This window comes from Condylostylus longicornis, unplaced genomic scaffold (assembly GCF_029603195.1).
Source record: "Condylostylus longicornis isolate FDR11 unplaced genomic scaffold, ASM2960319v2 ptg000119l, whole genome shotgun sequence".
In the NCBI taxonomy this organism is placed as follows: domain Eukaryota; kingdom Metazoa; phylum Arthropoda; class Insecta; order Diptera; family Dolichopodidae; genus Condylostylus; species Condylostylus longicornis.
In genome coordinates, this window is record NW_026578087.1 from 1,510,889 (window position 1) to 1,655,067 (window position 144,179).

Sequence of the window (144,179 nt, forward strand, 5' to 3'; positions counted from 1 at the left end):
GTATATAAATTTATATTTATAATATTCTTATGTAATAATTATAAATCAAAATGAAATTTTTTATGTTTTTATTATTATTTTTTATTTATTATTTAAATTTATTATAATTTTTGTTGTTTGACTTCTAAGTTGTTTTCCTTTTTTTTGTTATGTTTTTTTTTGAAAAAATAAATTAAATTTGATTTAATTATTTAGTAATTTTTTTTTTTGCTTTTAATGCTAAATGTTTTAATTATTTTATTTATTTTAGTTTTAATTTTTAAAATATATTTTTTTATTATATGAGTTTTACCTATATTTTAAATGTTTTTTTATTTTATCTACAGTCACAGTGTTGGAATTCCTGATTTCTTGAAATTTATTTTTATAAAAAAATTTTTTTTTAAATATTTTTTGTTATTTTTTTTATTAATTTTTTCGGATGTTTAGGGCTCAAGCAGACATGGAGTTTTTAGTTTTGCAACTGTTTGATTACTTATTTGTATTCTGTAGGCTCGTATTCAAGCGTGCACACATGCAATTGTATGAAATAAGCAATCAAACAGTTTGTAATTTTTTTTAAAACTGATTGCAATTTTTTACAAACATGTGCACGCAATTAATTTGCAATCAAACTGTATAGTTGCAAAACTAAAACTTGCATGTCTGTCAGAGGCGTTATAGTTTTGGCTTTTAATTTTTTTTTGTTTTAAAATTAAAATGGAAGTGAAATTTGTGTTTTTTTTTTGTTTTGATTTCAGTATTTTTCTTTTATATAATGTATAATAATAAAATACGTGGGATAAATATGAGGAAAATATTTTTTAATGTACTAAATAGGTATAGGTATAGAATTTGATTATATAATGACACACTCTCATGTTATTTGATGAAATGAATTGAAATTTCTGTATAATTATTTATATGCGACAAAAAGTTTGATATTCATGTTCGAACAAACATGTTTGATTTAATAATGTATTGCAATTAAAGCGTATTAAAAAAAGAGAATTTTCTGTATGCATCACGTTTAAAAATTAAAAATTGGCAATGCCTTCTAAAATGGTTGATATTGTTTTAATTTTTTTCTTTATTATTGTTGTCAAATACATTCAACCACTCATAAGTGCCAGAATGTTCAATTGGCTTTGGTTAGAAATCACAAAATTATTATTAATATTCTCATATTATTTTGAACGCTATAACGAAATTTTATTTATGTGAATCAAAAGTTTATTCGGATATCTGAATTGAAAGTTCATTCAAACGAATTCGCTTAACTAAAATAAACTTACAGAAAAGTGAATAATTCTTTGCGAACATAATGGGAGGGCAACTCCCGAAAGCCGGGTTCACTGTATTTTAATTTACTTCTTTTAATATAATTATTAAGGTTGTGAAAAACTCTTATATGTAGTAAATTATTTTGAATATATATATATTTTTTTTAATCCTACTTCGCTCCTGAGAGTAGATAACCATGAATCAGTTTCTTACGTCATTGAGTTTACTAGGTAGGTGACGAACCTACCGTAATATAAATTATATAATATAGACAAATTATTATTGCCGTTGCTTTTCAGTAATTTTAGTTTTGCATTTTAAAATAAATTAAAATTAGTTTTCTACATGTAAGTATGAAACGAAATTGAACTCAGTTGTTGTATGAAGTGAAACTTTTTGCTTTAAATGCTTCTCGTCACACAAAAATGACAGTTTAAAAAATAAATTGACATCTTCTTTTTGGCATTTATAATATTTTGTTATTGTATAAAATTATTTTCAAAATGGCAGTTTGACAATTTCATTTTAGAATTTTTCGTAATTTAATTTAATAATGAGAAATTAATAAAAAATAAATTAATAAAATTTGAAAGTGCATCAAAATAATTATCATTTATTATAATTATAAAATTTTTATTTATTTTTAAAAATTTTAAAAAATATAAATAAGAAAATGTTTAGTGTGTTCATTTTTGGCACGAATTCAGAAAAAAAAATTTTCAAAGCGCCTAAATGTAGGCAATGTTTAACACTATTCCGTTTTATTATTACGTTCGTGTTTTAATTTTAATAAAATTAAAAATTATTCAGTATAAAAAACATAACTGTAATTTTCATTTCCATAAGCATTAATTCCTATTTTTTTTCAATTTTTTTTTGTTTTGTCCTAAATTTAATGTTTGATTTTGGCTTTAACATTATTTTTTTTTTTTTTGGCTAAATTTTGTTTTGTCCTATATCCTTTTTCTTCTTCCTTATTTACTGTTGATTATTTTTTTTTTTTTGGTTTTTTTTTATTTTGATTTCTGTTATATAATTTATATTTTTATTTTATAGTTTAGTTTCCTATTACTCTTAGCATTAATCTATATGTATGTATGTATTATATATATATGTATATGTATAAATAGTTAAATTTACTTAATAGGTGTTTTAGGATTAGATTTCATTCCGTTTATATATATATATATATATTTATGTATGTATATTTGTATATATAAATTTGTTATTATAGATATTTTAATTTTAAACAAATTTATATATATATATAGCTATTTGTATATATACGTATAAATATATTTTTATATTTATTTTAATGTTTTAATACTATTTTTTCTATATAATAATATTTTAAGTGTTACCATAATTTACTAAACTTGTATTTCTTGTTAATGTATTATTTTGATGACCAACTACTAGTGCTTCATTACTAAGCATTTTTTCGGTTTCTTGTCGACTATTTGCCATTATTCGGCGTATTGTTGGTGCGCAAGGAGTACGTCATAGTCTCGACTCTTGCGCATGTTCACGTCAAACTTGACCATGTGTATTCATATGTAATGTTTCAGTTTCAGTAGGTGGATTCATTTGTGCTGATGGATAATACTTAAAATATTAAAAAAAACAAAAATATTTTTTAATTTTAATTTTATTAAACAATATATGAGAATTTATATAATAAAAATGTAATATTATTGAAGAATTACATTTAAAAACTTACACCTACTCGTCCATTATCAAATTCTCTACTACTTTGTATAGTTAATTTTGCTTTTGAATGGACACCATCTGGCAGTGAATTACGATTTTGATAAGATGTTGATGATGATGACGATGATGATGATGATTTACTTCGAAAACAGAATTCAATAATTGCAACTAGAACAGCAATTAATAGGCCTCCAATCAATATATAAAATATACCAGCAACATTACTAAGCGATAATTCACTATGTGATGTCTCTTGATTTTCACCTTGAACACATTCAGCTTTATCGTACCACCATTTTGCTTTTAGTTTATCTAGTTTCCCATCTTCTTTTAAATCAAGAACAGCAAGATTTATAACATTTCTACAAAAAAAAAAAAAATCGAAAAATAAATTAAAAAGAAAAATATTAGAAAAAATTTGTTGAGTTAACTGAGAACATTTTCCTATAACAATCTATGGTTTGCATTTAAAAAAAAAACATTCAAGTTTCCGCATAGTTGTGTTTAGATGAATAGAAAAGTAATGTACCATGAAGTATTGTACAAAGTGTTGTGTCTTGTAATGCATAAAATAACAAGACGTGTCTATATTGTGAAAACAATTTATTTGCATCTCTGTTACATTCTATGTTATGCAGTATTTGTACTTGATATGTGTTTATGAAGGCAACATGAAGATAAATGCCTCTTTGTATTGATGTGGTTATAACATAAAAGCGTTGAAGTATAAACGTGTTAAAATTTTTAACTCGTGAGTACAACATTATAAAGGATCAACTAGAATGAGCATTGATTTGAATTAAAAAATGTTTAGCCTAGAACTATTACTATTGGAAGAACTATAAGGCATTGTTGAATAGAACTAATGAACATATTAACTTTTAAACTGCATTTGCAGTATTGCGCTTATTTAATAGTAGCTATAATGGTACTGCACCATAATCAAGGATTCCTTTATTTCAAAACGTGGATTTTAGATTTGTATAATGGGGGTAGCAGTGCATCGCAACCGCGTATAAGGATCCATTGTGCCTCCCTTTTGAGTGCGGGATATGCCGTATAACACCCGCTTAAGTCCCATCCTCCTGATTAATTCTAGCACTCTGTGTGGCCCAGAAGACCGCAACCCAGCCGCCGTAAGAACAAAGCTCCCCAGTATTTTTTTTCTCCTATTTTTCTCTTATAAGGGGTACTGAGGTCTCCTCATTGGTTCAGAACAAGAAAGTTCCAAAGGTAATTAAAAGAATTCGCAAACGCAGAAAAATAATCGGTATTGTACCAATCTAATTTATTTGGGGTTTATATTTGTTCAAAATAAAGAATTTTTATGTTCCAAGAATCACTGTTAAATTTATATCGAACCGCTTTTTCAAATCTTAGAGTACCATCTATATGCTTGTAATAATGTTATACATTTAACATTTTTATTTTCGTTTTAGTATATTGACAGAGTTGACGTCTCCATAATGTTATATTGTATGGAGTAATATGTATGTATACCTTGTTTGTGTACTAACAATAAATTCTTGTTTGTTTGCAAATCCTTGAAAAGTGTATTATCTTTTTAGTGCTTTTCCTCTAAATCTCTTCAAATTTCTTTTTCGTATATTCGCCACAAAGTAAATAAATGAATTTTTCCTTTTCATACGTAAAACATTTAATACGATTACTTAGATTGTTACTACGTACGTTTACTATGGTTGTATACCTTTATATTTGTGTTTGTTCGTTTGTAATATGAATTCTTTATACTTACTTCAATGGTGAACCGATAGGTGTCGCTACACCAAATCCTTTTGTGTCTAAATTTCGGCCAACTTTCATTGTATCACAAGGTTCTCTAGCATTCACATATTCATTTTTCGGTGATTCGACTAATAAAGCATATTTTCCTTTTGATGTTCTTACTCTTCGTATACCTTCATCATAAGTTTTAACAAATAAATGAGGTCTTGAATTCATATATTCCCACATTTTCGTATGTAATTCCATTGTTGATCTCTGTAGTAATAGGATAATTAATAAAGAGAAAAAATGAATTTTGATTTATTAATTAAAAATTGAAAATTTTTTAGGGTGTAAACTACTATAGAATATACTTAGTTTAAATTGTTTTGTTGCATTCATAGGAACACAGTACGTTTTAATCGAATGTAATTCTACTTTGTCATTTTATAAGATTTTTATCCAAAATATTATTGATAATGAGACTTGGATATAAAAATGTTGTACATGGATTTTGTTTGTAAGAGAAACTTGACAATTAATTTTTCAATCAAACAAAATGTCTTTAAACCAAACATTAATCAAATCAAACAAATTTTACGAACAATGTTTGATTTCTAAATTAGAACTAAAGTCATACACGATTTGCTTCATAATATGCACAAATATTAAAAATTTTTCAGATTTTATATAAATTCTTGATTTTGAACTAAAAACACATTCAAATATTGAAAAATATTCAAAATATTTTACAAAAATGTCAGCCATTTTATTTAAATAAAATGTCAAAATTCCCACCATGCCAAGATTTTCAAATTTACAGACAGACATTTGTTTTGTATTCCAAATATTTTCATAAAAATTATGGTTTTATAAAAATATTCAAAAATAAATATTAAAATTTTCATCTCAGTTTATTTTAGTTTATGTTTTTCATTTTTAAAATAAAAATGTTTACAATTCAAAACTAGCTGTACTTTTTTTTTATACTTATATATACAAAAATATTTATATGTACATATATATTTACCCTAAAAAAATCCCATGTAGATCCATGCAATAGTGTACCATATTGAACTTCCGTTTGCCTTGCTAAATCTTCGGGTGAATTGATTGGTGTTACCATTCTTTCAACCGTAAGGAATGCTGCTAAATTAGCTGTATATGATGATATTAATATAAGCGTAAAAAACCACCAGACGGAACCAACAATACGACCGGATATTGATCGTGGTGATATATCGCATCCTTGTTGCATAAATGCAGCTAAAGCAAACCAAAATGAATTCAAAATACTGAATTCATTAACAGCAACTTTTTGTATTATTGTTGCTTGATTTGAGGTGGGCGGTGGTGGCGGTGGTATATCATGATGTGTTTCAACTTCTATAAAATATAAAAATATAAAAGAAAAAAAATATAGGAAAAAATTATGAAAGTAAATTGACAACAAAAAGAGAGGCAAAAAAAACCAAATGACAAAAATTGTACAATATTTTGTTTCGCATAGATATGAGCTTAGCTGTACAAGTGAACAATGTTAACAGCAAACGGAGATAGAAAAAATTTATTTTATTTTATACGTACAATATGTACGCGTCGTATATGAAAATTTTCGTCATAATTTACACACACACATATGTGTGTACATAAATTTCCTGACTCGTATATATTATTTGTGTATATACGTATGCGTTTGGGTATGAGTACAAATAATGGTGAATATTATATGGGCTTACAGTAAGGCTGTCGCCTCAAGTAAAAAATTAGCATTGTTGCAAATTTAGAAAATCTTTATGTCGCGTGAAAGTAGTAAAACATTTGGCAATAAAGGAAGAAAAGTATAACAATTCTTCTGTAGGGTAGACTTCATGCGACATATTTCCGTATCAAATATAAAAGTCAATTGAAAATCCAGAACCTTTACAAAAGTTCTTCAAATTGACCTAATTCAAGTCCAAAATTTCCAAATCAGGCAAGAAAACAAATCGATAAATTCTTAAATTTGAGCATTCGTTTACCATTTAGATGGCAGACAAAGAAAATAGTAAGAGCAAATTAAAGAATTTTTGGAAAGAAAAGTAGCATTTTTAAATAACTTTAAAAATAGGATAGGGCCAACCCTGTTCAACATATACGCACTTGTACATGAAAAGAAAATATTTGTTTGTTTGAAATTTTATTTTATTTTGATATTCAATTGAGTATCGGCACAAATATGTTGATGATTGCATCCGGTATTGTATAGTAAAAATTTATAACCATAAAGAAATATGGCAGCAAAAATGTATTCAAGGAAAAATAAAAATCAAAAAAAAAAAAACCATATGAAAAGCATATACAACAAATTAATGTTTAAATTACAAAGTGCTGGCAGGATAATTTTAAAAATAAAATAAGAACAACAAACAAAACAAAAAAACGAAGAACACAACTTTTTTCCACTTTTTCAACAAAAAACAAAAACAGAAAACGAAGAGAAAATTAACAGAAAGGAAAAACGAATTGTTTGATCGTGATGTTATGAGGAAATTTATTTCCAGAACAAAAAAAATCTGAATATGGCAAGGAAATAAAGTTTATTATTTACTCTTCATGTTATATAATATAATTTTCATTCATTTTCATTATACATATATATATATATATATGTATATGTAAGAGAGCTAATTAAATATATTCAAAAACGTTACATATATGTCACGAGAATTGTTATAAATTTGACCAATCGTATATAAGTTTGGTATATTGGGCAGCAAATTAACAACATTCTATTCATAACTTGTGTACATAATATATGCGTATGTATGTAAATACTAAAAATTATAATGAATATTGCATTCTGCATAATATATGTATGTTTGTATGTACATTAAAATTTTATTGTACGCAATTTATATAGTAAAAAAAAAAATTGAAAATATTTGAAATTTTCCGGTTTTAAAGTATTTGTACAATAGCAAAATGTGGCTGAATTCAGAGGCACAAATACAAAACTTTTTATAAATATTTATACAAAATCTTTATTTATATTATATATATATACATGTGAATGAGTTTAATATATGCAAAGAATGGCAGAATATCATATAATGTGGAGGATACGTTCGATTCTTTGGGCTACACGTACGTACATACACTGATATTCCATTTGACTTTTAATTAATATAAAAATAAAAATGGCGCGTTATTTAAGTTTGCAAAATTTATATATGGAGAAAATATTATTGTGTCCGGATACCAGGATATTTAAAATCATATGCTATTCACCGTTTAAATAAAAATATTCACAAATAATTTTCATTTTTATTTAACATTGCATTAACTTCGTTATATCATCGCTATTATGTTGGAGTTTTTACATTAAATAATTTAATAAATATTATTTATTTTGATATTTTGAAAAAAAAAGAGGCTTGTAATTTTGTGGAAATGTAAAATTTTAAAATTATTATGATGGTTGAATGAACATACGGTGTACCAGCAGCAGGTATATTGGGTTTTATATGATTTTTCTTTTGTTTTTCTAATAAACGTATTTAAAGTGTGTTTCCACATTTAGTTCATGGTTTTTTAATATAAAATTATAGGAAATATGATTTTTATAACAATTGCATACTTGTAGACAGGAAGCAAGGAATTAAAAATTAAAACGTGTAGTAATTAAGTAAACGTGCACACTTTTTAGATTTTAAAAATGAAAAACTTCAATATGAGTGTAGATTTTATTAATTTTGCATGTCTTGTACATTTAGAGCTGCAATTTCTTTTGAAATCTTACGACTTAATTTGATTCAGGCTCTAAATGTAATGTAGTCTAACTAGTGATGTAGTTAAATTTTATTTTTGCTAAATTCTTCGATACTTTCATTAGGAATTTCGCTATTCCGTATTTATACGAGTTTTTAAAATAAATTACCGAGAATGTCTTCGTATTTCCGTTGTTCATTTGATAGAAAGTCCGCTATGAAATCGGTTTGTCATTAGTTTGAGTTCAGTTGAAGTAGAAAAGAACTTTTTTAAGCCTTAAAATTCGTTTCTTTGTCGTTCCTCTGTCGCACATAATCGTTTAATTTCGCTGTTTCGAGAAGAAATTTTCTTTCATTGAGAATTTTTAAACATTTTTCGTTCTAATTTTGCGTCCTTTTTTTTCTTTCATTTTATAATGAATTATTTATTATTTGATTTTGATGTTTATTTTTCTCATATCGAAGTTTACCATAATTGCTTTAAGTTGTTTAAATTATTGAAAACTGTAAATTAGTTTTTAGTAAAATTTAATTATTTTTAAAAAGTTTTTTTTTTAACATAGTTGCCTCAAAATACATGATCAAATATAATGCATAATTTATTTCAACTTACCTGAATATTGAATTTCTCTCCATTCATATGGTGAAAACCTGGAGACAAAAAATAATACTATGCTCACTCCGATGTAAGAGAATATGACACTAACCTAAAAAAGAGAATATACCGTTATTTAAGAATTGTCACTTCTTTAAGTATGCATTTAATAAAAAGGTTAAATTTTTGCTCTCATTTAGGTATAAATTGTGGCTAGATTTGACAAGCGCAACTTTGTTGCATATCTAACTCAAAATTCGAATTTAAAATTAATGGCGATTTTTTATATATATGTATTCAACACTACAAGTCTTCCTTATTATCAATTTAATGCCACAGTCCTTAATTCTTTCAAAATTTCTTCATTAAATAAAAATTTAATAGAATGAACATAAAAATTTTATGTTTGTACATTATATGTATATATATTTATATTTTTTTTATTATAAATCCCAATATCTTTAATTTATATGAATTTGTATAATAATATGAAAATAAAAATTTTCTATTATTTAATCATATAGGCAAAACGCAATTTGTATAGATAATTATAGAATTTTCTGTTCAGTTGAATGTTAATTAATATTAAAATACACATTATAATTATACTTAATAGTTAGTTAATATGTATGTATGTATGTATGTAATTTTGTAAATAATTTTCAATGAAAGACACAACACTAAAATGAAATGCTTAATCAATACAATAATAATAACGATAATAACAAAAACTAATAACAGTTATTCAATATAAGAATAAAAGAATATTTAATTAAATAAATATATAAATGTATATATATATATATATGCATATGTATGTATGTGTATTTAAGTTGTATACAGAATGAATAATAAAAATAAAATTACAGTTACATTTAATCCTCTTCAAATAGCAGTAATTTTCAATTAAATGTTATATAATATAAAAAAAAGTAAAATAAAATAAGAATAATTAAATAAAAAACAAAATACTACAAGAGAACAAAAGGAAAATTATATGAAATTGTGAATTCCTGTTTTCTCTAGAGTATCTGGTACCTTGTTTTGTATAAAAGTTAATAAATGATTTTGGAAAATTCATTATTGTGTCTTTTAAACACAATATTCGTTTTATTCGCTCGTTCGTATGGCTCTCCCAAAGAACAATTACTAATACTAAATCGAGATTTTGAGAAATGTTCAAAATTCCTACATAAATATTAAGTAAATATGGAAACTAGAACAAATTTAAATTTATTAAAAAGTCATGGTTGAAAAATTTGGGTTGCAGCAATTACGGTCATGCTCAATTTTTTCTAATGTTTTACATTGGTTCATGAGTAATCGAGTCACATTTCAACTCCTGTATAATTGACATCATTAAAGAAACCACAAAACAGCCTTTTTTACGTTCATAAAAAAAATGCCTGCACCAGTAGATGTTGAAATTATTTGGTGAGAAATTTAACAGGTAATTCGAGACGACCGGCATCTCATTTTTGGTTTTTTTGATATCTCGTTTTACGACAGAGAATTTGAAACACGGGTGCGTATGAAACAGAGACTGAACTATTTTGTTATACGATTAATAAAAATTACGTGCTTCGTACCCCGCATTCCGAAATAGAGTAGCTTGATATAAATTACTAAAATTAGTCATTTAATATAAAATATACCCGTTTGGAATTAGAAATTTGCACCCTTTTCGTGTGCCATGTTAAAAAATTTTCACTTTTTCGTGTTCCCTGTGCAGTGTCTTAAGTTAGTGATAGTCCCAAAAGTGAACATGAAATTCATAATACCTATATAAAAAATACATACTTTTTTTTATAAAAATTAACATTGGACTCAATATCCACAAATAATAATCCTTAATAATTATTTGTTAGTGTATCTAAGGGAATTAATTTCAATTATCGTTTTTATATAAAAAAAAAAAAAAAACTAAAAATAAATTAAAAACTTGAAAAGTTTGGTTTAATATTTACTAATGCGTTATCTACTTTGATTTCGAAAATTAAATTGAATGCCTACTTTAAATTTAATGCACAAATACTTTTAATAGATGTACGTGTACATACATACATACTTAATGTGCATAAATGTGCGTTTGTATAAAGAGTAATTTAACAAAAAATTGAATATTGTAACTTTAAAATGTAAAATTAATTTTTTTTTGTTTTGTTCTTTATTCAATATAAATTTGACATACAAATTTTTTAGGGCATTCAAAATATTCTAATGTTAATAATGCCATCTCGTTCCTTCTAAATCGTAAAAACATACAATTACTTTATACATTAACCCCATGTATAGAATGAGAGTCAGGAAGAGATAGGGAGAGAGAGAATGTAAAATGTAGGCTAGGAGATTGAATAAAATTTTTAACTTGTTTTGTTTTATAATAAACTCTGATGTTAGGTGCTATTTTATAAAAAAGCAATAACAAAAATAAATAAATAAATTCAATCACATTCATGTTAGAGTTAGAGGGATACGGAGAAAGTCATACATTAATGTATTCAAAATTTTTACTCAAAAAAATAACAAAAAACAAGAAATAATTTTAAAATTTGTTCCAAGTCTTATTCTATTCTAAAATTTTTTTTCTTTTTTTTTTAATTTTTTTTTTTTTTGATTTTCGCTGAGATTATAAGGGTACAATTTGTTAGGGTGTGAAATTATTTTCTAACGATACATAAAAGCAACTCAATTTTTAGGTCACTGAGCATAAAAGGTATAAAATTAGTCGTGAAGAATATTTATACGAGTTTACATAACATACATATAATGAATAGATAGATTTGTGTGTCGTTCGTAATATGAATGAATGCTGAAATAACATGAAGAGTATATAGAAAGATAGAACAATTTACTTAAATTCCCAAAACAGAAATTATGGTCTCGCAAAAAATATATATGTATATATAAAAGGATCGGAGAATAACTGTACATACTACAATATACACAGGGACGATGGTTGGTGATGGTTAGTGTTCGTATCTAATATGGTTGATATTGATGATGACGGTGATAATGATAATGATAATGGTGGATATGATGATGACAACGACAATGTCAGAAACAAAAATGATAACGAATAATATATAAAAAACAAAAACTATTCTACATGATGATTGTCCTCTATACAAGGACTAAAAGGACATTTTTTTTCCACTGTTATATAATATACTTATATAACATTGTGTTATATATATCTATAAAGATTGAGCACAGAGAAGAAGAACAAGGATTATGTTTTGCACTTCATTCAATATGTATGTGTTTATGTACATAAAATAAAGAGTATTTGTTATTTTAAGACTCTATATTGTATAATAAAAATTAAAGTAAAATGGGAAAACAACACAAGAAAAGTGAAGATAAAAAATAAACAAAAGAAAAAAATGCAGACAATATAATAACCAAGACCGGAAACTGCTGGACTGTGCTTTAATATGTATCGTATATTCCGCAAATGATTTAATGTTGATTTTCATTATTTCTGTTCAGTAGAGTGATAATTTTATTGCTGGGATGAGAACGATCCAAAAAAAAAGGGTCATTTAATTTTCTTGAATTTTTTTTTTTATTTTTTTTGTCACTCTATAGCATTTAAGATATTGAGAGTATAAAAGAGGTAAAATTATAACGAGTTAAAAAAAAAATTAATAAAAAAAATTTTAAGGAATTTTAGCAGTTATAGAGAAATAAAAGTAGAGAAAAAAGGATTTTATTTTAAATAAAATAAATGTCCTTTTTACTCTATATTTTGCGATCGAGAATTATCTTTTTTTTTTTAAAACACGGGTGTATACGAAAGAGAGACTGTGACAACTCTATGTGATACCCGTATAAATTAATGGTTTCATGAGTTGTTTCAGAAGAGTCAACACTACTGGAATATTGGATATTATTTGCACTAATTAAAACTTTGAGCCTGTTTATATATTTCATTGAGGAGCTTGAGAGGACTGAGTATATTCTGTGCAGTTCATTATAGCCCGAAAGATAGTTTTGCATCGACAGAGATATATTCTGGTAATCTCAAATGTGTAAGAAATGGTGAGACGTTAAGTGTAACCTGCAGCTGCAAAATATTTAACCCAATTAAAATTTTATATCTAAAAAAAAACTGTACAACTGTTGTTTTAAAATATGAGTGGTAATTTTTGAAATAGAGGGACATAGAGAGACATACCTAAATTGATCAATAACTCGACGCTATCTCTATGAAATCAAGATTGCATATGTATATAAGAATATATGAAGATCATCAGAGCGCTATGTGTCGATCCGAACGGGAAGAATATATTAAGATGTATAATGATTTATACCCAAATATTAACAGTAAATGAGGAGAATGCCCTAAATTGAGAGACATGATTAACAGAGCCTTTCATCTAGGGAGGCGAGAGTGAAAAAATATACGTTGCACAGACATACATTCAGACATATGTAAAACAGGTGAAACTACAACTTATGGTTTTGTATAATCTCCAGCCATTAGTTTTTATAGCTACAAATGGAGTGGAAAATTTATAATACTCTATAGGAATAGAATAGACGAATCGTTTCACATGTACACGTGTTCTACGTAACAAAATAATTTACTCTTGATTGTATTTTGTATTTGGGAGTATTTAACTAAAATTATTATAAAAAAAATCTATAAAAAGGAAGAAAGGAATTATTTGATTTATGGGAATTGAATGCAAAAAAAAACCTTCTTATATCCTTTGAGTAATAATAATGTCGAAAAGCTTGATTTCATAAGTTTGAAAGCAGAGAAATTTCTTTTCTAAAAATAAATATTATTTACGGAGAACAAAAATAATTTATTGACCGCTTTATATGGCATTTGCACACGTGTATGTAGAAAAATGTATGAAAATGTGTAGAATAAATAAATTAGAAAAAAATACGCAAATCTGTCACAGCACATTAATAAATATGGAGGAACATAAACTGACCAAACAATCAGAGTATGTGTAATAAATTTGGTATTTGTGTGTTTATTACTCTTTATGGCAATGAAATAACATGCACAATATTTAAGGAGATTTTAAATACGGAAATAAATTGAGTAAATGTTAAATTAAATTTTATCTAAAATTCCTAAATTTTATTTAATTTGCATCAGCATATTTTTGATATAAAAACGATTTTGATGTTCATAAAGAGTTAAGCTCGGACTCGATTTGGCGAAGCAGTGAACGGCAACGGTGGACAATTTTAAATTTTTAACTCAGAACAACAGCGGAAAGGCAAAATGCTGAGTGAAGAATCGTCAGTAAACTAGGAAATTAGGCTATTTTGCCGCCGATGGTTAAATTCGCAGAGGCAATTTCGCTTGATTTTGGGCAGTCCCATTTAAATATATGTGTTTATATGAAATTTGACAATACGTCGTGGAAAATCGCTCTTCTTCTGTTTTCAACTTTAATCATTCATTCTTTCTTATTGCACTGTGTTAAATGGCTTCTTATTATCAGTGTTTATTTTTTTGTAATACCATTGTCAATCGTGTTCTTGAAATGGCGCCTTTATACAAAATTTGAATTCAGATACATCTCATGAAATTTCGCATGTATCGTAATAATTAATATTTGAAAAGCGTTCACAATATTATACAAATATCTCTTAATAAATCATAATTGAAATATTTCGTATAATTATGCTAAATGATTATAAATTAATTTAAATGTAGTAATGTGGAAGATGCTATATTGAATATTATAAAAATTTCATTTTTAAAATTCTGATTAAAAAATATTTTTAAGATTTATTGAATGTTAACTGTATATTTTGTGTTCTTTTTGGATAATTAATTTTTAAATTGTCGAATAACTGAAATCATAAATGAAAATATGCGTGCTATTTCTTTTCGCCAATTCAACTACACGCAAATAATTAATGATTTCAATTATTGAAAACGTTTCATATTATTTGAATAAATGAAAAATTTTCAGAAATATTTTATAAATCATGAGCAGTTTACTTGATGGCTTGAGTGATAAGAATGAATGATTTTGTATAATTAAATTTTTAGTACTTTTTAAATCAATTGGAAACAAAAGCACAGTTCGTGTCTTTATTAAAACACATAAGGTTTTTATCATCGGTTGAATAAATTGATGACTTATGTTTTTTTTACTTTTTGCTTCATACATAAAGTTTTAAAACTGATTAATTGTACTTTAATTCGGAAAGAAATGTTATTAAATTTTATTTGAATGATAATTAAAAAAAAAATTTTGAGTCCTGGTTGATTTTTTCTATGGTTTTGACGTCATTTGATCCAGATGTGATGGCTTGGGTTGCAAAGTCTCGATTGTTGGTTTGGCGGAATTTTCAAATTACGTTATTCGGCCGGTTCAAAAATGTTAGGTATATTTTTGGAAAGAATACTATTACGGTTACGTAAAACTTTAAAAGCATTTCTTTGGGAATTTTTTCTAAGATTTAAAATCGAAAAATATCACTTGATCGATGCGCAATTTTGGTCGGCAATCGAGGGAGTTTTACTACATTATATAACAAAAAGAAAAGACTGACAAAATAATGCAAACAGTAATGGAAAATATTAAAATTAAGTATATCTGATTTAAAAGAATGATAACCGTTCTTGATCAAGTCTTAATCAAGCTGGAAGTGTTTATGTTATGAACAGTACGTGTCGCGGTAAGTAGACTTTTGGTAAGTGTTCAAATCTGATTAATTTACTATTGTAGTTGGACTACCGTCTCATCGGTCTTTTAGCTTGGTTGGCATTAATAGTCAACTTGAATCGAATTAAGTAATTGGAAACAGGGATCGTGGTGTTTCATAGGGCAAAATCAATTACCTCAATTACAGTTCCAGAGCCGACGATGTTGAAATGTGAAAAAATGTATGAATATGAAGATTTATCAAAGCAAGATTTTTAAAACACCGTATAAAAGTGAAGTGATAGACAATTTAATTTGAACAATTTCAAATTTAAATAAAAAATCTGTAATTTAAAAAAAAAATTCTTCATATTCGTATAACATGAGAGTGACAAATATACAAAACAATTAAAAATACATTTTGTGAAATCCTTAAATTTTATTAGAAAATAAAACAATTTTTTCTCTTCTTCTCTTCCTCTTTTTTTGTATCAAATTATCTTTTCCCATAAAAAATGAAAAAGAGGAACGAAAATCAATGTTTACTATCGATATCAGTTAAAAAAAAAGAAAAACGAAAAATAATAAAAAATTTCCATTAAAAATTAGATTTAAATTTACTGTAAAATGCCGCGATGATGGGACATAAAATTTAATTCATTCAAAAATAACAACAAAACTAAGTAGAAAAGAAGAAGACAAATAATAAAACAGAAGAAGACAACAACAACAACAAAAAAATAGCATTTTAAAGTGAGGTAAAATTTATTCGTTTAAAATGAAGGGATCCCGGATTTTATTTCAATTTTTCTTCTTTTTCTTATTTTTTTTTTTTTCATTTTTCAGTCCTGTAAAATAAAATTCAACTCTTCAATTGAAGCGTTTATGATGATGATGAAGATGATGATAATACACAGATAATGATGATGATGTTATCCCATTCATTCTTTCATCATCAAGTCTCTCGGAAAGTGCTTGAATACATACAAAAGCAAAAAGAGATAGTAAAAAAAAACCAGCAGAGCAGGAGCAGCAGCAGAAGTAGCAGAAACAGCAGTAAGAGAAGCAAAACAAAACAAATATAGTAACAACAAGAACAAAAACAAAAAACTGTAATTCATCACAAGTCCTTAAATTGAGAGCTTTTGATGGTAATATTGGCATATAAAGTTGATAACAAAACCAAAAAAAAAAACAAGAAAAAGAGAAAAAGAGAGAAAAAAGCAAAACAAAAGTATAAAAGTAAAAGGCAAGCAACAGTAATAAAAAAAAATATAATGTACGATGAGAATGAGAGAGCATGCTGAAGCTCCCGCTCCCGCTTTATGATATGGAGAAGAGTGAAATTTTTAGGTGGTTGAAATGAACTTAAAAAAAAAGCAGAATGAATTTTAGAAGAAAATATTTATGAATAAATAAAATGAAAGAAATACAAAAAAAAAAATGAAAATCAAAGAAAACTTTTCCTCTGCGAATAATAATTGTGCCCGCTTATCTGATCTTTCCTTTTTATTTTTGGTGGAAGGGGTAACAGTGGATGGGAGAGGGGCAGGGGTATTATGCTTGTTTTACTTTCCCTTTTTTCATTTTTTTCCATTTCTTTTTTTGATGTATCAATTTTATAGTTAATCAGTTACAGAATCCTTCACAATTCTTCTTCCTTATTCTCTACCCATTGTAAAAAAAAAACTTGAATGAATGGCAATAAGTTTTGTAGTTTAAAAAATTTTATGCTTTTTTTATAGTTTTTTTTTATGAAATTTGAATTTATTTTCATAATATAAAAAAACAGAAAGAGAAACGAGTATAATAATTAAAAGTCTCAGATTCTAGCCCCATTTAATAAATCAAAATAAAAAAAATATGAATGGTTATTGAAATTAAAAGGCACTATAGGCATGTCAGGAGGATTATGACAATTTTCTGGAAATTCTCTAAAGGTTTAATTAATTTTTTTTTGTTTTATTGTTTAAAAAATATATTTTACAAGTTTTTCTTAATAAATCTATTATAGGGTACAAAAATTATAATAAAATAAATTAATAAATTGAATGGAAAATATTTTGTATGGGAAGAATTATTGAATAAGGGCGGAATATAAATTGTTAACATTAAAATATTAGGAATCAAAAGTTTTAATTCAGAGCTAATACTAATTGGACCTATTATTAATTGGAATTCAATGCTACAGTTCACGAGTAGGAGAATTTCTAAGGATATTTGTAAATAAAAGATAATTTGAAAAATGTAAAAAAGTATCATTTGTTCTGTTAATTTTAAGCATGTTTCAGAGTAATTAAATGCGGTCTTCTACTCGACCTGGGAAAACTGGAAAAAATGGGGATAAATTTTAAAAATTTAATAAAAATACGCAAAAATATTTAATTGTGGGGCTGTTGAAGTTCAAAATATCCGCCCGTTCTTAATATTTGAAAAAATTTTTCTAAATAAAATGCTAAAGTTCAGGGTTCTTCTGCAACTAAAGTTTAGGAGGTAGTCTTCAACACATGCTACTGGACAAAAATTACAAGGTCGTCAAATGTATTTTTTTCAACAGCATCTCATTTGATCATGCTATAGACGGTGAGTTTTTGACAAAGTGGGCATTTGTGCGGGTAGCCCCTGTGAGCCTGTATTTCTTACACTCCATTTTGATCTGCATGTCGTATTTGTTTCAAGTCTCTAACTTTCTTCATCTTCACGAACATATTATAGGCTGATCTACATATTTTGAATCAGATTATAATGACACATAATTACATATACTTTCCTTCGGGGGATCCGGGCGATAAGGGGTAATAATAAGAAGAACTAATAGCGAAATTCGGCTAAACAAAAATAGCTCCACATAATTCTAATTTAATATTCTGAAATTGATATGTATTGTTCTCTTTTCTGGAATAATCTACTACATTCATCCCATGTACATGTGTACATGGCGTATGTATAATCAATTCCGACTTAATATTAAAAATAAATATATAAAATTTTTTTTATAAACTTATTAAATGTGCTAGTAAATGTTGTGTGCGAATAATGAATAAAAGTAACTGTTGCACATTAAAAATTTATTAAGGCAAAATGTTAAAATTGATCAGAATTAAGGGGGAGGAACAAAAATTTGATAATATATGGTAGGTAACTAAAATGGATATAAACTTTTTGTTCAAGTTGATTTTTTCTTTTAGTCTTTTTGGTATTTTTACAACAATATTTCGTTACAATTTTTAGTACATATATTTTAATTTTTGTTTTCTTTTATAAAAATTTTTATGTACAGAAATTTTCACATAAAAAATGATAAATTGGTTCTTTGTATAATATCCGGGCGAAAATATACATAGTACATGAGGACTGAGTTGGCGAGGAAATTCTCATAAAAATAGAATTTATTTATTATTATATTCTTACATTAATAATTATATACAAACACACACATTATATACTTACCCAAATTTCTTGTGATAAGGGATTCATAAAACTGAAAACTCCAGGTGTTTGTTTAATAGGCTTTTTAATCATAATTGATATTCCTAACGACATAAACGGTTTACTAAAGTCAATTACACGTTCTCTTTGTTTCGTTATTGTCATTGCAGCAATTGCTATATCTGCTTCCTTTAGAAAAGAAAATTTACAAAAAAAAAAATTGTATAAAATGTGAGTATGTTTATATAAAAATTGGTAAATGTAATAAAATATTTATTTATATTAAAGGAAAATATTAATAAAAGGAAAAAGACGTGATGTAAGGAAAAAAAGGAGAGAATGTGCGACAAAATTAATAAAAATGAAAAAAAAAAAATTGCTTAATTAATAACATGGCAGCAATTACCAACCTAATTAGGTTAATAACTTAAAAATTTGTGGGTATTTGTCCATGTGTGCGTGTACGGAATTGGTTTGAACAGGGACGGCTCTATTATACATATTCAATTTGAAGAATGATTTATTATTTCTTTTAGATTGTAAGGACGTTGTTATGAATTTAAGTTTTTCATGGTTCAGGTCTAATATTCAATATGAGATTGTTCAGACCCACAAATCTTTCTCTTTTGAAAACGATGTACAAGGTGATTCACCACTACCTCAGAATGATGGCACTACAAGAGATTATACTCGACAATGCAATCAACACCCATACCAAGCGCGGAAATTAACGAACACCGCTTTGCAAAAATTGGTCAATATGATGTCACACAAAGCGATTGTGCGGGCATTGTGAAACAATGACGTGGATAGCACTGCGTCCTAATGGAATGTTGCAGATGGCTTCAGGGAGAGCCAAAACTTCAGTGTGACAAAAGATCCTGGGTGTCTTTCAACAAGATGAAGTCCATAGAAAGGGCACTATAATCTTTGATATGCCATGAGAGTTGCGTAATTGTAGCATTGGGGTTGATTCACTGCATTTGGTCAAGTTTAATTAAGGTCAATGTTCTGAATATTTTCATTATTAAATTCAGATGTAATAAATAAAAGACGTGCACTGCAGTGATACGCAAAAATTAACATTCTTTCACACTCAAATCTTTTTTTACGAAATTGTTTCTTACATTATTATTTTAGTGTATGATTATACCTACCCTTCTAACAAGTTCTCCAACCATACCATCCCATCCGCCTGGTACATCTGGATTTTCGGCTCCATAGGTTTTATCTTGAACTTCTCTGATTTCGTCTACAATATAAAATTTTTTTATAATATTTTAATTTTATAGCATAATTAATTCAATATTTTTATATAGAATCATAGTGTCTTTTATTGTAATAATGTGGAATTTATGCATTTTCCAAGAAATATTTACTAAGATGAACTGGTATATTGCATATATTTTCAAAAACTTTAAACAAAGGTTGATGAAGTTTATAGTACGCTATGAATTTGTTTAATGATAATGAGAATTTGAAACGATTAAGTTAAATATTTGGAGTAATTCCCAGTGAGAATTTTATGTAGAACAAATTTTGTTAATAATAAAATGTTTCAGATTAAAATTGCATAAACATAGGGGAGTGGCTATAGAACCCTACGATTGTCGAATAAATTTTAGTCTTTCAAAATATTTATTTTCGAATCAGTTTCAATAATCTTCTGTGAAAAGAATCACATTTGCGAATATTTTATAAATCAATATTCAAATATGAGAAATGCTTTAATAATTTAAAGAAATTAATAGAAACATGGTGTTTCTCCACAAGATCCAAATTGCATATTTACAATTTTTTCCATATTTATAGTAAGTTTCCTAATTTAATTCTTAATATAATTTTTGTCTTCCGTTATTTTGATCTTTTGCTAAAAGTCATGCTAAGTTTTCAAAAATTGAATTTTACCTTAAATGACCCTTTTGTTTTGTTTTTTTTTTATTTTGTTATTTTTAATATTAAATAAATTGAAATGGAAAACCATATTTGAAGAACATTAAGAAATATATAAATTTCCTTCCGATTCAAATTAATTTTATATACCCATTTAATTTTCGACAAATAAAAGAAAAAAAAAACACAAAATAAATTGTAAAAATGTCCTTAATACACACACACACAATGCAAAATTCGATTTTATATACAAAATTGCCACTATGTTGTACTTATATTTTGTAAGTTTGTATGTTTTCAGAAGTATTAAAATATGTAATTTATGTTGCTAAAATTCAATTTTTATATTTCGTCCACATTATTACTTGTATATAATATTTATAGACTTGTATAACACAATAAAATAGCAAGGAAATAATAAAAAAATATTCAAAACAAGAAATGTAAAAAAAAAAAATAAAATTTATATTTTATGTTAGTTTGTATATGTATGTGTATATGTATATAAAAATTATAATAATTTATAATAAAAAATTTTCTAATTTTCCTTACAATTAATTCCAATGTGTTTAGCCAGTAAATCTGCTAAATCTTTACAATAACCTTCATATCGATTGTTACCTTCTTCATGTTCATGACCAATTTTTAACATTAAATATGGTTCCTCAATTAAACTTGTTACAATATAAGTTTTATTACGTTCAATTTCAACATTTGGACGTAAACGAACATATTTTGCTGATACTGGTATTAAACCAACTTCATCAGTCCATTCAGCAACTTTAACCATAGCACTATTAACGGTCATTTCAACAATATGCAATGTGTAATTTTGACGACGGCCATCTTCATTAAATCGTATATCACCAGTTAAACCTTCAATTTCCACCTTAAAAAAAAACAATAAATTTTATTTTTATTAATTTATATGTAGAGAATATGTGAGTTTGTTTATATTATAGCTCAGTTTATAATATTTAATATCGGATAGATTGTGTTAAAATGAATTTAATGCGAAGTAAAGTTGGGGGATGACGTAAAAGAGAACAATAAAGTTCTGAAAAAATTTTCGCAGAAATCACTTTCTTAATGAAATGAAATATATTTAAAAACTTAAATAGAACTACACAGTGTCCGAAAGACACAATTGTACTCCTGAAGTAGGGTGATAGAAGGATAGATTAGATGAAGAAAAAAATATGCGGGATATTGCATTTTTCGTTCTTGTTATCGCTTCCTGGAACCTTTTTTTTACATTTTGCTGCCCTGCAATTCGGTAGTGTTGTGAGGGATATGTTCAGTTAGCGGTAAACTCAACACGGTGAACTCATTTTAAGTCCGATTAATTTTTCTTTTAAACAAATCTTCATTAAAGTCAAAGACGGTCTTAGTTTGCGGCGTATTTAAGTGTAAAATTGAAACTTTGTAAAGATTTCCAACTACATTTCTATTAGCCTTTATTTACTCCCTTCACATTTCTCACTTTTTTTATGTTTGACATACGGTACGCAGATTATTTGATATTCATTTTGATATCAAATGTTTGGCAGGAATATCATGTCAACAGATCGGAAATATAAAATATTAGTCATACAATCAAATTTTGTGGACACTGTGTACATATAAATTAAATTTATAACATTATGTTTGTGACAATAAAAGAATGCTATTAATTTGATTATACAAAACTCTACACACACAATATACATCCAAATATATACAAACAAGTGTGACATTAAAATAGGTTTAGTCATAGCGTATAACATTTATAAAGTATTCCATTGCAATATAATACAAGTACCTATATAATATACTAGTATACATATATAATATTTAAATATCCTTATAAATTGGAATTAGTTTAAAAAAAAAATTTCCTTTTTCTTACATTATTTTATTTTTTTTATTCGGTATTAGTTAAGGATTCGATATATATTTTGAAGGGCTGTCAGTTGATTGGTTATTATATATATGAGAGAAGAACAACAACTTTTCATGCTGTGACAAATGTAAAAAAAAAAAAAACAAGAAACTGTAGGTGGTGTTTGTTTCCTCTGGAGAATTCATCAAAATTGACTTTAGCTTGTTTAAAAAAAGATTTTATTACTTATGTACACAAAATAAATATTGTAAAAAAAAGCAGAAAAAATCTTATAATACAGAAGAAGAGAAAAGGATTATTAAAAGGATATTTTTTTCTTATATTTTAAAAGAAAAATGTTATAAAAAGAAGAACAGGAAAACGAACAAATAAATTTTAAAGTAAAAGAAAAGCAATACGTCGTCTCTTGTTAACAACATGAAAGTATTAAAGAAAAAATTTTATTCTCTTTCTCTCCATATTTGTACATTCACTTTAGAGTATTTAAGTAGAGAAAACAAAAACAAAAAATTTTATTTATTTTCTCTTTAAAATTTTTAAAGTTTTTAATATTTTGTTTTCTAAATAAATACCCCAATTTTTGTATAATTAAAGTCTAATTTCTAGCAATTTCTTTCATTTTTAATTTTGTTAGGAATTGAAAATCTACTCTTGGCATTTAATAAATTTTCTTAACCTACAAAACACTTTAAAATGTTGAGGATTTTTGCTTTCTACTTTAAATTAAGAGTAGAGTTATTATTAGTTCATATTTTTTTTAGTAAATTATAGGGCATTTTAGAATTTATATTGCTAGTTAGAATAATAGTTATAAATATCAGTTGTATTTGTAAGTTTTTTTTATAATAAAGTTGGTAAGTGTTATAAATAAAGTTGGGCCAAATCAATGGTTTTTAAAGTAGCACTTTTCTCTCCAACAAGATAAAAAATTCTGCTTTCAAAAACAATCTGGACATTAACATTGTGTATATAGCTTATAATGACAAAAGGAAAGTTTTGTTATTATACAATAGAACTACTGTTTTTGAGGGCTGGAGTGAGTATTAACTTAATTCATTGAAAATAGCGCCACTCAAGAAAAAGCATTTCTATTATGTAATTACAAAAATTGCCTTCTTTATACACCTACAAACTATTGCATTATTTATCTCCTTCATTCATATTCCAAAATATTTCAAATATCGCATACACTTAGGACGTTTAAAAAAAAATATGTATATGTAATTGAAGTACGCGGTAATATAAAGCTCGAATTTAAGGGTAAATTGCGTGAGTTAACAGAAAAAATTATATTTTTTGATCGAATGACATTTTCTGCATTTATAGTAATTTGGAAAAACTTGCAATTTCGGTTATATAAGGTTCCGAAAATTTAAATTTTAAAAATTTCGTGAGCCCAGAATTTAAGAGTAACAGGAGGTGGAGAAAAATTTTCTTTTAACGGAATGAACTATTTATGAGTGTGTGAAAGCTGCAATATTTTCAGATCACTAAAACATACGGTCTAGAAAAAAATTTGAAAAAAAACTGTTTTAATATTCAATTATGCTGTGCTACGGTAGCAATCAGCCGAAACTTTTTTTTGTTCACAAAATTTGCAAAGTGCTTGTGGTATCGTTAAGGAGGGGGTGGTAGTTCTTATAGAGAGGGGGTGGAAGATACGTAACAATTTTCTTTTCTTCAGCTTTCTATTATCAAAGGTGCGGAAGTTTTGTAAATGTGTTCATGGATGGACCGGAGAACAGACGGATGGACAGAGTTAAACTAATAAGCATTTTATTTCTAATTTTTCTGGAAAAATGCTAAAAAAGTAAATATTGCATATATTTAGGCTTTATTGTATAAGATTCAAGTATACCAATCATATAGAATTTATATATTTTTATATTTTTATAATAGAAAATAATAAAAATGGAGAATATACTCTTATAGATTCTTTCTTGAAGTTTCTCAGTGCTTTATAGAAAAATATTGTATACCACATTAGTTATGTTGTAAAATTTATTTCACAAGGATAATATTTCTGTAGATTTTTTACTTTTTTTTTATAGAGAAACCAAAATGAAGGATGTGAGTTTATTTTATTAAAGAGTTTTTATAATATATTTTTCAATGTAACTTTTTTTACTCATTGTATTTACATATATGTATATAGGTAATAAGTGATATACGTGTATATGCAATATTATTTTTACAATATATATATATACATACATGAACTTAAAAATGAAAAATAAATCAAAAATTTTTAGAAAGTTTATATATTTTATTAAAAAAAAAGAAAACCAAAAAAAAACCAAAATTGTGTACGACTTTGAAGGCAGAGATTGAGGAAGAGGAAAGGAATAAAAGGGACAAAGATATTGTACCTACAATGGGATCTTATGAAAAATATATTGTATACATTGCTTGTTGTATATATATGTATTTTCGAATAATTTAGTTACGGTAATATTCGACATAGTGTTGATAAAGTATAACCGAATTTTATAAAATACGAAATTTTTGTTATGGTAGCTGGTAGCTTTACAAAATTTTTATTAGAATAATTGATTCTGTCGCTTGAGATTCAATAGAGAGAATATTTTATAAATACAGTTAGGTTTCTAATTTATTATATCAAGTGCGTATAAAGATACATAAATATTTATTTACTAAATAGCAATATGTGTTATACAATGTGTATTTTGTTTTGTGACATTTATTAAATTATGAAGTACAAATAAAACTTCAGTTGTTGGGAGTTCTCTTTCCACAACTGAATTAGTTTTTTTTTTCGAAATTAATGGTGATGTTTGTGTAAATTATTTTCCAACCACTCTTTAATACATTTTTTTATTTGTTTGTTTGTGTCATTAAAATAAATATAATATCGTAAAATAAATAGAAAAAATGGAACTGTTAATAGAAATTATTTATTATTAAGAAAACTAGTGATTATTTTTTAAATGGAAACCTAGTAATTGAGTTTAATTTCTTAAAATTTTGCATTCAATAGAATGTACTGGATCCTGTCATTTGTAAGAAATATTAGAGATTTGATTTATTCTGATTAAAATTTAAAAATAAATTACGAGAGTATTAAAATACTAATAATCAATGAATCTGATATTATACTATTCCGCCGGCTAAAATAGATTTTTCTTGTACGTAAAATTTTGTATTGTTGAGCTAAGGACATCATTAGATTAACGTAAACTGTGTTTTCATTCACGAAAAAACCTTGGCACTCCGATTCCAACCAGGCAAATTTGAAGATATGAAGGCAGAATATAGGAGGGGTACTCTATCCACTTCTACATAGATGGATCTAAGCTGAATAATAGGGTTAGGGAGGAATCTATACCCTATGCACCACTGCAACATGTCTTTGAGACGGAAATCATCGCAATAAACGTGATATCATGTAGAGGTATTAGCATTTTCACAGAGAGTCGCGCTTAAGGGCGTTGAAAACATAGACGTCTACTAAATCGGTCCGGGATTGTGGAAACTATGGATATCGGATCAACTCGCGAGACATGAAACGACTCTTACTAAAAACGATTTTCTGTGAGTACGTTCAAGCTATTGCTACACAATGCTATTTAATACGCAAACCAATAACAATTTGCATAAAGAAATGGTTTGACATGCGGCGCGACCAGACAATGGTGGATTCAGTTAGATATATGTCGCATGCTTGATTTAGTTCCTTTTTTTTGGGAAGACACCTGAACTATTATAAGTGGGATTTTTCTGGTTTGCAAACATAAAAACAGGATGGTAATTAACGATCTCTGCATTTTTAAGGAAGAGTTATGAATTCAAAATGATTTTGTCAAAGTCAAAATTTTGGCACATACGCCAAATCAATTTTCATCTAATAATTTTGCTGTTTACCTAAAATAATTTATTTTAATATCAAAAATATTTCTAAATTTCCTATACATATGTATAATATGTATGTACATACACACGTACATTGCATATATGCAAAGTAAATCTTGTGTAGGAGTAATTTATTAAAGAGTTTTTCTGATTTATATTTTTCGTAAATATTTAGTAACGAATCTGTTGCTAAGATTTTTTTATTTTCAACTTCAAGTACATAAAATTTTATATAAAAAGCTTAAATTTCTTTTCGGTTGGTGAAACATACCATACATACCATGTATACTCTTACCACATAATTTTTTTGTATATTGAATTTCATATACAGGAAAGTTTGGTTTTTTTTATATACTTTTTTCAAACTAAATTTAATTTTCAACTTTATAATTTAGTAATTTTATTTTTCATATATGAAATAAGAAAATTTTATGTTGAAAATTTTATAATTTTATAAGTAGACTAAAATGTATAATTGAGGATGAATTAAATTAATTTTTTTATAATTTAATATAGAAAATATAATCGTTATAATTATGAATGTATGTTCAATTTTATATATGTACATATATGGTTATTGTATAAGATGCATAATTTGTGATTTATATATGCAATATTGTATGGGTTTCAGTTAATATTTTGAGTAATAATCCATCAGGATTTGACAGAGTTTTAAATTTTAAAAGAAAAATGGGACTGTTTTGTATTTGATAAGTTTGGTTATGAGATTTGAAATTTTAAAAGAAATAAATTTTTTTAAATTTCATTAAAAGGGGCAATTCTTTGAAGTATTTCAACTAAAGGCAATAATTATCGTCTATTTATAAATTTCTTCTACACTATATTACTTATGAACTTATCAATTTTAATTCTTAAAGCTATTATAGCCCTTAATTCATTTAAGATTTTTTTAGAATGAAAATTAAAAATTTTTCAAATTAAATAATTGAATTGGGAAATGATCTATAAAAAATAAATAAAATAAAAATAATTTCTAAATATTTTAAAATATTAAAATTTTTTCTTTAATAAATAAAAGGAAACAGTTTGAGTCCAGTCATGTTCAGCACATATAGTGGTTATACTTAATAACCTATATTATTATTTGCCAAAATTTTCATAAATGATTTTTGGCATTTAAAAATTTTAGATTTAATATTTTGGTAAAAATCTTTAAAAATAACCTTGTATAATGAAATGTAGGTAATTACTTTGTATATATATATGGCCCCTTAACTCTATTAAATATTGAAAAAACAAAAAACAAATATTACATATTAAATATCATTTCTGAGAATTGAGTTTCTTAAGTTTGTCATAAGCATTTTAAGTACATGCTCTCCATAACAAAAATATGGAAAAAAAAAACTCAACATAAGAAAATATCAAAATTATGGAAATATTTTTTTCTTGGAAAACCCTGGCGATTATTTGAAAATGTCTCCTGTGGTATCCATTTTAATTTATATTTTTATGTATATATATATATATTTGTTGTTTTTAAGGATATTTATTTTTAAAATTAAATTTCTCAATATTGTTTTCCCCTTTTATTAATGCTTTTCCAAAATATTTTTGAAAAAAAGTGGCTATTAGTTTCAGTCTGTCTGCCCGTGGTCATGTTTTTAAAATTTCTACACCTTGAAAGATATCTATTTAGATATCTTTACTAGAAACTTATTTCCGCAGAAGAAAATGTTTACGCCCCCCCACCCCTTCCAAAAAGTAAAAGCTCCTTTATTTTGTTTGAAGAAATTTTTTTTTAGCTTTCAAGATATCGCCTCTTAAAATTTGTAAAATTTGAATTTTTAGTGCCTTATATTTCCGAAACTGCAAGCTTTTTCAAATTTCTATAAATGCAAAAAGCTAACGGTAAATTCCATTTCATTAAAAAATGTGATTATTTTTGTTTGCTCACGCAATTAACCCTTAAATTCAAGAATTATATTAACGCCTCATTAAGTTTTTCTCTGTCTTCTATCAAAGGGTCAGACATTTTGGGTGAGTAATGTATGCAATATACATTGCTCATCCTAAATGTATGCAATTTTTTAAATATATTCGTATTTGAATAAATGTAATACTAATAATGAAGTAAATAGCTAGATTGTTTTTAAAAACAGTATTTTCACTTGTTGAAGGAAAAAGTGTTACATTACATACCACTTGTTCGACCCAACTTTATTTTTCTTGCCATAACTACAAAATTTATTAAATATATTTTAATATCGTAATATAAAATTAAAAACCAAAATAAAAAGAAACATACTTTTCTAAGGTAACGTGATATTTTATCACCATGTTCCCATGGATTAACCCATCCTTTTGATAAATTACAATCCAATGGTCGGCCAGAATTTCCACTTCCAACATTATTATTACCATTTAATGTGCTATTAATTGTACCATTTAAGGGTTGTCCACGACGTTGTACGTTATTCCGGAATTGATCTGGTTTTTTTCTTAAAATTTTATTAAATGCTTCAACCAAAACGAATACTGCATCATACATTAAAGCTGCTTGTGCCTAAATAAGAAAATAAAATTAAAATAAGAAAGAAAAAGAAAATCGATTAATACACGTTTATACATGCAGAAAAATATAAAAAAAAAATATAAACAAGAAGGACACAAAATTTATTTTTTTATTTATTTTTTTTCATGTAAAATGATGGTTAGTCAGTTTGACGCTGGTATTTATAAATGTTGATGAAAAGTTAATGGATGAGTTGAAACGAACGGAAATTGAAAAAAAAGACAACAACAACCAGAGAAGAGAAGAATATAAAAATATTGTTTAGTTAGACAAGACAAGAAAAAGATATGGAAACGAGGCGAAGAAACAGTGAAAGAGAGAGAGAGAGAGAGGAAAAATAAGTATATGACCGGAATAGAGAAGTAATATTTGAATAATTTGTTTTCATGTGTTCTTTGAATAAATTTTCTGTTAGTCATTATTCCAGTCGATTTGAAAAGGGTTTCATTTGATGAACTTGGACATTGGATGTATCGTATGTAGATTACGGGAGTATGTTGTAATGCAATGATACAAAAAATTTTTTCGATTTCTATACTTGTTATACACATACCCTATATAGACAAATTATATTTTATTTTATTTATATTCTCTAACCCATTATAAAATATATTTTGTATCCGTAAAATATAAATTAAAGTATTATATAACATCCTCAATTTTCCCATATTATTCAAGAAGAATCGATTATAAAATATAGGAATAAAGATATTTACTTTTATTTTTCTGTTTATTTTTGTACCATACATACATCTTTGTATGTAAATATATAAAAAATCGAAATATATGTAAAATGAGAAAAAAATGGGTATAAAAACGAAAAGAAAAACATAAAAATTTGCTTAGGGATCAAGGGATGAAATTATTTTCATCTTTTCTTCTGGTCATTCATTTCCTTATTTAAAATGAATGAAAAAGCTAAAAAGTTAATTTTAATAAAAATCAAAATCACAGTACCTATATGATTTGCTAGGATATTTTTATCCTGTTTAAAAACAAATATTAATCGAAAAATATCGAGAACCTTGTATAAAGAAAAAAAAAGAAATATTGTCGGAGTAATATGGGTAGGGTTCGGTGATTCTATTTCCCGCTGATTTGATTTTTTGCAGGGATTCGAGGAATTTCAAAACCCGAAAACACGGGGAAAGATTGATAATTCACTCAATTTTTGTTAAAAATGAAAACTCCTCTCAATGCTGCTCTTTCTCGTTTCAATTAATGTGTGCGCTTTTTGTGCATATTTGTGGCTCAATTATAAAGCATTCTATAAAATTAATTGTGAATAAATTGTGAAATTCTATATGGAACAAAACTATATTGCTGTTTTGCAGTTTAACGAGGTAAAGTTTTACAATTAATTTTTCATTCTCTTTAATACAACTGTTTTTCTCTTTCTTATAGTTCTCGCCAATTGGAGGGTGCAATAAACTTGTATGCGGTAAATATAATTGTTTTAATAATTTCGTCAAAATAAAATTTTAAGTGTATAAGTTGAAAAAGCCGTACACCTCGAGTTACAATAGATAGGGCCGATGCCACGACGGTTGTTGACCTACATAAAAATCGAAAACATAATGTATGTAATTCTATTCTTTTTCAACAAAATACAAGTTCTATGGATTTTTCTATTACGCAAATAATACCTAAATTATAATACGTTTGAGCATCCATAATATTATATAATAAGAGTTTTCGCTTGATTCTAAACAGAGTATTTTACTACTTTTTAGTAATGTCTCTTCCGGTACTCAACTACGTCAGAAAAAGCTTCGATAATTAAATTATTAACAGCAATGACTCTTGAATTTTTATTGATTTTAATTAGTTTGTAAACTTGGAATTTTTATTTGCAATTCTGAAAATTTATTCTAACCATAACTGACTGGTATAATTCACATTGGTAGTTTATCACTCAGCAATGAATTTTCATGTACAAATTATAATTGGAACAAGTATAAAATTGGCTACTGTTTTGAATTGCAAAAACGGCAACTCTTATTATAATATGTAAGAAAATGAAGTGAATGAGTATAATAGTGATGAGTATTATAGTTTCTCTTTTATTTGTTTCAATCTCATGTATTGCCAATTTTTTTTCTAATATTATACTATGTACATAAACCATAATATAATTTAGATACTATTTATGTATTAGCACATATATAGTTACTACTTTAGTATTTGTAATATAACTATGTAGAATACGTTTGTTCAATCACATATAAAATTTAGAGAATAAGAGAATTTTTCTCATAAGATTGAAGAAATGTGTATGTGTATATTTCTATATGCAGTTAAATCATAAGTATATGAGCACAGAGAATTATGATTTTTAGAATATTTTTGATTTGTTTTTGTTATGTTTGTTATTTTGGTTTTTTGCTTATATGACCTAAAAAAAGGAAAAACGAATCATTTATATAATTTTTTTATACTTGTTTCTCTTTTTCTTTTTTCTGTGTAAATTCTATACATACATAAATGTATTATATTAATAAAATATTCATAGAATATAGGTACAATATTTATTTATAAAAATACACACACACACACAAACACACACACTTATTTCCGACTCGATTAAATTTTCAGTTTTTTTGTTTTGAGTGATTTTTGGTATGCTTGTAATTTTAAAGGGGGATGTTTTGATTTTTAGTTTTTTTTTATATGCCCGTATAAAAGTATGTTTAAAGGGTATTATAAATTTTCCTTAGCGGTCGTAACGACAAGAAATAGTGGTCTGAGATATAAACTCAAGTATATGTTTTTTATCAGGGTCGAATTTTGAGTCGATTTAACCATTACTTTTTATCTGTTCCAACGATAACTCCAAAACTATAATTGAGCTAAGCTCACCAAAATTTCACAAGTGACTTAGAATAATTAATGCCGGAACGCTTTTTAAATTGGATGTGATTGAGGCAGTAGTCCGGGTAGCTACGCTACAACTTGAAAAATTATTTGTTTATAAGTCATAAATTAATATAATAATACAGCAACTATTATTCCCGCGAGCACGTTCATTCGAATGATACTATAAATTCGGCACTCCGTGATATATCTTATGAATTTCCCGAGTAAAACAAAATATTCCTTGTTCAGCAAAGCCAGTATAATTAAAGTCATAGTCTGCACCACAGTAAAATGTCTATAGTACATTTGTTCGCCAAAAGGATAATAAATTCGTACGGATATCACAAAGTTGACATGATCAACTCTATTTTTTCTTGTTTTTTTTTGGAATAAATCATCACTCGTAAAAACATAAAAATCTTTTGTGAATTTTTGAAAAAATAAGGAAAATTTTGTATTTATATTTTTTGATTTAATTTAATTTAATGTTTATTTTATATGGATTTGATTTTGTATAACTATTTTGAAAATTTTTTTCTTTTTTGGGTCTGACTTAAAGTATTATTATAATTATAAATTCTATACAAACATTATTATTTATTATGTCATACGTATATAATGTACTTGTATGTCAATAAAAGCATGTGTTTTGTATATACGAGTATGATTCTTATGATGGATGTTTTAGTATATATTTAATGTGATTATGGAAAAGATTTTTTCAAATATAAATTCATAGTTGTACAAAAGTTATTGAAAATATGCACATTTTTGCTTCATTAATATGCAATTTTAATGTCAAAGATGTTATATGTAGTACACTTGAATTATGTATGTTATATGAAGTGCATTTGGAATTTAGAAATTGGAATACATAGAATATTTAAAGTAAAATGGGAAATTAAATAAAAATATTTTAAGTTTTAATGTTGACAAACATTACTTTCAAAAAAATAAATTGAAAAATTTTTTTTTTATCATTTTAACTGAGCGGGTCCATAATGGATCAATAAATGGTCAAAAATGGAGCGCGTCGATAAATGGTGTAATATTATTTCTCTAGAAGAAAGTTTTTCCCAATCTCTCCACTTATCTTCAAATATTATACCCTCTCCACAAAGTTGGAAATATACCAATTAATTCTTTAAGAAAATTTTTTGATGTTTTTATCTATTATATTGCATTCAGTAAGGGTAACTACATCCCGTGATAGGGAAACGAAAATAAATTATTTTCGAATAGATGTTGCTGAGTGTGTGCTCTTGTATAGTTCAATTTCAGATGAACAGATTTTCATGAAAATTGATTGATCAATAAATTCACTTGAAATTTTTCCTTCTCAGAGAATTCGGGTATTCTACCCTAAAATTAAACTTTTCTAAATGCCAAATTTCCATATTTCTACATATGCTAGCTAAAATATTGCTATCGTACTTAAAATTTGAAAGAAGTGCTTAAAGGACATTTCCAATTATCTTGTGTTTTTGTCAAACACTGTCAAACCAAAAAAAAAAAAAATTTTGTTGTCGGTTATTTGCTGACTACATCATATTTTTTGTTTTCGTTTCCTAGTGCAACCACAAACACAGACTTTTAAATGTGATCTTTTGAAAGTCTACAATTAAAATGATTTGCAAATAATCTATAATCAAAAGTTTATTAAAATCCTATAGAGTGCATAAATTTCGCCTTAATTAACAACTATTTTACTGTGTGCACTTCAAATACAAACAGAGATTCTAAACATTAGAAATAATAAATTTTTTTTTTATTACAAAATTTCAAAAATTTTATAAAAATTTTTAGAAGAGTTTTGTAATCATTGCGAAAAATTCGTTTGCACTTTTTATTTTTCTAAAGTGAATATCCTGGTGCTTATGCTACATAAAATTTAAAATAAAAAAATAAACTAAACTGAAATCGAAACTTTTTAATTTAATTAAAAGTTTTATTTTTTTTCAGTAAACAATTTTTTCCGTAGTTGCTCAGGAATTTTCCTTTTTTTCATTTGTATAGAAACTAAACTAACATTTTTATTTTATTCTGATGAATAAAATTTAATAGAATGCTTTTATTAGTATTTTTTTTTCAAATTTCTAGTAATTACGGGTTTATTAATTAAAAAATTATTTAGGTAGCGTAGTTGAATAAAATAAGTACTTTTAAAAAAAAAAATAAGTCGCTTAAAGGTATGGTTTGCAAAATAGCACGTTTCCTTCGAAAAGTTCAAATACAGAAATTGTCACTGGTGGTTCCAACAAAAAATACATGCTTAGTTATAATATAGTTTTGCATAAATTTAGGAGAAATATTAAAAGTGAAGTATAAAAATTTTTATTTTAACATAAAGATTGTGTCGTACTACTGATTAATTTACTGACTGAAGCTCGATGGAGCAGCTAATGAACCGAAAACTGGCATTTCACAATTTCGGAAGCCGAGCGAAACTTAAATATTTTGTTTTAGATGAAAAATGTTTTTGTAATATGTGGTATTCGTCTCTAAATCTTGTTTTTCACCTTGGATGGTAGAAGGCAACAGACGGACGAACAAAGTGAAACTATTAGGTAAGCTTTCCCCAACTTTGTTTCAATTTATGATTGAAAATAAATTGCCATACTTTTTTTTTTAAATTATAACCGGAATTATAAATTTTGAAATTAGGTTTGCATTTGTATTGAATTTTTTTTGAATTCTTTTCATTCTCTAAAATATGTCATATGTGAGGGTAATTTGATTTGTTTTTTTTTTTACTTATTGCCCTGATTTAATATGAATGTTATGGTTTCATTGTCACATGATTTATTTTAAAATAACTAGAACATTTGATTAGAACTACAGTAAAGACTGCGTATATGTAAGGGCTACTTGTTCAGCAGAGCAGGACAACCTGTTTTATAGCCTAAAATTTTGAAGTTCCCAACATTTTCAATATTATGATTCCTCTATAAAAAAAGCTCGCTTATAGGGAATTTCCATAAGAGTTTAATTTGTTAATTTTTTTCGAAAAAATTGCTAATATTAAATTGAAAAATTATTTTTAATCGCACAAAAAAAATACCCATTATAAAAAATTAAGGACGTATTTTTATTTAGGGAAGAGGCAATCAATTTTATTGAACCACAAACGCACAATGGAAAAAGAAAAACAAAGAGGAGGAACTTGACTATATTTGTCGGTTTACACTAGACTTCATTTTAAGAAAAGAGAAAAAATCGAAACGACCGTCCACACCTGTGGACTGTCAATATCTATTAGAGATAAACTTGGTGTTCTGCTTGAGAGGGAATTTAATTTTCTATTGGAGGCTAACTGAGGAATATCATCATACGAAATCGTTCCTTCCACCTTGCTCAGAGAATTTATCCTCAGAACTGCGCAGGGTGTAGGTCACAATTGGATTCATTTTCTTGTGAAATATCATTTGCATAAATTGGGAAAATGGCACTTCCTTTTGTCTAGATTCTGCCAGGACGACGAGGAGACACCCATACATATTAACATGTTAAAACAAGTTGTCAAAAACCGAAAATGGTTTGGATATTTCATAGTTGGGAGCTCATTTCGAATTTCTTGAGGTATATTTTCAGGTACTTACTTGGGACCGAAATAGTATAAGTGAAATATGCTATGCTATGGCTGGCTGCGGTGATCGGAGGGTATATATTCCTCTGCCCACATTTCTGTTAAGTCATCTTCAATCTTTATTCTAAATTAGAAATTTATTAAGAAATTAGAAATTTTCCGCGTAGGAACGACAGTGAAGAAAGAGCAAGGTAAACTGGCGGAAATAGGGTATTAGCAAGAGAGGGATACACACAAGGAATAAGAAATTTTGTATATAAATTATTTTTAATGCACAATGACAAACCAAAATTAACATAAATTAAGAAATTTGTCAAATATTTTTAGGGTTGGCACTATTAATATCACATTAATTATTTGCTTACAGTTCAACAAAATTTATCAATTTGGAAAAAAATAAGTGTTCTATGAAGTTTCTTTTCGCGACCAATCTTGATCGCTTGCATAATTTCGTTTGTTGTTCATTGTAATTAATGTCAAATTTATTTCCATTTTTCTGTTTGTTTTCCTTATACAAAATTAATGCATGTGTACGTAAGCAACTGTTCCAAATATTTCAAAAGATTGCATTAAAAATTATTTGTAAAATTGCGTTTTGTTTTTGTTTTTTTTTATTTTGTCTTACTTTTCCTTGGGTTTTTAGAGCACACACACATACAAGAAGTAGCACAAATTAATTCTAAAAATATTCTTTTCATATTTTTTATCTCTTTTTAATAAAAACTTTTCTTTTTTTTTATTACAGTTTCAGAAAACTCAAAAGAATTCTCAGAGAATAAAAACAAAGTTAACATTACGGTTTTTCTCATGTTTTTTTTAATTTTATTTCAGTTTTTAATTTGTTGTTTTATCCTTGGACGGAAATATACAACAAGTACGTGAATGAATGTGTGCAGTTTAAATGGATCTGTAATTAAAAACAACGGATAAAACGAATCTTGTTTATCTTTAAAGAATACGAAGAGAAATAAGAAAGAAAAAAAAAGAGAACGAAAGCAAAAATTTTATTGTGTTTAGGATGAAAACATAAAAATTTTTTGTATATCCTTAGAAGTTTTGCGTATCTTTAGAAAAATTTTCATATATACACACATGTAGATAAACACTTATACAATATAACAAATTTAAACTCTAAAATTTACGTTCAAATAACAATGAACAAACAAGCAGTTAAAATGAGTGTATTTTAATATAGAAAGTTTCCATATCGTATATAGTGAATGTCAAGGACATTATATAACATTACTCGTATCCTTAATGGATTTGTTGAAAATTTTCATTTTATTTCCAATTTTAATTTTCACTAAAGCAAGACTATTTTATCCTTATGGTTTTATTTTAAGAAAGTTTTCATATTAATGTGTTCTGACGAATCAATTATTAGTTTTTAAGAAGAGTAATGAATGTTTTGTACATGACTTTGTACATACAAATATTTTATGTAAGTAAGAATGTACTTAAGTGTATTTTATAAAACAATAAGACATTTGGAGTGTACAGAATACAATTTGATCGTATGTTCGAATTAAATGAAATTTTAAACTTTTCTTTTGAAAAAAATTTCACTGTTATTTTCCACTTTGTTATCGAACATGAATAAAATATTTATTTTAATGGAAATTTAAAAACATTCTTTACTAAAAATAAATTTTTTTTTTGTTATATAGTTGTAATGTTATAATATAACATTATGTATATCTTTGACGAGATTCCTTGAATTTTATCAATATTTTTAAGGAAGAAATTCTATTGAATTTTTTTTTTTTTAATTTCTTTAAAATTCTCCGTTTTAAGTAAAATTTTTTAAAATGAAAATATTTACAATCAAATATTGAAATGGAAAATTCTCCAATAATAGATGGGTCCGAAGAGAAAATGATAACAGTTAAAGAAACTAAATTGTCAGTTTAAAAGTGACGCTTGTATACAATTACAGACTCAGGGGACTTGCTAACTATTGCTATTACAGTACTGAATGACTTATTTTGTTGGAACGCACATTGCTTTTGTATTTTTCTTGTTTCGAGTTATTCCGACCCTGTACAATTTAGAGAAATTTCAATTTTGGCAACTCATTTTTTTTTTAACCGAATGATTTTTATTAAATTCCTATAAAAGCAAAGAACTGATGGGAATTGTCTTATTTTACTTGGCATCGATAACTATAATAGGGTTATTGATGCCAAGTAAAAAAAAAAACTCTGATAGGGTTAAGTAAATTCAAATTCCCTCAATCAATAAAATAGTTCTCATTCAATTTATAAAATTTTTAGCTCCGCACGGATATCACAAAGGTGGCAAATTTCATCAGCAATTTTATGATTACTTCTTTTTATAACCACTTGAGTTAGTCGTTTACGGTATGGCAAAATGTATATATGCATATATTCTTACCGAGCGTAAAATTCAGTGTTAATTTAGAAAGTCACTCGTCAAAAGCAAACACTAAAAAACTTTCACAAATTGTTTATTTTGCAAAAATTATAAAACTTTCACAAGTTTATTAATTTTTATTCAAGGACTGTACCTATTGTTATTGGATCTATTGTAGTTTGGCAATTATTGGTTCAATTCTAGACTAATACTTTTTGTTGAATTGCTTGATATATTCTGGTAACTGCCACACAATCGTGAAAGGTACGTAATTTTAAATATTTCGAGCTTTAATAATGTTATTGTCAAGGTTCAGGGTATAGTTCAGTTGGTTAAGACCGAACGAAATGTTTTTACCTGTTTTCAATTCAGTTTACTTTGTATAAATTGAGCTTAAGGCAGTGATTAAATTAAATTAAATTTTAAATAGTTGCAAATACAATTTTAACAAAGAATTAAATTTTCTTGTTAATTAATTGCTAATATATATTTTAAAGGATGTTTTCCTCTTTCCACAAACTATATTCTCCTAACAATTTATCATGATCAAATATGCAAGTAAATATACATATATACAAGTGCATATGGTATGTGCATTTATAATCAATGATTAAAGATTACTAAATATTATATTTGGAAATAATCTCTAAATTAATACCATAATATGATAATTGCTTGAATCACATTAATACACACCTACATGCACACATACATGCACTTAATATTATTTGATTTTAATCTATAAAATTATTTTAATTATATTTTAAAATTAAAATATAAAATTTTAATTATTGCAAAAATAATATTTTTTTCTGTTTTTCATATTTATATTATAAATTTAATTTATATTAAATAAACAAATATAATATTATAAAATTCAATTTTAGGAAATTTAATTTTTAAGAGGCAAGTGATGAAATTAATAAGTAACTATCAAGATACCAAAATATTAAAATTTTTAATGAAATTTTAAGACAAAAAATATTTTATTACGCATAAATATTTTATTTACATAAAAACTTGTAGAGAGAGATTAAAGAAATTAATTTACGATATTTAATATAAGAGTATTTACATACGTATAAGTAAATACATTGTAGGTACAGTGCTGTGCAAAAAATTAGCAACCAGATATAGTCCGCAGAGACGCAATTGTAATTGACATACGAACTTACAAAACATTAAAATAACGATATACGATAAAACAAATTATCTGAGATCTCTTTTGCGAAATTCTATTCGAATTGCGGTATTTTGAAAAATGGAACAGTATTTTTCAGTAATAAAATCGATTGGATGGAATTCCTGCTGTAAGAAGATACAATGGTGAACACTCTAACTACTGCAATTGAAGAGGAGCAGTCCAGCATTCATATAAAACTATTTTGAAAATTCAAATGTCTTTTCACGCTGAATAGAGTAGGTACGTCATTCCGATTAAAAGTTTTAAAATTATAATGAAAAAAACTAAAGTTGGTTTGACTGTTCCAGTAAGAGAAAAAGTCAATGATCATCATTGCAATATGCGAATATTTTAGACTTGAGTAGCCCGGTGAACGTGAAGAATTTACAATATAAAACGGAACCCACCAAACGGGGTGGAAATTCTTTCAAAAATATAACGAGCCAAACAAAAAAGTTGACGCGTTCTATGATTACAAGATTGGCTGCGTTCTCGAGAAACAAATATTGTTTTACGTTATGTTAGGCCAAATATTCTTATTGTGATACGCTGGATCTGCATATTCCCACCTTTACATGAATCAACTCGAGTCCTTTATAAACCATTTTAAATCCCTGACGTTTACACCAAACAGGTCCGAAACTCGCATAAAGATATTCTGTTTTACACAATATTAATTTTGTTGCTAAGGTTTTTTACACAGCACTGTAAATAACTTATTAAATAACAAATTATATTATAATAATTTCGTAAATTGAAAAGTAGATTGCAATTTTAAGATTCTGTTTCAAATATGAAATGTGTAAAATGATATTCAAATTAACCAAAAACTAAATTTATTTTATTAAAAAGATAGGAAAAAAAAAACTGAATTTGACATAATTAAACTTGAGATATTGTAAAGATCTTTTTTCACATACATATACACTCACTAAGGAATATAATTGTGTATATTTTGATATTATTATTAAGGATAAATCAATAAATTTATTCTATGCTATGCAATTTAATATTTATAGTTAATAGTTTAGTATAACATTATTATATTTGGATATTATATTTTCCCTTAAATTATGTTTTTTTGGTTCCGAATAGATTAATGTGATTATGTAAGTTGTATAAGGATATAATTTAAATTTAGAAATGTTATACAAAAGGATATCAGTGGCGTCTAAAACAATTTCGTTTATATTAAATTTATTTACTTTGTATAGTACAGTTTTAAATTAGAAAAGAGAAAATTTCACTTGAACAGAGAGAATAATTAATTGTCATTAATTAGAAATTTATAAAAAGGAAATTTATTTATTACTAAAAACATTAAGATGTTGTATAATGAGAACAAGGATAAAAAGTAAGATAAATTCAAAAATTTGGAAAAAAATAAATTTAAATGGTCTTTAGTGAATGACAGTGAAACAGTGTGTGTGTGTATATCTGTGAATCAGTATTGACGAAAATATTTAATGAGTAAAATTTGTCAAATTCAATTTTGTTACATTTTACTTAATGACAATGATGATTTAGTTATTTAATTTAAATATTTTAAATTTATTTAAAAAATACGGTCAAAATATTGAATGAATTTAACTTTTGTATATTACAGTGATTTAGTCTGTAGAGATAGCTAATCACCTATTCAGTACCATTGTGTGTTATCTAAGATAACATCCTGTTTGAGGTATCCCCACTTATGTTTGGAACACAATGGTTCTATACTAGAGAAGGTCGATAAACAATCCAATGAAGTAAGGCCAGCAGTCTGTTTGATCGATTACTTACATATGCTTGAGGTGAAATTGATCGTGAAAACCTGTGGCGTTTAAGGAATACTGTTAGGAAGCAAAATAAGGAAAAGAATAACATGAGAATATTATCGGGAAAAATTTTCTAATGATTATCTTTATGGCGTCCACAAGAAGCTGAGAATTACATGGTGAGAGACCGAAAAAAGCCGATCAACGAATATCTGTCATTCTCTAACATACCAATCGAAGCATGGTAGGAATACTTTTGCGGTTTGTACAATAATGTAGTTATAGAAAATACCAATATAAGCGACAATGAAACATATCAAGTTGGGATGACGTTTTCATTTACAAGTGCTATGGTCAAAAGTAATGTTAATAAGTTGAAAAATAGAAAGTTCCCGAGTATGGATCAAATCTCAGATAAAATGATCAAGTAGGGCGGAGAGAAACTTCAAAAAGAGATAACGGATCCGTTCAATAGAACTTTATTGTTGCAGCATATTCAAAAAGACTGGTAAAACAATATCACTATCCCTATATTTAAGGAAAGTAACAAAAATATACTGGAAAAGCATAGTGGGGCCACTTTACTAAGCGCGATGCAGAGATTATTTACAAAAATACTTTCTAATGAATTCGAATTTTAAGGTAGAAACAATATAATAAGAAAGGTTTTTCTCAATTTATTCAGAATTAATTCACATATTAGCAAATATAGATGATCTTAATACCGAAATAATACCGTTATCAAATTTAACAGCAAAATGTCGGGCCAGATACCTACAGTAGCATGCATCTGGCAAGGGGATAGTCATAGTTGACTAATGATATTTTATAATTTTAATAAGAAATTTCTTCACAAAAGTGGCATTTATTAATCCTGCTTCCAACAACAAAATAAGTTCAATTATTGCATTCTACTGAATCCTTTAAAAATATTTAATTAAATTTTATAATTTTAATTTTGTAACTTGAAAAAATCTCAAAAAATTACAAAAAAATATTTTCCAACAATGAAAACATTTTCAAAATATTCAAATAATAAGGAACATAAAAACTCTCATAAAATTTAATTTTCCTTAAGGACTCTATTAGTCGATAATTGGTGCGGTTTTTCTTATTTCCTTTATTAGCAAATAAGAAAAAATTTTTATTAATTTTTAATGAAATAAATAATTTTATTGAATAATTTTCTATAAAAATTAAAAAATTAAAAAAAAATATTTGAAATTTTGAAGTTAAAAACTTTTTCGAATTTCTTCATCCTCTTTTGACTTACTCAGTTGTGTCGCAGTTGTGTATGTAATCAATTCTTATTTTCCATTTTCTTATTCCGTATAATAATTAAAAGCAAAAGAAGAAATAAAATAAAACTTTTCTCCCGGTGGAAGTTTGTTAAAAAAAGTCCACAAATTTTATGAAAAGTGACATAAATTTGAATGCTTAATAAAAAAAAAAATTGGCAAAATTTGGGTCACAAAAGGTTTGAGTTAAAAAGTAAAAAATTGATCAATAAAATTAAAGAGAAAAGGTTCATTTGGCTCGTGCCTGTTATTTAAAGTATGCTTATGTTATTCTGTTTTTTAATACAGAGAAAAGTAGGGCAAGTTTTTTTCTTCGTTTGTAAGTTTCATTCAAGATTTTCAGTTTGCTAAAAATTAACACTTTGTGAAGTTTTCAAGGAAGAAGTCATAGAGTAGTTAATAGGCAACAAAATAATTAAGTAATCTTTATGAGCTCATAAATATCAAAAAACCTTCTAGGACAAAATGTTTAGGTTGGTGGATGATCTAATTGCTGCGCTTAAGGCTACGCCGACGATGTGGCTTTCGTCATACGCCACAAATTTATGTTTGTAGAAGTAAAAAATTTATGTGTTGTAGTAGGGTGGTGCAGATGCGTTGGGTTAAATATATATCCCAGCAAAAGCACTTTGGTTTCCTTCACCAGACACAGAAGCAGGGATAAATTAACGAGCCCAATTCTGTTTGGTGAACATATTGGTTATTCTAGGGAGGTGAGGTACCTGGAGGTAACCCTAAATGATTGCCTCTCCTAGAATACCCACATAGATAAAGTCATCGGAGGAGCTACGACGGCCTTGTGGACGTGCAGGAGCTTCATCTTACGGATTTCAAATTATAAAAAGTAAGGAGCAAATCAGCGGAAAACCGCAAATTCATCTTCCTAAATTGGAATTCATCGAAACTTAAACTCTTTTCCAATAAACTTAAAACACGTGGTATCATTTTGTATAGTTATACTAGGCAGTATAGTTTAATCTGCCTTGGCAAATAAGTACATGTAATAAGTTAGTCAATTTAGTGATAGAAAGATGTACGGACGGTTATTTGAAGTGACCACCGCATTCCAGATTGGATTGCTTTAGAATTAGGACAAGTATACCAGTTTAATGATACCCTTCCCTTGAGCATTCGATTGAAGATGGTGAAACAGAACCAACTCGCTATTTTAAGGAATTTTGTATATCTCTGGTATTTTTTTGAGAAATAATCACCCATGTTCAGTCATGCTGGCCCCATCTGGTAACAATAATCTCATGTGGCTCTCTTGAGAAGCGTCTGTCTTTTATCTACGTACCGATAACGGGGCGAAATGACGAGTTAAATTAAAGAGTTTAATTCATTTGTTCTTATTGTACTAAAAATTTGTATGTACTAAAAAAATTGTACTAAAAATATACTAAAATTGTTTTAAATCAATGATACTCAAAAATAACACTGAGTTTCTAATAATTGTGTGCGCGAATGTAATAATCCAATTTTCAAATTTTATTACAAACCGTCCCTGAGAAGAAACTCTATTTTAGTATAGTGTTGAATATAGTATACTAAAAGTAATATGAAGGTATTTTTATTTTGATATTTTTATCCTAGAATATTTTATTTTTTTTTTGTTGTAGAAATCTCTCCTTTTTTTGGTACGTTATTTATGAAGCAAATAAATCTATATTTGTGCATATGTTTCTATGTTTGTATTTTCGAAATTTTTATAAGAACTTGTAAATAAAATATCAAGTGTATGGGGTATGTAAGTAGTATATGTAAATATGCAAATTTTCATTTAAGAAATATTTTTGATATACGAAAAGAATTTTACATATAGACGACGTACCACCACCATTTTTACCCATTTTTTTTTCCTATTTATTTTTTTTTATATATTATTTTTTTTTTAGAAAATTGATATTTACCGAAATTGATTCTCTTCCAGCACCTACAGATGTTGTTGGATCCAAACGTTTCCAGCCATCAAAAAATTCTCTTACGAATCTTCTTGATGTATCAAGGATACGAAAACCTGTTATATTGATGGCACCATATTCAATAATTTCACTTTCCCATCTGTCGTCCATAACCTTTTTTTTCGTATTTTTTTTGTAATGTTTTGTAGGTTCATCCCATCAATCCCGTTATATAAGTATACGGAGAGATGAAAAGTATAAGTTAGTGTTTGTATATGTGCACATATACGTATAGATGCACGTATTTTGAATAGATAATCGTTTAGGTATTGAAATCATTCAATATGACAAAAAAAAAAAGAAAAAAAATTGGTTTTTTATGTTTGAGACCAAAAAAAAAATAACAATGAAAATAAAATGTTGTTTTTGTTCAAAAGTGAAACAAAATATATGGTTCCATGTTTATATGTTTGTGTGTATGTGTGCCGGAATTATATGCAAAAAAGGACCAGTATATAAAAATATGAGTTTTAACACAGAAGCGCCAGCATCGTCATCATCATCATCATTATTATTATTGTGATCATTATCACAAGTATAAGTAAAAAGGCAGCAAGGCAATTGAATTAAAGGCAACAAAAATAACCAAAGCATTCAGTTCAGGTGTTTTTTTTTTTTTGTTCCAAATTTTATATATTGTTATTGTTGTTTTTTTTTTCCATTCATTGTCCATTGTTACAAATTTTATTGTTGTTGTTGTTGAATTTTTTTTGTTATGTTGTCGTTTATGTTGTTTTTCAAGTAGTAGCAGCAGCAGCAGCATCACCCCCCGAAAAAAATGTAAAAAAAGTGTTGAAAGCAAGTTGACATATAACATAGAAAGAAGAAAAAATGAAAAAAAAAAATAACATTAGCTCCATAAATCAGTTGAAAGTGACCTTCTTTTATTGTATTTTGCTTTTATCCTAAAAGATGCTTAATATATGAGTATATGAAAATATAAGGGTAAGAAATTCGGGTACATTAAAAAGTATGTATAAGCTGAGTAGCTAAATTTATGTATTTGTGTGTTGTGAGTAACGAAATTGGAATTCTGATGATGGGTTTTTGTTTCTGTTCTGCTTGTTGTGTTAAAGGATATTACAACGAATACATTTGATAAAAAGTGAGAAATGTTTATATTTAAAGTACAACAAGGATATATGAAAATTGATTGTGAAAAGTGAGAGCACTGCATCTTATATAGTTAAGTAATTTTGACATTTTTTTTTACTGATAATATTTTAGGAGGAGTAAATGATAATATGAAAAATATTTTGTATAAGAGTAATTTAATGTAATCAAAAGAAATTTTCTTCTTATGTATGTAATATGCTTAAATAATTTTTAAAGAACTTAAAATACTAAATTGAAAATAGAAACTTTAGTATACATATAGAATTTATAAACTTACAAGACCACTCAATAGATAATGATAAGTTCGTCTGCCAAGTGATATATCTCGTACATGATTAACAACAATTTCTTTTGCCATTTCAGTTGGACAATCTAAAACAATATATTTGCTGGACCAACGATTTAATTCTTCTAATGTGTGTAGAAAATCTATTGCCATTGTAACATTTGCTATTCTTTTAACCATTTCAACTTGAAATGATTCATTGCCCGGTTTAAGACCTTGATAAATTTGTTGTAGTCTTAAGAGACCTGAAAAATAAAATTAAACAAAAAATTAAACACATATTTTTATTTTTTGAAAAATATTTTTCAAAATTGTAAATGAAATGCTTGCTTTTCTAAAATTTCACATTAGACAATATTAGAATAGTTTTTGACATATTTACGTTAATAATTTTGAAAAAGACAGCTATTGCCATTGTTAATTTGACAATTACTCAAAAATTTTTGACTCAAATTATTCATCAAAATGTCAGCAAAACAATAAGAGACGTCAATAAGCTTTTGTAAATTTTTATTTAATTTGTAAAACAAAATTTTTAGAGTTTGCCTAAAAGAAAGCCGAGACGGAGGCCATGTTCGGTTTTCGATAATGCCACAGACGGAGATGCATTAAGCCATTTTACATAACGAACTGCAAACCAGGCGAGCAGAAATCCCAGAACTTTAGCCGAATTTTGAAAAGCTCGGGTTGGTTCTTGTGAATGCGAGGCAATTTTTGGAGCCAATAATATCACAATGGCCTATCTGGCCTATGTGTACCTTACGCTAGCCGTCTCACCTAACCTAACCTATCTTAATTATTTAATCTAAGTTATTAAAAATTTAAAATTACAATCATAGTGGCTCTAAAATGAAAATTCCTTTAAAATTAAATGCTTGTTTTACATTTGTAAATTCATAATGCACGTACACAAGTATAGGTTAATGTTCACTTATTGTATATTAAATTTAATAAACTAAATTAAAAACTTTTCCAAGGCTCACAACATTGTGATTATGTAAATACAACAAAAATTAATTCCTGTGTTCTTAGAACTTGTACATTTTCTTTTCTCAATGCAAAAATCATATTTGAATTTGATAAAGTTGAGTTGAATGTACACACATGAAGTTCAATAAAATCGAACATATTTTGTGCCAATACATACATACACAAGTACATATGTACATACGAGTATATGAACTTTAAATACTTGCTATGCAAAATGTATACTTGTGTGTCATCTATTAAAAACTAACAAGTCCAATTGAACGTACATATTTAACAAAATAATAGAAAATATTGAGACGACAGAAAGTTTTTCAGAGAGAAAAAGAAAAAAACTTCTTAAATTCTTTAATAATTTTTACGAAAACAAAAAAATACGAAAATGAAAAACTTTTTAAAATACCAAAGTCAAAACTCTTCTTATGGAGAGGAGTTTTTCAAAACTTTTTAGAAAAGAAATTATTTTAACGATGAAGTACTCAATATTTTATTTTTTTTAATGTAAAGTTCTTTTTTTTCCTAATTTTTATAAATTTAATACTTTTAAAAGTTTTCCCCAGTTAAACAAAGTAATTCTCTACATAAAATCCATATAAAATGAAGCGTAATATAAGCATGCACACACCCATCTATATTCAGACTTGAATTTCAACAATAGGGCAAAAATATATAGAACAATTGAAGTTTGAACATGTAAATTTGGGGGTGCTAGTAGTCTTTCTGTTTTAATTATAATAAACGTTAAACGAAACTAAATACTAGTCCAACAACGACAGTAATAACGGCAGCATTCCCGAGTTTATCCGAATCATTTCTGTTTGAATCTGCTGGGCTGCAGACAGCAATTATCACTATTACAAATGAAGGATTAACAAACGTCTAATTATTTTGTAAAAAGTACTGAAAAGCTATTACAAACATCATTAAAAATTCATTTGTATACGAGGTAATTAAAAATTATATACGTGTCATGCTATTGATAAAATGACCGTCGTGATTGTGGGCATTACAACATTTTATTTACGTATGTAAATGTATTAGCTAAATTTAGAGTTGCCGTCATATTTCTGTATCACTACAGTGATCATTCTGAGTTTAATTTCAGAATATTTGGTTTTGCTGATGATCAACATAACCAGTCTTCCCAAAATCCCTTCCGAAGCATTTCAGTTACAGGCAAGCCCCCGCTTCGCATTCACACAATAAGTGCTCCACAATTTCATCCTCCTACAATGAGCATTTATATGATTACAAAGTCTTTAATTTTTGCATTTTCTTTGTAGGCATACTTTATTCAGAATATTATGAATGAACTAGTGTCTTCATAATACAATGTATACTATTGACAATTGAAAGAGTGTATAAAAGGAAAAAAAATCAAGTAAATGAGAGAAAAAATCGATCACATCCCGCTTATTATTTTGAATACACACACACATAATAAAAGTACAGAAAAAATTAGGACAAAAGGGAGAAAAAAACTAGAAAGAGGAACCGAGTTGGAAAAAAAAAACAAACTATGAAGGAAGCTAGAAATGAAAAAAAAGGGAGAAAATAAAAAGAGTTCCTGAAAACTGATAAAATATTTTCTGTAAAAAATCATACTTTTCATATGAGAGCGTATATAATTTTCCTAATGGAAGTCCTTACATAAAAATAAGGATTCAGTATTTTCAATAATTTTTTTTTTCTAAAATGGCACAATTGAGAAGTAAAAAAAATAAGGAGTTAAATAGTTAGGAGTAGCAGTAATAGGATACTTCCTTTTTTCAAATTATTTAGAGGTTGTGTTCATTTTGAGGAGTTGGGAATTTTGAGTTCTAAAGTAAATAAAATTTTACTTTAATGTTTGAATAGTATGTTAGAAATTTGGAAAATGAGTATTTAATCTCGTTTTGATTTTGAAATTTCTCTTGTGAAACAAGATTTCAGGTGCAATGTCAGTTAAAAGCTCAATTCATTTTTACTGTTATGATCATAAGAAATTGATTTTACTCCTTCAAATTACCTCAGTCGCTCAGTGTTCGGCTTAAACTAGGAAGTTACTACAATGCGTGTGACAATGCTCTTTTACATTTTATTTCTCAATCTTTTCCAAAAAAGAGAGAAAGTATAAGAAAGGGTGTCAAATGAACTATTTGAGATTTTACTACTTTGTTCTTACTTTATTCTCTTTTTCTTCAAAAAGTTTAATGTACTGGAGCATTATGAAAGGAAATTAAAAAATTTTATACGCACTCTAAACATTTCCCTAACAATATAAGAGAAAATCATTAAATATGAAAGTTTAAGACATGCTTTAATAAATCTAGAACTTTACTATAAGCATACAAGAAAATTTTATTTTAAGTCTGGAAGCAAAGTTTTCATACAAAGCATTTTACGTTTTCTCTTTTTGTTTTTGTCTTTCTGTTTGAAATAGGTACGAACTTTTAAAAACTACTATTATGAGAAATTATTTATGTATTATTTTTCTCTATTAAATAAAAATCAGTTCTTTATATTCTTGTGTGTAGTTAAAATTAAAAGAATCAACTGTTACTGTCTGTTAGTTTGTTATTTTGGTTCGTCTAAGTTCAGATTTATTGCTATTAATATAATTACAATATAAAATTTTGTTGTGTTTGTCGGTATAACATTTGGAATTGGCATTGATTATTAAAATTTTGGCATTTTTATGTGATCTAATAATTTTTATTGTTCAAGCAAGTAATTGATTTTTTCATTGATATTCATCCAACTGCCGATGATTCTAATTAATTCAAAAAATTTGGAAATTAACTAAAAAACTTTAATCAGCTTAAACAACTACAAAATTGGTAATCAACTGGTAATCAGTTGATTACCAGTTGAAAAAGCAATAACAACTACAGGCAGTAATAACAATCCTTGTGCAAATATATTGCATGTAATTTTAAACCCCCATAAGTATGCAAGAAAAATATTTTGCAGAGTAAAAACAAAACTTGATATGGTGCGCCAGGATTCTACAACACAAGTCCACGTTTAATATAAAAATTACAAAAATTTGAGAGAAAATGCATAAGAGCCTATAAATAGACACTTTGGAGATGGGAGACTTGAATCCGACGACAAGGTTTTTTGTTCAAACAAGTTCACATTTTGATGATTTCATAATAATGATAGAAAAGATAAAGCATACAAAAGCCTACCAAAAACGGCCTACCACAATGGGAAGTACATTAAAAATAAATACCTTGCTAACGGGTTCCATAGTCTTGGAGTATTTCATTTCTCGATCTAAATGGCTATTGTCAAAATCATATGTCCCAATAATAAAATCGCTATAATAGACGGGCTACAGGTTTAACCACTGAATACAGCCCTGATTCAATAAACTGGAATTGCCTAATATATGATATGTGATGCTCAGACAGAGATTAATTAACATTGAAAAAATATTTATCGTTCGACAATAGTCTTACATAAGACTGGCCTATATAATCTACAAACTTATTGATATTCTTAAAATAATGGGGAAGAAAAAACAAAGCTCTATTAGTTAATGTAGCCCTGCTTATCAATGTAAAAATTTTTTTTTAGTTTTATTTAATCGAATTAATTAACATAATTTTAGTTTTTACGATTTTGTTAGAGTAGTATAAAAAGCCCATATAGTTTTTATACGTATTTGCTAGGGTATTCGAATACAAACACTTCCTTATCTCATTTCATGAGATTTAATCATGAATTGTAAATAAAAAAAAAATCCCAAAAACAACAAAAAATTAGGAAATCTTTAACATTTCCACCCATATATGAATTAATCTGCAACTGACGTTAACATTAAGATCTTTGTGACCAAAAAACATATTTTTGATTGTAAACTCCTCTCTCTTGGCCTCTTCTCGGCTTCTCTTTTATGTCAAATTTTTAAATAAAAATTTATGCTTTTATTATTGAATGTAACAAACTTTTTAATAAAAATAGCTATAAAATATACAAACACGACCATAAAATAATTTTAATGGAATCTAGCAAATAGATTGCTCTCTTTTTGTTTTTTTTTTTGTTTTTTGTGCTCTTCTAATTAAATCGAAGAACTTTTACCAGCTCATAATGTAAATTTAATTTTTTTTTTGTTTACTTTTATGAGTACGGTACTTCTAAGAGGCAAAAGGATTATGTTAGGATAATTAGAACTTAAAGGTTTACCAGATTTTAGTCTAGACTTGTTAAATTGTTATCATCTCGTTTGAAGATAATTAACATTTTCATAAAGTTCTACACTCAAAATTCAAAAAAAAAGCACAAAAATAAAAAACGAACTGAGAGGAGCACAAAAAAAAATTATAATAAAAAAAAAACAAACCAAATTTTTTTAATTAAGTCCTTGTTTTGTATGCTATTTTATTTTTTCTCCATTTTAAAAACATTTTTATGATTTTGGGAAACTGAGATAAAAATTTTTATTATGTTTTTCATACAAATAATAATTATTAATTACTCTTGTTAAAATTTATTACCTAAGTGTAATTTCAACAAATTCCTGAAGGAAAAATTTTTATTTTTTTAATTTTTAAGTTTTTTTTTTTATTACACAATAGTTGAGTGAAAGGAAGGTGTTAATTGTGTGCAAAGTATGCAAATGGACAGTGGTCCAGGCAATTATAAAATTAAGTTCGATTAAGTTTTGCTCTTGATGATTTTCAAGTAAGTTTGTGAACTAGTAGTTTTAAAAATATACATGGGTTGATGTTCTATTACCTTTGGCTTCCACTAAAATTGTATTGACTTAAGGCGAAAGCTTATTGGACCTTAGTATTTTTACTCCTATCGTAAAATGCAGGAATTTTTAAGAACAAATGACTGTTTAGAGCATTTGTAGATTTGTCTCTTATATAAATTTCCAATTTCCAAATGCAGTTCTACTTTATCAGTGTACTGAATGTACCACAACCCGTTGGACGTGAGATCGGGGTGGCTCGGTACTTGAGTCGGGTTCGAGTGTGTGGTATGCGGACGGGTCCACAACGGAGTCGGGTGTGGATTCGGGTGTATACGGTGTTCGCCCGGACACGCGTGTATATGCAACCCTTGACCCGTATTGCATGGTGTTCCAGGCCGAAATACATGCAATAGAGATATGTCTGAGAATCAATATAGAAAGGGGGTATAGAAACCGCACCATCTATGTGTTCTCGGACAGCAAGGCTGCACTGCTGGCGCTTCGTTCAGCTCAGGTTACATCCAAGCTGGTTTGGAGCTGCCTTGCTGCACTTATGGAGTTGGCATCGTAGAACAGAGTCACGCTCATTTGGGTGCCGGGCCATAGTGGCCATGCGAGCAACGAAATTGCCGATGGGCTGGCGCGGAGGGGATCTGGGGCTGACTTTGTGCAGCCGCTGCCTTTCTGCGGTCTGCCTTCTTCTGCCGTGGAGGTCAAGCTTGCCTGCCTGCTCGCGGCGGAATGCGGCCGTCATTGCCGTCATGCGAAGGTGTTCCTTTCGGCGTGCTCCAGCGGATTCACCGCAGAGTTGCTGGGGATGAGCAGGAGCCGGGTTCGCACTATTGCGAATTTCTTCACGTGGCACTGCCCAGTGAAGTACCACCTGCATAGGCTGGGGAAGTCGAGCTCCCCCCTGTGCAGATTTTGTGGGGGTGGCGATGAGACCGCCGTGCACATTCTCTGTTCAGCGCCGCAATTGTCTTGGACATGGGTGTCCCTAAGTGTTCGGGAACTGTTGTCCAATTCCCTTAGGGATATCTCCGGCTTTGTGGTTTCGACGGGGATATTATAGGCGGGAGCGTGGGGAGGCTACAATAAGTCAAGGATGGTTGCGGTGGCTTGGGGGGTTACTTCTGTCCCACTCGGTTCCCTTAAAATCTATAAATCTACCACAACCCGTGCAACGTGTAATATAATTGAAATATAGCGTTTAATTTTTGGCAGTGTGTTTTTTTTAGTATACAAGCTCTAATACAGATTTTAGGATTGTGTCGAACACAAGCTCTAATACAGATTTTAGGATTGCTTTAAATAACAATCTGCAATTCAATATTATTCAATTCAATTTTAAAGTTTGTTTTAAAACTAGTGGCCCGCGTAAAATAAAATAAATAAAACAAAAGTTTTAGTTGCATACTTATAGGGATTATTAATATTTGCGTACTTATAATTTCAAATTACGAATATTCAAGATGTTTTTGATTGATTCTCCGTACAAAACTGTGAAACTTAATATTCATTTTATTTGGATATTGTTTTTTCATGCTCTACAATCAAAAGAGCTATCTAAACCCAATTTTATAACACAATGTCTGCATGCAGAAATTTTTTCATATTTAGTTTTAATATACGAAAACGATGGCATTCCATTACAATTTCGTGATTGAAAATTTCAAACATATTTTCTTCAAATTAAAAAATAATTTTCTACACAATGTCATCATTATAAAGTCATCAAAATCTGATTAGTTATTTACCTCTATATTCGGAACCTTGTATTTATTTTCTCATTCACATAACTTTATTATTGAAAAATTAAATTTAAATCATAAACACAAAAATATAACCGTGTTAGTTGGTCAAAAAATATTCCCCTATATTAATGTGATATGAAAATTTCTTTGTATGTACCTACCAGCTACATTATTATTTCAATTAATGTAATTATTAAAATATTAAGTAACAGTATTTCACCAGAAGCCTATATTTATTATAATTTTAATATTGCCCTTCAATATACTTACATATTATAATATGCATAAGTACGGCGGCACTTGTTTAAACATTGTGAATAAAATTTAAATTCAAATTTTTATTAAAAAAAAAAAATTTTTTTTTATTCGCGAGGCAATTTATGTGTACTCTGGCGGGGACAGAGAGAAATTTTATGCATCATACTGTTATATAATAATTATAATTATGCTTGTATATAAAATTATATTTCAATCTATTTATTTTTTTTTGCATCAAAAATTTTAACAAAAATTCATAATTTAATAAAACTATTAGCATAATATTTTTCAAATAAAAAAGCCAGCAGAGTAAATTAAGCTATTTAATTATATAATAAGCGTGTATTTAAAAAAAAAAAATGGTACGTAGTATGCTCTCGCATAATATTTACATATCCGTATATACACATGTAACTTACATTATAAAATATGCTGTGGTAATAAGGAAAAGCGCTTCAAATAAAAAAATTAGTATAGCCGAGGACATCATGTTACAGTGAATTTATAGCTAAGTTTTCAAAATATTTGAAAGTCAGAAAGTTTTTTCAAGTTTGTAGAACTTTTACAAACTTGTAGAGTTTGTAGAGTTTTTTATTTTATTTTACCATTTGCTAGATCCAATCATTATGAAATTTTATACAGAACAGCATAATTGTTGGGTACAATATAATATTTTGGAACATTCGTTGTTTTGGGGAAGCTCGGTTCGATAATATTACCATTAAAAATCCTGAGTACAAAATGAGCACAAAAATCTTAAAAACTACTATTGGTATTTCAACCATGTGCCTTGATACCAATACTTTTGTTTTTATGATAATAAGCAACCAGCCACATATATTCAAATTATAAAACTGCACAATTTATTTCACTTATTTATTAATCACTTTTGTTCAAATTTTTATTTCAAGTTCTTTTTAAAAATAATTAATACTACTTATTTATGCTCTCTAGATATTGTGTAAACGTGCTGACGTTCAAGAAAATAAGAAAAAACATGATTTAATCTTTCTCTTATTAGAATTAAAAACTCTTATTAGAATTAAATATTATGTTATGGCACATAATTGACATCATCCCAGTTATTTAACATGATAACAGTGGCATAACCACAACACAACTGAGAATTTGGAATGTGAGTTGCCACTGCTGTGTTCATAATATTTTGACAATGAAGTCAAATAATATGGAAATTAAGTTGAATATTAAGTTGACCCGACTTTGTATTGGTTTTCCTCATTACCACAGAAAATTATTATATTGCGTATAACATAATGTATTTAAATGTGTGCGTTTGTTATATTAATAATATTAAATTTTTGCAATAATAATTTTCATCTCGTTATTCAAAATTTAATTAGATATGTTTGCTTCTGTTTCAAAAAAAAAGGAAAAGTTGGAAAAACGAAAACAGCACACACTTCATATTCTTTTGTGTAGTTATTCTCCTCATAAATATGTTAAAAAAAAAATAAATTGTTGGAAAAAAAAATTTAAAAAAAGAAAAATGTTTTTTTTTTTTTTTTCATAAAATTAAATAAAAATTAATGAGTTACTACACAGAGCGTCAGAGAACATGACATGTGAACACGTATTTATAATGTAAAATTGCTAACAAAGAAGAATTCTTAATGAAGTTATGCACTTGTCACATACATTTTTCAGCTTTTTTGCCTTTTCAGTTTCCCTTTTCAGTTTTTCTCTTTCTGTTTTTTTTTGTTTTTTTTTCTATTTTTTGTTTTTTTTTTTCCTGTAATGTTGCCCAAACAAGGAAACAGCGCATCCAACATCAAAAGAAAATATTTTTAAAAAAATTTTTTTTATATGTGTGTATGTAGAAATGAGTACTGTGTGTGTATGGATGTGAAAATTGTGAAATCATAATATGATATGTAACAGAAATTCATATAAAATATCTGGTAAAAATGTTAAATATATTTGAGTTTGTGTGTATGTGTATTTAAAAAAAAAACAAGAAAAATGCTGTCAAGGCTTTGGCAATAAAGAAAGAATTTTGTTTTTCTTATTACAAAAGAACTTTAAATTTTTTTTTTGTTAAAGTGAACATTTGCAAAAGTTTAAGTATGTATGAATATGTGTAATTTCGTAAATATATGAGTATATATGTATGTAATCTAATAAGATGTAGGGTCTTATTTTATAAATACTCTTGAAGATAGAAAAGTGTGCAGAACCGGTTTTTTTTTTTATTCTTTTTCTTTTTACAGCTACCAATTTTACTTAATTAGCCTGTATGAACTAGTTAACGTTTGGAAAATTTTTGCATTTTTTTCGACTTCCTTGACAAACTAATGCAAAACCACAGTATGACTCAGTTGCCACTAAAATTTTTTAAGGAGATGGGTTCAACAATTACTTAAAATTCGTTATTAAAAACTTCAAAATATTAGGATTCAAAAATATATTCGCAGTAGGATAGAGAATACAGTAAAACTAAGTTGCATTTGAAAACCGATATACAGGTAAGAAAGAAGGTCTTAATCTCCCCTCCAAAAAATTTATATTTCACTTGAGAGCGAAGAGACGGGAGTTTGCCATATTTGATAATCCAGATTTGAAGCTATTCGTCGGGGTACTTACTGGTAAGAAGAGGACGGGAAAGACAGGAAGCGAGGCTTGCCGCCTCTGCCGGGAGTTATTTACTTACTTATTGTATACCCCTTATTGGGTACCCCTTTGTAACCCCGACGGAATACTAAAGACGCCGATGGAATTCTTGCAATACTGTTTCAGGGGCTTAGGTTGTGGTTATTTTAGCTGTGATGGCAATCCGAAAGATCCTATGGGTCGATGTGAGAATAGCATATGGGCCTCATTTCCCTATACAAAATTAAAAAAAAAGGTTTTTGTAAATAGTTTTAGCTGCATTAATTAAATATTAAAAGTTTAAGCCCGCGATTTAAAAATCCTTAAGCCATCCCCTTCTGTTTTTCATCATACATATTGTTATATATACATTTTTGTTTCACTCATATACGTACATCTATAAGTGTATATCATTTTTTTTGTATGTTGGTATAGTTGAAGGGTAGTATTCTCATGTGAATTAATTTGAAATTTTTTCTAACAATAACATTAAAATAAAATAAAATTGCAGCAGCAGTACAGAACGATTTAAAAATTAAAAAGAAGTTATTCTCAATTATTCTCAATTTAATTTTAGCAAAAATTCCATTTTATAAAATATTTTATTATTTTTTTTTTTTCACTATTTTTAATTTTTTTTACAATTTAATTGTAAAGGCTTCCAAGGACATGAATATATGTACATCATCCACATGTATGTACTCAGATGGAATATAATAGAAAGTAATCATTTTTAATAAAAAAATTAAAGTATCATAAAATATATGAAATGAGGAATATAAAAAAAATGTTTGTGTGTGTGTGTACTCTGTACACAATATGTTTTGAGTATTGCTTTGATGAATTTGTGTTGTCTAAGGGAAAAGCAAATTTAAATAAAAATGTGTTAATGTCAAAGAACAAAAATAAAAGTGAAATTGTATAAATACAAAAAATAAAAATATTTTTTCCTTTAAAATTTATTAAAATGCTAGAAAATGAAGTTAATTTTAGATCTAGCTATGGGTAGATTTATAAAATGAATCAAACCCATGCCGCTTGTAAAATGAATTCTCTTTGACAATATTTAAGTAGAAAAAACTAATATTTATGTAGCTTTAGGGCTAATGTAATGAAGACGATGCTTTTATGAAACTAATTCTTCAGGTTATCATGTTATATTGCATATATTTAGGGGAAAGTTAAAGAAATACTTTTTGAAGAAAAAATGTAATAGCAAATATATTGAATTTGAATGCTAATTTACTTCTTGCTTATAAAGATGAGTATTCTCCATGCTTTTGCTGAAGTTTAAAGAAGTTCATAGGTTCAGAGAATCGATTGAAATTTCGTGGGGTAATATGTTTGGATGGCGTGGAGTGAAACAAATTGTATTGTTAAAATACAAATTATTAGCGTAAACTGTGAAAATTCGAAAATTTTTTCCAAAATGATTCAACAGTGAGCTGTATGTGTAATGATCCTTTAAGATTGAACAGAAATATATATTAATCTTTTTGTGCTTTTTTAGTGTGCAAATCGCCCACCGATTACGCACAATATAAAGTTATTGAAGGCACCCTCTATACACATCAAGTTGTCAAAAGTTGTTTTTACGATTTTGAAAAACTATTATTTAAATGGGAGTAGCTAGAGAAACAACATGCTATCTAAAATCAAATTAGGCATAGAGTTGGTACATGATATCGTAGATAACTATGCCCTATATTCGTCATTAAGTTTTTAACTAGGTTGAAAGCTAGACTGCCGTAGTTTGTTCTTTATATTTAAGATTGTTTTTATTTAATGTCTCTATTTTGCTGGATTTTGCTATAGGATGATAAGCTTTATAATATTGAATATAATTTTTATAGTAGACCAAGTTTTGAATCTGAGGCTGGTGCCAAAATCACTACAGGTATACAGAGTATTAATACTAAGATTAATTAACTCATAACCGTTGCACCATAGGTCTAAAGTGAAAATAATAAATCGAGTGGGACAGAAGTAACCCCCCAAGCCACCGCAGCCATTCTTGACTTTTTGTAGCCTCCCCACGCTCCCAACTATAATATCCCCATCCCAACCCCAAAGCCACAGATATCCCTAAGGGAGTTGGACGACAGTTCCCGAACACTTAGGGACCCATGTCCAAGACAATTGCGGCGCCGAACAGCCAGTGCTGGACACTCGCAAAGAATGTGCACAGCGGTCTCATCGCCGAACCCACAAAATCTGCACGGGGGCGACTCCAACTTCCCCCGCCTTCCCTGGGCAGTGCCCCGTGAAGAAATTCACAATAGTGCGAACCCGGCTCCTGCTCATCCCCAGCAACTCTGCGGTGAATCCGCTGGAGCACGCCGAAAGAAACACCTTCGCATGACGGCACCTTTTCGTGTCCCGCCAGTGACGGCCGTATTCCGCCGCGAGCAGGCAACCTGAACTGAACGAAGCGCCAGCAGTGCAGCCCTGTTGTCCGAGAACACATAGATGGCGCGGTTTCTATACCACCTTTCTAAATGGATTCTCAGACAGATCTCTATTGCATGTATTTCGGCTTGGAACACCGTGCAATACGGGTCAAGGGTTGCATATATCCGCGTGTCCGGGCAGACACCGTATACCCACACCCGATTCCTCAGTACCCTCCAGGAACTCATCTTGAGGCTGGGATTTTGCTTCCCTATCCTGCTTAGAAATTTGCCCCTTCGGAATTGTTCTTAAAACAATAATATTATTTTCTTAATGTTATTTCCGGCAAATTAATATCTATGGAATCGAACCTAAAAATATTTAGTAATAAATCGCTATTATAAAAGTGTTGGTGTTGTCATTAAATTTCGGTATGGTATGGTGCATTAACATAAATTTTATATTAATAAAATATTGTGATTCAAATGAATTACTCAAAGTTTCTTTTGGGATTAATTTTTTTTTACATTTTAAAATATATTTTTCCCTATAGCAAATTTATTTGTATATAGAAAATAATTATTATTATTTTATAATATAAAAAATTTTCCATCTCATTTATATTTCACATTTTTTTTTACTTTTTTGTGTTATACCACTTTTATTGTTATATTATTACAATCTCATAAATGTATGCATATTGTGTATATTATTTGATAATCTTGTATTTTATACCACACATTTTATGTAATAATTTTTGATTATACTTGTATACATAAACGGTTGTATAACACTTTTAAAGGTAATCGTGAACAATAAAATGTTAGAAAAAAATTTAAATTTCTAATGAATTTGATTTATGTTTGTATGTTAATAATTTACATAAACATGTACATAATATATTTATATAATATTATGAATTGTTGTCTAGACTCTCTTCAAGAAAACATTCATTTGTATATACAATTCTCAATTAAGGTTATAATAATATTTCATATTATAAGAACGCATTCAAAAATATAAAATATCACCATAATATTACATTGTACATACATACATATTATATATTTTAATAATGTTAGTAAGTATATATGGTTTGTCAAGTAATAAAATTATAATAAAGTGTACTCGTTGTATAGAAAAATAACAATAGAATCGCAAAACTATATAGTTATGACGTGCTGTAAGAAAATAATAAAGATACAAAAGTGTAATAAATGTCAAACTATAAATGTTTAGCATGACAATAAAAGGAAAGCATGTTATATATAACATTATATCTAAATAGATCCATGAATATATAGTGTCAAGTGTATTGTACACAGTTTATATGAACACAATAATAATAAGAAAAGAGAAAAATAATTTTTATATTCAAATTTAACCTAACTTTATTAACGGTACAATGCATAAATATTATTATGTGTGTAAGTAGTTATATGTGTATGAAATATAGAAATATCCAGCTGAGAGTATAACAATAAAAATAAAAAAAAAAAATTCAACGAAAAACCTTAGAATAATGTAAAATATGGTTGGTTACATAAAACCATTTAAAAATTTTAATATTTTTATAACATTTAAGCTGAATAATATTGTAGCAACATTTTATGTAGATTAATTGTTATATGTATAAGATTTTTTAATTAATATTTTGTCAAATTATGTTAGTGACATGAATATTATATTAGCATATTTTTATTAAATATAATATTATCTATTGATATTACATGGGGTGACTATATGCAGTGAGTTAAAAGTGGACTCCGGAACTATTAAATTTTTGTATTTAATAGGTATTTAATATTCATGAAGGTTACATAATATTTTGTTACATATTATTATATATAAACAAACGATATGACATCTTTCATATTCAGGTATCTTCAACCATTTCTGCTATAGACAGTAGTTTTTTAAGACTATAGAAATTAAGAGTTGTTTAGGAGCGCAAATTTTTTGATCAAACAATTTTTTAGTAAATTTAAACCAAAATACTAAAATACAGCCACTTGCAAGAGTTCCTGCAAGCTGCATTTTCTCTTCTACATTATATTAGAATGCCCCCAGAGCACGTTTTAAACGTTCCTCTGCCATCCCGAGCAACTGACAATTACGACAAACATTCGTCGAGACAATACTCAGCTTCTTACTTAAAAGGACAACGTTACGCTGAAAAATCAACTTTAGTTATAGGATTCCCCTTATCTAGTGTCAGCTGACTGCGCGTTCATCCTTATTGCCATCCTGACTTTGGTGAATTCACTAGTCAGTATGCCATTTCAAAGCAAACTTTTCCTTCCTTTCTGTTTTTTTGATGTTGTTTTATAATCAAGCCTCATCCCTCTCTCTGAAATGAGGTGGGGCTTGCGCTCCCATCACAAATACTTTATAAAAGCCAAATAAATGGAAAAACACATAAGAGCAGAATTTTTTGTTAATAAAAAATACCATTAGTTATAGCTTCAGAAATGAGTGAATTTAGGATGGAAAAAGTAAATTTTATAAATGAGAAGAAAACTTTTTGCTCGCCAATTCTCAGGTGCCCGAAACCTGTAGGTATCCAAGTTTATTTATTTTCCTCAATTTTTCTATAATCTTTTTAAATTTTTAATTTAAATAGGCAGAAATGTTTAGTTGTTTAAATAATTATAATTCATACCCAAATTCTCTCTATATACACCCGTATATGTGTGTATATAAGTTTAATAGTATTATCAAATTACTCACCACATAAAAATGGTGTATATTCTAAATAAATAAATAGAATTTTGATAGTATTTGTTCTCATATATACCTATACTTTTTAACATAATAATTTAATAATATTATTTTATGCTAATTAAATTGTTTTAAATTAAATTTTGAATATTCAATTATAAATTATTATTATTTTTCTTCTTTCATTGTTTCGAACAGTATCTCTGCTCTTTATGAATTATTTAAGTTTTAATTTATATTAATTTTATATAATTTTGTTATATACGTATGTATGTACACATAGAATATTTATTTCATAATTAAAAATTGATACATTTAATTATATTTCAAAAATTATAATAATTTATTTTATTAATTGAAATAAGAAACTACCAATTTAGAAAATTTTGTCACAAATTTTATTTGCATACACACATATAATATTTATGTATATATATACAGGGTGTATCAATAATAAGTTAGAATACATATACTATCTACCAGGATAGTCTAAAAAGAGTAAAATTTTCGTTCGGGACATAGTGTTAAATCGGACCCATTTCGGAGCTACAAAGATTTTAGGAAAATTTGACGAAATTATAACACATTTAAGTTGTTTTTGCTCATTTAGTATTTCGGACATACTAGCGTTCGAACTTTTCGGAAACTCCAATTTCCCTAATTTTTTCAAAAATTTTACTTATTTTCGAGTAAAATGGTGTATGGCTCCTAACTTGTTGTTAAATCACCTTGTATATAATGTTATTGTGAGTGTAATAAGAAAATTAATTCGAAATTTTTAAAAATTATGCAAAATAAAATAGAATTTTGATGCATTTAGTAGAATATTTTTTAATGAATTAATCAATTCAGAAGTCAAGTTTATCAAAAGGAATTTAAAGTATATCTAAAAATGTTTTTGTTGGTGAGTAGGAATTTTTTTTTTTATTCAGAATTAGAAATTCAATTCCAAGTTATTTCAATTGCAAATGGTCCCCTACTTCACATTTTATTTTATTTATTTTTTATATTTTTAATCTTCAAAATAAGTTAGAGCGGAAAGAGCATTTTTCATTTTGCTTATTTGTTTTTTGGTTTTGCTTTTTTTCTTTATTTTTGTGTTTTGCTTGTCATTTTCAAGGACCTTTATTAATAAATTTTTTGTTATCTCTCGTCGTCTTCTTCATAAAAATTGTATGTATACAAACTTTTTTAATGCAGTGGCTTTTAATCTTTATTTTTTTTTTTATAATGTAAATGATGATATTTAAATTTTTAATTTCTAAGTCTGAAGTTGTCTGAAAAATTTTAAGTAAATATATAGAGAGCGTTTAATTCTTATACGGGACATAGAGAGATAGGAGATATAGATAAGATTTGCTTTTTTTTTAAATTATTTTTTATTGTTAGTTTTTTGATATAAAATTCCGCACCAGATTTAGACGTATAGATTAAAGATTAGAGGCTGTAATTATATCTAGGGGTTCAAAGTTGTATTTCTAGGTTAAATGAAATGCAATGTCTTTATAGGCATTGAAATACTGATAATATGCGGTAAAAGAACCTTCTTTAGAAGGTAAAACTATTGATACATAATGGAAGTAATGTGACAAATAGTTTTTTTTTATTTTTAAATCCAATTGACATAGTTTTTGTTATTATATACGACATTTACGACATTTACGACATTTGCTTACGACAGTTTTTATTTATGTAAATCTATTAACCAACAAAAAACCATCAGTATAAACGAACTAACCCCTACAACAAACAACCGCCGACAGAATACCAAACCTCTGAACGATCTTATATAAATTACAATGTTCTGTTAAAAAATCAACTGTTGTACTGGGATTCTTCCTATCTAGTGCCAACAGACTTCACATCATGATTTACTTTTTAAAATTTAAATTCATTAGTAACAATTATGGCAATGCAATTGTTATTCACAATACTTTTACTGTCATGCAACTTGGAAGATTGGGTATGTAATATTAGTAGTGATTGGGTATCATTCAAGTTTTCATAATTTAAGAATTTAACATTGAAAATATTTGGTATTTTTTGTTGGAACATACGAATAAATCGGATAATAAAGAAGAAATTTGAAAAATCGATAGCCATTTTTGTAATAATATAACAAATAGTAATTTTGGCGTGAATTAAATTAATATAGCCTATTATTACGTCACACACATGCTCATTTAAAGTAATTTCATATATTTAAAGCAATTTAATAAAATTTTTTTATACTCGTACATACATATATATTTGTTTCCATTCAATTAACATCCGCGTTTCTATTATATATTTAAAGAACATTGAAAATTTTTGTCTGAAGTGTTAAATAATGTATGTTAATTTAAGTTCAGGATCGCTGTGTTTCTTGGATATGTAACCGTATATAACAAACTCCTTCTCCCCCTACCGAATATATTGTGTATTAAATGTAATAAGATAAATTATAATATCTCATCAAATTACATGTAAAACAATAAAGAAAAGAAAAAAAAATGAAAGGGAAAACAAAAATATACCGGGAAATAAAGTACAAAAAACAAAACATAGAAAAAGAAGAAAACAAAAAATATTACATATTCCTTTTGTTTTCCCGTTTGCCTTTTCCGATGAAAATGGATATGTCCTTAAATATTCTAATATCACACACATAGCTTTAGCAATTCAATATACAATTTAAAATTTTTCTTTTTTGTTAATAACGCTGTTGAGTGCTATTTACTTTCATTTTAATCTTTTTTTTTTCTCCCCTTATACGTTTAAGTGTTTTTCATATTATAAACATACGTACATAAGTATATGTACACAAAATTTGTTTACGACAAACATATACTCACAATTGTGAACAAATATTATGTAGAAAAGGTACACACGAATTCATTCGTTTTAAACAATGAACATTTAGAGTACAGGTGTGTGTGTGTGTTTGTACGGTAGTATAAAAAAAATGTGTTAAAAGCATCTTGAGAGTATAATTGCTTCTAAACGATAATATGATAAAAAAAGGAGAAAATCAAAAAATAAATAGAGAAATTTTTTAAAAACAGAAAACCTGAATGAGAAAATGAAAGAGTGGGGGGAAGGTGGGAGAAACAGAAAGTATTTTATTGTTATTTTGTTTTGTGTAATGTTTTTCTCATCTCATTTCTCAATTTTTCTGTTCCAAATTTTTTTTTTTTTTTTTTTGTTTTCTTTTTGCTTAATATGATTATTAAATCCCTTAAGTGTCACATTTTAACGCCTTTAATCTCAAAAGTGCGGTATCTGAAAAATGTTACACAGTACAAATTACGCACATACATACATACATACCCATTATACATACTAACATTCGGTTATAAATGACACATTGGAATTGTATTCCTAATATTATTTCAAATGTAGTTCGTACAAGCCCACAACCAAACATACACGAAATATAAGACAATGAAATAGTTATATCGCATAAAACAAATTGTTTAGCTTAAAGAATTTCAATTTTAAAGAAGAGAATAAAACAAAAACAAAAACAAAAATTCGCATTTTCTAACTAAAAATTTTTAACTGTACACAAAACAATAAATGCCATCATCCACCGTGTTACTCATCAGAAAAAAACTATTGCCATTATTCTTTAGAATTATGATGGCGAATTTTGCGAATATATATTCGAATATATGTTCGTGTGTACAGTTAAATGTTTACAGAGTGTACATAATAAAAATCTTTTACATTGTAAAGAAACCATTTTTTTCTGTTGCGTTCTTTTTGTTTTGTTTCTATCCGCCATTGTTTTAATAATAAAGGTATGTGTGTTTATATACAAAATATACGCCTTTGTATAGATGGATGTATATATGTATGCATATACGAAAAAAATTTATATTATTTTTTTGACGTTTCTGGTTTACTTTTCTATTTTTGATGTTTTTCTCCTATACAAAACAAAAAAACCAAACCAAAAATCGCAGAAGAAAAGTAATAATAAATAAAAAAAAAAAAGTAAAAGAAAAATCCCATGAAAATCGAAAAATTTCCATGTTTCCCCAAAAGCAAAAAAATATACACATACTTATATATATATATGTGCATATATACAAAATTTCAGTGTTGTTATCATACTTTTATAGGATAGACTTTATGTACATAGAAACTTATCTCGCCATTTAATGTTGAAACACGTAAAAAGCTTTTTGACTTTGGGTTGTCCTCGTGAATTGTGAATTTTTTTTTGTGATATTGATCGTAAATTTGCATACATTCATTTAGATGTTGTGCAAAATGTGAAATGAGATTGAGGAAAATTTTATGTGTGTCATACTATAGTATAAATATTATATAGAGAAAGTAAGTAAGTATAAGTAGGTATTATAGTGGCTCTTAGAATTGAAAAATATACAAAAAATAACAGAAAAGTATAATAAAATATGTAAAACGGTAACAACCAAAATTTATATAACAAAAACGAGAAAAAAAGGATAGATAAATAAGGTAAAAATGATATGAGAAAATTATGTGAAAATGTTAGCTGTACGGTACATTTTGTCTATGTATGTATAGAAAAATATACAAGGTAAGTTGTTAAAATTAATATGTAAGTAATTTAAGTATGTATAAATATATTTATTTTGTTACATAGAAGTGAAATAAAGTGAACGGATGAATGTGTTTATTTTTTTTTTGAAAACATTATTTTAACAATGCTAGTGGAATGTTGTCCTTATATTTTGCTTTATACAAGTTTGACAATGTCAATATGTTTTGTTTTCTATGCAGATAATTAGATAATTTTTGTTATTTAACTTTATATAGTTATGGTGCTGAAACAAAATGGTGTATTTACTCTTTGATTTGAAAATATAAAAATTGTGTTGTTTAGTAAGTCAGAATGAACCCACTGTAAGTCAGAATGAACCCACTTTAAGTCACTGTAAGTATTGATGTCGTTATTATTCACTGGGGTGAGGGGTTTCACATTTAGTGATGTAGTATTTTCCATTTAGTGTTTCAACGCTAGGAAAAGTGAATAGTGGATGGCAAAAAGTATAAGAAATTTAAGTAAATAAAACTAATGACATATGACAGTTTATATACAGCGACATCTGTATTTCACATAAAATAATGAAATGATACGTATGATACACAGTCGATGTTGAATAATCATTCGATTTGTCTCTTAGCGATTATATACATATGCGGACATGTAGACCAAATTAAACTAGGAAAGGAAGGTGAAAGAGTCGGTCTCAAGATTACAATCAATAAAACTAAATGCCTGAAATTGAACACAATGAATAATACACCCCTCTAACTCGGCAACAGTTAAATTGAGGATGTGCCTTAAACATACTACTTCGCATCGTGGCAAGTGATGGAGGAACAAAACAAAACATAGACCAAAGGTGGTTTAAAGTAGGGACGGCCTTTGACAGTAAGACCAGAATATTCAATGCCGGTGTAAAATCTGTACTACGGTACGGATGTGAAACTTGACTGGCGGATACAGCGTGTATCAATTATCAATAAGGCAAATGCATATATCAACAGATACCTAAGAATAATATGTGGAATATTTTGGCCAAGAATAATAATAAACAATAAACTATCGGCAATTACGGACAACAAGCCTTTAAAACTGGCAATATATGAGAAGAAAGGAAGCAAGGGTAGCTTCCGAAAGAAAGCTTCCTTCCTTTCAGGAATATACGTTACGGAGGCCGAATAATACGATAGATTGGCAGGTATTAGATCAAAATTCACGGTGAAAAAGAATGGTGGGTAAATTCCGTACGTTCAACGCGTGGCAAAGATACAAACTTAAGGAGTCCGAATTAAATGGAAAATGTTGGTCAGAAATAAAGTGCCTAGATCGAAACAGATTGCGATTCAAATTATTGCAGCCTTTTGTTGACACATAAAAAACTTTATCTTAACAAATTACAGTACGAAATTGAGTCACTCTGTTCACATTACAGTAAGAAATTGAATCACTCTGTTCACATAAACTTAACATGAGTTGTAATTTATCAAATTACATTTGCCATACACGTCCACACTTGCACATATGAATATATGACTCATATATCGCACAAGTATCGGTATGTAGAATGTTTTTCGTATTTTTTATATTTATATGAAATTGAAATGAATGTGGTTATTAAACTCAACTTAAAGAAAAAAAACAGAAACGTAAAAAAAAGAGCAGAAAAAATTTTTTTAAATTAGAAAATGACAACGCAAGGACTTGAAACCTTTCTAAATAATTTAAAAAAAAATAAATTTTTTTTATTTTTTATTGACGTTTTGGGTCAATTTGATAATAAAATTTTTATCAAATGTAAACCACTTGTCTATTTAAAAGCTAAAAAAAATACTGAAATAAATGATACTTTTAATGAAAGTGATATGACAAACCATTTCATATAAAAATTTACGTTTGGGCAAAACTGTTTGTGCTCTTATAAAAATACCTACTCGTATATGATATTAAACTGGATCTGTACATCATTCGTAAACATAACGCACATACTTGTATAAACTAACGATATGTGAAGGAGCATCATATGGTTATCTCTAAAATATTAAAGTGAAAAATTAAATTTATCTAATAAAAATAAATAAAAATAAAATGAACAAATTTGGGTTATTCATTTTCTGTTCGAATTAAATTTTTTATGTAATTTAGAAATTTTAAAGAGCTTTCCTTTAGATTAAATTAAAAATAATATATTTAATTGGTAAATATGAAACAGTTTCAAAGTTAATTAGGAAAAATATTTTCTTTTGAAAAATTTAAATTAAATTTTTTTTTGCATGTTACCGGATCGGAAATTAATTTTAAAAGAAATGTTATCATAGTGATGGCAATGCAATGAATTAAAAAGTATAATCTGGAGAGTCTTAGATAAATTAATTAAGCTAAGGAGGCACTACAAGTGAGTTTTTTTTTTTTTTTTTTCCTTATTCACTCCTAGAAGGAGCATAGGGCTAGTGCATGATTTCTCATGCACTAGTTTCATAGCGTCATAGAGTTTAACTAGGTAGGTGACTAACCTGCCGTAGTTTTATTTATATTAATTATTTGAGGTTATTAATATTTACTGTTTATTTTTTCTTAGTTTTTTTTTTTTTTTTAATATGGAATATTACGAATATTTGAAAATTACTACTCGTACAAATGAGTAATCTCATGAAATTGTAGGCTAACTACATAACTACTATACTATTAATTGAAGTGAGTAACTTGATAGATTATGATCGACTCTATGGACGTCATTTGGAGGGATATTTTATTTGATGGTAAGATATTTGAATTTTTACGAGAGTAATTTTTTTTTTTTGAATTTTTTTTTGTAGATATTGTTTAATGCCTTCTAATGTTACAAAAATCCTGCCTACATCAAAAAGGGGGAGGCATTTAACAGTTTGTAGTTCGCAGTGGCAATTCCTCTTGTTAGCGAAGGATTACTAATATAGGAAACTGGAAGTCAAAATCTAAAAAAAAAGCACACTCTATAAAATAAAGCAATTAAAAATTTGTAGCAATTAGACGTGATAAGAATAAAATAAAGCCTTTACGCCAATTATAACATCCGAACAGTAGGAAAACAATTAAAAATATTTCAAATAGAACATTATATTTACAAAATTACTAACGGAGTACTTATATATATGTATATGTATCTATACACAAAATTAACAAAATGTTCGCTGAGGCCAATAATATTGGACTGGATATTAATGAGAACAAAACCAAATATTTTATTAAAACCAGAAACCCAAGAGTTACTCATAATATTAATATCTGAAGGTACTCTTTTGAAAATGTGACTCAGTTCAAGTATCTTGGTTTTGTTTTCTCAAATTCAGGGCGTATTTTACACATACGAAGCTCTTAAAATCGAAACCTTTAACTAGGTCTACAAAACTAAAAACTTTAATATTGGCTGACTGTAGGATGCTCGCAATTTTTGGAAGAAAAATTTTAAGAAAATTTTATGGACCAATAAGAATTGATGCCAACGCGTATTGAGCAAGATATAATCATGAGCTGGAGGCATGTATTACATTCTATGTTGTAATAGAACCATTGTTTGTTTCATAAGGCGAATAAGTTGGTTGGGCCACATTATTATTGTATGTCAAACGTGATTGTATTGAAAAGAATCTTCTTGAATCGCGAGCAAGGCGTAACGGCGAGAAAATGGCTGCAAATGGTTGAAGCTGATTTAACTGTGATGGGTGTTAAAAATTGTAGTAAGTTGGCTCAGGATTGCAGAGAATGGAAGTGATTAGGCGAGGAAGCTTTGGCTCACAGAGGGGTATAATGCTAAGCAACAGCAACAACAACAAAATTAACACAAGGAAGAATGTTGCACCTAACATAGAATGAGAAACGCAAATTGCTATAGAAATTTAGAACCGGGTGCTTATATTGTATTTCATAACAACATCATAATAAAAAACACATAGAAAGTTCAGATTAACTGTTTATTTTTGCACTAAAAAATTTTTTTATTGAAGCGTTAATTTTTTAAGTAAATCACATTCTTCGTAGGCGAAATTTGTCTTGTCATGTACATGAACTCATAACTAAAACTTCAGACCCCATAATAAAATTTGATTTATTTTCATTGAATTTTGTTATATTTTTATATTATTCCAAATAAATTTCATTCTATTAAATATAAAATCTAATTAAATATGATTATTAATAATTTATTTGAAGCAAAAATTGTATTGTCTTGTGTTTTAAAAGACAATTTCTCACTTTTATATAACATGTGTGTGAATGTGAATTAATTAGTCTGTTATACTTGAATTAAATATAAAAATAAAATGACATGTCAAATATGTTATAATTAATTTCTTAATTCAACTGAAACTTTGAGTGTGTGTGTATGATTTTGAGTGTTGTCGCAAAACCTACACGTTGTTATAATTACCGTCAAAAAGAATAACTTTTCATAACGTGTGCGTATTTGATATAATCAATTTTCTTTAAGTTAAGTTAACGCCTTCTTTTCCGAAAATAGGAATTATTAATTGAAAATAGAATCGTATGAAAGAAAATCGAATTTAGTACATTTCGAATAAAGAAAATTTAAAGGAAATGTGCTTATAAGTGAAATGTTCGTTCGTGTGTCTGTTGACAAATGTCTTTTTTTTAAAAAGCTGAAATTAAAAAACAAAGCCAACAAAACAATAACAAGATGGCAGTTAAAATTAACTGTTACTTTCAAACAATTTAGTTTTTTATCTTAGACATAGTTCTTCTCTTTGAATGGTAATTTAAAAAGTTAAAGATTTCAATATTTTATAGCAATGTTATCAAATGGTATGTTTGGTCAGAGCAAAATATTTCGTCACATTGCTACCTTTTCAAGCTATCATTTGTGATTATTAACAAAATTTTTATTCATCATTCATTATTTTTCAGCGAACTTTACAAAATTTTCATAAATGCAAAAAAACTAACGGTAAATGTTGTTAATATTGTAATTTTAATTGTACTATGCACAAATAAAAAATAATGTCTTTTTTGAAAATTTCTTATGGAAATAAACATTAGAAGTCTCTAATGATAGCCAAGGTTCTTTTATTTTTCTCCACGAATTGGAATCGAATCAGTCTCAAGGTATGAAGTTATTATCAAAAAATTGTTCATCATATTGCTACAATAATTATCATGAATTCTTGGTTATACATTTTTTTTTACGCGCGATACCTGTTTTTATAGAATTCGATAACGGTAAATGTTTGATCACAAAAAAATATGACAGGTAATCGTAAGATATTTAATTAGTTATTGAATTTGACTTTTAATTATATTAAAATTTCTTCTAATATTAATTCTCACCCTAAAAGTATGCAATAAAAATTAATAAAATAGTTTTTGTATGCTAATAAAATGAGTTTTTATTTCCCATAATAAATTGTTCAAGGGAAATATGCTACTTTACAAACCATTTTTATTTAATCTAAATTTTCAATAATTTTCGGTATAAATTGTAAGAAAACAAACACATTAAAAAGAATTTTATGTAATTTTAGATAACTAAATTTCGTAATATTCTAGTATATGAAAATAATTATGGAAAATTTTACACAAATTACTTTATTTTTTTTTTCAATTAAAATAAAATACCTTGAAGCCATAATATTGATTACAATAGAATAAATATTAAAAATATTAAAAATATATTTTTAATTTTAAGGATATTTTAATTCTTTTTTCTCATTATGGTTATTATTAGAATAAATCTTTATATTTGTACAATATTTTTTGTTTACATAGGTTTCAAATATATTAAATTAAAAAATTCATAAAAACAAAAATATTTTTTTAATATTTATAAATATAATATTAAAAAACTATCAATCTGGAAAACTTTTGCAAAAATAATATTATGAATTTCTCATTATAAAATGTATTCAAAAAAAAAAAAGAAAAAAATTAATTAAAAAAAATTAATAAATCATAATCTTATTTGCACACTCACATATACAAACGAGTCTATATTAAATGTAAATATGTATGTATGTATGTAAAAAATATTAATTGAATACAAATTAAAATATTGAGATTTTATTTATATATAGAAATTTTTGTGTGTTTTTTTTTGTTTTGTTTTCCCCCGTAATTGAAAAATCTCATTTATAATATTTTCAATTGAAATATACAAAAAAAAAAAAAATGAAGAAAAAAAATCAATTAAATTTTTAATAATTAAAATCACAAAAAAAAAACTAAAGAAAACGAATAGAATAAAAACAGAAAACAGAAAACGAAACGAAATGAGAAAAAATCAACTCAGAAAGGACAAAGGATAATAAAAACGATATCCAATTGGCAAAATATTTTTTGAAAACAAAAGGAGAATTAAATCCAACTTTAAGGTCAAATACTAAATTATTCGTTTTTTTATATTTTCCGAATATTATAGAAGAGATTTAAACGATAAAAAAAAAAATTTCATTTCTTGATTTGTCAAAAGAACGGAAGAAAAGAAGAAAAACAAAAAAAAACTGGAGCATACCATCAACTTTTCATATTTTTGTTGTTTTTTTGCTTTAATTTTTCTGTTTCTCAATTTTTTTTTCATTTTAATTTTAATTTTTTTTTGGCTTGCAAATTTTCTAGATACTCATGGTTTTTTTTTCCTCTCTGTGACAAAAAATGAATATTATATTTTTTAAAAGATTATAAAACGGGGGTACTAGAATTTTTTCTCTCCCTAAATATTATTAGAGCAAAAAGACACAAAAAAAAAAAATAAATTGTACTTCGTTACAAAAAAAAAAATTCTTTTAGTACAATTTTTGAGAAATGAGATGGCAGATAAAGTTTTTTCTTGTTTATTACAAAATAATTAAAAATATTGTAAAAATTAGTTTTTTATTTTACATACTGAAATAAAATTTTGTACTCTAACAATTCAACGGAATTACATACGACAACTCTGTGTCAGTTTTGACAAGATCAGACAGAATTTTTTGACAGAATGAAAATAAAATTTTATTAATTATTCTTTCTTAATTACTAGGGAAGAATAATTAATAAAATTAATTATCCTTCTGAGGTACTAAGAAATTAGCTTTTGCATAGGGTTGTGTAAATTGTGCTAAAATTAAAGTAAAAGGTGCTGAAAAGCTGCTACAAAATATATTTATCATATTCTTTCAGTAATTTTTTTAGAGCATATAGGCGATAGACTGGAGCAAAACTATCCTAAGTTACAATTTGCAAATTTCAATTTGTCCTCAAATTCTCGGAAAACAATTTTAAACGATGAGAATGATTTGTATTAGTTGAAGTAGCAATCCTATATCCAATTAAATAAAATATAAAATGAATATAAATTTATTAAGTGTGAATGATTTTTAAGCCGAACTACTTATAATGCATCAACGACGTACAGACGCTCTCGCATTTAGCGTGCATTTTTCTTTTTTTAAAAAAATTTACTTAGGATAGTTCTGCTTATTACTTTCCATGACTACCGCAATAAAGTAAATAAATTGCTTTACTGGATGGAAATCTATCGTCTGCGAAAAAAGTAGCTGGTATAGCCAAGAATTTTATACTAGTATTTGAAGTGCGTATTTTACATATGTACACTTTAAGCTAGTGCTAGAGCGGTTGAGAAATATTTTTAAATGAAGCCTTCCTTTGTATGAAAAATTGGAAGTAAAATCTACCATAAAAATTTGAATACTAAAAATTTTTCATGTTATAAAAATATTAAACAATATTATTGAACCTGGTGACGTTTTTTATACTGTTAGGAGTGCTATACACAGGAAGTCCACTTTCTGATAATATAAACATGTGGTGGCAGTTTAGTAGCCTACCCTACCGCCATATTATACACATTTGTACTATTGTATTTCATTCTAAAAACAAATACAATCACCGCTTAATTTTAATTTTATTAAAGAAAAATTGCATATATTCAGGCGAAAATTTAACATTCTTTTTAAATGAAGGTTAAACAACAAAAGATTATGAAGAATAAAAATTTTTTATTTTCTTATTTTTTGAACTTTTTTTATTATTTTTAAAACTCATTATATATTTCCTCTTTATTCATACATACGTAAATACAATAAATTTTTGGTTAAATTACAGCACTGGAAGCAACAATCACAATTTATTGTTAAAAGCAACAATTATTTTTCTGTAATGAGCGTAAACTGGAATTCAAAGTCGTTTTGCTTTTCTTTTTTATTTCATTTTTCATTGTTTTGCTTTTCAAATTTTCATTTTTCCTTTCGTTTGTATTTTTTTTGTGTTATTAATTTTTTTTTTTTTTTTTAGAAACGGAAGCTGATAAGAAAAAGGAGGAAAAGAATTTTTAATCTCAAAAATTAATTAATTTTTATTGATTCTTTTTCGATTTTTTTTTGTGTGTTGTTTTGTTCAAAAAAAAAAAATTGTTCATGAATTTATTTTTTGTATATTTAAATTTCTTTTTTATATAGAAACGTGTAATGTACGCGAGGCCGGGAGTTGGAGGGCATGTGAACTATATTCAACAAAATAAAATAATGGGAAGTAGAAAATTTGAAAATTAATACAAAAACATTACAAAAATACACTACAATTTATTAAGTTGGTTTATAATTTTTTAAAACGATGATTTCTGATCCTTTCCAATAATATTTTTTATTTTTTAAAAAAAAAATTACATGATGTAATAGGATTGGTTTTCATAGTTCAGTTCGTACGTCATAAAAAATCGTTTTAATTAAGAAATTTGAATTTTATTTACATAATTTTTGATTATAAATCTTTTCTGAGTGTATTTTTAATTTTTCATTATTTTTGTTTTTGTGTGCTCAACATTAATATTTATAAAGTCGACCACACCAATGCATAAACAGTTTGAATTCATTTTGGAATGAATTATTAAAATACATGGAAACAAACTAAAAAAAAAATTGTTATAAATAGTATTTGTTTTACTTGTGTATTGTGCACGTGTGTGTGTGTGGTTATGTGTGTAGGATTTTTTTGATATTGTATAATAAATTTTCAAGGCTTTTTTTATATGAATTGGAAGAGATTATAAAAAAAATTTGTTTTTTTTTTATTTTAAATTTTATATAGAGATTATTAAACTATAAGACTCTAAAAAGTATTAAAGTAAAATGTAAAAATTTTAATTTAAGTTATGGCTTTTAACACTTCAAAGAGTTTTTATTTGAATATTTTTAAATATTTAAGGCAAAACGAGGAGGATTAAATATTATGCTATTGTTTGTGTACAAAATGCTTTAAAAGTTGGTGTAGATTATTAATTTTGTACAATCTTTAAAAAAATTTTTTTTTTTGACTTTGAAATTTTCGGATAAACAAGAAAAAAATATTGGGAACCATAAAAATGATATGTGGTTTTTTGTAATAATTTTTGTTAGAAGGATTTTCAATTTAATCAAGAGTAGTTCAAATGTGAAGGGCAAACATTGGTCTTAAGTTAATAAAAATATTAAATATAAGATAAAAATTTCAAGTTCATCATAATAAAAATTTATTTGGTTCTGGAAACAAAAAGTGTATTCAAACGAATTGAAAATTTTTAAAGAGTCTGGGACAAGTCCGGGATTTACATGTAAAATCAATATTAATAATTAATTCTCTTCATTACTCTTATAAACCAATATAAGAAATTAATGTTTATTTTTTCATATAATTTTCTAATTTTTCATGGCATAACACCTTAAGAAGGTTAAGGTGTTGATTGCAATTAACTGACTTGGAAGAAATAAAATAAAAATTTTTTTGAGTGTAAGCTCAATATGATTTGGAATTTTGTGACAAGTTACAAAGCGAAAATGGATTATTAACTGACTGCGGAGTATGTATTGACATAGTTGGAAGTCAATATTATTATACCGTACAATACCGTACATAAAAAATAAGTTGAGAAACAAGGATTTCAACATAAGAAGAACTAGTAATGAGTTCGAAAGTTCATTATAGAGAGGGATCCAACATGGATGTTAGTTTGACTGTATAAGTTTTTTTCGGTGCAATTTAACATATTGTATGAGTATGTAAGGGTTAATAAAAAAAAACATAATTTCGCCATTTTAAAATTAAATTATATTCGTGCTACTCAGTAAATATCATAAATATTTTAAGTTTAATTATACAGAATTATAAAAATCAACTCTTGATGAAATTTAATACTTGCTATCGAAATTTTGTTTTATTAATAATCTTTCCGTATACTAGTAATTCGATCTATCAATTTCAATTTACTTTATGCGTACATTTTATATGTAAAAAAATTGCCTCTAATTAACAACTTTTTTTTTTCATTTTTTTTTTAAATTTCAATCAAAAAAGGATTATGAGTATAGTTTTATCACTTAATTAAAAATTGAATGATGAAAATTTTAATTAAAATATAATAATAAGGTTATATTTTAATTTGGATTTTATAAATTTAATACATTTTATAGTACCTGCCTACCTACATATATGTATATGGCAAAAAAAAGTGCAGAATTAATTAGGTCATTGCGTATTAATAAATAAAAAAGATAAATTCGAAAAAATTATAAATCAAATGATAAATCGGATGATAAAAGCCCATACACACACATATTTTGTTTTAGTTTTAATTTCTAAAATTGATGGTTGTGGATTTTGTGATAATAAGGTAGGAAAATGAAAAAAATTTTCAGCTCGTAAATTTTTTTATATTTTATAAAAATTATTACGAAAATTTTGTGTTCTAAGTTTTTTATAATTTGTTTGTGTACTGAACCTATAATTGTAATAGAAAAATAATAGTTTTCTTAAGAAGTACAGCCGATTCATACAACGATACAGCTGTATTTCATACAACGGTTTGGTGCGGCGGCGGTTGTGTGCTAGAAAATAATGTTAGAACACGATCAAATCAAGTCTCAATTAAAATTTCTCATTTATTCCATGAAAATTTCAACATTCTCCCAATAACATCTATAAAATATAAAGCTTCAAAAGTATGCCATTTTTTGAAAACTTCATTCGTAAGAAAGCCATTCACATCCATTGGTGCAATGGTTATGGCACCGGCCCTTTAACCGAAGGGTCTCGGGTTCAAACCCCGGTCAGGTTACTATAAAAATTATATTCAATATTATATAACTTAATATGCAATACTAATAAATATTATACAAGTAATTTTCAAATATTCATAATATTCGATAATATTCGATACTAAAGACTAAGAAAAATAAACAGTAAAGATTATAAACTGAAATATTTAATATAAATAAAAAACTACGGTAGGCTAGTCACCTACCTAGCTAACTCTCTATGACTATAGAAACTAAGGCAGATAGATATTATGCACTAGCCCTATACTCCTCCTAGGAGTGAAGACGGAAACAAAAAAAAAAAAAAGAAAGCAATTAAGCGAATACCCGTAATTTTCCAATATAAGAATTGAAACTTGGGCAGAATATTTTTGCGATTTATATATAATAATGCAGCTATAGACACCGCCAATGTAAGCAACCATAGGACATATTATGGTGTTACGACGTTGTTGTCTTGTTCACAATTCCTATATAGTGAAAACTAATGCGATAGGCATTCGGTAAGAGGATAGTTTTAGTCTAATACTGTTTAACATTATTATGGACGAGATTATTAACACTGTAAATGAGGGGGACGTGGTTATAGAATTGGTGATATCGAACTGAATTTGATTTGCTATGTCGACGACGCAGTACTGATAACAGACATCAAAGATAATCTACAAGATAAGAAAAAATTGAGATCGGTTTGTAAGAAATTAAATCCAATGACTGTTTGAAATTTTAAAATTAAAAAAGTTTTTTAATGAAGTTAAACATACAAGGATTAGTTTGATTGGCTATACTATTCAGATAAAAAGATATTTTGGATATAAAATCTTGGATTAATAGCATAGAAAATATACTGTTGTACAGGATATATATGGAAAGAATTAGGTGAAGGGTCATATTCTTGGCAAGACGGACGAAAATATCATAAGGTCATATTTTTCGCATGAGAACCAGGGCAGACCAAAAAGTGGGTGGTTGGACATGGTATCGGCTGATTAGAGAAGTATGGAACTAATTACACCATTTTGGCGCAAGATCGAAATGAAGAGAATCGGTGCAAAAACTTTGGGCCACAGGCAATTGTTATGCTTAGAAAGAAGAAAGGCAACGTATATATAGCGCAAGAAATATATATAAGAGCACATAATGGGACTTTTTTACAAAAAATATCTCAAAATTGCAATATTTATTCAGTATAGTTCTAAAAATTTACTCAAAAATTTATTTTCTAATTAATACTTGACAATGTTATACATATAGGAATTTCGAAATAATTACAGAGTAAAATTCAAAAGTTTGGAATATAAACAAAAATATTTTTAATTACAAGCATTTAAAATTATTGTTTACAATCATACAAAGTACAATCTGTATATTTAAATTTTTGTAAAACTAGTTATTAAAAATTTAAATTGCAAATTTACAATATTTCATATATATGTGGAAAATTTTTGAATTGCAATTGAATACCAAATTAATCAAATGAATTATGCATTTAATTTTTAATGTTATAAATATACTAATTATTTTCAAAAAATTTGGGTCCATATTTGTTCAAACACTTTAAATTTATAATAGAGTTTGTAATTAAATTGAATGACAAATTAGTCAAATTTAATATAGTCACTGTTATTCAGTATTTTGTCAATTTAAATGTATTAGTATTTGCGTATTTGTAAAAAGGAAGTAATAAAAAATGGTTTTTTCAAAAATTTTCAATTGAAAACCTTCTCCAATTTTTAAAATTTATTCACACAATTATTTCAAAAGTAAAATTTCAATCAATTTAAATGATTTTGATTTGTATAGATGGTACATAAGTAGATGCTTACAATAAAATAACTTTCATTGAAATAGCCTTACAGCTCTTTCAAATGCAAATGATATTGCCGTCAGTAAATACCTATGATATACATAAAAGTATATATACATTTGTGTCGTCATTAAAAGTTATAAGGGTGAGCAAAACGTTAAAATATAAAAAATAAATAAAATTTAATGGGTTTTTTTCTTGCTCTCTCCCTCTAGGTTTCCAGAATCCGAATGGAACAAACAGAATAAATGAAAAATTCAAGGAGAGAAAATGTATTCAAAAAGAGAAGAGAAAATATTTTTGATCATAAAAATTATCATATAAACTATTAAAATTATATTGAAATTGAGTACATATTAAGTTTCAATTATATTTTTTGATATTAACAATTCCGATAAATGCAATAATTTTCAATCATCGATATTACAATAAAAAGAATCGATTAAAACCAAATTTTTATAGTTTTTCTTAACAAAAAATTAAAAAGAGAGTAAAAACTTTTATGGTTGTACTCCTTTTTTTTTTTTTTTGCTCATTTTAAACTCAAATCTCTCTTTAATTTTTTAAGTCAAAAAAAAAAACGGGGGGTGGGGGGGGGGGGGTATATACGATAAAGACGATAAAAAATGCAGACAAATAAAATTTTGTAACTTACCATCATGGGAATCATATAAATAAATTATTTTTCTCCATCCATAAAATTGAATCGTATCGATAATAGCTTGATGATAATCCGGTCTCATGCTAATAGCATAATCGAGAAATCCTGATGATGGTGTCAATACCTATACACACACATAACAAAGTAAATTTCAATATAAAAACAAAGAAATTAAATTTTTATTTCAAAAACTTTTTATTTATTAATTTAATTTGAAAATTGTACAATAAATAAAAGGTAAAAGGAAAAATATTAAATACGTAAATAAAATTTTTGAAATACTCAAAATTTAATAAAAATTGAAGGAAAAAGTACAGAAACAAAAGAACGAAAATTCAAAAACGAAAATAATTTTCTTTATTAATAACTTAAAATTTAGTGTAAAACTTTCTTTGTAAATATCTCGGCATCAATATTATATAAGAGAGGCGAATAGAGTGTATGTACAAGAGCATTAAAAAAAACAAAACAAAAATGTTGAACTTAAAAAAAAATTTAATTAAATTTTATGAGAATCGAATATCCTTTTTATTTCAATATCGAATTGAGGATTTTATTTTTTAATTTTAATTCTTTTCCTTTTCCGGTTCATTTTCAATTCAATATTCAAATAATATAAAAATTGCAAAATTTCACATACATTATATACATACATACATAATACAGAGTGTTTGGAAAAAAGTAGATGTTCCTTTTTAAATGATTATGGAACTTAGAAAGAATCATTGAGGAGGCGGTCGGAGCGTTGCAGAAGTTTTCTAGGGTTGCGGCAGACCAAGGAGCTTTTGGGTGATTATGATTAAAAGCGGTTCAAGAAATTTAGATATGGGCAAGAATCTGTTGAAAATTCTTACTGGGGCTTGTTGGGTTACAGCAAACGTAGAGGGTAGTCCATAAGGTTGGGCTTGGAAAACGAAGACTCTTGCAGATTCTGTGGAAAAGATGAGTACACCTTCTGGAAGAGTGTGATCCACTCGATCATAGGAGAAGAAAAATACTGAGAGACCTCAATCTCATAGCAGCGGAGTTGCGAGTTTTAGGGTCTCACAAGTTCTCGAGTTCATTAGAGCGGTGGATTTCTAATGGGTGTTGTAGGGGCATTTTCTACATTCAGCGGGCCGTGACACAATAAATTCTTATACATGGTCGCCATAATAAGCCAAATTAATATAGCCTTTTATATTATAACCTTACATTGATCACGAGCGAAATTTTTAAAAATTGTGCGAAATTTTAGTTATGAAATTTTCGTTTGCCTGTTCATGGAGTACTGACCATTGCATTAAGAGCCCTTTGAATTTTTGAAAATTTAAATTGTTAGATTTTTTTTAATTGCTTCTATTTGAATTAAACTATACCACTCTGTGAATAAAAATAAAGGACATATTTATAAACCTATATGCAAGTATTTTCGTTGAAATAAAAGGAATGCATAAAGTGGCAACAAATAAAAGGTAAAAAGAAAAAAAAAAAAAATAATCAAAAAAATACTTAAAAAAATTTTTTTTTTTTATATATTTTTTAATGCTTACCTTCTCCGGGAACCATGGAGTTACAAATGGCATTTGAAAGGTGTTACTATACGAATGTAATGTATCAAATGAATCAGGTGAAACGGCGCCCAACATCGAGTAAACGCCACGGGAGAATTGGTTACAAACTGGAAAATAAAATTTAATTTTTTTTTATTATTTTCATTTCGTTAACATTTTGTGGTGATTTTTAATTTTTTTTTCTTATTATTTTATATTGCTTTAAAAAGTATACCAGAAAACAAAATGTGGATTAAACAATCAAACAATGCATATAAGAGATTAAAGGTATACATTCAAGGATGAATAAAGAATATCCTTTTTGTTTTTCGGCGGAATACTTTTGTAACATTTTATTTTTATCGTTTGTACTACTTGTATGTTTGCTTTTAATGCATTTTTATTTTATATTGCTTTATTTTTGCAATTTTCATTGTTTTATTTAATAATTTACGTTTATTTTTTGATCAATAATCTATAAATAATAAATACATAATATGTTTAAATATAAAAGAGTAAATAATGGTCACCAAACTTACACACAACACACACGTACATTTGTAAAATATTTTTTTTAATTGGTGAACAGGAAATAATTTTAAAATTGTATAATGGCGTCTCTTAGCAGGCACAATTCAATTCAATTTAATATTCTAATAATAAAATATTCTATTTTAATAATTTAAAAATGAGAGAATGTTAAATTTTGTTCTTGTCATATTTTTAATAAATTGAAGTTAAAATTGAATGTTTAATTATGGAATTGAAAATTTATTAATCGCCAAACTGGCGTGTATTCTTTTTGTTTTCACTATTAGAATTTTAATATTTTTAGATTAAAGAACGCCCTAGATTACATTTTCTATAGTGCAATGTTTAAATTACACCTGCATAGTTAAGAGTTTGATATTTCATATTTGAACTTGTTTCTCTATCTCGGTCTTTACTAAAAAATTCAAAATTTCCAAAATATACGTAAGATCTCACTCATATTAAAATAAAATGTAAAAATTTTTTGATTATTTTTCATTACAGGCTTTTAAAATCTTGATTGACAAAGAATGTTTATGAAAAATAAGACTAAATACGTTTATAGGAGATGCCGTATAGTTTATGGAAGATGCTGTATCGGCTATGGGAGATATAGTATCGAATGATAAAAGAATATTATTTAATTTAGGCTGTTCTTTCAATGAGTTTCAAAACTACTGCTGTATCAGGTTCATCAACACAAATATCGATGGGGATTTTCCCAATTATCTCAAGGGCAAAATTTTCAGGAGTAGGTTTTCTGGGTCGCGAGTGGTTAACATTTGTTGCAACTCATGCCGCAAGAGGCATTTGTCCTTCTTTGGCATGATTGCTTCGCTTTGAAATGATCTCTCTATCACCATAAGATGTGACAGTCACTGGCGTTCAAATAGGAAAATATAGTACGCGGATTAGCCTAGGAGAGCACAAAGTATAATTTGTTTTTTAATAGCTTCAGAACTTCACGACTTTCTTATATGATTATTTTACATGAATTTCACATTTAATGTAAGTAGTGGCCCTATTCTGAAATTTATGTTTTTTATTAAAGAAAAATGTTGTGCATCTTTTAAATCACAAGTGTGCTGAAAAATTAAATTGATTTATTTTCACAATGGGTTAAAAATATTCCGATATTTCATGTTCTAATTTTGCATGTGTATTCGAATAAAATTTAGTTTTTCATTTTATTTACAAAATTTTCTGTATCGTTGTTTATTTTTCGAAATCATTTCAAGTGAAAAATTAGTTTGTATAAAATTGTGCGTAAATTTAAACTTCAACACAAGAAAGTATACACACACACATACATAGAGTGTATATAATGTAAATATAAATTGTATTTTATTTGAGTAAATCAAATAAAATATTAAAATTTTTCTTTTATTGTTTCATTCTTGTAATTTTTTTGTATTATATTATGTATGTACTTGAAATTATTGTTTCAAAAAATTAAATAGCAAATAAATCATTAAATTGTTTTATTTACAAAATAAATAGGCACACAGCAAACATTTTATATAGAGAACAATATGATAATCGTATCTACTTTATGTTTACATTGTTAATAATTTCGAATTTGTATAGAAAATAAGGAGCTGCTTAAAACTTTTAGCAAACAAAATATAATTTGTAAAATTGTAGCATAGCTATTGTGTGTAATTTATATTAATTTTAAAGTTATGCAAACACGTACTTAACCTATTTTATATGAAAAGGGTTTTGTTTGTTAGTTCAAAATTAATTTATGCATAAGTATGTCTGTATTACATAATATACATAAATTATATATGAGAATATTGTAAATTTCATATACATAATTAAGGTACACACAAATATATATGTAAATATTTTAATAGAAATTCATACTTATTTAATTAAAAGTAAAACATTGTGTTGATCGGGGAGGGGGAGGAGGAAATATTTATTTTTTTTTTTAATTTATACAATAAGTAATTTATCCATTGTTGTTCCTTTGTAATAAAATCGGAGTTTAAAATTTTTTACTTTTGTTCCATTTATCTGTGGGATACATAAGTATAGTTGGGGAATTCACAGTCAGTGTAATTATGAGAATTCTTTAACTCATTATTTCCTACAATACTGCAAATGGAATATAAGCATAACTGGCACTTAACGACACGGCAATTCATGCATTACAGAATATGGACCAATATGAATACAATGGGAGAGAATAGGTTAAATTGAAGACAATTCATATTTAGCATTCAATTTCTTTTTAAATCAAATTGAGAAATTAAAAATTTAAGAGACAAGAGAAAGTTAGATTTCTATTAAAAATTTATAAAATAAATTTCATTTAAATTTTCTCGCTATTTAATATTGAGGAACCACGTTAAATAAAATAGCAATATATGTAGGGGAGTGTCCTGTGAACACCAGCATAATGATGATGCAGAAAATGTAATTTAAGAATCTATAATTAGGCATTTTTTTTTCATAAATATACAAGTGTTGTATAATTTATTTAAGAAAATCAAAAATTCAAGAAAATTTGTGAAAAACACACCATTGCGGGAGGGGAACGCATAGGAATTTTAATTTTTGATTAATGTTGTTCGTTTATTACAAGCTACATGATACTTTAGAATTCAATTATTATAAAAAGATTTATAAATTTTTTTTTACAATTTTTTACATTTATAATATATTAAGGTGTATACATGTGTATATTATGTATATTAGAAAAGGTATATTGTATTTCGAATTTCAATTATAATATTAGGGAATATTTTATGTTAATTTAGAAATACTTTCAAGTTTTTCAACCAATTCTCTTTGCTCTCATATTCGTACAGATGTTTACAGAAAAGATTTTCTAATATAATACTTGACAATTGAGAGAGGAAAGTGAGAGTTATGTTGAGTTTTTTTAGTAAAATATACTAAGGACTAACGATTATGGCTTTTCCTGTTCATACTTTTACTAATTCACCTTATTTCATATTTGACTTACACCATTTAAATTTGAAAAGTAGTGAACTGGTGATAAATCGAATATTTTCGTAAATAATCGGTAATTTTCGTATTTATTTGACAATTTCGATATTAATTCGGCAAATTTTGGTGTTAACTCAATAATTTTTGCACTAAGTCGCCAGTTTTTGTTATTCTTTGAATATCGCGAACGAAGAGCCATTTCTGTTTTTTCTCAATTTAAATTTTAAACATAATTTAAGAACAAGTCATGCTAATTCCAAAATGTTGATAATATTGCGTTTTTTGCTCTTATACAAAATGTGAAAATAATTTTACTATAGTATCTTAAAGTTGATGTTGTCAACTATATTAAGAAATTTTCTTTTATTAAAAACTTTAATAAAATATTTCATAATTTGCCATTTTTACACACATAATTTTTGAGTCCTTAAAAATTACATAGTTTTTGTAGTGTGGTGGCAGTGAAAAATGGAGTCTACATCATGGAAATTTTTTGCAATGCATAAAAAATTCACATATTTTAAATAAATTTTTCTGAATTATTATGAAAATTTAATTTTTGAAATGTTTTTAAAATTACAAGAAAAAACCGAAAAAAAAAATCGAAACACTTCAGGAGATTTTAAATTTTTTTTCTCGTATTTTCACAAAATTAGAAATTAGGCAACCATTATTCAACACTAATGATTTTTCATTTAATAAATTTTGTGTTCATTAAAACTGAATATTATTGTGTACTTTAATTGTGTGGTGGAGGTAGTGGTGGGTTGGTAGCTGTTTTGTATTATAAAACAAGAATGAAGAGAGTGGAGAAACAATGATGATTTGATGAATATTTATTTCACAAGTGAGAGCATACTCTATTTTTACATAACACATAATTGTGCTGAAGACAAAGAAAAGAGAAATAGTAACTGAATTTTTCATTTTTGTTTGTACTTTTGTGTTTATTTTAAATTGTCAGAATTAAATTATTCTCTAAATATAGAAGATCTCAGTACAGACTTACGTGTATATATATATATATACATTTGTAGGTAGCATTTATTTAAATGTGTGTTTACATTAAAATTTAAATATTAAAGAAAATTATCAAATTAGAAATTCGTAAAAAAAATCCTTTATTTTTTTCTTTCAATGCCTCTCTTTCTCTCTTTCACTCTCTCTCTCGCTCGCTCTTTATTTAAAATTTTGTATAATCTTTTAAATGAAAAATTCTTATTTTAAAAGTAAATAAAATTAAATAGAAATTAAATTTTATGAAAATATAAAATGTACCTATGTATGTATATAAGGGTCTATGTATAATCTATACATAATTATAGACAAAACGGGAATAAGATGGAAAACTTTCGAATCACTTATTAACAAATTATATAAAAATAACAAAAAAAAAAGAAAAATTTAAATTGCCGCGATCTATAAAAGAATAAAATTTATTTTAAAGTTGAGATAGAAAAAAAAAATAGGAAAAAACCAGAAAAGTTTTTAATAAAATTCTAATCAAAATAATTATTTTTAAAATATAAGAAAATTTCATTTTCTATATAATTGCGTAATACTTGTACATTTTTATTTGAATAAATCCTTATTTTATTATTAGGTTCAAGGATAAAAGAGAAAATCTTTTTCGTCTATTTTGATTTTCTTTTGATTTCATATAAGAAAATTCTAACAAAATTTTAATTTTAATTTTAATAAGATCTAAAGATTGAAAATTAATTTTATTGAATAAATTATTTTTCGTAATTGCTATAAAAATAAATAAAATTTAAAATTTCGAATATATTTTTTTTATTTTTAATTAATTAAAATATTATTAGAGTTTAAGTATAAATGCTAATTAAGTATGTATGCGTGGTTGTTGTTTTAGTGTATGTCTTTTGTTACGAAATTTTAAAATTCATTTAATATTAAAAAATGGTAAAAGATATTTTTTAATTTCAAAATTACAAATCATTTGAATTAATTTTATTAATTTATTTAATGGATGATTTAAAAAAAAATTTATTTTAAAAACCTGTGAGATCTCTATAGCTCGAAGTCGCATGGACAGGCTACAGTATCTCGAGTTGTAGAGACTCGAGTTATGGAAACTCCATTATATAATGTTAATGTTGACTCTAACTCCGATTTACATTTTGATTTTAAATTTACTAATTAAAAGTGTGATTTTGCTTTCGAAAATAAAAGATAATAAGACGAAGTAATTTGCTGAATAAAAAAATTTGGAATAAGATTTAAACATTTGCATACAGTTTGCTATAATAAAATTGAAGTTTTAATTTAGAAGCTACACATTGTAGATTGCAAAGAGGTAACACTGTACCGCGACCGGAAACTATAGATCTATTGTGCTACCCAACTAGGCGTGGGACAAATATCTATAATACCTCCTCGAACAAGTTTGAAGGGCCGGTAGACCATAGCTTCGCCGCAGTGAGCACGTAGTTTCCCAGTACCTTCATTTTCTAGCGCGCGGGGGCCCCGCATTCTCTAAGAAGATGTGGACTCCTTGTCCTACCCACAAAACCTATAAAAATTTTGACTTTTTAGGTCAAACCTTCTAAGATGACCACTAAACCTACAATGTCAAGATACCGGTGAGAAATCTCACCTGATTCCTACCGAACCCCATTATTTTCTTAAAGCGCCCCTGGTCATAACTTCCCGGAAGCTTCTTGGCTTGTCGAAGCCTTGGAACGCCTGTCCAGGTCTCCGAACGCCGCCTCACCATTTCCTTCCTTAATTCTCCTCGAATCGTATGTGATCCAATTCCGCAGAAGGGCTCCGGCCTAAGAAGATGTATGATTGCCCCCTTTTATGCCAACCCGTCGGTCGCCTCGTTTCCTTAAAATACACGTACACGTTAGTTTATAAGGCAAAAATTCCTGATATTTTCCAACTTTTGAAGAGCCAAAGTTAGATTGTTAACAAATATTTGTATTCCTAAATATACGCTTACTACATTTTCAATAAGTATACTATCATATTTTTTTTTCTTTACCTTTTTCAATCCTAGTGAAAAGCATAAGGTTAGTACATGATATCATGCCCTAGTTTCATTGCGTCATAGAGTTTTAACTAGGGAGGTGACTAGCGTGTCATAATAAATAATCAAATTATTGTCTGATTTATTTAATCAACGTTTTATCTACAATAACAGTCAGTTTATGATGCTCTATGCAATCATATATTATTTTGGCATCCTGATAGATTTTCTTCTGTATTTGCCAGTCCCAGACCTAAGGAGCTAGATTGTGTTATTTCAATTTAGATAAAATATTAAAATTAATTTCGGAATTCACTGCAATCAGTAGATTAATTTTAGAATTGAATTTTCGAATAATGAAATCTTTTAGGCTGGGCAAAAACTTCTTTAATTTGATTTTTTTGAATGTTACTTAAATTTTATTTGATCTCTCATAGTAATGGTCTTTAGGGACTTGTTCATATTTTAAATTCAATCAAATTCTATGCTTGTCTGAAATAAAAATTTCTAATATTTTAATTTTTTATTTACTTGAAATTTTTTTGCATATAAAAGAACAAATTTACTTTTTTTTTAAATAAAAATTTCTCCAAAGAATACCGTAAAAGTTTTTGGCCGAAATTTTTAATGCATGAAATTCTAAGAAAACTTAATATAAAAGAAGCATAATAAAAAAATTTTGTAATATGAGTTCTTGCCCATCATTTTAATTTTTTTTTTGAATTTGCAATTAAAAATTTGTTTTCGGACAATTTATTAATTTTAAATTGAATAAGTTGTAATTAAAGAAGGACAACTGTGAATAGAGCAAAGATAACAATTTTGTAAAAATGTTACACTTCTTAATTTATTATTTAAAAAATTGTCCATGGAAAGTTGGATTGCATGAAATTCCAATTAATGACATTGAAAGAGTGCTGATATGCAGAGGCCTAACTAAATTAAAAGTCGAAAAAAGCTGTTAACATTACAGTATAATTAAACCTATTAAATGAAGATTTTATTTTAAATTTTTTAATAAAAAAAATTATAATTAAATATGATCGTAAAATAGAACTCAAGTAGGGTGAAAATTGGAGCGTGAAACTCCAGTGTTGTTCGTGTTTAAAAAAAAAAATATCCAAAATAATGAGATACGAAACGAGTACTTGCAATCCTTATTAAAATAAAAGCATAGTTGGAAAAAAATGGAAAAATGAAATTCATGTCAAAAACGTCCTTTTTATTTTTATCTTCAAAATATAAGATGGCAAATATTATTTTATTTTCACAAATTATGTTAAAAATTCTTCAAAAATATTAAAATTGTTTTAAATCAATATTTTTTTTTTAACATCAAGGCCAGCATTTTTTATTTTCAATGTGGAAGTTTATGCAGTCAAACTTATCATATGAAATTTGGCATTTCACATATGAAAATTTACAAATAAATTTTTTTTTAATAAAAAACAAAAAATCATGTGTGTGTGTGTGTGTGTGTAAATATGAAATTTTTGGCAATAAATTTAATTCATCTATAAACAAACACATGAGTGTGTACGTATGTGAAATTTATTTTTTATTTATTTTAAAAATTTTTATGTTGGTTTGGGACTTTATGCATAAATAAAATATTTGGTATTTTCTAGATTAATATTAAAACTTTAGGCATTTTGTTCTTTTAAGTGGAATAATGGGATATTAAGAAAATGTTATACATTTTTAATAAATGCCAATTATGTGGAAAAATTTTTTAAAATAATGCTTTTCATTATTTAAATGTATGGTTGTTTCTTGCAGTACTATACATATATGTAGTTTCTCAGACTTTAATTGGCGAGTTCTTTAATCGCTTTATTAAAGTGAAATATAAAAATTCGCGATTAAAATTTCAAAAAACACAAGTGCTTTTCAAGTGCCATCTTAATTTAAAAATAATTTTAAATAGAAGAGAAAGTTTAGTTTTTATTATTCTGAAGATTTCTTAAAATAAATAATGAAAATTTCACCAAATAAATGCAGAACAGAAGGGTGGCGTAAGGCGAAAGTTCGAGGTAAGGCAAGAAACTTGAAGAAATTTTTCTCCCCCAACTGGACTCGTATACAGTGCCTTATCGCTTTTTAAATGGACGCTTTACCAACTGAGCTACGGAGGTATGAAGATATAATTAGCAAGCTGCTTTTTACATTGCTCTTGCTTATTAATCGAGATGACTACATACTTTATTTACATGCGATCGATTCGATCATCTTTGAAACCTACAATCACGAAATATTAATTAAATATTGTCTATTGCAATAAAGTTGACTTCAATTGAACTTAGAAGTAAGACAGTGGGGGCTCCGCCTAGCCACCAACGCAATGTCCAGATCAACAGTAAGGTCCATCTGTAATCCTCAAATGTACTCAAATACAAACAATAACAACGTGAAGATGTTTGTATTATTCTCAGAGTTTAACAAGCATTTTACAACGATAAGCTTGAAAGAAAAATTTACGTGTATAGTTAATAATCATGCAGTTAAATGACAAACTATGAAATAATGCTATGAATAAATATATAATGTAACAGGAAACCGGAACAACACGAGGTTGTTACAATGTAAAGATTTGTTTACTGAATTTTTGAGTATTTCAGAATTGAATGTAGCTCATATTTTTGTTTTCGGCACTTAGAATCCTTCTAAAGGCTCAAAGCTTCTATAATTTGTTCAGTATAATGAAAAAAGTTTCGGGGGAATAGATAACAATAACTTAAATTTGAGTTCATCGGGTCCTTTAACCGAAGTACCTCGGTTTCAAAGCGTGGTCAGATCAAAGGTTAGGTCACTATAAAAATTAAACTTAATATTAATTACTTATTATTAATGCTACGGCAGACTCTTCACCACCTAGTTAACTCGATAACTAGCTTGATTACAATTCTTGAATTCTTATTACAATCTAGATTTAAAAAATAAAATTCCAATATAATATAAACATTTCCATTTGTATAATCATTGCGATTTGCGGATTATAAATTTATCCATTATAAAAGTTTTCAAGTATACTTTAAATTATTATTCGATCCGAAAATAATTAAAGTCGCATGAGAAAATAAAAATGTTATGACATGCACATGAATGGTTTTTTATTTCAATAAATCAAATGATTTGGCAATTCCTTTCAATAATATTTTTCATTTTGTATAGCTCAGCGCCACATGAAAAAAAGTTTTTTAAAAGTTCATAATAAAAATGAGCAAATTGTGCTGCAATAGTTTTTAGTTTTTATTATTTTTAATGTGTTTTGTTATTTTTAACTTTCAAAATGTATGAAGTTTATAAAATATGAAAGTTTTTATTAGAAAAATTTAGGTTATAAATAAGAAATGAGTAAAAAATAAGAGGATGAAAATATTTTTTGTTTTGTATAAAATTTTAAAAATGTTAAAGAATTTCAAATGTCCCTAACTTCAATTCAGCTTATAAGTTATAATTGCTGAATCACGTGAATTGATACTGAAATTTTTAAATCACTCATTTAAAATGAAACTGCTTATGTGAGTAATGGTGGCAAATATTGCAATAAGTTTATCAAATAAAAGAATCAACGGTGTATTCCAAGTTAAACATCTTGTTGTTTACTCAAAGCACCAGCATTTAGTAATAAAATTTTCTTATCAGCGTTAATTTATTAGTCAACCCACAATATTTTTATAAAAGGCATTTATTAAAGAAATTCGACTTTTTCTATTTTTTGCTGTTGTTGTTTTAAATTGTTTGTACTTAATTTTTAATAAAAATTATTTTGTACTTTCAAGTGATTTGTTTTTTTTAATTAAATTGAATTTTGCACAGTAAAAGTCTTAGGAATTTTTACTCTTTTTCTATTTTTTTAAACACAATAATAAGTCTATGTAGAATTAAAATTAAAAATAAAATTAGAATTGGGATAATTCTGGAAATAATGCTTGTTTCTAAAACAATTACATTAAAATATTTTAAGAAAAATAAAGAAAAAAAGTAATAAGTAATTTATATAGAAAATCGAGGAATTTCAACTAGAAATTTCACGGAAAGAATTTAAGCAATATTAATTTGAGCACAATATTAAAAAATCCTGCTCAAAGTTGAGTGACTTGAAAATCCTCTATTTTAAATTATTCTTATTTTTGAATTACCAGTCTTTAAATGCCAGGTTCATTGAGGCTTTGAAAGAGAATTATCGCAATTTTTTTGAATTTCGCTTTCAATTTTGCTTGCACTTTGCGACGGTGCAATGCGAACGTTCTCTGATCACAGCTGGATACTGGGTAATGAGATGGCGGACGGTCTTGCATAAGCCGGAGTGCTCACCTAATTAATGAATCGAGTGTCTGCCGCTGTAGGAATTTATTGACATCATAGATAAGGTAACTAAAATTAGGTGCGAAGCCATATAGGCGGGAGCTTGCAACATATAGGCTGGTTTTATGTTGATGAGAATAAGACCAAGCCGTTGTTGGGATACGGTAAGACTAGTCTCAGCATACTGGTAGGGGCGCTGATGGGGCAGAAGAAGTGGTAATTAATTGAAAAAGAACAATGCAAATTTTTTACGTCGTTTTTTAGCATATTATTAGGCGCATTTGATTTTATTTCTGCCTCCTAAAAATAAAAATTATATCAATTAGTCACACTTTTAATTATTATATAAAATTTTCAAGGCCTTATTCGATTATTTTTTATTTTAGGCACATAAAAAATTCAAGTGCTTTAATGCTTTCTTTTTTTTAATAATTTCACAAAATTCTGTAATTTTTTTTCAATTCTGTTTTGTTTTTTGCCTGGTTTTGCAAATAATAAACAGGTGTTACAAATTTTACACTAGATAAAATCCATTTTATTGTGAAAATTTTATTTCTGAAACAGAAAATTAAATTTTTTATTTTTATTCAAATGAACCATGAAAACTATTACAGTGAGTGCTTTTAATTTATATATTTATAATTATAATATTAATTAAATAATTATTTTGAAATAAATTTCATATTTAACACTTTCCCTGCTTATTAATAAAAAAAAAATTTATTCACACAATATTATAATCCTATTATAATTTAAGCACTACACGAAATTACGTAGATGAATTCATTCTTTTGTGTTTTCATTGTACTTATAGGAAGCAAGCAGTTTTAGATAATTTTAATTACAAAGCATATAGCTAGGCGCGGGTAGGTTTTTTTATGTACATTATGTAACATTTTGTTTTCCATAAATTATTTTTAAGTAGTAATATTTTGTGAGTAGTGGAGATTGGTCGTATATCTTGTTAAAGGGAAAAATAAATAAGTTATCCAATAAAGTAGGAGTTTTTAGCGTAAATTTTAAATTTAAATATTAAAATGACATAAAAATTTCATTCTAAAAAAATGTTTTCTAATTAATTCAATTAGAGGGCATGCAAAGGCATCTAAAGCAAGTACATCTACGAAGTTGAAAGGCTTTAACAAGTTACCGGATCACATCAAAAATTGTAAAAGTGAATGAGTTTACAAGTGGGTTAAAAAATTAAGTGGGTTACAAAATATTAGAAACTAAAAAAGCAATGTGCTTTTTAGGAAAATTATACTATAAGATTAGTTTTAGTTTAAATTTCTAATAAAAAGTTTTATATAAATTACTGAAATCACATAAAAAAAGCAGTGAGAGCAAATTGCCATCCCGGCAGTTATATCAGGTCCAACTATTGATAAGAGATTATTCTCAATAGTAGAAGATTCGCTACAACATAGGGAAATTTTCCTCTCCGGAGTTTAACACTGGTCAGGCTACAACCCTAAAGTTGTGTTTTGGCAATGTGGTGGTCTTTATTTGAGATATTAGGATGAAATTGAAGCAGAATCTAGCAGACCTTATACGGCCTTTAAGATTATGTTCGATGGCACTAACATTTGATAAAGACTCACAAAGAACAAAACAGGCATTTCTTTCCATGAGTACAGGAATCGAAAACTGAAGCTCATTTAGAATCTTTTCGACTATTTATTCGTTTCCAAAATAGCTCATAAAATATGAATAATTTTATATGCAATTTATTTTTAACAAGGAAACTATTTATTCCCCTATAACTATGCAAATTACCATTTATAACAAATTTAATGAATGTTAAAAAAAATCCGAAATTTGAACTCTTTAAGTTGCATTTAATATTCATACGTAGGTAATATTTATTATCATAAATTTTCTATATATATATATTTTTGGAGGATATTTGATCATTTAAAATTGTTCAGTTAAGTTTATGTGAACTCCAAAAAAAAAAAAGAAAAAAAAAAACAAAGTAATTTAACGATTTTTTTTCCATCCTTCTTCACACCTGTCGTTTAATTAATATTTTGTTTTCTTTTCATTAAAAATCACTTTGTTATTGCATGTGCGTTATTATCATGCAAAAAAAAAAAAAGACGACAAAATAAATAAATTTCCTCTTTATCCTTGAGGATACAATTTGACCATCCATATTTTTCCGTGTAAACAAATCAGAGTTTCCATGCAAAATTACTGAATTGTCCTCGTTAAAAAAGAACAAAGAAGAAAAAAGAGAAAATGTACAAAAAAAAAATCAGACAAATTTTTAAACCGAAATTTTATGAGGGTGTGACAAATGCCGCGATGACTTTTTGTAAGGTTTATGAAAATGGAATTTAATTTTTTAACGAATTCTACATGAATGTATTAAATTTTTTTTGGTAAGCTTTTCTGGCTTGGTTTGGGAAGGTGTCCACCAAAAAACACAAAAAAAACATAAACCTTAAATATGAATTAAATAATTTTTTTTTTAAGGTTAATTTAAAGTTGATAGCATATTGCTTTAATTATATTTTATCTTCGGTTTTGTTTTTTAGTGTGTGTATGGGGGAAATTTTACAATTTTGAAAAATATGTTGAGGTTTTCTTTGAGAGAGATGAGAACATTAAATGTAAGTTGTAAAAGGACATTTTCATTTTTAAATATAGTTGTACAAGTTGAATGTTCATATATGAGCCCAAAATATGTTAAAGTTCATAAAAATAGTTAAAGTATAGGGAGGAATTGGTCCATCAATCTTGGTGAACTAAAGGAATTTAAACGACTGTAATATAAATGTTCTCATGTTCTTATGACTTAAGAGAATAATTTGTTTTTCACGTCGGAGTTTGTAGTATTTTCGACTGCAATCGATTTCATTTCTCTCGCATCTCATTTTTTCTTTAAACTCTCAATTCTACTTGCTTTAAATAAATCGCAATCACAGTTCGCTACATGGATGAGTTTTAATCTCATTATAGACGAGAATTGTGCATATGAACTAGTTCTTTATTTGTGTTGCATGGGTTATGCTGTGAATTTTTAAATTTCTTCAACTTTTAAAAGCATTGTATAACGTATTCCAATCGAATTTCATAACTTATTTCAATTAAGTCAAATTAAAATTTAAAACAAAAAAAATTCAATATCAAATAATTCTGGCAACAATATTTTTTAATTTGTTAAAATACAAATTTTGCTCATGAACTAGTTTTTAATTATAAAATAATAAATATTGATAGGCCATACACATAACTATGTACAGAATATATTTGTAATTGAGAATGTTGTTTATGTATAAATTTCTGATATTTTTCCGGTATTCTAATTAGTTGGTGGTTGTATGAACTACACCGAGAATATATTTATGAATTTAATGTAAAATTTTTTATTTTGTGTAAATTAAACAAGTGTTCCACAAATATTTTGTTATTTAAATTGTAGGCTTTGACATTTTTTTTAAACGAAAACTTTTATCCTTTGACAATTTTGTTTAACATATTTTAATTAGTTATTTTTACCATAATAGCTTACGGTATTTTTAGTTTATTTCATTTTAAATAATGTGTTTACGCTTAAAATTTGGGTATTTTCAACAATAATTTTTGGAAGTTTTTATTTTATTCTAAGATTTAAAATTTTCAATTTCGCTAATAAATTTATTACCGTAAAATGATATAAACTGATGTAGGGCCGCTGCAAATATTAAATGAGTTATATTTCCACCATATTTACCATATTCTGACACAATAAGTTGCAAGTGTTGAGGTGAAAGAACGAAATTGGAGATTACTGACTAGTTTAATAAATTTGATGAAATGGAAGGAAAGATTTTTGCCTGTTCCTGAAAGTAATTGGTTGTTGTATTCCAAAAAAGTATTATTGGTTTTCACTTATCACATGTTGAATTTCTTGACTTTATATTTTCGTTGTAATTTTTTTACAAAATTCCCTTAAAAAGAATGAGGAAGCAAGTACAGATTAGTGTTTAGAATTCGAAAATATTTCACAATTTCAACAAAAATATTTAATAAATGCAAGTAAATTGTAAGGATGCAAGGATTCTATATTAGAAATATTATAAGCGCAACGAAGACTTGTACGATCCTATGTATTTTCGTAAAAAATGTGTCTTCTTGAGACCCTCCTTTTGAATATTTCCAAGAATATAAATTTAATTCTATAGAAATATTTTAAAACTTACTAACAGATTGAACTCAATTCAACTTATTTTGGAATAAGAATTTTTTTTTGTCCTTTATGAATATTTATTTTAAAATTTTATTAAAAATTAAAGAAAATAAATTTAGGACAGCAAAAATAATTAAGTTGATATTCGTTGAAAAGTTTTTTAGAAATGTCGCATATTTATTTGGAACAGTTCTATGTAACATTTTTTTTATGAACAAAATTAAAAAACTTTTGAAAAATTTAATTGAAAAAAAATATTTAAAATAACTCATGTCAATTAAAATGTCAACTAAATTTTCCTAAAATTAAAAAATTTCTTCCATTTTGAATAAGATAAATGGCGTAAGTTCTGCAGATAATGGAAAGCGATGCACATGAACCTAAAAATCATTATAATTTCCTATAAAATGAAGGTCATAGATTATAAAATTGAATGCTTTAAGGATTTTATTAGAGTATTAACTTAATCCGTATGACGTGTTTGATATAATCACATTAAACGTTAAAGTTGATTAACATTTTAATTCTCAAAAAAAAAATTCTAATTTTCTTTTTGAATTCACCTACAAAACCACGTTGACAAAAAAACAAACCGTAGGTATACGTCATTTTCTTATTAATTAAAAGGATAATTAATTTTTGGTGAAAATTTCTTTTATTCCGTTTTTGGTCTATCATAAAATTTCTTTGACTAAGTCAATTATTCAATTCGCTTTTACCAAAAGAAAATTCATTTTACGAAATTATTTTCGTTTATATATGGTTTTCTAGAAAAACGAAATAATTGAGAGTTAGCTGGAAGTGTCTGTTGTCCTAGGCACAGTAATTACTATGTATGATCCAAAGTGTTTATGAGATTTTTTAATGTAGTGGTTGTGTGGGTAGTTGTGTTTTATATTATCTTTTATTTATGTAGTTTTAACAATATTGCGTGTAGGGATAAAAGCAAAAGTTAAAAGGTTCCCGATTTACTTTAATTTAAGGAAAGGTAAAACACAGAACATTATTGTGCATCAGACGATTGATTAGTAAAAGCATTCAGTAAAGCAAAATAAATGTGACTTAGTTAACAAACATGGCTATCAGTTACTATAACTAAAACCGTCACCATTTATAGATAGGAGTGAAAGAGGGGGGGAAAGAATTACAAAAAAAACCGACAAATACAAGTATTCATTTCGTGCAACATAGGCGTTAATGACTTAAGCATCCCATAGTCCGTACTATGACTCGGAATATTGAAAAGCTCAACCGACATTAAAATACTGGGATTCTCGCTGTAAAAAATTCGGCTCAATAATATGAAAGAAGAATATATTAGAAACTACCCTACGACAGCAAAGCGGCCTTAAGTCCAAAAGTTAAAGCTTACTTTCATAAGGGGGCAAACCAAACGGATTCGATCAATAAAACGTATTCGTATTTTATGGTAAGGAGAGTCTTTAGTAAGAAATTTTTGGTTTTGACAATAACATTTGTTGATTTATTTTAAATATAGTTTAAATTTAATTTCGTTCAAGGCTATATAAAGTCAGAATTTTATGAGAGCCAAAGAAGACAATAGTTTGTTGTTCGACTTACAAAATCCATGCTATTCTGTCTGGAAAATGACGATTGGAAATTGAACAAATGACGAAAAATGAAAGAAAAATTAAGAACGGGAGAATAGCGGTATTTCTTCAATTAGCCACTAGATGACAATTTGTATTTGACATTTAGCGACATTTGTCAAATTATTAATATTAGATTTATTATGGACATTTGCTTTATTACAGCACTGTACAATTTGTAATAATAAAATGAAATATAAATTCACATACACACACACATACTTAAATATTTATCACAATGAAAAACAAACACTGAAAACATTTCGTGAAAGTTTTGAAAAAAAAAAAACAAAATATTCACAAACGTTATTTTAATTAAAAAAAATATTGTTGTTTTCATTTTACAGTTTGTTTTTCTAAATTATTAAAAAGTTGAAAAAACGGGGTAAAAAAAAAAAATCTACCTAATAAAATAAAAAAAAAGGCACTTAAAAGTTATTTTTCTAAAAATTACTTTCGCTCTAGTTGAGCATCGATTTATTTAGTTCCCGTTTTTTTTTAAATTTTTTTAACTGTTTATAAATTTTTTACTCGATTCTGCCCTCCATAAATAACTATACAAACATTCATAAATATTTCAAAAACTTCCAAAATGTTGAAATTTTTTTTTGACATTCACTTTTTTATAATCATGAAGTAAAAATGCTAAAAAAACTAAGTTTGTTTTTTTTTTTGTACTGCTTTTGAGGAGCAGTGAACTTTTTGTGTTCAGATCATTGTACAATCAATTTGGTTTTAAGCTTATATCGCTGTAAGTATTTAGAGGAATTCAAATTTATTGTGAATATGAAAATGTTTTTGGTTGAAAGCAAAATGTCCGCAATTTATTTTAGAGTTCATTTTTACGCGCTCTGTGTCTGACGTACAGACTTACATTTTTTTTTTTAAACAAATTTTAATTATTTTTTTCGGTTAAGTTCAGTGACCATACGCAGTTGACTGTTTTCAATTAATTTATACTTAGAGTCTTTAAATTTTAACTGTTATTTAATGGTTATGGCGAAATTTTTATAAAACTAGAGTATAATTAATCTTTTTGGTGAAATTTTTTAATTGTATAAAAGGATTGGTACCTCGCCAATTAGCGTGCTTCTTAAATATTTTTTTTTTTTGAAAATAGTTTTAAGTTTAATGGAATGCAATTAATTTCATCAGTGAGTAATTTATGCCTCTCACATTTCTCTTTATTCTTCTTTAAAATTATTAGTCGGGTTTTTAGCCTCAGCTCTTCAAGTCTGCACAAGTATAATGAAGATTTTTCGTTTTTATAATTACAGTTTGCCTTTCAAGTTCTTATCGATCTCATTTTCTGAAAACTGGATTATATTGCCATCATAGATATTGAGCAAGACGACTATTGGCATCAAATTGAGCAAGACGACTATTCGTAAAAGAGTTAAATGTTTTATGACAAACATCGAAATGATTCGACTATATAGACTTCTTGTATGCTAACATTCTGCATTAACTAAAACATTCTAATATTTATCTTTAATCTAATTTTAAGTGTTTCAGTTTCTGATTCTACTTAAAACTCTCTTTTCAATTGTCAAGAAGAAATTTCAAGAGTAAAATTTTTTTTGTTTTGTAGTAGAAGAGCAATTGAAGTTTGTCGAAATTGATCAATTGCAGTTAAACAGTTCTTAACTAAGTTGTATGATTTACATGAATCTTAAATCATTTTTAAAATTATTTTTTTTTATTTTTATTTCAATCTACTTGGAAATAACCCTTACAGATTTTGGAATAAAAAATACAAAATCAGCTTAAAATTAAGTAAAGAAAAAATTAAACAAATAAAACAAAATTCATTATATGTATATAGTATATAATATAATAAAGCTTAAGTACTATTGAAAAATTTGGTGAGATCTCTTCTAACTTTTTCTCTATTAGAATCAAAATCAATTTCAGAGGAACAAATGTTAAATAAACATTGAGAAGTAACTATAGGCTCGCAAAAATTATAATTAGTTCTATACGAATCAAGATATAGAAAACGACGATTTGTGACAGTATGTGCTGGGGCGTAAATATTATATAAATTCAAAATTTCTGAGCAATTTATTCTCGCAGATAAACCATCATAAGAAAACATTACAGAAGCAACATTATGAATATCAATAAGTTTACATTTGGCAATGTATCCAGTGGTATTCAACTCCCAATTAAATTTACGCAAGCAAAACCGAACCATATTCTTCTGGACAGATTCAATACGCTTTATATGATTTTTATACGATGGCATCCAAATAAGAGCAGCATATTCGAGGTGAGGACGGACAAATAAGCTTTTAAATGTATAGGGATCAGAAAAATGTGCAGACTGCCTCTTGATAAAGCCCAGCATAGAATACCGCCTTTGAAATTACATGGTCGATATGAGGATTAAAAGTAAGCCTGTTATCAAGAATTATCCCCAAATCCTTTATTTCATCGACACTATCTAATATAAAATTATTCACCCTATAGCTAAAATTAATGAAATTATTTGTTCATTATTCGTTTACATTTTTCTACATTTAACATGATACCATTCGAAGAACACCAGTTATAAAATTTATGAATATTTAACTGGAGCCGATGACAATCCTCCACTGATCTAATAATAGAAAACAATTTTATGTCATCAGCGAATGATAAAATAGAACAGTCAATATGACAAGCACAATCATTTGTGAATAAAAGAAAGAGCAAAGGACCCAGATGCGTTCCTTGAGGAAAGCCAGAGGTAGCTAGAAATGAATAAGATTCGCAATTGGAGATTTTAACAGAAAATTTGCGCTCTAATAAATAAGAACGTATCCACTTCAAATCTACTAAAATGATCTACTTTATCAAAAGCCTTAGATATATCAGTGAAAATAGCGTCCACCTGGAAAACACGTTCCACTTATAATCATATATTAAAGCCTTTCATAATATCGGTCTATAGATAAGTGCTGCCATATTATCCAAAATCCAATCTCCTTGAAATTTATCGGTACAACAAGCAAAATCTACATCTTTTATATTATTTCCGAAGTCTTTTATACACACTTAGATATGCTCTGAGCAAAATTGTTGAACACCATTTGAGTATTTGATATGAGTTTTTATGCTGAATGCATAAATGAAAATTCCTCGGTAGCCTAAGGACAACTTTTTATCTGACTAAAAATTTAATATGAATATTAACGTATAAAATTTATCCAATATAAAAAACTATTTAATACCTTAGTCATCATAATTTTATAAGTGGGGTGATTTACCGGAAAAATCTAGACGTATCAACTCTTTTGACAATAAAATTCTAAAGGATTATTGTTATTGTAATAATTGTAGTTTATGTTAATAGAATTTAGATTTTTCTATTACAAGAACATGCGTAGGGTGTTCGGATACTGCTTTTTTATATTTTAAAATGTATTTGAAGATTAATAAAAGTTTTATAATATAAATACATATTTAATATTCAGAGGTAGGCTGTTGATTTTTCTTTTGAAAATCAATAATATTTAATTCAAAATATTTTATTTTCGATGTAAAGAATTAAAGGTCCTTGAATAAAATTTTTTTAAAAAAAATTTAATTTAAATAAAATATTTATAAAATAAATAAAAATATGCGTAGGTTTCTTATAAAAAGAAAATTCTTCCAACTCGTCACTTTAGTCTTACAGGCCATATTCTAGAGGTATGACACTCTTATACAACATATTTTCACATTCTAAGAAGTAGGATGATTGTTAAGAATTGTAAGGCTTAATATTTTTTATTAGCCACGATTTAAAAGCATATTCAATTTGCAATGAATATCTTGAGTTTGGCGAAAACTGAAAGTGTTAAATTTCAAAACGTACAAGAAAAATATTGGCATTAAATATTTAAACTAGAGACAAAACTATGCAATAAAATAAATTTCATATTCCCTTTTACACATAAATTTTATATTTAAGGATATTTTAAAATTTCAAAGGATATTTTTTGCAAATAAATATTTTTAAAGTATAAAAACCAAGTCACAAATACGATGGCAACGAATAGATGATAACAATTTCATTTGATATTTTATGCTCTGTAAAATAAAGGTAAGTATAATAAGCTTAAAATTCATTAATAAATTTTGATGCTTTTACAAACAAAAAAAAATATTTAAATCGGATTTACCTTAATGGTCAAAAGCTTGAAATTTATAACAACCCAATTAAGGTGAGCATTCATTCGAAGGATGAAAAATTTCACTGGCACATACTATTATTATTAAAGAAATAAATTTCATGTAGGAAACAAGCCTAAAATTATTTTTTGCAGATGAAATTAGTTTTGCGTCTTGCAAAATGAATTTAAAAAATGCTATCGCAGGTTCATTCACTTTATGGCCGAGCATTGAAGAAGGATGATGAAGTGAGCGCAAAGTGCCGTGTGTCTAAAATAATTGCGAGTTATTTTATTGTTAAAAATTTGCGAATGTGCACGGTTTGCAACCATAATGAATCATGGGAAAAACTAAAAGGCAAACATGAAAAAAAGGCCATTCGCAATGCAATTGTTCTCTAACATAGTATAGAAGCACTAACAATGTTCGTTCGCTAGCATAACACCGAATATTCAACATCTGAAAATTCAAGATTTGAAAATTCAAGAGAAAACAACAATTTTTAGACATTTCCATAATAATTGTGGCCATACATAAAACTAAAAGTTGATAACCCTAAAGGTATGCAATTTTAAGTATAATATTAAAATAAATAATAAAGTTTAGATAAATTATAGTTAATTAATTATATATATATATTTATATTTCAATAAAAAAAACATACTGAGTCTTGATAATTTAAATGCATCAGCTGTGTTTATAACATCAACATAAGCCTGTAATTCAAAACGTCTTGATGTTACATTTAAATTATGATTAAGCATTGCATATTTAAATGCCGATTGTACTTCATCGGTTCCTTGTTCAAATATTGCACCTAATGGAATTTTTTCAGTTGGTGGCATTAATTGGGCCAATATAATAGCATTAGGTATTATAGCATATTGTATATAAGTTAATATTGTAATCCAATATGAAAATTTTATTCCAAATGACATTTTGTAAATATTTTTTTTTAATTAATTTCTTTTATTTTACTAAATTTTTTTTTTAATAATTTTTTTTTTTTAAATAAAATTTAAAAACTATAAAATTATATTTTTCTATTAACTATATTATTTTATTATTTTTTATAAATATTTTTGATATTATAAGATTAATATTAAAAAAATGGCAATGAGGAATAATCATTTTGTTGTGTTGTGTGTGTTTTTTTAAATTATTATTAATTATTTCTTAATTTAGTAATTATTTTTTTAATGTAATTTACAAGTAATATTTTTTTTTGATATTTTTTAATATTATGTACATTTAAATTTGTTTGATTAAATTAATTTGAAAACATTGCATATTATGCATTTATGTATGAAATTTTTATATTTAGGTCACATAATTTTTTATTTATTTATTTTTGAATAATTATTTAATTAATTTATTTACTTTTAATTTATTTGTATACAAGTATAAATGTTGAAATTTTTCTAAAATATTATATTTTTTTTTTCGCGAATTCACACTCTTCTTTATTTTTCATTTATTATTATTATTTTTGACACACAATTTAATTGCTTCATTTTTTTTTTTGAAATAATAAATTAAAATTATTAAATTTACAATAATAATGAAAAATAAATATTAAAAAAAAATTTTATATTTTTATTATTTTCTTTTTTTTTATATTTTGGTTAATTGGGCAGAATTCTTTTGGCATTTATTAAAATTTTATTATACATTTTCTTTTTTTTTTGTATTTATTTTTCTATATATTGTGCGTATATAGAAATATTGGAATTTTATTTTAATATTAAATTTTTAATCACATTATAATTACATTTATTATTGTTATACTTATGAATAAATTTATACTTCTGGTAGAATATGAAAAAAAAACAGAGATTTCATTTTAATTTTTTTTTTTTGTTTTGTAAATGAAAAACTTTGTGCAAACGATTTTTTTAACAAAATTAAATTAAACAACAAAAACAAGCATCAAAAAAAAAGGAATTTGATATTATTCTCTTTTGCTTATTACCATTATTATTGTTATATTTCATTTGTATTAAAATTTGTGTGTTGCGTGTGTGTGTATAGTTAAGAATTTAAGTATTATTTTTAATATGTAAAAAAAAAAAAATAGCTACGAAATTTTCAATTGTGTAAATATTCTTTTTGAAAATAATAAATGTTTGTATGTAATGTAATAATGTAATATAAGAGAAGAGAAAAAATTAAAATGAAATGAAAATGAGGGGCAAAAAAAAAAGAGAAAAAAAGAAGGGAACAAAAAAAAAAGATAATCTTGCAATTTAAAAAATTGTTCACTTAATGGTAATTTTTATTTTTATTTTTTTGGGTCGTTTTTTTTTTTTTTGTTATACTATGATTGTTGTATTGTCCTTATTGTTATTATTATTATGGTTGTTTTTTTCTATGTAATATACAAAATATTTCTTTCTTTTTTTTTTTGCGTAATAGCAATTTAACCTAATGTAAAATATATTTTTATTTTTATTATATTCTCATATATTTTTTAATATTAATATGGTGTGTAAGTATGTCAAACATAAGGGTATGTGAATATATTTTTGTATTATTTAAAATATTTTAAGTAAATTTTATTGTTTAAGTATAGTATATGTACAAATATGAATAGTTAGACTGGACTAGCAGTTTAAGACATAGGGTCTATATAATAAATTCTTGTATATTTGCATACTATAAATATAATACTCTTATACGTGCATACAAACTTATTGTACGCTTATAATGTTCAAATTTTTTTAAAATTCACAGATGAGTTCAAATTAAAATTACGTCAAAATATCACAAATTGTAGTGATTAACAATATGAAATGTATACGAGGTGTATACATAGAGAGAGAGAGAGAGACGAAGAAATGAGAAGTTAAGGAGTTATTAAAATGAAAGAGGTGAAATTTTGAAAAAAATAAAAAAGGAATAGAAGAGGAAATTAAAATAAACTTTTCAATTCAACTTTTGTTTTTTTTTTCCTCCTTCTTATTATTTTTATTTTATTCTCATTCTCTCCCCTAATAAATACTGTTATATTTTTTTTATTTCATTATTATTGTTTTATTAACATTTTTCACTTGTTCTAATTTTATTTTATTTTATATCTTTTATTGTTGTTATTATTGTTATTGTTGTGACATAACCATAATTTCATATTACATTCCTTTTTTTTTTGTTACTCAAAAAAAAAAACTCTTTTTTTCTCATTTTTTTTTTTTGCACCAACAAAACAAAAATATAACAAAAAAAAGCAAAACAATGAAAAGGAAAACTTTATTTTGTAATGTGCAAAAAAAGAAACATAGCAAAACAAAAACAGAAAAAAATTTATTCACATTTAATAAAATAGCATTAAAATATCAATATACATATATATATATATACATATGTATGTAAGTATGTGTACACACATAAATAATATAATGTGCGTTTATAACATTAATATAAATTACATGTGTATACAAAAAAAAAATAATAAAAAAGACAAACAAAAAACAAAACAAAAAAAAAAACAGACTTAAAAAATAAAGACCCGCTAAATCATATCCTTACAATCGTACATAATTATTTATATACATATAAATGAATTCATGTAATATGTTTGTATAATGTATGTATATTTATTATCTGTACCTTTTTTTATTATATTTAAATTCATTTAACATACATCATCATCATATACACACAAAAAATAAGAAAAAAAAAAAGAAAATTAAAAAAGTAAAAAAAAGAAGAATTAAACAAAAAAAAAAACAACAAAAATATTACAAAACAAAAATGAAAAAAAAAAAATAAAGTAAGAAACAAAAAAAAAAAAACAAAAATAATACAAGGATTACAGTGGAAAACAAGAAAAGTAAAACAAAAATTCGGAAAAACTTTTATTTAAAAAACGGATTGTCTTTTAATGTTAAATGTAAATTATAAATGTATATATATATATACAAACGCATGTATATGTATATTATTTAAATATATGTATTACACTCTCCATATATATATATATATATTATTATAATTTTGGTATACTATCTTTGTATAATAATATTTTTTTTTATTATTATTATAAATATTTTAATATATAAAAATATTTAATATAAGAAAGAAATTTCTGTATCCCTTAATATTAAAATCATCAGAAGGAAATCGCATAATATAAACTGTATTAGTATGTATGTATGTATATATAAGTATTAATGTATAACATTTATAATATGAAAGATTACTGTGAAATATAAGGAAAATGGAAAAGAAAAGAAAATAATAAATTTGTTATATTTATTTTATACATTTCCACTCTGATTTTCATATTATTATATTTTTAGTATTCAATTTATGAACCTAATTTCTATATGTATTTGTATATAAATATATATTTACTTTTTTTACACAATTATATATATATATATATTATATTACGTTGTATGTTTGGTATACATATAAATTTCATTTACTTTTCATATATATTAAAAAAAAATTTTTTTCTTTTATATTTTTTTTTTTGTGTAAATTTATGTGAAATTTTTCCGAATAAATTTTGTATAAAAAACCACTTTTTTGTTATACATTTTTTTTTATTTATTTATTTATTATTTTGAATAAATGAAAGAAAATAATAAAAATGAAAACAAAAGTAATTTATTTTTTAAAAATTGAATAATTTTTTTTTTACTCTTATTCTTTTCTTTTTTAATATTTTACAAATATTCTACAAATTTTTCCTCCTTTAAATTTTTTTTATTTATTTTCTTCGCTTTTAATTAGGTTGATTATTTATTTTGTACATATTTTTTTCCTTTTTATTCCTTCTTTTTAAATTTTTTCTCTTCTTTTATTATTTATAGGAAAAATATATAAAAAAAATACTTTTTTTATTTTTGTTTTTCCTTTACTTATTGAGAAAAAAAAATCACATCTTTACAACATTAAAAATATACCGTTAACATTATTTTCAAAAAAACACGACCATTACATCCAACGACCGACGATGTACTAAAATTACCATATTATTTTTACTTTGTATCTCATAATCTCCCGAAAAAAAAACCAAAACAAAAATGGAACAGAAAAAAATTGAGACGAAAAATAAAAAAATTAACTGTAATGTGTGTGAATTGAGAAAAAAATATAATATAAAAATGTATTACCAAATTTGAAAAAAAAACAAAAAGAAAACAAACAAAATTATGATAATAATAAAAATTAAATATAAGTAAGAAAAAAGCTAAAAAAAAATAATAAGAAAATAACAAAAAAAGGAGAAGAAAATAATGTGCAAAATGAAGAAGAATTTTTGCTAGAGAAAAATTAAATTGTGTATAAGAAAGTTTTCAATTTTTGTTTTTTCATTTCATGTTTTCATTTGAGACGTAAAAAAGTTTCCTTTTAAGAATAAAATTAATTTTAAATGTACTGCTCATATTTAATAATATTATAAACAATAAGAAAAGAGCGCGCGAGAGAAACGGAGAAAATTTTTATTTTCTTGTAATTTTAAAATTGTCTCTTCAAAATATTATTTATGAGAAAATTTCGAAAGAAATTTATGAAAACCGAAATTTTCTCAAATATTTTACGAATTTTTATTACCAAAATTTCTCGCATTAAACATTTAAAGAATATGCGAAAATGAAAAAAAAAAAACAAATGACACATGAAACTTCAAAGTTAACCAAAAACAAAATTGTATACAATAAAGGCGATGTTCTCTTGAAGATTTGAACATGAGAAAAAGCAAAACGAAAACGAAAGAATTAAAAATAAGAAAAACAAAATAAAAAACTTATTATACACACACGAGAGATCATAAACTAGGGTAGAACAAGGAATAAATTATTTTTTTTTTTGTTTTTTTTTTTTCTACTCAAAATATAGTGGAGTATGGATACATTGTTTGTACTTCGTTGTAAAAATATGTGAGTAAAATGTAAGAAAAAATCAAATTACAAGGATACACAAAATTTTTTTTTCTTTCTTTACTTTTCTATTTACTTGCTCTTTTTTTTTTGTTTTAGTACAATAATAGTAATTTTACATGATATTATGAGAGGAAAAATAAAAGAAGAGAGCGCAAGTCTTTATTTTGTATATTTCGAAAGAAATATTAAAGAAACATTGATGAGATTATGGTGAGAAAATGAGTTTAAAATGAAAATATTCTCTTAAAACAAATTCATTTTTTAAACAGAGTTTAAGTTTTAAAGCTTTGTAGAGTACCTACTGTTACTTGTAATTAACTGTTATAACAATGATAACATTGTCATATAACAGAACATTAACATGAATTACAAGAAAAGAGAAATAATTTAAAAGAGCAATTCTTATAATATTATTTGAATTTTATTATTCTAAAAGAGAGAATTTAAACTATGGTTGGGTAAGTACTAAATTTTTTTAATAATATAACAGTATTTAAGTATAACAGTTTTTAAAAATTTTAAAAATATGTATGAGAATTTGCGCAAGAAAAAATTTACTCATTATATTGTAGGTATATTTGAATATCTACAAGTGATTCGTTTTTTTTTGTTTTCTTCTTCATTTCCAATATAACAGTTGTGTATAGTAAAAGCTCACTGACCTATCCTTGTTATTTGATTCTTGGCAGTAGTAGTAAACATTAAAATGTTGATGTAATATTTTTGTAAATACGATTATATTGTTGCTGATGAAGTGATATACTTTTTTATTTTATTTTTATTTTCTTCTTCTTATTCGTTTAGTATTTTGCCAAGATTTATTTTATGTGTAACGTTGTATCGAAAAGAATAACAAAAAAAAAACACAAATAGAGTAGAGTTAAATGTTACGAAAAATTAATTTTATGTAATTGTACAGATTAATGATTTTTTATTTTCATTTTTATTTTTTTTTTTAATTTTTCTTATGGAATATGTATGGGATACTGATGAAGACGAAGACGATGACGGCAACAGTAGCATGGTTTATTATAATTTAAAAAGCAGACAATATAAGATGTTGGGGAAAAAATTATACTTTTTTTTTTGTTTGTAGGTTAAAAATGAAACATATATGCGATTTTATAAATTTGTTGTTGCTTGAAGGTATAAAAAAAACAGAAAAACAAAAGAAAAAGAAAACAAGAAAATTTAGATTTGTGGGTTGAATTTGAAAATTTTATTTCTAGGTGAAAAGAATTCAAAGAGTATAGTGCTACAAAATACATATATACACCACACATATGTATATGAATTGTATTTTAAAATTGTTACGAATATTTACGCATGAGAAAATTTCAAAAATAGAATACGATAAAAATTGTGGAATAATTTTTAACTTTATAAAAAGGGGTAAAACTATAGAAATAGTTTCTCTTTTCGTTAATTGCAGAGTTTTTATTGTATTTCATATTATATTTTAAAATTGCACATAGTAGCTTTATATATATGTATATACATAAGTGGATAAAAGAAATGGATCAACACTCTCTTGATGATCACAATAATACTCGTAATATAAATTTGTCAAGAGTACAATTTGCCAAGCAATCGTATTTAGTTAAAGAAATTTATAAGAAAATCTCTTAGGTTTTATTTTCTTATTATGTAAGAAAAGTAGTCTTGTAGAGTTCTCCCGCATAATAATATATAGGACAGCGTTTAATGTCATTTTGAAATATTCTAGGGTCAGAGTAAAGAATTTTCATTTATTAAAATATTTTAGTGCTAAACTTCATTTATTTTATCTAAAATTTATATATTTTTAAGAAGATATTGACAAAGAAATATAAAAAGATGAAAAGTTATGTGGAAATCTTTTGATTATGTGGACTTATCTCACTCTCATTGACAAAAGATTTTAGTGAATATAAACCTAGACTTTCTAAAAATTCCAGTAACTTTTTTCGTTTTCATCACAACCCCCTTTAAATGTTGATTCTACGTTCAATTTTCGTCTAATGTTACGTCAAGATTTTTGTATTTTCTCACATCTCACTTTAATAACACAAATTTTTATCAAAAATAATTTTTTTTATATTAACTGTAATGTGCTTATGAACATACTAAAAAACCTCTTTTTATCTTTTGAATTCTTAAAATAATCCTGTATACAATAATTCACAATTCTTAAAAATTTTATTTGACATTTTTTTATACTTACCTTTAACTCTGGTATTAAACTATTGTAAACACAACAATTTAAATAAAAGTATCAAACTATGGTAAACATGCCTTAATTAAGTCGATAAAAAATCGACATAGTTTAATCGATTAAAATTTATAAACAAATTTTGTACTTAAAAATTTGTATTATGTAGTTGAGTTTAGTTCAATAAGATAAATTAGGCGCAAAGGATGTAATTGTGGGTTAAATAAAAGAAATATTTGCAAAAAAGGACGTCATTTTGTTTTTTGAAATTTATTCAGAGGTGGCAGGTTCATTTACTTTTCGGTACCTTTGGTTAAAAGGAATTCGGCAAAAAAGCTTGTCTGAACATGTAAGTTTATCTACTTGTGTATGATTTCCATATTTAAATTAATGAGTTCTTTGTCGTTCTTCACAGGTGTAAATAGGAAATGTATGTAAACTGAAGTCTTCTTTTTGATTGTTGAGTTTATAATAATTTTAATGAGAAACTACAAGAAATAAATTAAGAATTGTTTTCAGTCTAGCTCACATTTTGGTATTTGTATAGTCTGCAAATAACAAAAACATTAACAATTTGGCCATGTTACGAGACAATTTATCAGTTGAACGAAGAATTAAATACAAAAATTTTGTCTTTGTGGCTTATTCTTTAGCACATTTATGTATAGATTTGGTTACAAATTAGTTAAATTTAATGAAAATTCTTTTTAAAAATTTAAAATTCAACCAAACGTCATATTGTTGTATAAATTGTTTTCCTTTTGTTTTAGTTTTAATAAACGAATATCAAGTTTTCTTAAAAAATAATAATAATATTTTTTTTTTGAATTTTGTGGAAAACTGATTTTTTTTTTCATCATTTTAATTTATTCAAAAATTTCTTAAAAAATAACTTAAGCGTAGCGGTTGATTTCATTTAAATAATTTCCGGTCCGCCAAAATGAAAATATCTAATTCAACTTAACTTGCTAATAACTAATACAATACAAGAATCTAAAAAGCAGCAGAAGAAGAAGAAGAAGAAGAATAAAAAATGGGAGGAAAAACTTGGTGCTGAACAATCAACAATGACATTATAACTTTTATTTCCTTTTATTTTCGAACAAAGAAAGTTTTTGTCTATTATTATGGAAATGTTGGAATAAAAATATAATTGATTTGGAGTTGTTGCCGAAAACCATGCGATACATTATTCGTTGTTGCAAAATTTTTTAATTAAGAAAGAAAATCACAAAAATTGAAAGTATTAAAGAAAGTGTTGCGGAAGATGTTTAAGATTTATGGTAAGAGAATGCCGAATTTATATCAAAAAATTTGCTAACTCTTTGATTTTTTGGTGCCATTAATTACCATATGAGACTATGGAACGCAATGGGAAAACAAATAGATGATTAACATACTTTGGAGGAACTCAAAGAATCGTGGACTCTTTTTTGTGGTATATGCTTTATATTTCTGACTAGCATTTTCCATTTGATTCGGCCTGCTTAAGTGTGGTTCGCCATCACGTGTTTCGAAGTCTACACACCTGCATGTTTTCTTGTGAGTTCCACTATAATAACTGCCTGACTATCGCATTATTTGACCTCCGTAACGTGAGTCCTAGCCATTTCCACTTTCTTTCTTTTATAGCCACCTTTATAGGTTTTTGGAACTTAATCGTTCGTATTTCTTTGTTTGTTATCGTTCTGGACCAGAATATTCCGCATGTAGTTCTTAGGCAACTGTTAATAAATGCTTGTATCTTATTGTAATGCACTGTGTCCGCCTGTCGTGTTTTTACACAAGCATTAAATTTTCTTATTTCTGTACCCTTTACCAAGTGGAAGGCCTTCATATGGGCCAAACACCATGCCTTCTTTCGACGCAAAAGTGCTTAAGATTGCTCATAATTGCCCATAATTGCCCAATAGAACACATATTAATTCATTTACAAACGTCATCTTAATCCGCCATTACAAACGTTATCTTAATTGTTTGATCGGCGGACAAAATGATATTTTTTTCTTATTTTCTGTGATTTTCATTTTTTAATTTATTGTTTCGTTTTCATTCTTTTATTATGCTTTTATATTTTTGTTTGTCTATTTTTTTCTTCATTTTCATATTTCACATTTCATTTTCACTTTGATTAGATCCAATCTTTGTAAGAATGAATTATTCGTTGATCGTATATATTGATGACATTTTACACCGCCTTCTGTTTTCTTCTCTATTTTGTTGTATATGAAAAATATATTCTCGTTCAAAATCAATGAAGCTAAATAAGAAAATCAAATGGAAATTTATTCTTTGTGTATCCTATTTATATTTTATGAAAGCAAAAATTTTTCCTTTTATTCTTTAGACATTGTTAAAAAAATCTTCTTTTTGTAAATATTATAGAGAATTTCAGTTCTATGTCGTCTTCGTCTTACATGTATGTGCTATAGGAGCTGTACTCTTTAAATCTACATATATAGAGCATTTATTACTTATTTTTATGTGTTTGTATGTGTATAGATTATGGAAATATGTTGTTATTGCTATTTTGTAAGCAAATAAAGAAAAAAAATTTAGGGACAAATCAAAGAATAATAAGAATAATAACAGTATTACAATAATATATCGATATGAAAAAGAATGAAAATAGATAAAGTTAACGGGGGCCAACTTTAAGATATTCGTGGGAAATTATCAAATTATGAACTTTTAATAATCATTGTGTGGTTTGAGCTTATTTAAGAAATATTCTGATACAATTTTTGCTTTATTATTCAAATTATTCTCAGAAATTTAAAAATTATTTTTCTGAAATATGAAAAATATTTCTTAGATAATTGACTTTTCTCTAATTTGAAATTTCGTCCGGTTTTAGTTTCTCTACTGAACCTTAAAGCTTATTTTGAAGATCACATAGCTGTTAATTAAATTCCAATGACTTCATTTTAAAAAAAATGACAATTTCTGTCAAAAATTCTAATAACAATCTATAACGATGCATTTATTGTAACCCAAATATAATTGGCGGGGATTTGAGGTTATCAGTTTGATGTAACGAAGTTTGTGTTGTAATTTACACATTCCCTAGCTCCAAAATTTCAATGGCGATTTTATAATTTATAGGAGGTACTGCTTTTGCTGCGTTGAATTGTGTTAATACGGAGTTAGTGCCTAATTTAAAGTATTTACTAGCATATTTTCAGTAAAATCAAACACTCAAGAAGAACGTTAATATTATGTCGAAAATAGCACTTGATGTCATTCGGCAAATGGGTAATAATATGATTCTGTTCTTGCATTTTTCAGTAATACGAGAAATCAGACAAGTATCAAATTTTTTTGTGGTAGTCCGGAGAACACAAATTAATTTTTCAATTCAAGAAACAATCGAGTGTTCTTGGGGAACAATATTCTCACATATTTTTACTGAACTCTATGAAAAATATGCCATGTTCCGAAAATGTTAAGCAATTTTGATTTAAAAATTTGTTGCACATTGAAATAAAAATGGTTCTAATTTCTTTCATAAGAAAAAACATTGACACTCCAATGTGAAAGTTACTACATTTTCTATATGGTGCTACATTTTTACGAAGTCCAAATGAAAATTCTATTGGTTTTATCAATAGAATAGAAGCATCGCTCTACCATTTATACTTCCTCATTTTTGTCTTTCAAAAAATTTTAATTTAATATTTTTTTATTTAAAAATCTGTACAAATTGTTTACATTTAACCCATATTTTCTGTATCCGGATTATGTTTGATGTCATTTGATTGAATGCCTAACAAATATTTTCCGTTATACTGTAAAGCTTTTTTTTTTATAATATTTTAAAAATTATTTTATTTCAATCTCCAATCGTATACCCTTATATGCAAATTCAATGTATCAATTCCATAGCCCTTTTATACTCTTCTTCTGAGATTCTAGTTTTTTTTGTTTTGTTTTTGTTGTTAGCATTGATAGACAAACAGATCAGATTTGAAATTTGATGAAAATATTTGACAATTTTTGAAAAATTTTTGTTCCCCTTTTTTTTCTCTTACCTCTTCCTTGATTTTTATGCTGAAATTTTCTTTACACAGAGAAAAAAACAAAAGTAAAAATAAAACAAAAAAAACTTTTTTTCTGTTGCGTTTAAGGAAAACAAAGCAGATTGATTGTTTTGATTATTGTTGCCGTAAGGTTTCGTTTATTAAAAATAAAAAGTTTTAGAAAAAAAATATCCTCATGTCACACAGTATACGCTATGTGTATGCTTTACCTACTTATGTATAATGGTTAAAGCCGTATAAGGAGCACATAAATTTTAGGAATAAGAAAATCTTGGTATATGCATTAAAGATTAAATTTTTCCTCTTTCATTCCATGTTGAGTTCTGGTTTTTTCCCTTCTTATAATTTTAAAGTATATAAGAAAAATATTATGAAAAGAACCAAAAAGCAAAAATATAAATTTTATTTTTGAAAAAAAATTCTTAATCTTCAAATAGGTTTATTTGGATTCCAAAGAAAACATATTTCATATTGTAATTTAATATAAATATTTGTTGGGTATATAAGGGTGGGGAAAAGTTGAAATCATAATTGCTATTTTTAATTATGTATGTGTTTGTAATAAAAGCTAAATAAAATATTTATTGATTATTTTGTTTAAATCGAACAGGTGGGATCGTGTGGGTTTTAAAGTGTGTTAGCATATAAATAAAATTTTGAGTGGGACTGAGCATATTTAAAATAAAATAAGTCGTAAAAACGTGGATGCATATTAATTCTTTGAAAATTTTTATTTTAAATCGATATCGACCGGAAAATGTGTGGTGCAGCACGTGGTTACGATGATTTGTTATACAACCGGTCATGCAACTTAGAACTCTATTTAACTTTTTCAGAATTAAACCTTTTCAGAGATGAGTCTTTTCCGTGCGATTGGCACGAAAAGCATGCCGCTTATAGAATCAATATAATTTTTTCCCAGAAGGCCTTCTTTGGAACCGAACTTGACTCTCAATCAAACATCTGAACAAAACCTTCGTTTCGTTTTTTGTTTTCAATTTCCCGTTATTTATTCTACAGAAAAAATATTTTTCATTGAAAATAAGTCGGCTCGGTGTAATAAATTCAACGTTATTATGTCGACACTTCAGTTGAATCTGTTCAGTAATTCCCACATGTGTGCAAAATTAGTCAAACCAAAAACGAAATTCGTTGCATATTGAATTTTTCTCCAATTATTTTAAAAATCTAGTTAATAATTGATATGAGTGTAAAATTTTATGATACACTTACTTACCATTTTAATCCTACAGAGGATATGTAAGTTCTCCTTACACTCAATTATTACAAAATATTTCCAATCTATTCCAAAATATTTCATTTCATCCATCGTATCTCCATAAATCTAATGTCCATCGTATATAAATCTAATTTTTTTCTATTTTTAATCATAATAATTATTGTAAAAATTTTTTTTTACCTATAAAATTCATTTTCACAATGCACAAACCAATATTCTACACTTTTGTAAGTAATAATAGTAAAGAAAGTAACTTATAACAGAACAGATAAACCCTAATCTAAAGAATCTCCATCAAGTCTACTAAATTCATTTTAAGTTTTCAACTTAATAATGAAATATTATAATCCTTAAAAAAAGAAGACAAAAAAAAGAAAATGAAACTTGTGTACTGTGAAAAAAAGGACTTGCAAAGTAGATTAATGTAATAAGGGACGACAACGTAATAAAAATTAAGTAGGAAGAAAAAAAAAAGAAATTATATGAGAGGGAAATGAAAGTAAGAAGTCTCAGCACTCATCAGTTATTAATTTTTTAGCTTAAAATTAAATTAGAAAATTAACTTTTTTGAAAATTATGTCTGATGGTGCAACAGTGCTGCTACTACCATTTCAATATCCTATTAGTTAACAGACAAATTTATAAGGTACGCGATTTTATACCAAATAAACCCTTGTGGAAAAGGAGTTAGAATTGAGTGAAGAATTGTGCAAATCTCGCAAACAAATTATTAAATTTTGTGATTTAAGAATTTGAAAAAAATATTTAGACCCTCGTTTGCAAGTTGTGTATTAATATTATAAAATTGTTTCAATTGACATTAAAATTTTTTGAACGATTAATTTGATTTCGTCAATTGTTCTGGTGTTATTTTTAAGCAATTCCAAAAATTACGGAAAAGGATCCATTTTCAATAATTTCGATGTGCAAAACAACGAAATTAAGAGAACCAGAGTTCTTTTAGTGCTCGACAAGTTTTTATTCCGATTTAAATGTGTATTGCAGCAAGACCTACGAGAGGAACTTTAAATCCCGACCAAAGCGTTTTAGTCTCAATTAAGCAACGGCCTCGTATTTATGCAGTAAATTCTTCGTTGTTTCATCCTGTTTCATATAAAGGCGGGAGATTTCGCCCTTTGCTTGGCCAATTGAATATTTTTTATGCCTTACACTTTTTCATATGTTAAGTGTTAGAACTTTTTAAATCGGGATTGAAATCCCAGCCATCTAGATCAAAGACTCAAACATAATTTAATAGATTCAAACATTATTACTGAGCAGAGTTTTTACATTTATTATAAAAAATGCTTGTCCATTAGAATTTAATATTTGAATAACTTCATTTATTACTTTCATTTTATTATTTTATAAGTTCATCTTCAAAACTGTATGAAGTACAGTTAAAGTTGCATAAAAAATTTTCCTTCTTTTTTTTTTAGAAGTGGTTTTAAAGCTTATTTGCATACGAATAAAAATCATGAATTTTATAACCGCGTAAAGTAATGTTTATTTTTCCTCTGTTGTTACTTTTAACAGAGAACTTTTTCCTGTTCAAGATTTTTTAAGTTTTTTTTTGGATTTTTAATTTTATATATTATAATATTATTATGACAAAATGTAAAGAATATAAGAAAATATTTTGAAAAGTTACAAATAGTTAGCAGTTTTCTATCTAAGGAATTAAAAGTTTAAATGAAATGAAGTAAGAATATAGAGAGTTTCCAGGAATTTAATTTTAGCGTGCATTTATACCTTATTACTCGAAACGTTGTTTCAAGACGTTCATTATATAAGTTGGAAATAACGGTGTGAACCCGAATATTCTAAAACTGTACTGTCACCCTATAATGGCGGAGAATAAAGGGGTGATTGAAACGATCAAAGTTACGTTCGTGTCGTGGTCATGTCTAGCGGCGAGCCCCATGCTTTTTAAGTTTCAGACCTATATCTAGACGTCAGCTGACGACAGGCGTCCCAAGTCAAGGTGGAACAGCATATGCCGATGACTGCGTGGCTAAAGGGGAGCTTAGTCGTTATTATGCGGACTCTGGATACCAGGCGCTCTCCTATTTAAACGAGCCTTCCTATGGTATGCTTCCTCAACAATAATACTAAGGACAACATTAATACAAACACAGTTAGTGCTCAAGGGTCTGCGGAACCAGAGTTTCTCTCGACTGACGCAGAGAAGGAACTCATTCTCACGCCAGTACCAAAGAACCAAAGAAAAAGAAACTGAGGAGGACCTGAAAAGGTTGGACATCAGGGGAAAAAAACAATATTTCTGTCCCTGGGAACATTCCTCAACAAAACCCGAAAATGACTTCTTATGTAGTAGCACAGGCCACCTTGACAATTCTTATAAACTGCATCCAGAGGAAAGGCTATCCGAAGTCCAGATGGGAAAAATCAAAGTAGCCATCATGTATAAAATGGATAAAGTTGTGGATTCTCATCCACAATTTACTGCAGCGTTGCAAAGGGATGGATGGATATCCGTAACATGCAACAATCAAAACACCAGGAAGTGGATAACCAGTGTCTGTAGGAAGATAAAGCCTTGGGACCGTTGCAACGTCGTGGTACTGGATGACGACGACATGCCCAAACAGCATGTCTCCGTTACCTACTCGCCAAAGAACGAGACAACCGTCAGTCTCTCCAGGGACAAATTTCTAAGTAGGATAGGGAAGCAAAATCCCAGCCTCAAGATGAGTTCCTGGGGGATGCTAAGGATGGATAAGGAAAAGGACGTGGGCTGCTCCATCACCTTTTCCGTGGATGTTTCCGGATTGGAAGATCAACGGAAAGCGGAGTGCCGACTTTTCCTTAACTTCTTCCGTGTTACAGTTCGGGTTAAAGGAAGCAAATCCTCTCAAGGTGCTGGTGGCGGGGCAGGACAAAATAAAAAACCAACGCCCACCGCGACAATGACGAGCACTTCAGGCCAACCAACAGAGCCAAAACTCATTGGAAAGTCTGAAGTCGTTCCGAAAATGGCGGGAACGGAAGGACCATCGACCAGCGCGCCGGATACAAGCGTCCCGGTTGAACCAAAAGGGCCCAAGCCCATTGGGAAGCCCGGTTCTGCTTCGGTATTTGCTGTTGGAGGGGCTAGTGTGGCACTTAGGACGGCAAAAGGGGCTGTGGCAGGGCAGGCGCCCACTAGGATGCGTAAAAAGGCGGCAATGGGAAGCAAGGCTCATGTAAAGCCTTTGTCTAAAGGACTAAATCCCATAGACAAGAGCCGGAGGAAATCATATGGCTGTGAGATGCATCCAAATAAATCTACAGCATACTAGGGCATCTACTGATGTTCTAGCTCATAGATTTATGAAGGATCACCTCGATATCGCCCTTATCCAAGAGCCTTACATAGTGAAGGATCAGGTTAAGGGACAACCAGGTGAGCTATTGTATGATAATACAATTGGGGGCAGGCCTAGGGCTTGCATTTTGTTTAGTAAAAGGCTAACGTATTTTCCCATTCCAGATTACTGTTCTTGGTGAAGGTAAAGTCTCCCGAGGTTGGACAGAGTTCATTGTGTGCTCATCCTACCTCCCGGGAGACTGTGTCCACCCAGACGAACAACTGAAAGATCTAGTGGACTTTTGTGGGAAGAGAACTTCCAATTAATAATAGGACGTGATGCCAATGCCCACCACACCATCTGGGGAAGCAGTAATATAAACAGAAGAGGTGAATGCCCACTTGAATTTATATATAGCAATAAATTAATGATTATGAATGAGGGCAATAAGCCGACATTCATAAATGCAATTAGGGAAGAGGTCCTTGAAATCATCCTTTGCACTGAGCTTATTGGCGGTAGGGTTAGTGAATGGCATGTCTCAAATGAGACATCCATGTCCGATCATAGGCAGATTAGGTTGGATATCATGGTCTCCGGGGGCCTGGCAGAAGAAATGTATCGGGTACCTCAATCCACAGATTGGAGTCAATTCGAAACACTCCTCATGGATGGGATTGGATCCATTCACGCTTCTGTCAGAACGGTGATGGATATGGAACTGGCCAGCGAGGCTCTGACGGTGGCTATTACTAGTGCCGTTCTAAGCCGAGGCGGAGCAATGGGAAGTGCCCGTGGTGGAATGAAAAGCTTTAAGGTTTAGACTAAAGACCAGAAAGCTATTCAATAAGGCCAAGGCGTCGGGTTCGTGGGAAGAGTATAAAAAGTCGCTCACGAAATACAATAAAGAAATTAGGAAAACGAAGAGAATTTCGTAGATGGCGTTCTGCAAGGGCATTGATGAACTCTCCAGCAGTGCGCGTCTTCACAGGGTGCTTTCCAAAAAGTATGCTAGCGGGTTGGACCTAATGGAACGGCCTGATGGCTCCATGACTGAGAACGGAAAGCAGACGTTGGAGCTTATGATGTTAATGCACTTTATTGACTCGGAGATGTTTCGGAATCACTCAAATGCGGTCATTGAACCGAGGGCATCCTGTCCCAGGAGGGATGACTGGCAACGATCCCGTCTGGTCTTCACGATGGGCAGGATTAGATGGGCTGTTTTCTCTTTCAGGCCCTTCAAATCTCCAGGTGATGACGTGATATATCCTGCGTTTTTGCAGAGGGATTTCCAGCACATCGCCAGAGCACTGTTGGGAATTTTTCATGCCAGCTATGCGTGAGGTTACATTCCTTAGGCATGGAGGGTGGCTAAAGTGACGTATATTCCGAAGGCGGGTAAGCGACCAAGCAACCACCCAAGGTCTTTCCGTCCAATCAGCCTTACTTCTTTTCTATTTAAAGCAATGGAAAAAGTGATTGATAGATTTATACGGGACAATGCACTGGGAAGCAATCCCTTGCATGAATCTGAGTACACCTATCAGTCGAGAAGGTCTACTGTACTGCAGAGTCTGGTGGGGGTCATTGAAAACTCACTGGAAGTGCTGGAGGTGGCAGTTGGCTGCTTTCTTGATATAGAGGGAGCTTTTGACAACACCCCATATCATGTCATCTGTGAGTCATTGCACAAACGAGGGATTGATGCGACGACTAGCAGATGGGTTAATCGGATGCTACAGGATAGGATTATTATCCTGTGGATAATATCGGATGTTGGGGATACGCCGACGATGTGGCCTTCGTCGTACGGGGAAAATTTGAGAGCACTATTTCTGATCTTCTACAGTAAAATTTACGTGTTGTGGAGAGATGGTGAGAAGGCGTTGGGCTAAATATTAATACTAAGCAAGAGTCCTTTGGTTGCCTTCACCAGACGCGGAAGCAGGGACAGATTAACGAGCCCAATTCTGTTTGGTGAACGTATTAGTTGCTCTAGGGAGGTAAAGTATCTGGGGGTAACACTGGATGATCTTGTGGACGTGTAGGAGCTTCATCGGGGGACCTGGGGAATTAGTCCCAGAATAGCACTGTGGCTATATACAGCCCTTGCTAGGCCCATCGTCACCTATGCGTCGATAGTATGGTGGCGTAAGGCTCAGCAGGCGGTTGTGCGGGCCAAGCTGGAGAAGCTACAGGGGCTGGCCTGCCTGGGAGTGACTGGGGCAATGCGGACGGCTCCCACCGCTGCATTGTAGGTGATGATCGGGTTGCCGCAACTGCACCTCCATATATTGAAGGAAGCTCGGGTAATGACTTCTCCCTGGCGAGGACAGGACAGGGCTAAAATTGGCCCACAGGACTCACAGAGACTTCATTGAGAGCAATCCGATTCTAAGAATAACCATGTCGGATACATGTCTGCCGCGGTACAACTTCGACCACAAGTACAGGGTTTTGTTTCCCGATCGATGGACGTGGGATCGGGGTGGCCCGGTACTTGAATGTTTATGCAACCCTTTACTCGTATTGCACGGTGTTCCAGGCCGAAATACATGCAATAGAGATCTGTCTGAGAATAAATTTAGAAAGGGGGTATAGAAACCGCACCATCAATGTGTTCTCGTACAGCAGGGCTGCACTCAGGTTACATCCAAACTGGTCTGGGGCTGCCTTGCTGCACTTGTGGAATTGGCATAGGAGAACAGAGTCACGTTCATTTGGGTGCCGGGCCATAGTGGCCATGCGGGCAACGAAATTGCGATGAGCTAGCGCGGAGGGGATCTGGGGCTGGCTTGCCTGCCTGCTCGCGGCGGAATGCGGCCGTCACTGCCGTCATGCGAATTCACCGCAGAGTTGCTGGGGATGAGCACGAGCCAGGTTCGCACTATTGCGAATTTCTTCACGGAGCACTGCCCAGTGAAGTAACACCTGCATAGGCCGGGGAAGTCGGGCTCCCCCCTGTGCAGATTTTGTGGGGGTAGCGATGAGACCGCCGTACACATTTTCTGCGACAGTCCGGCTTTGACTGGTCGGATTGCAGAATAACAGCGGAACCGCAGAAGCAGCAGTACGGTATTTTACAAATAAAGTCACAAACGTGTTCCCATATCAATGAAATCATAAGTTTCCATATGATGTTAAAAATCACCGTCTATAAGTGTTTATATTCGCTATGAGTTTTGACATTTCGCTTTCCGTTAAAATGTCATTTTCGATTTTGAGAATAGACTAGTGATATACGCCTGCTAGTAGTGAACACGTGGTATACACGTGCTTTTCAATATTTTCATATCAATATTTTGCATTTCATAATAACGGGAATAGTAGACTCCAGCCCTCATTTAAGGAATGAAATTTTTTTTTTTGTTCTATTTTATACTTGTTCTTTTAGATTTTTCCTTATATTTGTTCTAACTGCTCAAGTAATTTTGATCAATAATGCAAATAAAGTGAAAATTTTAGCAGTTATCGCAAAAGTAAATTAAAGTCTTTGCATCAAAGCTGAATTCGGGGCCCTTGGTTTCAATAAATTTCGTATTACTACCAATAAAATGAAAAATCATACTAGTAACTTTTCTTATCTTGCTCATTTTCCCATAATTACAAGACGCTTAATTTCTTCTAACAATAATTTTTTAATTTTAAAATTTTCAAAATCATAGACAAAAGAAATGTAGAAGAAAAAAAAACACAATAAAACTATTTTATAGCAAAACTATTTAAAAAAAAAAAGAAAATCTATTGCATTAATTAATCCTGAAACTCAAATGATCCGTTCAAATTCGATTCGAACTTAATGAATGCCTGCCTCATTTTATCATTTTATCTTTCATTATTTTATTTTTTTTATAGAAAATTTGTAATTGTAACTGCAATTACATTTGTAAATAGAAAAAGTAGATATAAATAAACATAGAGAGTAAATAGAAGTAAACAAACACACACACATAATACTGGTACATATAAAACAGTCAGAGTACATACATATAAAAATAGAAAAGTTTTACAAGGAAAAATTTTCACAAGAAAACTTTCAAAAGGATTGAAAATTGAAGTGGAATGATTGAATAATTTAAGTTTTTTTTTTTAAGTATGTTTTCTTTACAGTTCTTTTGCTCGTTTTGGTTTTTATATTGTGGGATGTGAGCACCTGATTTATAGAATAAGAAAAGACTTTTAATTTGGACATGATGTTTTTAAAAATAAAATAAGGACAAAAAAAGGATGTTTTCTTCTTTATTATCTTCTTAATTTTCTCTTCGACTTGAAATTGTATTGCTTTTAGATAAAAATCATTTAATTAAATTGTTTTTGAACAGAAAACTCTCGAACAGACTGAAAAAACATTAAAAGTTAATTAAAGAATGGTAATGATTTGTGTAGAACAAATAATGATTTCAATAATTTTATGTTTTTCCATAAAAGTGCAATAGGATAAGATGAACTGCTTGTTGTCGATGCTTGATGATCTTGAGTTTCTTGAATTTTCATTTAAGGCATTATTGAATTTATTAAAAGTTTTAAATATTCTAGAAAGTTATCTGATGACTGATGAGAAAGTGAGGTATTCGAATGTTTTCGTATAATTGCACCTAAAAGCTGCAAGAAAGCTGGAATTCCCCTATTGTACTTGGTTTCAATCGATTTTTTGAAAATCATCAAAAAAAGGCTTTAAATTCAATTGCAAAATTTATTATCCTCAAAAATATAATTGAAAAGATTTTAATCTTTTAATACAAATTGATTGCTTTACCTAAAAGTTTAATTTTCTTCATTTTTACAATATTTTTTATTGAATTAATAAAATTTCGTGTTCTATTTGAAATGATGCATGAAAAAGTAAAAGACGTGGAAACTTTTTCTTTCACTAATAATTAAAAAAAAATAATTCAATGTGGTCAGAATATTACCGACGACATTGTGTTTCACGTAATTTTCAGATATCGGGAAGGATATCCGTAAACTGTATGTTAAGTAGTACACGCTCATAAGTTTTTCCTTACTCACGGCCAAAACAGATAGGGCAATTGAGAGAGTGTTGCATAGAATCTTGGGTTTGCTTCGGGTAATATACTTAGAAATCTGAAATTCGCTTTTCTAGAATCCTTTAAAAGGAAAAGCAATGATAAGTTGATTAGCTCCAGGCATGTGGACCATTATGTTTGGAAAGTTTTTTGCTTCATTATATTGTAAAATAAAGCCGGAGATAGATCCACCATGGTAGGACCAAGTGACAAAATGAGAAAACATACTGACAATATTCTTATTAAAAATAATTCCGGAAAAGTACATTTCTGCTGAAAGTACAATAAATGGCATTTATTGCGATCACAATACCTCACTTTCAGTGTTCAATGTGATCGGTAAAAAGGGTCTTAGTATAAATAAGAATTCTTATGTACCGAAGGAGAAAAATTCCAAATATGCATAAAAAAAAAAGAAAAATAAATGAGTTCTTCCCCAACCCCTTATTGCCGAAAAATTCTTCCAAAATATTTTTAAGCTCAAGTATTGATTAAAATACATTTCACGTGCACGTCATACCCAATGAATCATTATGATTATGTTGTAATAAATTTTGTACCTAGTTTGCATGAAAACACGGGTAGATAGCATAAATGACATTTAGCCATTTTTTTTCTTCTGTTTTGGTTCATCCCAAATAATAAATTCATTTCACAGCACGAGTTCACTCACTCGCATTTCTCTCCTCCTGTATTTGTAAAATTCTCTTCCCTTTTCTATTTTTCTCTTTTTATTTCAAAATCCAGTTAATTTTTTTTTCTTCTTCTAGTTTGTAGATGGTGTTACTCGTATATAGAGTCGGATTAAAGTAAGGTGAATTAATTATTGTCTTTGATAAATAGAAGTCATGCATCGTTTCATTGGAAAAATTAAAAAATAGAAAAAAGTGAAAAAAAAATATAACAGAATTCCAATTTATTTTTTGTCATTCAAAAAATTATTTTTTTTTTTCATATCTTTTTGCTATCGAAGAAAATTTTCCGGAAATTACAATAAAAAGCTATGACTCTTATTTTTTCTTTTTCCAATTTCTATAATACTTGGTATACGAAGATTCTAGTACAAAAGAACTATTTCTACTTTTAATAAAGTTTTTTTATCTTTATTAGCTTAAGGCGATTTATTTAAATTAAGTGAAAAATTTAGTTTATTCGAATGTAAAAGCAGTCTGAGAACTTTAACTTTTTACAATGTTTTGTATTCGTAATACAAAGTTTAGTATATTTTTAGAATTTTACGTGTGATGCATATAATATGTGTGAAATTATTTGGAATTACAAATGAATCAAATGAATTTAATATAAGATTATAAGAAAATTAGGAAGTCTAGACTTTCAAAAGAAATTATTTGAATAAATGGTATGAAAAATTAATTAAATTTAGTAATTAATTTTAGTTTTTTTTTTTATTGCAAAAAAATGTAGAAATGAAAATTGGAGCAATTGAGGCTAAAGAAACACGGTATATGATGACATGATATAATTTAGTCGCTGGTTTCGAAGTTGTTGTATGTCGCTGACACATCAGTATGAAAATAATCAAGATGCGTCCAACTATACGGCTATAGAGGATAATAGTCGCGTCGCATGTCTTTCCATTTTCTCACCTAGTGTTGGTTTGCTCTATTACTGTATGACGTAGTAACACCTTGCACGTACTTAGAGCCATACTCAACTCTACCTTGGTAGAACCCCAAAAGACGTTCCATACCTCGTAAACTCATCTGCCCTAAAGTTTCTTTGGATTCCGCTAGTACTTTAAACCCAAACCAGGTCGATTTCGAAAGATTGCGCAATTTTCCCAATCTCTATCATGGTAGGAACCCAAAAGTCGTTCTTTCGATCCCGCTTTTACTTTGAATTTATCAGGTCAATTTCGAACGATTGCGCCATTGCGTTAAGCATTGACATTTCAGCTTCCAACGATCTTATCGTTGCGTGACTTTTTTTCAAAATGCTGATACACCTACATGATATTACATTCACCGCCATCCATTTTAAAATCTCGTTTCTTGCGACCACCTCCGCCTGAAAAACTTCCTGTTGCAGTGGTCTGGAAGAAATAAGCTATCTTTACAGCTCTAATATTAATTTTAGAAGTTTCCTCAAAAATTTAAATATTTCTACTTGCACATACATAGATCTACAAATTATATAATAAAAGTTTAATCCAAAATTTTTTTCGTAATTAATTTTCAATTTCTTTCTCAAAAATAGAAAATTTATGTTTTGCAAATTTGAAAATTTACGATTAAAGAGTAATAATTGCTACATAAATTTATAAACAAAAAAATAATCTGAACTAATTCCTTATGGTAATCCTAGTATTATGAAAGAGTTTATTATAGATAGAAAATGATCCTTTTTAAATTTAAGTGAATATTGAATAGAGAGAAAGGACATTAAGTTATTTAGCATATGCAAAATAACTTTAAATTTCTCACTTCTCATTCCGTTCTCCTTTTTTACTTATTTTACCTTTTCACATCCTTTCAATATAGTATGCAAAGAGTATATTCAATAAATTAAAATTTCACATAACTGCAAATCATAAATTCCAAAAATTTCCGTACAGTCCACTCAAATGTTCTTGAATTTACTTTGTATCTGTAACAGTTATAAAAAAAAATACGATATTCTTCAATAAATTAGTTTAGAGGGAATCAATATACTGTTATATGGTTGTATAATGCAGATTGTGTAAGGAAACCAAAAACACATTACTTATTTCCGGGTTAAGGCAGAGAGTAATGAATTAAAAAATTTCTGTTTTTTTTTTACAGCAATGATTTTTTAAGGAATTTTTTATTTTGAAATTAAAATTTAGCAAATTAAAAAAATGTTTTTTGTATAAATTTTTTGCATTTGAAATTTTGCTACCCCGTTTACTATGAGGTGAAAATTTAAATGCCGTACATATGCTTTTTTGACTGTCATTATTTTTCATAACATCGTCAGTACATCGAGAAAATTTGAGTTTATAAACCGGTTTTTTTGCTTTTCTTTTTTATTATTTTTTATAACAATATTTAGAGCAGAAAAACGTTTTTTTTTCTCTTTCCATTTTATTTATTTCTTTTTTTTTTGCATTTGAAGAATTTTGTTGCAGTTTAGGCTATCTTTCATCTATGCAATGTAAAAAAAATAGAAAATAAGGGAAAAAAAAACAAACACAAAGAACATTAAAACAACACAAAACAAAAAAACTATGGGAAATGAAAAATAAGAATCAGGGTATACGAAAGCTTTTTGCAATATTTGTGGTTTTCCCTTTATTTGGATCTCTGCCAATTTATGTATAAAAAAACAAAAAACAAAAGTGGAGAAAAAATAAAACTGATACCAGAATTGCTACCAAAAACAATAACAAATGACAGAAAAATAAACACAACTTTTGAAAAGTCCGACAACAGTGGCAGTAACATGTAACATATAGAAAATGACTTTCATTTTACTCGTTCTAAAACAAAACAGCAAGCAAAAAGGCAAAAAATAGGAAAAATACAAGAAAAAGAGAAAAAAAAACCAAATATAGAAATAAAAACGACAATTTCATATGTGATAATAATAAAAAAAGAAAAACAAACGAAAAAAAATGAAACAAACCAGAGAAAAAAAATGAGAGGAACATAGAAGAAACCTAGCCCAAAGCAATCCAATTGAAAACCGGTTATATACTTTTTGGTTAAGCTTTTGAGTCATTTATTTGTTTTTTATCTTATCTCTCTCTCTCTCTCTCCCTGACTTGTCGGACAAAATAAAAAATTTCTACAAAAAAACAAAAAGTTAACATTTGGTAGAAAAAGGATATTTGTCTAAGTTTTATTAACAGGAACAATAAACGAATGGCAAACTTCCAATTTAAAAAAAAAATAAAGGATTATGAGATAATCTTTGAAATGACATATGCATGCACATACATCTTACTGCACATACACACATTCACACATATACAAAATGGTGTATAAAAATATTTACATAAAAGAATTTTTATCAGGATTATCGAAAATAAGTAAAAAAAAAATTAAAGATAATAAAAAGGAACCAAAAAGACTAACAAGAAAAAAAATGGAGAAAATTTTTGGTAAGAAAAATTATGGACATGAAAAAATAATGATAAGGTGAGTTACAACTCTATTGGTTTTTTTTGTTTTGTTTTTGAAGTTAGTTAATGTTCGATAAGACATTATTGACTGCATGCATAAAGTTCAAGAAATGTGATAAAAGCTATTGTTGTTTTGGGGGGAGGGACAAAAACCAAGAAAGAAAATTTTATTATTATTTTTATAATAGGCGGAAGTTTTGAAAACATGGCGGGCTGGGAAGTTTGTGCATAGACGTGCCTTCATAAAATTTTTGATTATAAATGGAAAGATGTAAAATGATTTTTTTATGAAGAAGTGACTTTTATCTCTTGAAATTTTGTACTCCAATTCAATTTGATGGTCATTAATTACTTTATTGAACTAAGAACATATGGAAAATTTTTGTATTTAATCGTTTGTGTCTTAGTTCGAATTTTCAGCCAGTTATTTTATCAAAATTAACCTTAATTTGTAATAGTTTGAATACGGGGGCTATAGACCGGAAGTGTTATCCTAGGTGTATGCAATGATGTTATATGGTTGTTGTTGGATGAATGTATGCAATATTTTATGGATCATATGCAATATTTGTTCAGGGATTGTTGCCTTGGTTAAAGGTGTGCAATATTTAAAGCTTCTTGTCTTGGATAAAAGTAATAGGAATGCATGGAATATTTGAATAGCTTTCAATATTTTAATTGGATATTTGTTTATATAAATTTTCGAATGCATAATGCCTCCAAGGACAAGTACTAACTTTATCACTTAGTATATGTCTTTTTTCATCTATATTACTTAAAGGTATCTTAAAGCTATAAAGAGTTTTTAATTAAGATGTGCAAACCTCCATATTTCTGAATATATTATTGAATTATTTAGCAATGTGGATTAGTAATATTCTAAGTTCAAATCATTCTTATTTTGTAGAGTTTGAATAAAATACATTTTCGCACTTAAGCCTATAAATCCTGTTATAATTTTCCCACTCATTTCATCTTTAAATAGACCTAATAATTTTTTATTTACTTGTGGAAAATTAAATGGTTTATCTTTTTCATAATCTGATGTATCAAAAAAATCTGTTAAATATGGTCTATATCACTGTAAAAACCATCCGTAGTGATTGTATAAATAAAACTACAAATATTGCATACCTTCATTAAATTGTGCTTCATTAAATATTGCATACCTTCATTCAAGACAACAGCCATATAAAATCATTGCATATGCCTAGGATAACACTCCCAGTGTAGAACCTCCGTATTCTTACTACTATCCTTATATTTAAAAGCAACTTTTATATTGATCATGTAAGTTTATGAATGTCAAAGTAATTTAAAATAAAACAATAGAATTTATAAAATATGTATTCAGTGTTCACATGTGTGTGCAAATAAAATAGAATAAAAACGAGCAATTAGCAATGATTTACAGTTTAAAAATTACGATGCGCCACGCTACTGGTGTGGTAATAAAAAGTTTTTAAAAAGATAATAAATTTTTTTTTGCTGTGACACTTTTGCACTCATGTGTATTTTTTGTCGCTCTATTATACTTTTGTGCTCGCATATATGTGCAATAATATTCATGTGCAGGACGAGTGTATCTTCACTTTTACAGAATTGTTTTTAAAAGACTTGTTTTTATTTTTATGACGCGTAATGTTGTACAGATAGTCCGTTCCCCAAAGGTTAACTACTCATATGCAGCTTCGAATGTTGTTTTGTTGCTCGGATTTCGAATTTGTAAGTTGATTCAAAATTTTACTCATTAAATTTGTTCACATATGTTACATTATATGTAAGTAGAATTTTCGTTCAATTTTCTCCTTTGTAAGATGTAGATGTTCCTTGGCTTAATAATAAATTTATTCTATTGTAGCTAATGTGATAAAACAGTAATTAACTTAAATATTCGTGCTATGAAAAATTAATTGATGACGTATTGGCATCCCTTCTAGTGGCAAAATTTAATAGTTTACTTTCATTTTTCATTCGTTCAAGATATGGAACTCTTGATTGTGTCGACTTTAGTTCGAAAAATAAAAATCTTTAAAATACTGTGTGAATCAAATGTGAATTGCAAAATATGTTTCCGTTATGCAAGTCCAATGAATTAGGTTTATTTTAGGCTGTCTTTTTAGATGTGAAGTTTGGTTGACGGTGTTCCCTTTTTTGGAATAGAAATGCTTTCAAAACCCAATGTTGCTTCAAACAAACTGACAGTAAGCACCTTTGGCGATCATCTGAAAATAATATTCGAAGCCAATTCATATTTCTTTCATCTGTTGGTAGTTGAAGTTGAAGTTGAAAAATCCTAGCCGGATTTATTCGACACTTTTTAATACTTTACTTGACTATCTCGGATTACCTGAAAATATGAGGAATAAAGTTTATTACCAATAGCTCTAAAGATTTTTTCCAGATTTATTTATTTGCATGTCTTAAAATTTTTAAATTATCTTTGTCTCTTAATTTAATTCTGTTGAAGTTTTATTGTCCTTATGAATTTGAATTAAAAAAAAAATAAAGACACAAATCAAAAAGGAAAGCAATTTTTCTTTTATTTCTTTTAATTATAATGATCAGGTTAAGAAGTAGAAATTCAAAAGGCATTCACAAGAGAACTTCGCTTTTTATTAACATACTTTTAGTACAACGTGTGTAACTTAAGGTTTAAAAATTCAGAGTATTTAAGCTGATGGAATTCCCGCATATTGAGTAGAAAGAGAGAATATTGGGAGGCAAAGAGCGGGTTGGTTGTTGTGTAGAATAAAGTCCATAAAAAGAAATTGTACTCTTATCTCGTTTGTTTACCCTTTTTATGATCTCAAATTAATTTCTTCGTTAATTATTTCATTACACAATATGATTTCAGTTTTTATTATTGGTTTTAAAATTTATTGCTTCTAGTCTTAGTCTCAGTCCATTTTCTTTTGTTGTTATTTTTCTTTCCGCATAACAATAATTTTCATTAAATCTGAATTGTTTTTGTTTTATTTTCATCCTTTAATATTTATTTTTTTTTCTTTTTTATTATCTCCATTGATAATTTAGGCTTCAATAGCTTTAATAAAAGAAAAAGAAAAACAAAAATAGAGAAAGAAAAACAAAAGGCCAACCTAAGAAGTTTAAAGCCTAAGTAATTTTTGGAAATTTTTTTCTTTCTGGTATTATGTTTGTTTACCCGTGTTGATATAACAGATAGATCTTTATTATATTTGAATAGTAAAAGGGTAAAAAACTCTACACCAAAAAACAAAATAATATTTCAGTTCAGTCATTCAAATCTTCCACCTTTTTTTTAAAGCATCCCGTCTATATACTTATATTGTGCGTCCGTAGTTCAACAAACGCAAAAATTTCGCTTAAATATAAAATAGGGCGATTATATAAGTAGGTACGAAAGTATAACACTCATCCATTTCTGGGCGAGTTAGTAAAGAAAAATATTTCAAAAATTATAGAATAAAGAAGATAAAACAGAACAGAAAAAAGAAACAGAAAGAAAGAGAGAGAATACATTGAACTGTTAAACTGTTTTCTTTCATTTTCCGCTTAATTAAATCGGGAAAATAAAGCTTGATTTTATGGATCACTTTTCTTTCATTATTTCTCTTATTTTTTTTTTTTTGTTGGGGCTGGGAGGGTGATATTTATTTTTTCTTTTATTTTTTTTTCACTCGGAAAATTTTAAAACAAAATCCTCAAAGTTGAATACAGAAGAAGAAAAGCAGAACATCAAGATTGGCTGGGACAAGTAAAATAGATAAAAATAAATATCCTGGCACAATAATATAATAAACTTTAATATTATAGATGTGTAGTATTAAGAGGGAATCTTCCAAAACAGTAAACTGGGTCTTTATACTTTTTTTTTCCGCTAGCAATATCCAATTTTATTGTTTCCTTTTTTCTGCTCTTTTTTTTATTTTTTTGGTTCAGTGTGCAGTTTTATTGTAATTTTGTATATTAAAATCATTAAAATAAAAATTATTAAAAAAAAGATCGAAATATTTTTAATCAGAGTGTCTGTCTAAAAAGTTAAATAAGTGACTTACAGTTAAAGTATAAGAATAATTAACTATTTTGATTTGGAATTAGTTTCGAAACTAATTAAGGTTTGAATTGACTTATTTGAGAAATGATAAACAAATTTTATTAAATTTCAAAATTGGTTTGTGTTTGAAATGCTGCTTTGAATAAAATTCTTTTTTCTGCATTCAATAAACAGAGAGGAAGTGCGTACCATTCGAACGCCTGAAATTAATTGTGAAGCAATCTGTTGAATAGAAATGCCCACTGTACATAGAGTTTTTTTAACTTTGAAAGAGTGCTCGGCACAGTAAAATGGGATGTCGTATGAAAAACATTCACTAACAGAGGCCGAAATCAGAGTTCTTGATATTGGCAAACTGGGTGAGACACTACGTATTGAAACAGGTATAGGATAAGGTTAAGAATACAGTGGAAAGGTTTGGAATATACGGCCCGTTCTACTGTCTCACATACAATTTGAAATGCAGTAAGATGGAATGAGCTGCATATAAAAATTGCAGATGTCAATCAAAGAATTGACACAAGAAAAATCCAAACTCTCCAAATCATTGCCGCAAACTCTATCCGCTTCACCATAAACCCAAGCCGAGGCAAGTTGTGGAACAATTCAATTATGTCGGCAACAATATTAACAACTGAAGATATCAAAGAAAAATTCAACAATTGTCTGACGCTAGCTAAGGCGACGTTTATGCATCCATATAAACTTAAGAATATTCAGCACATGTGTGAAATCGTGAAAGAAGACTGAGTATTATCTGGAACATGCTGGTCCAGACAAATAACCAACACAGATCTCTGCGTTTTATCCCATCATGGAATAATCGCCAAGTTGATAAGAAGAAGAGAAAGTATATGGACAAACCATATAAGGCGATAGGTATCTGACAACGGCGGCAATATGGAAATTGAGGTGGAATGCGAAGGAAAGAATAGGTGTTGAACAACCCAAGGCAGACAACAATAAAGAAAGAAATCGCCACAAGAAACAAACAGTCAGAGAAGCTTCTACTAAGAAGAGTTGTTGAAGCTTCTCTGACGCCGCAGTTATTTAAGCAGGAAAAAAATGTATAACTGTAAGGTGTGATGTGATTTTTGTGTAGTTTTTATTTGCAGTGTTTGGCAATTCGAATTTTGATTTCATTTACGTGCTCGGTTTTAATGTGTTAAAAAGAAAATGAAATGAGTGAAGAATTTGCTTTTCTTTTTTCTTCTTTTTCAACATTTGTTTTATTATTTCTTCTTGTTTATAATTTTGTTTTTCTTTATGAACATCTAAACTGTAAATTGTAAAAATTTGGAAGTTTAAAAAGTACATAAAAAAAGCAAAAGATATACAAACAAAAGATAACGTAACCCTCTTTTCGCGTTCTTTCTCTTTTCGTTTCTTCTTCTTTATGTTTTTGTCTTCTTTCTATTCCTTTGTATACATTGACCAATTTAATTTTTTTTTCTCGTGTACCCTCACGAATTTCAATTTAAGGATGTGACACGTATTATATATTTATTTTTCTGTTTATTATGCTTTACACAAGGTTTGCTTTGCTTAACATACAGTAGGTTATAAATAGATTTGAACAAAACGGTAAATGGTAGGTCGTGATTTTTTTATATAATGTGTCTTGTAAATTGTGGACTTTTATAATAACTGAATTAAGAGCTGATCGAACTAATGGTTGAAATTACCCTACGTTCTTGCGTGCAAGTAGTATAGTCAATTAATTTAACTACTTCAGCAAGAAATGCGAGTAATTGACAAATTAAATAAAATCGAAATCCGATTAGTTTTTTGAGTAAATTCCCTATCTTTCAGGATATGCTCGAAGTATTACATATTTGAGGATGAAAACGGAACGATTGAAAATCTAAAACGTAACAAGTAGTTTTCTAATTTGTTCTTGCCGAAGATTTCAAGTTTAGAGATTCTTGGTCAAGAGTGCAAAGTAGTTGCCCCTGAAAATGTCGGTGTTCGTTAATATTCTGTGTATTATTTAAAAAAATCTTACAGATTGTAATTGGTTTCACATCTAAATGATAGTTGCCAATATGTTGCTGAATATTCATTGTTTTGGATTTATTGTTTTTAATTAAAGCACCTCATTAAAAGGGAAATAAAGATTTTCAAAAACATTTTCCAGAAATGGCTCTAGAAAATCGTAATTGTGAATTGAATTGCGTATTAAAAAATGGAATATTGTTTTTATTTTATCAGACAGTTAAGCTGAAACAAAGCGCTGCTATCAATAATTTTCATATAGCTTAGCAATAAATTCGACTATAAATTGATTATTTTTAGGATTCAAGTTTATTGCAGTATAAAAATTCTAGATATCTTAAGTGAATTACAGAATGCTAGATGCAAAAATATTTTCGAATAGATTATCCAAAAGCCATTTAAGATAAGGTAATCAAATTCAAGTTTTTATTATGTTAAAATTTTTTATTTTGCTCATTTTAGAAAATTTATTTTTTCCTGTTGTATTTGAAATTTTTATTTTTTTTCAGTTTTTTGTTAATCTTCATTTGCACTTTCCTGTTGTTATATAAGTATAGATACGTGTGAAAGGAAAATGGTCAAATATTGCACAAATAACAAATAACTAGATAAAAATAATGCATCCTGTTTTGGGCAGCATACTGAAAAGAGAATTTAAAGAGCTCTTAAGCGAGTTCTTCAAGAATAAAGAGTTTTTGTTTTTTTTTTTTGTTTCCCTTTATTTACTCTTGGCTGTAAAACTACTTTTAATAATGGGGACTGTTGGAGAAAATTGAATTATAAATAAAATGTTAAAAAATTGTTTTTTTTTTTTTTTTAATTTATTTTTAACCTAAGTACTTTTGACGTTGGGAAAAAAAAGTTTATTCTGTTTAAGAAAATTAAAAACAAATTAAAAGGATGTTGTGTGTGTGTGGCAATGAAGTTTTGTAAATGGAGGTGAAAATTACCAATTTATTGTAATATATTGTACGATTTATAGGTGTGCAACGGTAAAAATATTTAGAGAATTTTATATTTTTTATGGTTATTACAAAATATTCTTTCAACAGCTTGATTTGAGTTATGATTGTGAAATACGAGCGCAAAAATTTATGTACCAAGTTAAAATGAAAAAAGGAGTCGAAAACTTAAAAAATTTTGAAATGACGTTTTTTTAAATGTGAGTTTCTGGTCAGCAGGGAAAGTTTTAGTTTTTATCTTGAAATTTTACTGTTTAACAGTTTTCAACAACAAAATTTGAAAGTCCGGAATTTTTATAAATAGTTTTGCATCAATAATTTGACACTGTCTTTTGATTAATGTTGTTGAGCTCAGCTGGAATTGAAAGAAAACACTTTTTTATTAAAATTATAATAAAATTTTATTCCAACATTCAATTTGAAAATTTTTTTTTGATTATTGCATATTAAATATTTCCTGAAAGTTTAAATAGACTGTAGTTGGCCTATCTCGGATAGTTGCTATATCCGAGATAGGCCAACTACAGCTAATTCTAAATTTAATAATTAAAAGCTAATTCTAAATTTGAAAAAAATATGCTATATAAACTTTGGCAGTCATGTTGGGTCCAATTATAGCTCAGTCATATCGTAGTAGTTTTTGTGGAGCACCTTAACAGGTTTTTGTTGCTGTCATACCATTTATTCATTCCCTTACAAATTAAAACTAGTATGACACGGTTTGGTGTGCTCTGGCATTGTGCACAATATAATTTTTTTCTCAAAATAAACCTACTTTGCTCGTTTCATTTACGTTATTATGAAATTTAAAAATTTATTATTATTTCACGATGAAATTCACTTTTTTTTTGGCACGGGTGCGCTTTATCAACAAAATAAAACAACAAATATGGAAATTTATTTTTATATTTGACTTAAATAATTGTCTTTAAAGACATCATATTAAAATTAAAATTAAAAAAAAAAAAATTCAACTGTTTTCAGGCGACATAAAATGAATATAAGTTTTCTTTTGACAGCTTGTATAAAACATTTGCAATTTCGAAAAATATACATTTTATAACTTCTGCAACAAAAATAATCAAAAAAAAAAAAGAAAATGATGAAAATAATACGGAATCGGACATAGTAAAAGGCGACAAAAAAGTTGCAAGCGAATATTCTTTAATATTTTTGATGTCTTCAGTTTATTATAACAAAAACAAACAATCGCTTAAACACATGTGCTATCTATGGAACTAAAATTGCACAAAACAAAAATTCGAATTAGAAACAAACCGAGGGTTTGTTAAGAAGCCCATTTCTTTGATCAAGCGGAAGCACTTTTTTTAAAAAATAATCATCTACTTAAATTGTTTTTATTAGTAAAATATACTAACATTCTATTAGGCAATACATGGCTGTTGCATATTTTCAGGATGGATACAAAAATTAAAAGAGGTGTTAACAGAATAGTTGAATACAATGGTAAATTATGCGAGTTAAGATAAGATTATGATAAATTTTTGATTATGACAAGACCGTTAGTTTTCCCCTATCATAAAAATTCTTGATAAAAGAGTTACAATTGCGGAGAACTAAAAGACCAGATATTGAGATTTTGCTAATTTTGAGACAGAGGTAAAAATTCTCTCATAGAGAGACCGGTTTCTCAATATTTGTGTATAAATTTTCAACTCTCTATTTTGAAAGGCATACAAGTTTTTGGAACGAATTCATGAATAGGTAGATGGGCCGAGTAGAAATTTGTTTCCCAATTTCCACTGAATATATGCTAAAAGAATGAAATCGAAATGTTTTTTTCTCATGTTATATCAAAATGAAATCTTAATTAAAGCAATTTTATTTTGGGTAGAAAAGAAAAAAATATTTTGATGCATCTTGAAATTTTTCTCAACAAAAAAAAAAAAAAATTATTCTTAAAAGACCGGCTAACAGTTTTTTTAATATGATTTGCATTTTGTTCTAAATACATTATGATATTAGCAAATAAATAAAAGTAAAAAATAAATTAAATCGAAAAAAGCCTGAGAGCATATCCTACTAAAAATTTATTATATTCATACGGTCAGATATGTTGTGTATTACGTTGTACAGATATGGGAAATAAGTGCACCGCGACAAATATATTGTGCCCCGCACTAGATGTTCGGCAGACGACAGCTCCATCGAATTGAGTACGTAGTTCCCTAGTATTTCCTTTCTCGTGCGGGTGAGACAGTACAATTCCCCAGAAGGTGTACTGACGTTCTCTCATCCTTTCCCCAAAATCTGCAAGGGCCTTCACGTTTTAGCGCCCCCCGAAATGATACCTGGGCCTACAATACCCTGTCAAACCACCGGTGAGAATTGTTACATGGTTCTTGCTATGAACTTCTTACATTACTCCCAGTTGTAGTCTCCCAGAAGCTCTCTGGCCTGACAACCCCCCGAAAATTATCCCCAGTACAACCCATTTGCATCTACACACTCCTATAGACAGTCCTATACCACCCCGGAGGATTGTAGATTGCAAAGAAGGGGTAACAGTTCGACCAGAAAATATAAATCTATTGTGCCCCCAACTAGGTGCGGGACAAAGCCCTGCCACACCCCCTCGAGAGATACCCTCCTGATGAATTCAAGCAACTTTGAAGGGCCGGCAAACCGTAATTCCGCCAGTGTGAGCACGTAGTTCCCAAGTACCTCCCTTCTCATGCGGGCGAGTTCACCGCATTTCCTCAGAAGGTGCGCCGAGAATTCCTTGACATGCCCGCAAAACCTGTATACATCTTAACTTCCCAGGCTAAGCCTTCTAAGGCGAGCCCTAAGGCGACAATGCCTCCGTCAAAACTCTGGTAAGAATTCTCACTTGATTCCTGCGGGTCCTATTATTCTCTAGAAGCGCCCCTGGTCATAATTTCCCAGAAGCTCCTTAGCCTGTCGAAGTCCTGGAAGATACCTCCGGACGCCTTCTCTCCATTCCCTTCCTTAATTATTCTCGAAGAAGTATGCTTACCTCCTATTCTCAAGAAGTATGCTTACCCCCCTTCTCGCTAACGCGTCCGCCGCCTCGTTTCCTTCTACTCCCACAAGTCCAGGCACCCAGCATAGTGTGAGCGGTTGCACCTCCCTAAATTGTTGAGCTTCTCAGGACAGCCCCATACTACCTCAGAGGATACTGAGAAAGAGCTCAAAGCTCTGTTAGCAGCCTGACGCATGCAAGTCTCTGTAAACGTTGCAGGTTCTTTCTTGTTACCTCAAGGGTAACACTTCTGCCCCAAGCAACCACTATGACACAGTGGTCTTGATATGATTATCAATAACCTTCTCCATCGTCTTCAGTAAGAAAGACGTAGGAAATTGGCCTGAAGGGGAATAAACTGGAAGTTCTCTCTCAGACTTCAACATTTAGAGTATGCTCTATATTATGATGAAGAAATGAATATCATTAATATTGTGAAAAATAAAACGAAGGTCGTCGCGAAAATTCTCTAAGACAGGATCATCAAATTTAAACTTTGAAAGCCAGACATCAATGTACTTAAAAAAACACAAATAAAACTGGTGAAGTACAGTGACTTTTTAACTGGTATGGTGAAGGTATTTAAAATTAGAAACAGAGAATATTTTTTCTTCCTTTTCTTTTCAACTCACTCAGAACTTTTTAAAAATGTAGAAAAATGAACTTAAAAATTAGTTTTTCTCCATTTAAATTTTTTGAAGTGGTTATTCTTATTTGTGTGTTTTTATTGTTGCAATGTGTGAAAACTGAGTCAATAAGCAATTTAAGTGAAAATCAACAAGAAAATTGTTCAAAAATTCAATGGAAATATATTTAAATAATATTTAATTTTAATTGGCGTAATTTATTGAAGAAAGGATTAAGTATATAAATAATCACATGAGCAATTAAATTGGAATACTTTTATTTAAATGTGCGTAAGATGCACCTGAGTTTTCTTAGAAGATTTATAGAGGAATGAAAATTAATATGAATGATATTTACCAATCGCTATCAATAAGGAAAGTCTTCTTATGGCACCAAATTTCGGACGTCGATTTTTCGATGGGAAGGAACTTCACCATAGCAGGGAAGTGCAAATAAACTATTTTTATAATCAGGTATTAGAAGTTGGACGTTCGCTACGGCACAAATTTACATTTAATTTTATGAGCACATGAAAAGAAATAATCAACCAGTTTTCCTGAAATTTAGTATTTATATGGATTTTGAGGTCTTAAACCAATGAATTTATAAAATTTTTGATATTATCAGGGTTCGGAAACCAGGCTTAAGGGGACTATATTACTTTTTTTACAGCTTCAACAAAATTGACGGAATTTCTTCAAATTTGATATTTGAATTCGTCTTGCTGACGAACTTCGCAGGAAATTCGAATAGCACTAATTATATTAGAAAAATATTCTTTCATATTCTTGTACAAAATTTCCAATACACTTTACTGTCGGTCATGTGCAATTGTTCTTCAAACGAAATTAAAAAAAAATTAATTCTCCTAAATGTATGCAATTTTTTTTTCTATTTACTTCATCTGCTTAGTTTGTACTTATGCAGTTCATTGGAATTTTTTGTGTGCCCACTATACACAAAAAAAATAAAAATTTATTTAAATAATTGAAAAAATTGTTTTATATAAGAATTTTCCATATTTTTCTTAATTTATTTTTTTTATTATTTAGGTTTTATTAAAAAAAAAGCCCGCATATGCTTGACTCTTTGAACAAAATTTCCTAAAGGATTTTCGGAAAACAATTGAAATAAAAGGGAAAAGGAAATAAAAAAAAGAGAAAAAGGTAGGTAATATTCGTTTTTATTTTTTTTTTGTTTTTTTTTCAGTTCTTTAAAATGTCATATTTTTCAGTTTTGAAATCGGCTTCCTTTTAAATTTATTTTATTTGCTTGCTGTTGTTTTTTTTTATCGTTTTCCCTTTACGATTATTTTAAAGAACTGGAAAAGTTTATGGAGAAAAAAAAAATTGTTTTTGTTTTTTTTTGTTTTCTGTGTAACATTAAAATAACGGTATTAAAGAACAAAACGAGAAATTATTTCGATTTACTACATTGTGTCGCCAGAATTATACAACAATTTCTTTATGTATTTCTTATATTATTATTGTTGTTGTTTTGATATTTCTGTTCGGAGCTGCTACTGCTTAAGCAGGTTCTTTATACTTTTTAATATATATAAGATGCTTTTGGCAATCGTAAACTTTACCTTTAGCCGCATTTTATAACATTTTCCTCAAGTGTATTATTCTTTATTTTTAAGGGTTTTTTTTTCTGTTTTTAATTTTCATATTTTTGTTTTTTTTTTGTGGTTAAAACGAGAATCAAAAACAAATATTGGACCATAAGGAAAAGAAAGAAAATTAAAAAAAGAAAAATAATAATAATAATATATGTGAAAATCTCAGTTTATTACTTAACAGTTACTCTTGAAAGGAAAATTTATGTAAAGACGATTGTCGTAAATTTACATAACTTGTTGTGTATATAAGGTATGTGGTGTGGTGTCTTGAGTTTGTATACACGTTATGAGTTGAAATTGAGATAAAAAAACAAAAGTACGGGGAATTTTAAGGTGTGTATTCGAAGATTTATTTTATTTTTTAACTTTTATTTCAGTTGTTTTTTTTTAGAAAACGTTTTTAAATCCAAAAATGAAATAAAAACCAAATACAAGAAAGAGAAACAAAAATATTTGTAAAGAAAATGTTCATTTTTTATGTGAATTATTTTAGAATAATAATAATGATATGAAACTGGATTTTTCAATATTCTTTAAGAAAAATGAGTACTTATTTTTTATACTTGGAAAAAAATGGTCGTAAAAAATTATTACAAAAAAAAAATATTTAACAAATATCCACAAAATGCATAAATAAAACCGGTGAATGAGTTGGTTTTTGTCATATTAAATACTTTTTCTTTTTTCAAAGTGTTGCGCGAGTAAACTGAAAATCTAAAAATTCAATTTTACGAGATTTATACGATTTATTAATTCAGACCCCTACACAATTGTTTTTTTTTTTGAAAAAGTAATTCGAATTCGAATTGGAATATTCACTATTGGAAAAGAAAATGGTGTTTTCCAAGGGCACAATGCAAACCCCAGAGATATTTTCTGGTGACCGTAACTAATATGACATACAGCTTTTATAATACGGAACTCGTTGCTTGTTTTATTATTAAATTCATATGTGTACGTATGTATATTTTATTTTCAATTATTCTAACAAAATTTTTAAATTATTTCTTATTTAAAGTAAAAAAAAATATTAATAAAATCTAGGCAAAGAAATTCTTTATAAAATCAACGTTATTTTTTGTGTATAAGAAATTGCCTCAATTACCTTACTTTATAAAAAATTTCATTTATTATTTTGATTTAGAAAATGTAGGCAGAAGACCATTTGCAAGATTTCACCTTGCAAACTCTAAACATGTAAGCATATTTAATAAACTCAATTTACATTTTTAAAGCATTACAAATAATTCTCTCTTCCTGCATGAATCTTTTTAGATGAGAGGAGAAAAAAATAAAATAATTATCATGGCCTTCATATCATATTCAACAAGAGTGTTAAGTGATTATTACACGCATTTCGTATAAAAGTTATGCAAGGAGGTAAAATATATTGAAACACATTAATTTCTAAAATCATTACCGTCCTTAATGATTATTGAAGTAAATTTTTCTTAAAGGGTTAACATGAAATTTATTTAATTGAATTAAAATTAAAGTATAATTCGAGTTATAAGAAAAAAGGAGGGTATAGAGAGGACAGTGTTAAAATAGATTTAACGGGATTACTTAGTCATTTTTACTGTTACAAAAGAGTTTTCTACAGAAAGAAAATTTATACATTTGCAATTGACACACATGGATTTATTTTAAGGCAATTGCAAAATTTTAGTGAGTTTTATGTAAACGTATTAAAGAGAGTGAATAAATAACAATACAATTAAGAAATTATTCTCGAAAAGAGAGATTTTTGGAAATTTTAATAACAGAAGAAAAGCTCGAATATAATGACAACCATTAAAGATTTCTAAAATTAATACAATTAAAAGTGAAGTATTTGAGCTCTACAAAAATTACTTAGCTCTATATGTGTGTATACGTTTAACTAACTGAATAAATTAATTCAAAGTTGGCCTGGCACGGGCTGACTACGCATGGCTGAGTGGAAGTAGAGTACAAGTGTAAACAAAATTTTTCAAAGGAGCAAATTTCAAAAAATGCACAGCACATTTTGAAACTCCTTAATTTAGATTTTTTGGAATTTATTATTCATTATTAACAGTAAAATCTTAATATTAATGTTGAGTTACTTGAAAATTGCATGAAAAATTACCGCGGAAAAATATTTTTATCATGCACCTACACAAAAGTGTAAGCAAAAGTATGTACGTCTCTGTAAAACGCAATTATTATGATTGATAATTTCACGTGAAATGAGAACTTTGGTTATGAAATAATCAATGAAAACTGTACCATTATAGAATACCTAAGCAGCGCCATTGAGGGGCTAATTGAAATTCTTATAATGGCAATATAAAATCATTATTAACAGCATTTCTTAATAAGGAAATCAGCATCAACAGCATTGATTCTGCAATAATTAACAAATTTATTGATTTTCACATAAGGAGGTCCAGCCCTTCCTTAAACTGAAATATTTAAAAATAATAAGAAAAAAAACTATAAATATCCTTGTATTTTATGTTAGATAAAATTATTTTTAGCCCATAAAATATTTCCCTGGAAAACTTAAAACTTTTCCTTGAAATTTATAATACTTAAAAAATATTAATTTTAAAAATTAAATCCTTTCTGAAGAATCGACTTTGATAACTTTTTTAAGTTACTCATAATGATAAGAAATAAATAAAGTAAAATGTTTCGGATTGTAAGGCATCAATTTTAAAATCAATTGATTTCTTGTATTATGATGGTACACATCAGTTACACACCAGGGATGGTTTACTTTTATTTTCCTTTTTTTTTCTTGATGTTGTTAAATAAATCAAATATTTTGAAATATACACTTTTACTTTCTGACACATTGATCCATATAAAAAGTAGATATCTAGATCTTTGAATCTTTTAAAGGTCAATAGACACAATATGCTGCAAAACTTTTGACTGAACATTCTTAAGAAAAAAAAATTTAAAAAATGAGGGAAAAATATGAGAAATGAAGTTAAAATAGAAGAAAATCTTTTATTTTTAAAATTATTTTTACACTTCTGATTGGATTTAAAACATAAAGAAGCTGTCCAGAGTTCTTTAGAAGTTCTTTGTATGCTGAAACTTCGTTAAAATTAAATTATCCGAAACAAGACCATCATAAATTTTATTTTTTTTTTCCTTTTCACAGAAGTATCATCTCCCCGGCTTTTACTTTGCCCATCAACTGAAAATTGTCTCTGTCATAATGTTGATTTTCCATTTGTATTTGAAAGAAGAAAAGCCTGTCAACATGTATGTATCTTAATTTTACAACATCTGTCATATAAGCGTATACAACGTTAGTTGTTTGTGTATTTGTGCGTATATGAAAAATGTAAGAAAAACTTTCATTTTCACTGTACAAAATTTATACCTTTTTTTCTTACTTTTCTTTATATGGAAGTGTGAGTTGTGGTGAATTAAAATTGTTTTTCATTCGTAATACCGCAATATGAATTTGAAAATGTTGAGACAAGTCGAATAAAGTTTGAGGATTTTAAAAGTTTTTCGTGTTATAACAATATAAGGTAGAGGTGTTGACTAAATTTTTATACTACGAGAATGGATAGAAATCCGGTTTGTGCTATTGCGAATTTATTTACAGGACAGTGCCCAGTTGCATAGGCTGGGAAAATCGAGCTCCATTTGTGCAGATTTTGAAAGGACAGTGACGAAACCGCCGTGCACACCTTTTGCTATTGTCCGGTACTGGCTATCCGGTAACGTAATTGTTTTGGGTGGGGCTTTCTAAGTGGCCGAGAACTGCTCTTTAACTCCGTTTTGAATTACTTCAGTTTTACACTTGGAACAGTGTTATTATATGAGGGGGAGCACGGAAGCTCTACCATTAATGCAATGGAAGCGCTGGTTGCGGTAAACCGAGGAAGATCTCCCTTTGGCTCAATCGGTTCCCTGTAAATTCTACTATAATATTATTTAAGTAGTTTGCGATAGGATAAAAAACAATTTTTAAATGATTCCAATTTAGTGCACTCCGTAGTTTTTCAAAATGACAATAAGAAGTTGAATGAGTTATTGAAGAATTAAATATCTGGCATGCTATCTTTATCAGGTGGAGACTCGTGAGGTGAGGAGGTTTGTTAGAGAACAAGTCTTCAGCCAATATTCATTCTTATCCTAAGTAAGGCTCAGGCTGACTACTCAAATTCTCAATCTACAGTCTGTAATAAACGGTTAAAAAAATTTTATTTAATAATGACAAAACCGAATTTGAGAATTTCAACTTTATCCAGATCCAGATCCATTAACATCCAGAGACATGTCTAAACTAAATTCCTGGGGCATGAGAATAAATACCTAAAATGTTAATTTGAAATTAGTTAACAATTGATTAAACTCACACTTTGGAACTTTATAAAATAAATAAATTACTTTTAGTACCTTTTACAAATGAGAGAACGGTATAACCCTATCCCTATAGATACTTGTGACTCTTTTCATGATTTTGTATAAATGACTATATTCTTAAAGAATATTTCAAGACAACATCAAAAAAGTTTTCAGAAAATCATAAATCACACAAAAAAATGGAAAAAAAAGAACACAATTTATTTTTTTCATTTTCCTTTTCATTTCTTCAACTTTCACTAGTTTAGGTTGATTTTTAATATTCAGTGTGTGTTTGTGTATTGTTAATATAAAAGTTTGTTTGAATGCGATCTTTGTCATTGCTGAGAGTTATTATTATAATTCAGAGAAAAAATAATAATTGTATAAGGTAAAAGTT

The 144,179-nt window shown here is 27.5% G+C and overlaps 1 protein-coding gene across 2 annotated transcripts; it reads right to left on the reverse strand.

The window, feature by feature from the left end:
* Nucleotides 1-361: 361 nt before the first annotated feature.
* LOC129614742 (glutamate receptor 1) lies at nt 362-102,613 on the reverse strand. Of its 2 annotated transcripts, none has more exons than XM_055529591.1 (14): nt 102,053-102,613; nt 80,676-80,803; nt 79,138-79,267; nt 45,689-45,942; nt 44,245-44,409; nt 29,015-29,272; nt 21,546-21,882; nt 20,258-20,352; nt 19,122-19,289; nt 9,061-9,154; nt 5,729-6,084; nt 4,730-4,974; nt 2,970-3,335; nt 362-2,868 (listed from the first exon to the last, which is right to left on the reverse strand). In XM_055529591.1, exons 1-13 carry the CDS (start codon nt 102,324-102,326, stop codon nt 2,972-2,974), a joined length of 2,868 nt encoding a protein of 955 aa, XP_055385566.1. In that variant the 5' UTR covers nt 102,327-102,613; the 3' UTR covers nt 362-2,868; nt 2,970-2,971. The 2 variants fall into 2 exon arrangements, with proteins under 2 accessions (XP_055385566.1, XP_055385565.1); XM_055529590.1 differs by having other exon boundaries at nt 2,984-3,335; nt 102,053-102,611.
* Nucleotides 102,614-144,179: the final 41,566 nt, after the last annotated feature.

What these genes read in the sequence shown, in the direction of transcription:
- LOC129614742 (XM_055529590.1), bottom strand. Translation starts at nt 102,326, where the DNA reads ATGTCATTTGGAATAAAATTTTCATATTGGATTACAATATTAACTTAT. An exon ending in GAGAGAAATTCAATATTCAG is followed by an intron (nt 6,085 to 9,060) that starts GTAAGTTGAAAT and finishes TATATTTTATAG; the next exon opens with AAGTTGAAACACATCATGAT. An exon ending in CTACATGGGATTTTTTTAGG is followed by an intron (nt 4,975 to 5,728) that starts GTAAATATATAT and finishes CTATTACTACAG; the next exon opens with AGATCAACAATGGAATTACA.